Below are 103097 nucleotides of genomic sequence, written 5' to 3'. Positions count from 1 at the left end.
CTCTGCAGGCCATATTGGGATTGTCTGGGAAGTGCTGCCTGTCTCCATCACTTCTGGGAGCAGCTCAGCTGAACCAGCTCCTCCTGGTCAGGTTAGAGGTGCCAGCTCACCTCTCACGTGCCACAACTGCAAACCAAGGCAGGAGGCTGCACTCCGAGATAATCAGAATATAAAGCACCAAAGAGTTTGCTCCATGGCACTTTCCACAAAGAGGGAAAACTGTTTTGTTCCTCCCTGACTCCAGTGGGGACTTGTTGCTTTCTATACATCAGGCTCCCAGGGGATCCATTCCCTGCTCAGTGCCACAGGATGCAAAGCAAATCTAAATTAGACACACTACACGGTATGCAGCCCTGCCTCCTAACTACAGCAGGATCAAAGATAGCTGTAATTCCACCGACATAGGTTAGTCACCTAATGAATGCTCTCGGGAGGAAATCTGGCTGGATTTGGATCACTTGAGAGAAACAAGCAAGCTTCCAAGGCTGGAGAGAGAAAATGGGACCGATCCAAGACTTCTCAAGGAAGTTCATCAATGCCCAGGTGGGATAAGGAGTGAAAACCAGATGAGGGAGGAAGGAAAGCACTGCAGGAAGGTATTCTCCATCCTTTCTCACCTCCCTTCAGAGTTCTTGGCCCTGTAATCCCCATGTAATTTAGCATCATCTTCTGAAAGAGAGAACTACTCCTGCTTTTCAGATGGCTGGTTGCTGCTAAGTGTTTCAAGCCTTTCTAGGTTCCTGGATTTTAGGTCTGGCAGAACTGAAAGGGTATGGGATGGCTTTGGTGCTTCTGAGACTATGGATCCAGCTCCAGAAGCGTGTGTGCAAAGATTAAAGAGTATTCACTGCTGGCATCAAGCTGCTGCAGGATATGCTTGTCCAAAAAAAAAAAAATCCTACTGCTTTTGATAGAGAAAGCAGATTTAAAACAACTGCAAAGCAAAAGCAGGTGGAAAGCACATATTCTTGGACTATTCATTTTTGCTGTGCCCATGAAGGGCCTGCAGCTCTGGAAGGGCTTCACAAGCCAACATGGATTGTGTCACCAAGTCCAGCAAGGGACTAGAATTACTCTCCTACAAGCCCCTCAAGAGCTCAGCCTTTTCCTTCATGTCCTGCCTGGTGCTTGCTGGGCCTCTCCCAGGACCTGCAAGGGAGCAGTTCTCATTGTGACTCTGACAGCTGGATTTTCCAAATCTCCAGTCTTCCGGAGTTATGCTGGATTTAATGAAGCAGCAGCCTCTCCACCTTGCTCCTTCCCCATGTTTGCCCTGTTCTGACCTGGCTTCACCAATATTGGCTCCCACCTTGCTGAGTGATTTCTCTTTGGTGAATGACAGTGAGTTAACGAGTTTGTTTGGAATGAGAGTGTCTGCTGTGGAGATGGAGAGGTGCAAAATACACCCTACACTGCAGCCAGGGAGCAGGGGCTTACCTGGAGCCTCCGGCAAAGGACCTCAGGAGAAATCTAAGGTCAACCATTACAGTTTTGGAGCTGGAATTATTGAGGACCAGAAACCCACTATATTCCCAATGAAAACTCCAGCCTATGAGGGAGTTCAAGCCACCTCAGGAGCTGCTGGGACAGAAGCAACTCCTTTTGGTACCACAACTGCCTGTCCTACACAGGATGTTCCAAGGAAACATCCCCCAGCACATCACATAACCAGCGCTAGATGGAGTAAGTGGGTAGCATTGATCACACCATGAGCCCGAATGGGAAAACCCTATTTCCTAGGAATCCTAGAAGAGATTACGAGCTGGCCAGAAGGCAGAGGTTTTGGAACAGGTCCTGAGAAGACAACTTGTGCCTGAGAAGCACCACCATTTGAGTTACCAGAGAATGAAAGAGGCCATGGGAGGTGGGAGTTAACAGAACTTGCATTTTGGCTACTGCTGAGCAGCGCTGTCCCTGTGGCATTCCTTCTTCCCCATGAAGGGCCTGGGAGTGGGCAAGGTCCTGGGAGAGGACACATCCAGGCCAGATGACCCAAAGCAATCAAAGGGACATTCCATACCTATATGACATCAGCTCAGATATAAAAGCTAAGGGAGGGAGAAGGAATAGAGCGCATTTGTTATTCCACATTGTTTGCCTTCCAGAGCATCCTTACTGATGGGAATTAGAGATGAATGTTTCCCTTTGCTTAGATACAAGAAAACTTTTTTTCCCTTTTTATGCTTTACTAAACTGCCTTATCACAACCCAATAGTTCCTATCTTATTTGGCACACAGTCAAATGAAATGTCTTTTCTGGAATTTATTCTCAAAAGAGAGAGGAACCCAAGACAATATATTTTCTACAGAACATTTCACTTCAATTTTTATCCCAGTAATATAAAATCCTGCTCTTTCCCTCAAACATAAGCCCTTCCTACATTCCATTTATATCATAGTAAGAGAAAATATTCCCCTTTCACTCCAGCAGGTCTCCCTATGTGCACCACATGTGCAACAGAGTCCAAAAATACTAGAGATGCAAAGTAGAACAAAATTACCTAGAACAGAATGGAGCAAAACACAATAAGAGACATTGTACATGCAACATTGAACTTCCATTTATATCCAAGTATCAGAAAATCTTGGGTTTTTATTCCAACAGAAGCTCTTCACATGTGTGCACCAGGGCCAGGACTAGACCAGTCAGAGAGATGCACAACAGGGAAGTGAGGAGATGAACTCTTTGGGATGCAAGCAAAACATGGTGGAGAGGTATCACAGTGTGGGACAGGGACCTTGGTTTGTTTCCTTGTGCATTAAGGGGAGCTCCAGAGCTTTTGAAATACAAGACTAAGAGAAGTGAAAACACTGGCAGACAAGGTCCTGGGGAAACTGTTGCAAAATCTCTCCTCTCACTGCTCAACAGTTTTAATTTACTTCCTTCTCCTTTACCCATCTCTTAAATTTTCATTGAAAAAAAGCAATTGCAAACCTTTCCCACACTTTTTTCTTCCCATATGACCAATTGGATCTAGTTTCTTCTCCCACTCCAGACTGTGTCTTGGTTACTGGATGTGGTTTCCAGTAAAATTAATTCCTGAAGTCCCCAGTGACCTTCCTGCAGCTGGCCACGGCTCAGTGGGGAGGAGAAAGCCCAGGCAGGCAGCTCTGCAGTGGGGAAATAGCCACCTCAGCAACAGGAGAGAGGAGGCAGCACCAAAATACCACCGACAGCTGCTAAGAACAAACTATTAGAGGCTATTAGAGGGTTGCAGCTGCTCCTCTCTGATGAAGAGACAGGGGCAGAAAGAAAAGCTCGGCAAGAGGGGGATTAAAATCTGAAAGAGCCTGTCCTGCATGGCCAGGGGTGAGGGAAGTAGCTGATGCTTATTCTCCCTCTTGCAGCGCAGGCTGGGCTGTGCATAGCTCCTGTGCAAGGCCATGCTCTTTCCAGCTCTTTCTTCCCACTGCCTGAACCAGGACTAGATGCCAGGACATTTATGCCAGGAGTCCTGGCTGTACCACACAATCCCCCATGGGCCCCCTGGCTCTACTGCAAAGGCATCAGGTCTAAACATACCTTCTTTTCTTACCACCACTGTAGGAACAGGACGAGAAGTTCAATGCGACCACACTATAAAAAATCCATACCTCTCTTTTCCTCTTGTCTTCATTTTCCTTAGGTGGAGCTGTTACAAATTGAGCTGAATAAGCCATGCTTCTGCTCCATCTCCTCCTTCAACAGGACCAAGAACCTCAGCAGCATGAATTCAGGACTCCTGCCCTACTACCAGAACCAGCCCACCCTTCCTGCCTCCCTTCCTGCCTTCCTTCCTTCCTTCCTGCCTGCCTTCCCATCTGGATCCAGCTGCTGAGACAGGTCTCATCCCACATCCCCAGACTCCAGTGTGTGGTCCAGGAAGGCAAAAATGGGTGCTCACAAACTGCAGCAGACCAGTCTTTGGGATCACTCTGCTCCCTGCAGGATGCTAAGACAGAGAAAAACACTCATAAGTGGGAAGTGAGACAGGGTGTGAGCTCAGTATCCATAAAAAAGGGTGCCTAGCCCAGAGAAGAAATGTGTAGTGGCTTCTGGAGATGACTCCTTCTCTTACTCCTCTGAGGAACAGAGTGAGGCAGTCACCAGGCCTTATGGTACAGCCAGATGAGAGGCTAGCCTTTTGCAACATGAATAAGACCCCAAAATTGCCATCAGCAATCAGAAGGCTCAGAACCAACCAGACAGCCCAGAACCCCCAAAATATTTTAGCTTTCAAAAGGGTGCCCTACCAATTTCCTGGACATTTGAGTTTTGGGCTCTGCATTATTGATGTAGTGGAGGGAAACTCCACTACAAATTTGTGTTTCATTTTTTTACCAACTATTCCCTGCACACAATCTGCAGACACCATGGGCTGGCAGTAGAAAAGTGCAAGAAACTGAAGGCTTTGTACTTTGAACGCCTTTCCACATTATGCCACGGTGCCCAGGAGCACAGCTGGAGGTAGAGAGAAGGGGGTCCCCCAGAAATCTGGAGTTGCACCCCCAGCAGGATAAAGACAAGCTGGTACTACAGAGCTGGTGCAAGCTCACAGTTCTCCAGGTGTTAGCTAGGGGTGTAACCAGCCAAGGATTGATGGCTTTCCTGGGGGCCACATAATCCTTTTCTGCTCTTAGGCATGTTTGCTCCTTGCAGGCGCAGCCAGCAATTGCTGGCAATTTTGGAGCAATTGCTGCTCCTAAAAGCACTGCTGACTAGATGGCTTGAGGCTCTGAGCCTGAGTGGCAGCTCCCACTTGTTGCTATCAAGATATCAAGTTCCTTGACAAGTGTTCAGTTACACATTATTTCAATGCCCCTTTGATTTGGCCCCTAAGTTTTCCTGGGGTAGCAAGCAGAAACCCACGGGAGCTTGGACTGGATGTGGGAAATGGCTGCATGCTGGAGAAACAGCTGTGATGGGGGGCACAAAGAGGTGACTGAGGGCTGAAGCCATGTGTGAGCACGTGAAGTGACAGCCTCAAGCCACCAAGGAGCAAGTGCAGGCAGCTGGCAGAGTTTGTGCCCTTGTGTAAGGGGATTCCAGCATTCCCAGCCCTCCACAGGGCCCTGAAAACCTTGCAAGGAGGAAGGGCAGAACTCAGCAAGGTCAGAGGGGTCATGGCCTCCACACAGCCTGGTCAAGGCAGTCTGAGAAAGGGGACAGGGTGACTTAATGCTGCTTGATGTTCAAGAGCACTAGATCATTAGCTGGGTGGAACCATAGCAGAAGAGGTTTTTAGGGTGATACCACCAAAAGACAGCACCTGAATTTCCCTTCGTGACACCAGCCCCTTTGCTAGCATAAGAGCCCAATCCTGACTTCCCCAAAAGCCCATGACTGTGAACAGAAACACATGAACACAGGCCCTAAAGGCAGGCAGCATCCCTTGAATGAGTGCAGCTGTGAACCATATGGATGCACAATTAGAAGATAAAAAGATACTAAAAGATTGATTTGTCTAATCTCAAACAAGAAATGTAGCTGGGAGCTTGAATTTGTATTGAGATCCTCTCCAGGCTTATTAGGACTTCCAAATTTGTTACAGTAAGAGTGAAAACAGAGGCTTTGGAGATATTGAAGTGAAACTGTCTTGGTGTGAGCCCTACTGTGCTTGCATGGAACAGGTTGGTAATGGGAATGTATATATTTATATACATACTCCACCTCTCTTCTCTGAGATACAGACAGAGGCTTTCCATGGCAGTGCAGCCATCCCCAAAGTGAGCACGGGCACCTCTCCTGTGCTGCAGACGCAAGGGTCACAGCTCATCTCTGACCTCCTCCTGCAATTTCTGCAGGGAAGGAAGGTGCTCCCAGCATCGAGCACCCTGCACTGGCAGGGCCAGAACCTGGCAGCACCAAGGTGGCCGTGGCTGTGGGGCCCTGCCCTGTCTCCCAGTGCAAGGGAACAGCCGTGTGAGACACACGTGCCTGTCTCACGTCATCCGCCTGCTGCAGAAACCCGTGATGGATCCTCAGGGAGGGCTGAGGCTGGATCTGCCTCCCCACCCTTCTTCTCCCCACTCCTGCTGGATCTAATGGCTCAAATGTTTTCTGCACCCTGGAGCAGGGAGTTTAATATACCTGATGACATTTTTACTGACATTAATTCTAATGAATCCTGATATTCTTGCTGTCCATATCAACTCAGTCTTTCTCTGAATCTTGATGTATTTTTGCCCTTGGGAATTTCTGGGGCATGCTCATTGCAAGTCATAGGGAAAAATAAATTAAAGAAAAATAGATTTTCACAGCTTAAAATTTCCTTTCACCTGTTTCACTGTCATGATGTGATAAGAGAGACCCATTTATCATTTTCTATATTCCCAACCTGTCTTGTGACTGATTTCCCAGTCTTTCAAAGTGGCAGATTCCCTCATAAAAGAACCATCCTCTGACTTGCCTACAGGCAGGTGTGGGTTGGAACGCCAGTCTTCCTTTGTTTTGTATTTTTTTTTTAGTAGCACTGCTTAAAAATCCTGCCACTATGCCCAAGTCACAAGACATACAAGGTTTCACATCCCAAGAAATCTGTTAAATGCGTGGATGGGTTTTGCATAGAGGATCACAAAAATAAAAGAGTAAGGTCACAGAGGCTTACATTGGTGTGGAAAGGAAATTAAAGGAGGCCAATAGAAAAGGGGAGGGAAGGGGAGGAACTCAGTTGAAATGGGTGACCCTGCAGCCATCCCATCTTTGCAGAGTTCCTCTCGTGTTTGCTTGCCCTGCAGAATGTCTTTGGGTGGCAGCACAGGCCTGGCTCCTGAGTCCTGTGCAGGCAGGAAGAAGGAAGCTAGGAGGAGGAAGAGCAGAGGAAGGCTGTGATGCACTGCAGGCTGGAGGGGCTGGGGTGTGTGAGCTGGCATGGGGTGTCCCCAGAGGCCACTTGAGCTGAGGTGTCCCCTTGTCCAGCTCTCCAAGGTGCAAAGGCCAGGCCATTGCAGGAGGTTGGGTCCTGGGTGGTGGAAGCTCTCCAGATAAACAGGATTTTAGTGCTGCAATGAGAAAACAGAAAGTAAGAACTCTTTTTGTCATCCTCTGCCCACCACTTCCTGCAGAGGCCAAATGCAATTTGGTTGTCTTTGGGGTCTTCCTCCTTTCATCCATGACCATTTCAGCCCTTCTAGGGCTCAATCTCCAAATTTCCACACACAGCAGGAGCGCTCTTTGATGTCCCTCACCCTGACAGCCACCCTGGGCAGAGGCCTTCTCTGGCCTCTTTGAGGATATACCACTGTCTGGGTTTAGAGACAAATTTAGGAGGCGACATTCTGGAATGAGTCGTCTCTCTAAAAGATTCCAACAATCCATTTCCACCAATAGGAACTTAATACTAATGGACAAAAGTGGGGGGGGGGGAACCCAACAAAACCACAACCCAACAGTTTATTAACAATCAGAATGTCTACAAGGCGAGGGAAAAAAAGAAAGTAAATAATGCTAGCTATTAAACTGTCAGATCTCATCCCCCGCCCACACACCGGAACAAAACCCCAAAATGCGAGGGAAAATACCTGCTGAGGATGTGAGCCGCGGTACAAGATGGCGCCGGCGTCTCCCTCAGGCAAAATCCCCGAACAAACAGGAGCTTCACGCAGCAGTTCGGGCAACAGATGAAAACCTGCTGACTCTCTGGCAGCGACCTCCTCTCCACAGCAGAGGAAACAGCTGGGCTGGAGCCTCTTGGTTTCATTTCTCTCCCCGGCTCGGCTTCCCGAGGTGCGGGGCCGGAACGGAGCGGCCCCTGTGCCACAGGTGCCGCGTCTCCTGCCTCGGGCTCGGGGGCTGTCCCGCTCGCCTCAGAGGCAGCTGAAGGATTGCTGCTGCAGCTTCTGCAGGCCCAGGGAAGGGAAAAGCTTCTTGCCTGGGCTAACCAAACCAAACCAAGCTAGCCAGGCAAAAGCAGACTGCACCGCACTTTGTTTTTGGGGAGTGAGGATTGGGAAAAGCCGCCAAAGAGCTCAGGGCTCCCCCCTGCCCCGGCCACACACCTTAAAGGTACTGCAGCCACTTTGGGGCACGAAGCGGCACGCCATGGAATAGATCGTCATCATTAATCACCCCAAGACAACCACCTGCTCAGGTGTTCTACAGTGGACGATTTTTCTCTCCCAAACACAATATATTAGATTTCACTTGAAGTTCACCAGCTCTGGTGCTGTTCTGCCTTGACATGAATGTGAATGGACAAAGGTGTGATTCCAGATGCAGCCAGGGGATGCTGAGTTGAGGATGAAAAAAGAGGCTTATAACTAAATACATGGTATTTCTATATAAATATATATTATTATGTAGTAAAAAATATTTAAATTCGGGTAGAAGTACAGAAAGTTGGGCAAATAGCTCTGTAAAACCCAGGGAATTATCACTGGAGCAAAGTACTACCACAGAGCCATAACTTTCCTTTCTTCCTCATGCAGATTTCCCTATCTCAAGGCAAAGGTGTGGAGAAGCCAGCTTCTGGCTCACAGGTGAAAGCACTGCTCAGGAGACTGTTATTCCACCCTTAGTATGTGAGTCACTGTGTTTACACAGTTAAATTATTAAGATAATTTTACTCCTCAAAGTTTCCATAATTAGCCTGTGGCAATTTCAGGTTTGGAGCTATTAATGTGAATTGGAGGTTCATTCCTGTACAATTGCCTGTCCTGGCTGTGTTCAGCTGGTTTGGGGGTGCCTGGGATAGCTCTGGCAGTGAGCTGCAGGCTCAAGTCCTTACACAGCTTCTCCTGCCTGCCTGTGGTAACTACAGGCAATGATGTTCTTGGGATTATAAAGCAGAATGCCCTACTGAAGTAGCAAAAAAAGTTTTGGTGGTGCACTGGAGAGTCCCAAGAAATACACAGGAGCTGGGAACCATCTGAAAGCAGCACAGAATAAAGATATGAAGGCTTTGCCCTTTGGTCTGAGTAGCTTCAGCAAGAGACCTTTGTTACCTGGGATTATTCCTTGTGTTTTCCATGGTTTGTGCTTCCTTCTCCAAGCTTGTCTTTGTTGTGCTGGGCTCTCATGCAGGTACAGCAGAATTGCATGAGCTCAATGCACAGCTGCTTTTCTGCAGCCAGGATCCAGCTCCAAGGCCCAGTGCAAGTTCAGCTGGGGCCAGCAGAAGCCCCCAGCATCACCAGGGTTTCTCTCCACAGACTTCATGCATTGCAATGAAGACAAGCTCTTCCCTACAAATGGCTGGGAGGGAGGGGCTGAAGGAGGGGGATTTCTTACCTTGAGTTCCTGTAGTTACCTGAGGAACAAGTGTCACACACTTTGCTTTTCTGTTAAAAAGAGGCCTGAAGGGACCTTCTTTATTTAATGTTTATGTAGCCCTGGCAAAACACTATGTAAGTGGACTTGAAGCAACATGTCCAGTTCAAGCACACCTGACCACCAAAGTTCTTAGATCCATTTTGTTCTACATTCATGATAGATCTCCTCAGACTGTGGTAAATCTGAGGTTCATCTCCTGAGACAAATTTTGGGGTCAAACCAGTTCAGCATTTAGTTACAAGTCTGCTAAGCCACAGTGTCCTGTGCTATCTGCCATGCAGGGAGCTCTGAAGGTAGCCAGGAGGTGTCACTGAACACTTTGAGAGATCTGGCATCCAAGACATGGTCCCAGCCAGGAGAGTCTTCAGACAAGGCTTGGCTGGTATAAACAAAATTATTGTGGATTTGCCACATTGAATGGCACCTTCCTTCAGATGCTGGCCAGGAAAAATAATTTCAGAGGTGCTGGCAGCCAGCCCAGGCACATGGATGCAGGATTGAGCAGCCTTTGATCGGCTCAACTTGTTAATCTGCTCACACGTGCCACATGTCTCCTCCCCAGGATCTGCCAGCTGCTTTGGTGCCTGGCAAACCTCCCATATCCCTTCCCTCCCTCCTCCTCTCTAAGCACCTGCTTTCCATGGCAAGGGAGGGAGTGGAGCCCTGGCTCTCCCCGTCCCTGCCAGCTCAGTCATTGTGCAGTGCAAGTCCTGCTCTCCAGACGTGTCTCCTCAGCTGAAAGGAAGAGACAAAAGGCAGCTGCCCAGATCATGAGCTGTGCATTGAGCTCAGGCATCTCCCCCACCATTCCCATGCTCTCCATACTGCTGGGCCTTTGGCAGCACTCCCACCATGACCCTGAAGTCATTCCTGACTGTGCTTCTCATGCCCCACATGGGCCCTTTGGGTAAACAAAAGCCACCCAAAATCTCTGCCAAATGTGAGTCCTCCCTGCCCTGCCTGCAGCGGCCAGGCTGGCAGCTCCCTGCCCTGTCCCCTGCTGGGGTCCCCTCCTCCTGGCCTGTGCAGCTGTCCTTGGGGACAGTGGCAGCTGCTGGACTGGGGAGTGGGGATCTTTCAAAATGTAATGGGCTGTCATGGGAAGGAGTCAAAAGTGCTGACTGTGTACCCTCTGCTACCTTCCTGGCACGGGTGGGCATCTTCAGGCGCCAGTGAAACCTCCTGAGGACCAAACCAGATCTGGATGCTGTTTATCCCTTGCTGTTGACTTGAAAAATCAAATCCAGGATGCCTCTAACCCTCCTGGATGAGCACCATGACAGTGATGGTACGGTGCTGTTTGCCACTGAGGTGGAACAGCCCACTTGCTTGTCCCCAGCCTTCCCCCACCATCCCTGCGTGCCAGTGGCTGCTGCTGGGAAAACCAGCGATGCATCTTCTCTGCAAATAACAAGCATGTGATTGTTCCTAATCCGACCTAGGCAAAGCAGTTCTGATAAGAACAATCCCTCATCAGGATGTTCCTGATGACCTTGGACAGAAGCTGCTGTGCCTGACAACCGCTCTCAGCTGTGCCAATATTCTTTCAGAAGTATTTCCTATGAATACAGCACCCTACTCCTCCAGAAATGCCAAACTTTGTCTTTGACACACAGGACCTGATGCTGGGCAACACCTCCCACTCAAACTGGAGCCCCAGACAAGAGTAAACCCTCACATGCAATGAGAGGTCAAAACCAGGGAGTCAGGAAGCACCCCAAGCTGTGCCTGCCCCCATGCAGCTGTGTCCCCCCATACACCACTCACACACTGCATGGGGATGTGATCCCTCTGGGAGCTTCTCTGTGTGGTTTAAGAGTCTTTCTGTGCTTGCCAGGACAGAAGCAGTGTGTGCTTGGGACAGCTCTGTGTCTGCTTCCTCGTGTGATGTCACACCACTGCCATATGGTCCTCACCCAGTCTCATCAGGTGGTGGTGGCCCACGGCCCCACCCAGGCAAGCAAAGCAGGGAGTTGTCCTGACAGCCAGCAGTCAGAATTTGTGCCTCCTTCCCCCTGTATTTACCCCACAGAAACAAAATGCAAATATGTGTTTAAAAAAACAAACTGCAGGAAGCTGGCAGGGGACCAGGTGTCATGTTTGTGTCACTGTGTCAGCTCTTGCAGGCCCTACGGCAGCATCACCAAGACAACAACCTTTCAAAGGAGGAGCAGTCAGTTCCCCTGGAGAACACAGCAGCAGCCTGACCTGGCAGCTTCTAAGGTCTGCTTGGCTCTAGATAAGCATCTGCTTCCCCACACAGCACTTATCTCCTTTTCCAAGGCTCTCCTCACTGAAGCTAAGAGACTTCATGACTGATTTACCTTTTACAACAAACTAGCTGGGAGGTGAGTATTATTTCATACAAGAGATAAGGGCACATTGATTGAACTCACCAGAAAGCTTGTTATAAAGAAGGAAGAGAATTTAAACCTGTGGAGCTCTGGTATTGCTCATTAGCTGCAGGCAGAAGCTTTACTCCATGTGGGAGTGCAGCTGATCTCCCTACAAACCATTTCTCACCAAAGACCCTGCTAGGAAACCATTTCATCCAACCACCCTGTGGCTGGGGCAGAAATGAGAAGATCAAAGGTGCTACCTGGTAGCAGCATAACATTTCCAATACTGGGTTAAAACGAGGGGTTTTTGAAAATAACCCAGGAGGTTGGGAAAGTGGCAGGGGGATAACAGATTGGAGAAACAGAAGTCTGAGTTCCTTATGCCTCTAGGGTTTGGCACAGGGATCAAAGGCAGTGTGTTTGGCCCACGTTGCTTAGTCTGTAGCCCTGTCTCCCTGCACACCTGCCTGTGTCAAAGCTGAGGAGAGCCGAGGCTCAGCTTTTCCTTGCTGAGGAGCCACCAGTGCCCCACTGTGCGCATCCCCAGCGCGCTGAGCCCGGCTTTCTGCCGCAGCCGATGCGAAGCTCTCACACTTGCTCCTGCAGCTTCCTCTTCCTGCCGATGCAGGGGAAGCCCAGCAGCCACCCCTCCAGACAGCCCTGCTGGCACCCCTGGCTGCAGTGAGCACGGTGGAGCTCGGACAAGTGCAACATCTCCTCTGGCCAAAGGGAAGGAATTTCTCAATGGGGTGTATGCACCATTCAGCTCCTGGCTCAAGAAATATCCTGCTGTGGTCCCGATGGGGATAACAACGTGGCAGGAAATACTATGCTGGAAAAAAGACGTGTGGGGGCTGAGGTGGGGAGAGGAAGAAGCAATGTAAGCAAAAGGAGGAAATGCTATGGTGGCCAAATGAGCCTGCAGGGAGAGGGCTTCTTCATGTGCCAGGGATCCGGCCAAGCACTGACTTCACTGTTCTTCTTTGAAGAGAGATAAAATCACAGGTTCACTCAGACCATGGCCCAAAGAGCTTTGGCAACAAACCCATCTGTTGCCCTTTCCTGGAGCCAGCTGTGCTCCTGCAGGGAGGGTTTGCCATCCAAAGACAGCTGGGCAAGGGTGAGAGAAAAAATGAAATCTGTTGAGTGTTTTTTGGTGCCTCAGCAGTTAAAGATCCTATCATAAGACCACTAATTTCTTATGAAATTTGAGCACATCCTGGAAAACTCAAGCCTCACCAGAGTGGCATGTTTGTGCATCTGACTGTATGTTGAATTTTCCTTACTCTCACTCAAAAGAAGCCTGCAAATGTTTCTTGCACCCTTATTTTCAAGGGCAGCAACTGAACAGGTTTTTTTTTTAATTTTAGTAAAGCAAGACTGGCAGTTGGAAATACTTACATTTCAATGAGTACTGAAAACTATAAATAAGAGGAGTCCTGAAATGAATTCAGGTGGTACAGATTGCGGCATGCCCTGTGTGCACACAGGGTTTAGAAATAATTTTTTTTTTAGAAATAAATACTATGCTGGTGCCCCAGATTGTTTGTTGCCCAATTTGTGCAATAGTTCATCTTTGTTTACTTAAGATTAGGCCCTATCATCCCAGTCTCCAGGTTGTTTAATAGGAAAATGGTACCTTTGTGCCTTTTTTAAAAGGCTTTCTGTATGGAGACTCAGGAGTGTTCAGGGCTGACATTTTGGAGATGTCCCTCTCACCATTCTCATCTCTTCCGTAGCTCTGTGTTGTACTGAGTCATTTTCCTAAGTGATGCATTGTGGGAATTTGAGAAAATACCCTCAGCATGCAGTCTGAAAATTTGCTATTCTCACTCACTGGAAGTGAAACTATTCCTTCCCTACGAGAAATAGAGACTTGTGTCTTTGGGTCAAAACCACACTAAACGTGTGCCTTCTGGGGAATGTCCTTGACATCTGTTTTTAAACGTGTGTTAATGAACAAACCAGTGCCTCCAGGCAGAGTCACGGCTCCCAGAAGGACATCTTAATCATTAACCATAAACTGCACAGTCTCCCTGCGGCTTAGAGAGCAGGGGTTTAGATGGAGATCTCGTCAAGGGCCATCAGGAAACATCCCAGCTCCAGTGCCTGGAGGGCACTGAGCAGGGACCGCTCACAGCCCATGCTGTATTATTGCTTACATCGACTGAAGATGTCCCCCCAGTCACTGCAGCAAGCACAGGACTGAACGCCGATATACATCCCAGGAGGCCTTTAGTTTGGTCTCTTCACAGCTTAAAAAGAGGTCTCTCCCCTGGATTCCTCCTATCATCCCATTTTAATCAAAAGCATCCAGACATTGCTGAGCTGTTCTCAAGTTCAGTGGTTTTCACATCTGCCCTCTAGCATGCAGGAGGGAGAGTTCAGGTCAACCCCAAAAGGAGCAACTAGGCTGACAAAAACTCAAGAAGTTTTTAATCAAGGCATCCCCGAGCTAATGTGTTGGTGTGGGGGGAATGTTTTGGTGTTTGTTTGTTTTTGTTGTGTAATCAGATACTCCAATAGCCTTGTGTGAGTGCAGGGAAGCTGCACTGTGTGAAACAAGTGAAACCCAGGTGTGACCTTGGAAGGCAGAGTTTGCTTTGATTTTCTTAAGGCTGAGGACAGGGGAGCCACTGAGAGCTGGAGGCACAGAAGTTAGACTGGTGGTTTGCCTTGCATGGAAGCTGCCCCAGGGGCTGATTGCCTCCCTTTGTCAGCCCAGCATCTTTATCAGCTGCCCCACAAACTCTGAGTCCAGTCGGTCATGCTCGCTCCACAGAGTATTTGCTTTCAAATACTGAAGCCAAAATCAGTTGCTGAAAAGGACATCCAGGTACTGAATGGCCTGGAAAGAGAGAGTTGCTTTCTTTTAATGTGTGTGTACACAGGACACGCTTGGTAAACAAACTGGTGCCATCAACTGAAGGTTCCTAGGGCTTCCGGCAACAGGAGGGGGAAACTGGCATGGAAAAAGAAAAAGCAAAGTCTGCAGCCATTGTCAGGCACACAGGAGCTGAATGAAGAACAGATTCAGGTTATTGGGCCAGAAATGTTCTATTTTATCATTCGCTTACAGAGCTTGTGCAGTCCTTTCCTTATACCTTAATGCAGCATCCAAATAGCGTTGTCCTAGAAAGAGGAGACAGGGCTAACAACTTTTCAGTAACTCATCAGTGCTTGCACTGTTCACAGAAATCTTGATGCAATAAAAATATGAATGCATTGGTGACAAGGGCAGTGACCAGTCTTCTGCTCTGTATTGGTGGCAGGTAACAGTTAAGCCAAGAAATCTGTAATTTAGCTAGGGCCTGAGGAGAAAGCACTATTAAAATTACCTTTCCCCTTTTGAGTGACATCCTTATCTTCTGTATTATGCTTCTGTAGGATTAGAAATACTACACAAAGAGCAGTTGGCCTTTATATCAACTGCCTGGTCCTGGTTTTTCAGGGAACCTCTCATTCTTCAGGGAGGATGCAGGGAAGACCAATGAGTTCACTCCCAGTGACCTGAAAGCCACTGGGAGCTGTAGGAGAAGCTTATGACCAAAGCTTCCCCTGGGGAAGGATCAGAGTCAGCATAGGCAAAATTATGTTGCAATTTCTGGGTCAAAAATGTGTAAATAAGCTGTTGACCCACTGAACTCCCTCTACAAGAAGAGGATAAACCAAGTAGGAAGCTCCACTGAGCTCCACTAGACCCTGAGTCCTGCTCCCTCAGGTCGGGTTCTGGTGAACACCACTTAGAACTTTTAAAGTAGCTTCTTTAAGAGCTGTCACCTACTGCTGCTTCAGCTGGCAGCATACCAAGATCCACAGGGTCATCTCTGGTGTGACCCAGGGGAGATGAGCTTTTAAAGCCCCATTTCCTGCATCTCCTGCCCAGTGCAATTTTACATGTGTTTCTTGAGCCAAACACATCATCCTGTTACACTTTTCAGAGTCAGCAAGCTTGTACTCACAGAGCATCCAGTTTTGCCAGAGCCTGTGCAGTGATGCAATACCAGCAGCTTTCCCAAACAAAACTTGTTCAGTAGATGCACAATGCCAGCCTTGCACTACCACTGAAGCAACCTGTGATACACAAGTACTGGAGGTAAGGTTAGTCCTGGAGCAAAATATTCTGTGAGAACAGAAAGTAATTAACTTACAGATTTGGTCAGATCCCTGCCAAGATTTCTAGTCCACTGCACTGTTCAGTGATGACTTAGACTTGACATGAGGAGTCCAAGACTTGACAGAAGAATATAAGGTTCTCAAGGTAGTGTGAACTTGCTTCTTATGCCAAAGGCAGGAGTACTAAAATGTATCTGATGCAAACCTATACTGGAAGAGTCCAAAAGAGAGAAAAAGCTGTATCCAGAGACTTAATTTACAGCTGAATTCTGAAAGCCTGGGTCTCCCACAGGTGAAGATAAAAGTGAAACATTACCAGGAAGTCTGACATCTGAGATAGAAGCTCTTTGCTATGAATAAATATTTCAGTGGGAGACTGCAGTTTTGTTAGTGCTCTGGATGCTGCATTCTTACATTGAGCAGCAAGTGAAAGCAAGAGGCCTAGTTTGGGTGTCTGAAGATGGTGAGGATGCTGGCATCCCCTTCCTCAGGGCATTCCTGTTGGAGGACCTGTGCTGGACATGCCCACTCCAACATCCCAGGTACATTTGAAACCACTCTCTTCTGTTGGCAGCTCTTGTCACAGTGCCAGGCTCACAGCCTGAGAGGCTGTGAGCCATGGAGCAGCCAGGCAAAAGCAGAAGCAGCATGAGCTGGATTGGGAAGCCCCTTTCCTGAGAGATCCATGCTTCTGTGTTGCCGCCTTGCTCTGGTGCACAGCATCAACTCACGGTGCCCTGCAGGGGCCTTGGCAGAGCAAGGCCCTGAGGATGCCCGGTGAAAACCAGTGACTTGTGCAACAAGGGCATTTTAAAACTGCTATTTACAACCTCTCCAGTTTTGTCTCTCTTCCATCCCTTCCTCTTTTATTTGTCTTTACTTTCTTGGGAAGTGAGAACACAAATTGTGACACAAAGTGTGGTTTCACATATAACACAGCTGGAGCATTCAGCCATGGAAACTTCTGCTTAAGTATGACTTACTAGTTCTCATTTTGTCTTCTCTTGATTAAATCGAACAGTAGAAGGAATCATAAGCATGAGATCCACTTGCTTCTCAGAAAGCATCACTACCTGTCAGTTACTCAATGCTTTTGTAGGTGTACTAATAGTTTTAATATAAATATTTTACAAAGGCCTGCATATTTCTAATTAAACTGAGCAAAAATACAGAAAACATCAAAACTAGTTGGCAGAGGCCAGAAAGGAAAATGAATGAAGACATTAGGAAAAACTTCCATTTTACTTTACATTGCTCATGCTTTCAGACTGGAGTGAAAAGACCTCAGAGAATTTAAAAAAACTGAAGTTTGTCTTGAGGCTTCATCCAAAACAAAATTCAATGTAAATGAATTTTGATTAAAGAATGGAAAATGATTATTCTTATTTCTAAAGACAAACTAGTATTTTTCCAAACAACTCTAATGAGGGATTTGTGAAATAACCATTTGTCTTTGCAGCTGTAGCCTCCTAATTAGACTTTCATTCTAAGGTGAATTTTTAAACCCTTCAGACCTGAGACATTGCACACAATCCTCTATAATCTCTTCCTGAGGAAATTATTCTATTATTTAGTGTTCTTTGTGTTGGATAATTACAGCAGGCTTCTTTCCTGCTTTCCATTCCTTGTTCTCTTTATGTATATTTGCAGTGGGTTCCTAGGGCCAAAGTCTCTGCTGCTTTCCAGTGTATTATTCTTCAGTAAGATCCAGCAAGAAGCGAGGGACACAGGCTTGGAGGGGTTATTCAGCATGGAAGGTTTAGATTTTTAACACAGAAACTGCAATACCCTTTGCCTTCAATACACATAAAAAACCACATCTGCCTCACAGGCTGTAGAAGGAAGTGCAGTGGCAGGGAGAAAAAAGCACATGCAGAGAGGAAACTCTGAGAGTTTCCAGATGGCAAACACCAGAGGGAAGGTCAGCAAATGTTTGAGATGATTACAGGCAGTGCTTTTCCTCTGCCCAACCAAAGGCTGAGTGTCCTGCTGGGGAGGAGATCTCTATCTTGAGGCAGGTCACAGGCAACTGGTAATGCTTCAACTCTGTTCAAGGCTGTGCCTTTTGGTTCTGCTTTATTTCTCTTTTGGTGGGAGTAGGGAGCTTCTTATGGATGCCCTCACAGAATGTCAGAGCTCTTTAGACAGCAATTGCCAGCCCTGGCTTTAAAGGACCTTCAGAATTGTTTCAGCTTTGAAAATTAGGAAGGACGGCTGATTCCCAAGGCGACATCTGTAAGACTTTCTGAGAAGATATTTAGTCCAGCATGCTGGCCTGGAATTCAAGTGCTGTGTGCTGTTCCTGGCTCTGCCAGAGCATGCCTGTGACCTATAACAAAGCCCCTCACCTCTGCTTGCTCTCCTGCCTTTTCTAGCAACATTCCTCAGACAAGCACTCCAGTGCCTGTACCATATCTCAAACAGCTTCTGCTCAGGATGTTTTCTCCAAAGGCAGGACTCAGTGTATTCATGCAAGGCAGACTGGACTGCATTCAGACTTTATTAGCTAATCCCTATTTAATGAGACTGGTAAGAAGTCATGTATATATACACACACACACATAGCCTTGTTTGTGCATTATAATACAATAGCACTTAATGCTGAGGTAATAGGAGCTCTGCATACTTTGAAAATTAAAGCCACAGAAAGAGAATCTTGCATTAGGAAAAAACAAGTAGCCTGTTTTTAATTATTAGCTTTGTTGCCTGGGTACCAAGTACAGAAGCTCCTTTTTGCTTCTTGCCAGGAGCCTGTAAGAGTATGCTGTATTTTGTTTCAGTCCAGAGCCATTATGGCCGTTTATCCATCTCCAGAGAAGTGCTCCATTTTTTACTTCACATAGACCCAGGCTGGCATCAGGAACAACCCTCCCTGCCTGGTGAGGGAACTTGCCCAAGGTTGCCTCCAGGATCTTTCAAGGAAGGATTTGAACTCTCAAAAGCCTTATTGTCTTGGTAAGGCCCAGAAAACAGTGATCCTTCACCTACCTGCTTTTCTGTGAGCCACTGAAAGAATGCAAGGCAGTGCTGCCCAGCAGCTGCTGGCTGTATCAAGTGGGATAGCTGAACTGGGGTGGAGAAACAGCAGCAGAGACTGCTGGACTTGGGATTTTACCAGCCTGGAAAAGCTGTGATATAGTCTGCAGACAAGACAAGGCTGATGTCTTGAGACACCAGCAGATTCAGTGTGACTTAACAGAGCCTCACTCATCAGCTGAGGCTCAGGAACTCACAGCACTGCAGCTGGAAAGCAGAATACATAAAGCTGAGGTGCTGGCACTTGGGCTAAGGACAGTCATCTTTATTCTGGGAATGAATTTGCTTTCTCATTTTCTATTGCAAATCAGAGGATTCACTCTTGAGTTCCAAGTCCTAGAGACTCTTGCAGAATTAAGCCAGGTTCCTGCCTTCCCATCAACGTGTCCAACAAAATTGCAGGACATACTAGGTTCCTGAACAACACCTGCAAGCCCCAGTGCCTTTGAGGGGCTTCCACAGCCATAATCACTGAGGAGAAATAATTACATCCACTTGGAGGACTGAAACTCAGGTGATTCCTTTTAAGCTGCAGTGCAACCTCAGCCAAGTCAATACGCAGGTAAAAGTAGATATTCTTGTTGATAGTAGCAAATTTTCAGTGAAATAGAGTTTTTTTGCACATTTCCATGTTTTTCAGAACACTTGTCACTTTTCCAAGCTGCTGTGAAGAAATGCACCAAACAATCCCAGTGAAATTTTCCCAGAAGTATGTTCAGTGCTGTGGAACAGGGATTTTCCAAAGGAACTTCTGACCTTTAAGTGACAAAGCCTAGCAGTGAAAACACAGCAGTTCTCAAACAGTAAGAGATTAGAATACTGAAAAATCTCAGCTTCTTCCCATTATGCCAAGTACCTTTGCATTTGGTGGAAAGGCCCAGAGTCACAGAGAGCAAAAGCTGCTGTTGCTTTTTGCCAGTTTCTCCTTGCTGAGTGTGTACCCTGAGGAAGGGCTGGAAATAAACTCTTTCCCTAATCATTTCTGTGGAGAACAACAACTCCAAAAACAGTGTCATGCTGTTTAGTAGCATCACCACTATCAAAGATATTTAATTTACTAATTGATTGTATGTAATTCAGCCCAGAAATACCTACTTTTCCAGTTAAAGAGAAGGCCCTAGGACTGTGCAGGTAAAATCTTTAATGAGATGTAGTGAGGCACTTTGAACATATCGGTAGTTGTAGGGGTGATGGGGGTACACACTAAACTAGGCCAATTACCCACTGAATTACCTCCAAGTAATGGCTGAGCTGTCTGGCTAGACAAGCAATAGCTTCCTTTAGAAGTAACAAATGTTCTTTTAACTCATACCAAAAGTCACATTTCTACCAGTTAATAGCAGGTCCAGAGACAAGAATTCACAAAGTGGAGATAAAACCCAGCAGTTTCAAGCAAGAGCTCAAGCACAAATTGTTTTTACAAATCAACTGAAAGGAAGATCAATCAGTAGTTTTTAAATTGCCTTTCTGAAAAGCACAGCAGCTTGACAATAACATTTTGAAGTTAAAAACTAAGAAATACTTAACTACCTTTTTACCAAGTCGTATGAAATGCCAGCATATTTAAATAGCTGCTTTATCAGTCTGTAAATCAGCTTTAACATTCAGCGACTAAGAACATTTTACTCCAGTTCCTTTGTCTACCCCAAGTTCTCCAAAAAAACAGAAGGAACTTGCCACCAATAGGCAAGACTGAAAAAAATAGTAGGAGGTAACTAAGCATTGTCTCTTCTCACACGTGTTGACTTCACTATGTCCCCACACCACACTCAGGGGCATCCCATCCTTTTAAAAACCAATTTACATTACAGAAGGCACATGCTGGAGCATGCTTTGCTTTCCTTCAAGGTCTTTCCTCACCCTGAGAGACCACAGTAGAAGCACTGGTGTACAGCTGCAGTTCTGGGACTTACCCAAAGCATCTCACCAGAGAACTTGAGTTTCCTCTCTGAATTTAAGAGGCACTGCAACTCCCTTAAAGGGAATCCCCTCCAATCACACCTTTTGTTACAGCTATCATTACTGTGACCGAGTCCTCTTCCCTATTTGGTTCTGAGAAACTTGAAGTGATGAGTCAGTATCCATGGGTGATTTCTCAAGAACTTGAATTTGCCCTTGGAATACTTGCCAAGATTCCAGACACCTCTTACTTTTCAATAATATTTTTTAACTATCTGCAAAGCCTCATTCTGAACTGTTTGTTCCCACCCCTTTCTCTATACTGCCATTTCCATTGGGTTTGCTGTGTGCAACAATACTGTAAATGAAGCCTTCAGCAGGCTGGAGAAAAGACCTGACTGTTCACACTGGCACACCACATAAAGTGTTTGTAGTAAAATTCAGTGTGTGCTGGTACCTTTTAACTTTGTTTTGAAGGTAAGTCAACAGGGCAGAGAGAGTGAAGTGCTTCAACTAAAACTCTTCCCACCTCTAAAGCTATAGACTTAGAAACTGATGTCCAGTCTGCTTTTCATTGCCTGCTTTAAACACTTCCTATTAGAATTCAATTCTACAATAAATGCTGAAGACACATATAAGTAGAAGATATCCCAGAGCAATAAACCTGTATCTCAGTCTGCCTTTGCAAGGACTCAGATTAAGGCCAGAAATGGCATCTATTTTATCCTGCAGCTGTAACAGAGACACAAGAATATCAACAACAGTGGTTTTAAGTGCTTTATATTTATTATAAAGTATTAATAACAATGTATGGAAAATGATTCTCTGTACAAGAGAGTAACATGACAGCTTTTACAAGTTCTGCTATACAGTACATGAAATGCTGCACATTTTTTCAGCCGCTTCAAACAGTATTTGCTATACAAGTCAAAAAGGGTAAACTTAGAAGTTTGTTTATAATACAGTGTGTTAGAAAGCACAAACAAATAACATTCAAAATAAACAAGCTCCCAAAAATCAAAAGAAGTCTTTAGATGGCATGTACACAGATTATACTCAAGTTTCAATATACATGTTATTGTTCCCCACAAGATGCTCAACTTTACTGGATTCTTGGAACATGATGAGAATTGAAGGTGCAAGAAAAGCACCTCTCAAGCCACGTAAGAACTGGATGGGCAGAACAGCAATTTCCTGAAATGCTCTCCACAGGCTTTGGCTCTATTTATTACAGCCATATACTGTGGCAACACAAGAGAGATGGGCCTCAATTACCAGTACTGTCAATGCCAATCCAGTTATCTGGGGAGCTGCTAGAGCAATTCAAGGCACTCTTCCCAGTGCTGCCAGCCCACAGAACCCCCTGTGCAGGACACAGCATTTTAAGAGAACCAGGCTGGGCTAAAGCATGTTCTTGAATGACATGGAACAAACAGTTCAAAACAAACTCCTTCAGAATGTCCAGTTCAAAGCTCATTCGTACTTCACTTCCCAGGCACACCAGCCTAAGAGAAACATTCATGTGTGTGTCACCCACACTTTAAAGCACACTGCTTCCATGTGTTTAGTTGTTTCTGGTTAAAGTGGTGTAAGGTATCAGCAGCTTTGAAGATAGTGTTCTTGGGGCATGGTGAACCTAAACTCACAGTAAGTTTTTAAGCCTACTTCACAGCTTAGCAGTTGTCTCCTTCGCTTTTCCTTAAGAGGCAGTGTCTACAAATCAGCTTTTACAGCTGTTCCACTTACAACACAAACCAGAATGCCAACATCCCCCAAAAATGTACCCACAGCAGGTTTACTCTGATGCATGTGGTATTGACACCTAATTTTAAGCTTCTCCCATAATACAAAATAGCTCCTAGATTGAAAAGATTTAAAGATATTGCATGGTCATATTTTACTTTTGCCTCCCAATCTCATTCCAACTATTAATGGAACTGTAAACAAGTAATTTTTATAGTCCTCAGTACTGTACACCTGCATTCCCAGGAACTGGAATTCAGTGACACCTTCATTAGAGATACAGTAGCCTAAGCACAGTGAAAGTTCTGTTCAGCTGCCCTCTTCATACAGTAACCAACAGGCCACTCCTCCCACATTCACACCTTCAGCTTCCTCTTCTGATCAAAGTAGGCATCAAATCTGGATAATGCATATTCCTGGAGAAATAAGGGACAGTCAGTATTCAATACAGTAAACAGCTGTTTTCTTTTTTGGGATGGGGAAACAATGAGGTATTAACTGTGTTACTTTCCTAATCCATCATCTCAATGCACTAATTAGCTCTATTCAGAAGGATAATCTCTCCAGAGGTGTTCTGGCTTCTTAAAATTTCCTCCAGTTTTGTTCCAACTCTAACACAATTAGCTGCTGCCAAAATGTCGGAAAAAACAGGTACTAAAAAGGCCAGGACTTGACTGAAAAGGCTGGCTCCTGCAACACTTCCAGTAAGATATTCCATGTACCTGCCAGTCCTATCACTTCACAGTACACTGAGCACAGACCAAGAGCTGGACTGATCAGGTTCTCAAGTGCGAGCTGCTACCTGGCACAGATATTGCTGCACACTGAACATCACCATGGGACAACACGTGCACTTTAAGTTTGCACTTAGTTTGAAATTCTCACTGCATGTTGGCCTCTCTCTTGCCTGGGATGTCTTATTGCAGAATAATGCTGCAATGTAGCCAGACACAAGGCTTTACACTCTCTACGTAACCATGGGAACAATTTCAGAAGTTTTTATGATCTTAGATGTTGTTTACATTCTTAAGGAAAGAGCACTAACTAGTAAGGAAAGGATTTTTAAAGCTTTACACCACTTAGAAGATACTAGTTTTGTGAGAGGCCATTCCATTGCATTTTCAATAATGCACCACAGGTACATTCATTTTCAGTTGTGTAAAACTACAATTATAAAACTCACCAGGTACCCAAACTCAATGGATGAGATCTTTGCTTGTATAATAGACCACAGACCCCAGAAGAAGTGTGATGCAAGGGCAAACCTGAAATTACAAGGCTATGTTATTGAAGTAAATACCCAGCTAAGTCACAACACCTTAATTCCATGTCCTCTTAGAACAGTATTCCCTAGTTTGGGGATGTCCATACCTTTTTTTCAACTATGATACTCCAAAAATAATGCCCCATTGAGTAGTATTCTGTTTACTCCACTATTAGTGTATATCACATATCTAATGTTACAGTGGACAGATCATTCTTTATCACATGCAAACACCTTTCAACCTCTCTTGGCTCAAGTTCCTCACCAGTGAGATATGCACAAGTATAGGTACCACAGTGCAAGTCTGAAGATACAGTTGTACAAGGCAAGTTACCTGTTAACTTCTACCAACACTTCTTCTTCTAGTTCAGACTTCTCTTCATCGCTCAGATTTTCGAAGCCATCATGGAATGCAGACAGGTAATTGGAGAGGAAATGAAGCTGGAAGGCAAGTAAACAACTGAGTTATATAATTTCATCTCAAGATATATTTGTTTCTTTCAGGCCTAGGCAGACCTTCTAATAAGTTGGCATTTATTTTTTTCCAGCCATCAACAGAGTTGGAGTTAGCTTTAAGATTAATGGTGCTTTTAACAATTGCTTGAAAGTCTGGTTTAAGAAAAGTTATAATATTAGGACAGACAGCATATTGCTACTGTCAACTAATTTCATAGTTGGAGTCTACCATTACTGGACTTTTTGTGGCAGATGGCTACACCACACATAGTAAATATTCTAAATAGCTATTAAGTTACTATGATTTTTAAAGCAAAGTTAGTCAGGATTAGATTAAGTATTGCTCTTGAAGTCATGGAGGAAATCTCTTGGGACACAGTACGTCTAAAAAAGAATGGAAAAAGCATTAAGATATGAAGACTGGACACTGGCATTTAACTGTCCTTTGTGTCTACCTGCTGTTTCTTCGAAGGATATTTAAGAAAACTGGCTTTGAAGAATGGGTACTTCTCATATGAGTAATCATACATCCATTCACAGAAGTGATTTCCAATGTCAAATCCTCTGAAAAAGAAATAAAGACAAAGTAGCTCAATATTTGCAAATTGGCAGTCTGGGTTTTTTTAAGCAATCCCAAAATCAAGTTTAAAAGCACTGGGCTACTCAGAATTTACTGCAGTTTTGCTGGAGGTAGAGAATTGATAACCAGCAAACAACTTTTTTCAAGTTATTATAAAACAGTAAAGAGGGGCAGTTAAGAATGAAAACTACCAGCTACATGAAAATATTAGACTTTGCTACCAAACTTTATACCAATGGAGACAGTAAAAATACTTGAGTATCAGTGTGAAGTCAGACATATCTAATATTGGCATTCTTGCAGGCAAAGAGATCATATTTAAAGTTTTTAACATATTGCACTTTTACATTATTGGAATTCACGGTTTTATTATGTTCCAGCTATGGTGGTGTTTAATCCCAGTTACTTTAGATACTTAGATCATCCCTAAAAACACTTGACTAGATAGCTGAGGGAAGAAAAACAAGCATGTTGCATAATCATGTAGTGAAAAACTTGTATTCTCATCTGCATAGATCAAAAAGTCATTAGAAAGGACAGAAAAAACCAAAAACAAAGCTGCCTTACATACATATGCACACAAAATCTACCCTTTTCCTCAGCTTCCCACTAGAAAGAAGTTTTGACATGCAAGCAAGAAGCCATTTGTGCATAACAAACACTCTAGTCTGAACAATCAAGAAGCCACAAGAACTTTGCCTCTGCTGTGTGCCTAAACTCAACAGCATCAGAACTGTTTTGATTAGTTATATTTGCTAACCACCACTATCAAACCACACAATTGACTAAAATGGACAAACAATCAGTAATGCAGCACTTGGCCTCCCTGCAGCATGCAGAAAGGAACACACTCCCATGCTGAAGAGAAAATAAAGTCTTTACCGGTAATTATAGCTGCTGTATTCAAAGTCAATGAGCATCAGCTTTTGGTTTTCTGAACTCTCTTTGCCTTCCAGAAGTAAGATATTACCTGAAAATTAAGATAATACTGCATATTTAATAATGCAGAAAAATCAGGAAAAGGCAATACTGTGTATCTCAAGGAACATTGTTCAGCTAATCCTAGTTATCCCTTATATCTGCACTGAGAAGTTATAGGTGTGCTGGTTTTGGCAGGAGTAGTTAGCTTTCTTCATAGTACCTGGCACAGGGCTATGTTTGGATTTGTGGTGTTGATAACACAGGGATTTTTTGTTGTTGCTGAGTGCTTCTGTAGAGTCAAGGTCTTTTGTGCTTCACGGCCCAGCCCAAAAAGGGACCAGCATGCAGGCAGAGTTGTGAGGAGATACAGCTGACCAAAGAAATATTCCATACTATTTGCTCACTATGTAGAGTGGGAAGAAGGAAGAAGAAGGGATGTTTGGAGTGATGGTGTTTGTCTTCCCCTGTTGTGTGTGATGGGGCCCTGCTCTCCTGGGGGTGGCTGAACACCTGCCTGCCTGTGGGCAGCAGTGAATTAATTCCTTTGTTTACTTTGCTTGTGTGAGCAGCTTTTGCTTTCCCTAATTAACTGCCTTTATCTCAGCCTGTGAGTTCTCACTTTTACCCCTCCAATTCTCTTCCCAATCTCACTGGGAAGACCAAGTGGCTCTGTGGGGCTGAGCTGCCAGCTGGGTTTAGTTAAAGCCAAGTTGCACTGCTGTTCACCAGCTCTCTGGAAGTTGAGATAGCTTTACCTTGTAAAGCTGAAAGCAAGAAAGTTTTTTCTGCACAGGGAGAGGCAGATTTGTTCTCTCAAGGATCCTCTTTCCCCACTTTAGTTGGCTCAGGTAGTCCTGTCAGCCTTAGTAGTCCTTGCTGCCTTGTTTCTTTGCACAGCTTGAGATCTATAAATTTCACAGCATCTCTCATGTCAGCATAGCAGTACCACTGATCATACAACACTTGGGACAGAAATTGCTTCTCAGCAGCCTGAAAGTCAGTCTGATCACTCCACTGTTCTAATACATGGCACAACCAGTACCTATACAGAAAGTTTAGGCAATTGCTTATGTGTCTTTCAAGTCACACAGTCACTATAATTCATCTAAAAGACATCAAGTCTGCCTCTGCCAAGTAGCAGTTAGTAAATAACTGTAGAGCAATGTCATGTTCTGCAGTAGTGTGACTCTGCAGGTACATCTGTTCTCCATGCCACACTCTTGCACCAACAGAAAAAGCAGCTCAGTATTTCTCACACATCCCTCAAACCCCTCAGAGTTTTAGGCTTCCCAGCTTGCCTCAGCCCTATTATGCTCTGACTCCTGCAGTAGTGCACCTTGCCACATCAGCAAGGAGACCTCAAACTCCACCACTACTGACAGGTTAGTGGCCTTGTCCCCTTGTGTTGCCCATCCTTGTGCCTACCCTCCCGGGCAGTTCCTCTGCCATAGCTGACAAAGCTGGGACCAGTGACAACAGAACAGCCCTGCACACAGTGCCACTAGAGCAGCCTTCCAGCTCAGCCCAGCTTACCCACTGTTCAGGTGACACAGCATACCCAACACACCTTCAGCCTTGCTTCCTCCTCATCTTTTTCAGTAACTGGCTCAGGAAAAATGTTATTCCTTCCATGACTCCCAGACAACACTAAAAAAAAGGTGGATAACCTTTTCCTAATGTTTCTTACCACTACAAATTAAAACCAGCCATATCAAACTGCCCTACTCTCCACTTTCACCACTCACTGCACTCCTTAGCCATCTTTCTTTTAGAATGACTCCAGTATATCCTACTCTGATCATGTATATGGCAGCAAAGCCAGGTATGGGCTAAACAGAAAACACAAGGCTCCCATCATCAACTGCTCTGTACTAACAGAGCATGAGTACATTCTTGGCTTAACCCAGTCACGACACCAGAGCTCTCTGAAAAAGCCTGAAGGGCTGCAGAAGCCCATACTTTGCTTTGGTACTGTAGCACACCAGTCAGAGCAGTACCTCCACAACGTGGCTACCTCTCAGAGAGCAAACAAGTCACCAGAAAAGGCTCAAGTACATCACTGAGCAACACAAATATTAGCAGCTTACCCTCTTGACAATCATTGTGGCAAAATACAACTGGTGAAGAAGTAGCTTCAAGCATAGCTCTAGAAAAAAAGCAACAGAGCATCTTTTAAGTAACAAATCACTAAGATAATTTCCACTTCCAGGTAATTTTGTTGTAAGAATTAGAAACACTATTCCCTCCCAGCAACAGCCTATTTTCTTAATTAGGACAAAACATCAGCACAATAAAGTTTGACTTCATGATCAGTAAGTCAGATCAGCTATTTCATCATAGAATTTTGTATTTGTATGAGACTCACGTTGGTCACAGAACCAAAAAGAATCCCCAGCTTGCAAAGTAAGATGAAAATAAAGTGTTATACTGTATAACATATCTGAACAAGTATACAAAAATCCATCCAGAAACTGTGGAGATTAGAAGATAGTGGTAGACAAAATAAGCCTACCTTAGATTTTTCATTTCCTGGGGGAGATTGTAACTGAGAAGTTTGTTCAGTTTTCTGGTTTGGGATTCTCTGGTGAATTTAATTCTCAGCACTTGATTTAGATACCTGGTAAGAAAAGAGACAATAATAAAGGATTTGTAACAATGAGTATATTATTCTTCCTATACTATTTAAATTAAAATCAAGCAAGTTTGAAAGAGTTACTGTAGAAAACATTGCTGTTCTTCAAGGTAACTGAAGTCCTTCATGTGATAGTTTCTGGGTACAGTGAAAGCTTGTGTTCTCAGGCATTCAGGAAGAATGATCTGCTTATCAAAATTACAGTGGGTCACCTTTTTTCTCATGAAGTATTGCATAACTTACTTTTCCATTGTTCCAAAAAGCCACTTAGGTTCCTTATTGAATGGCATTTTCATGCCATGAAACCTGGCCATCTTCTCAGCTATTTCAGCAGATATGTCAGGTAAGCTAAGTTCTTCAGTGCTCAGTTTCCTGCTCTGTAATAAAATACAGTATTCTTACAATACAGGTAATTGATGAGTTACAGAATTGTGACTAGTTATAAAGCATTAGCTCCATGCAGTATAGTGTGAAATTCTAGCATAGTACTCAAGCAATACTCTTTTGCTCACAGATGAGCTTACAAAGTTGCTGCCTTTGCAAAGTTGTTAGCCAGCCCTACTAACAACTTAATCAATTCACTTCTAGATTCAAGACCTGGGGAGTATCACATCTCACACTAAGAATATCTTCAAAGCAGATCAAGTATAAATATTTAAGAACATCAAAAGCGTCTGCTCTTGTTGCTGTTAAAGGGAAGTGTTACTCTACAGCTTCCCCATGCTATGTTTGGTACCTAATAGGCTTTTTATCTTCATTTATTAGCCTCTGCTAGAGTTGAAGAGTTTTTAGATATCTCCCCCTGGCAAAAGCTACAGTGGGGCTCTCCAACACCCACTCTAACTGTATCAAATTACAGACAGCAATTACTACAGGCAGCCAAGTATTCCATTCCCACATCCCTGCTTTCTGGGCAGTCCAGAGACCTTCTAGACATGATCAACTAAAACAGCTTCCAGCAGCCCACTAACTAATTATGAGCAGGACTTACGGGAATGAATTCCTCCAGTCGCCCTTGTGGGAAGATTCCATAGAGCTTAGGGCCGAGCGCTCTCTCTGCAAGAATGGCAAACATAACACTTTCCAGAACCATGGCTTCTGCTCCCTACCAAAGAAATGAAAGCATGAGTTGGTGCTTGCACAGAAATTAACGTGGGTGTGCGCAACAGCTAAGCTGTTACCAAGTGAGACATTTTAAGGCTGACTTTGAAAAGACTCAACATTCTGCTAATCAAAGTTTCTTGATTAATAACTTCTAGTCAGCATGGGAGCAATACAAAATACAAGTATTTTGCTTTCAAGTTTAAAGCTGGGGAAGAAAATCCGTGTTACTTAACTTTGGTGGGCCAGGTCAAAGGAAAACTGCAAAAACCAAAACACCCTCTTCTCTCTAACCTGAGCGAACGCTGCAAATTCATGTCCTGGAGGAGCTCATCCCACTGAACCACAACACAGGAACTACAAATATTATCCTATATCAACTATATTAGTACTCTTCAGAACACTACCTCTCAAAAGAACATTTTAGCTACACAAGTGAACAAACTGAACAACACTTTTCATTTAGAAGAACAACTTAGAATGTGCTTAATCAAAGGAAATCCTAAGCTTGTTGTTGTTTTGTTTTTTGTTGTTTCTTTTTTTTTTTAAGTGAGGAAGTAATTTAAGCTCCTGCTAAGGAGTGTGTGTGAATGAATGTTCTTCCCTTTGTACCACCAAACATACTTCAAGTTTCAGTAACTTGTCTCTAAAGTTTTTATACAGCAATAGGCTTGGTTCATAACAACAACAAGCAGATAACTTTTCTATTGACTTTTAAATTCATATTAAAATATGAAATATTTAGTCTCAAAAACACAGTTAAAAATCACTGAAGTGTAGCTTTCTGGAGGGGCAAGATTATCTGTAAGCACAGAGGTCACATTATAAATATCTACTTCTAGAAATTATGTTCACCAGAATCCAGCTCTGCTCAAATCCTAAAGATCTGCCAAGCCTCTGCCTACTTTTGAGCAGCTCATCTCAAAGTCAGATCCACTTAAACGTATGAGAATGAAGAGCACAACATTAAGAAACCTCTAAGGTATTTCTGACCACAGATCCTTTTGCACTATTGCAGTCATCACAGTATCAGACACTATATAACTCTATACAAGTTCCACTCTTGAGTACACTCCAGGCAGCACCGTTGATAAATTAGTTTTATTATTGTCCCACACATTCTTCTGAGATCTTCAATAAACTCTAGTGTTTCATATTGAAGTGTAGTAAAGACTCATGTAACTGTGTTCTGCAGCACTGAGACTTTAAGACAATTTGCATATGAATATATTGCATCTCCACAATTTTTTCATCCCAGTTCCTCAAAGCACCAAATACTTTACCCACTAACACATCAAAAATATGTTTTTAATTATTTCACATGCCCTCACCATCACAGGTCTGAACTCTTCCATTCAGTTCTGAAACCTAATGCCAAGCACCAAGAAGGAAATTAGTTACAAGCTACTGAATGTCTATTCTATTATTAACCAACACTGACTTCGACTGCACCTGGTACAACACCAGGTGTTTTTAAGTCTGTTCCCATTAAGGTATCAGTTCCTTACTTCCATATCTAACTGAAAAGCAACTCACTATTCTTGGATAACAGGAAGTACAAAAAAACCCGTTATTCATTAAAACATCTCTTCATGCGTCAGAAGTGACAAGCACAACTTTCCTCTACTGAAACCCAGTGGTTGTTTGAATGCCACTCCAATAAGAGTTTTGCAACAATACCATCCATGTAATCTCACAGAGGTAACAAAGGTTTCTCCTTCATAATACCCAAGGGACCTTTTACCAAGTCTCCATTCCATACACTACTGTCAAACACAGGAGAGGTGTGGAAATAAACTACTAAAGGACATGAAAGAAATTCTATAGCATACTTCATATGGACACTGAACAAATCTAGGTATCTGGACTCTTCAGATTAATGTTCACCTGATAACTTCAAAGGATCAAGCATTGTAGCCAATGACATTATGTACCTCAATGCATTTAAACACTTTGCAAAATACTTACGCTACCAAGACAACATTTTAAGATCTAAAGCTCTCAATTTTGACCAGTTTCAGAGATTCATCCACAAGCACTTGTATTTAGATTTCAAGAGAAGATGGGACCACTCATATTTTTAAATGAATACTTAGCAATCAATGTTTTATTTCAAACCTAGCAATTATACACATTTTTACAAGACTTTCCCAGGAGGCAACTCCCATACAGGCAAGGAGAGATCAGAAGCCTTTATACACTTCAGTTGGAACTGAAGCTTCTGCTTTTTTCCTGCTTTAACAAAAATTTCATTGTAAAATATATAAAGCAGTCATATATTAAGAAAAACTACTGCAAATTACAGCAAAACTAAAGTAAAACAATTTCCTGTTAAAAGCCCTTATGAGCTGACAGAAGACTATCCAATGTCTAGACACAATTGTCACACACCAGGCAGCTCAGAAGCTACAATGACTTTGTTAGTGAACCCAGAGAATTTTATTCTCTCTAAAGAATATAATCTCCTTTTGCAACCTAGACATAAGAAAATTAACAAATCCATCCTGACAGTAATTCTTGAAAACATGGATTCAACAGTGAAATTTCAGCACTATGAGATTAATAGCAGAAAACCTATCAGAAGAGAACCAGGATTTTCAAGCAACAAATACCACAAATGAAGTTCTGAAGTTTAAAACCTTGTTTCCTGTACTTCAAAACTTCTATGAACTTCTGTCACCAGGGTGGGGCTTGTTTGGACTTTTGGGGACTTTTTATAACTTTAACTCTTTTTTTACATGATTGTGAGGAGAAATCAAGTCACCTCAATTTTTCATCTTTGAAAAAAACTGAGGTACCAAACCAGTACATTTTTCAGTTCAATTTTGGTTCAACTGATTGAAGCTGTTCCAGTAAGCTAAACAAAGTTCAACAAAACTTCAAAAGCAGTCATTCAGCAACAAAAAAATTTAAAACCAGTTTCAACTCACTAGGAAAAAGAAAACCAAAACCAAACAAATGCTTGAAAACATTTCAAATAGCATTCCCAGAAGGCAAAAAATACAAGGGGAGAAAAGCAGCACTTATCAGTTGAGTAAAATGTACTTTTCCCTAGTCACTGCCAAAATCATTATGAGCTGAAACCAGTACATAACAACCAAGGCATCTGGCTAGCATGCTGCAATGTTATCCCTTACTGAAAAGTTACTGCCAGGGTAGAAATCTAAATCACCAAATCCTGCTCAGATGACTTTAGGAAAAGATACAATCAGCTAAACATTATGCTGCAGAAGAAATTATTCCAAATGCAAGAACTTGAAAGTTTGCAGAGCAGAGATGATCCAAGCACAGTGCTAATCAAGAACTCCTCATGTTCAAGAGCAAGTTCTCTCCAGCTCCATGTACTTTTCTCAGATGAGTTAAGTATTAAAAAATTAGGAATTAGGTAAAGCAGAGAACTGATGTTCATCTACTTAAGAAGAGTCTAATACTAGAAATAGCAGTACTGATACCAATATTTAAAAGGATAAGAAACCATTTAGGTTTAGGGTAGAACTGGGGATGCTTCATAATGTGGGATGCTTGAATCTTTCCAAACTATGTCCAGACACTCACATAATGTTGCTTCTGTGAGCAAATAAATTTCTTTTATTCATTACTTTTTACATTTTCTAGACACAGTCCAGGTGGAATAACTACGGGTTTAAAACAAGCAGGATCACCACATTTCCCTATAATCTACAAAATTCTGTGAAATAAGCAAATTTAATTACTCACTTGCAAGTCATTTTCCTTCTGAGACTGTACAGACTCCCCCTTATTACACGACCTCTATGAATGAGAAAAAGCAAACACAATGAGAAGATGAAATTTCAAGTTATTAACCTGCAACCACCAGAACAAAGGGAGTAGAAGTACCAGCTACAGTTAACTAAAAGTCTCAACACTGTCTCAGATCTGTGACAGCTACAGCACTAGTATCCATCTGACCTCTGACCACCACACTTTCAACAATTCCAAAATCTTTCAAAAGGATGTGCCACTGCGACCAAGCCACTCACATAAACACCTGATTTTCACTTATTTTTATTGTTTCCCAGTCTTTCAAACAAGATTTCAATACACCGTAAGCTCAGAGGAATGTTTTTAATTAAAAGAAAATGAAGTCCCTCTGCATGACATCTGGGATGAGATTCTTCCAGCCAAAGCACTTGAGACGCATTACAGAGATTACATAAAAGCCTTACAAGGACTATTGGAAGAGTCATGTTAAGAAGGTTGCAAAGCACTTTTGCTTATTACCTTATTTTCCAAATGTCTCGTGGCTAGAATTTTCTTATTTAGAATGTGCTGTCTTGGCTATATAGCCAGTGTACCACTGGCTGTGCAAATCCAAGATTGTTCTTAGAAATAATTGCCCACGTAAGCTAAAGGTGTCTCAGTAGGAGCCACAGTATACTAGCAAAACTTTAACAAGTTCCATGCACAACATATTGTGCTAGGATTGTTAAGAGTCATTATAAAGCAGTTTCAGAATATTAAACCATACCCTCAGCAACTGAACCCTCAATGGCACATGCTTTTAATAGAACTGCACATTTAAAAATACAAGATGTATTAAAAACCTTGTCCTTTAAAGGGCTTGAAGGTAAGGAGAAGAGAAAGCAAATATCTGCTTAGAATTAGTGACAGTTTGTGGCTGCTATTTATGTTTCAATTCCACCATTGACTGTTTAAACCAGACTAGCTTTAGAGGCCCATAAAGGCAGCCTGCATCTCCACCTTCTGAACACAAACATTGCAATCACAGAACCATGTGCATACCTTCCTGTTCCAAAGCTCTAACATGTCCAAAACAAGGGTGGAAATATGAACTTAATGGAATACAGTTAAGCAACACCAGCTGCCTTAAGTACAGTACAACAAGCTCTGCAGTTACAGTATTTCAGAAGCTATAGAAGAAGGATAGTTAACAACAATCGATGGTCTTTCAGCAAGTACTTCACATAACACTACTATATAAGTTTAAAACAAAACAATATGGAAACTACTATTATTTTATATTACTTTCAAGGAAATTAATAAAGTCCAAACATATTCACTACAGCTAAATGTGTAACTACTCAATAACATTAAAATAATTTACAGAGGGCTTCTCTGAACAAGCATGGTCTACATCAATACCACTCAGATTTTTCTTGAACAGACAGAAAGTTACTCACCATTCAGGAGTCTTTCCTGATAAATGGTGCTCTCAGAATGGTTCAGTTCAATCAGAAGGTAAGCACATTAGACTTTTCCCTAAAACCTGAACTGGCATCTGCTTTCCAGAGGTCATACTGTAAAAAGAGCTAGCCAGTTCCAAAAGTCCACCTCAACTTGGTGTTGGAGACAGCCTAATGGCATCTACTGTGCCATTAGAAAGGGACAGTTAGGGCTTTACTGCAGTCATCACAAGACTTCTGCAACATCCCATCCCTCTTTTCTGTTCCCTCAGCAGGAAACATTAGTTTCCAGAAGAAAATGAATACAAATTTGTAAGGAACTTGCAAATATGAATGGGAGCTTGGAGAGGATCAGTCTTCACAAGCGGCCATGTACTCAGCCTAGGATTAGGAAATTCTTCACTATACATGGGCAAGGAGAACACAGTTTGCAGGATGCAATATTATGTACCAGAAGTTTAAGAATTTAACAGATTAAAGTAGTATAATTTGATTATTTCCTGATTCCACACTCACCTCTGAGAGCAGTGGTTCAAAATAAGGCATCTCATAATTTGATCAGCCTATTTAGCTCACTTGTTCTTGGCGAAATCAATCAATTTCACTTTTTCCATAACTCTTAATAGCCCACTCCAACTAAAGTCCAATTCTGGGAGCTATTTACATCAACAGAAATTAGGCGATTTTAATTACCTGAAAAAGAGAATCACTGAGTAACTGCTAGAGCTTTTTAATTGCTCTCTCTACATGGAAACTAACTAGAAAAGGACATGTGTTCTACAGCTTCAAGACTTCTTCAAATATTTGTTCAGAGCTTTTTTTTATTGTGGGAAGATTTATTCTCAAAGCCCCGAGAAAGTTCACTACAGTTTAAGTATGGGAGAAGAACTATATTCAATAGAAGTTGTTTAGAATCTAATTTGTGATCATGTAAATGGAATGGGAAACAGTACACATTGATCTTTGCTCAGATGAGCAGACAGTGTTTATATATCTGGCAATTTGATACAGAAAATTGAGTTCAACATTTTCTTCCTAATGACCCCAATTTATTTCTTCTGTAGCTGAAAGATCAAGTCTCTTATCAAGAAACCCAAATGATGCTTGACCAGAAAATTCTGTACAGAGAAGGAACTTTTATCTTTTTCATACATAACTTTGAGCTCTGCTCAAAAACTTAAATAAAATATAACTCAATTTTTCTGAGCTCGCTCAGCTTTAGTTTTCAATACTTCAAAATACTGCAATACTTTGAATTAGAGAAATCCCTAGAATAAATAAATTCGATAAATCCCTGCAACTCAAATCTTAAATCACAACATTACAATGAATTGCCTCAGAGGTTAGAGGTGATCTGAGCAGGAGAAGCTTTTCTAGAAGCTGTCAGCGGACTTTAGTGTATGGAACAAAACCAGTTTTAGACCATTTCTGCTTCTAAGGATCTGCCATTGATCACTTTTCCCTGTCAGACCTGAAGGAACTGATCCTAATTTGCTGAAGTCCTAAAAATCCAGCATGTGAAGAATTCCCAATTCAAGCTCTACAAAAGCCACAACTCCAATCCTCCACATTTCAAGTTACCGTTCTGTTATGAGGGAGCAGAGAAAAGGAAGGGACAGTTTTTTGATATTCTGTTATTGCTGTAAACATTCAGATGCACAGACAGTAGCTGGTGCTACTTAAGGCTTACTTTTAAACAATGAAATCCAGTACTAAAGAAAATGAAAGCTGTAGAGAATGCTCCACTTCAGAGATCTCATACTATACCGTGAATCGTGTCTGTCACCTGGAAACCAGAGTGCTCTAGGCACGATCGCATGGGCAAGCCTGCAGCAGAGAACACATGCATATACAACTAAAGTGGTACATTACCCCCAGAACACCCTTAATGCCACCCAACACAAATATATCCCCGTAAGAGGTGCTTGGTTTCTTTCAAGCCGTCTGCCAGTGCCAGGGATTTGTAGTTACTCCATGCTACAAACAGACATGGACACCAACAACCACAGAAGACGTTGATAATTACAGTTACACAGCAGTCTGCATTTTATTTAGTTAGACAAAATAAAAGGCAGCAAGGCAGGTATGGAAAAAGATTTACCACAGAACTGTGGCAACCATTTATACTCATTTTGCATCTGCTCAAATAAAAACTGAGACCAGAAAGGAACATTAGGTATCCTGGTTTGTTTTTTCTCATTTGTATACAAGATTTTGTTTTGCCTGTTGTAAAGGTAACAGAGTCCCAGTGAGTCAGAGTTCAAGGTTCTTTTAACACGTGTAAAAGAATGGGAATCAAGCCGAGTTACCTTTTGATAGGTGAACTTAAATTTCACCTTGATTTGAGCTTATTTTGGGTTGATGCCACCTTATGTTGAAATCCTATTAGCATTTTCAAGATGCTATTTTGAATTTAAATAGAAACACTATAGTGATGTGAATACGAAATCCAATTTTAAAGTCGGGACATTAAATGGCATATTGTTGGATAACCTTTAAGTTTCAGTTGTTTACACGAATACAATCAACAGTTAAAGACATTTTGCCACAAGTTTTACAATGCTCCTCTTTAAATTTAGCAACTAAGCTGGAGCAAGAATAAGTGAAGCAGAGTAAGACATTTCCCTTTTTTCAGTGTAGGACATATCTGCATTGTGCCTCAAACATTGGAGTTTTAATGTGGTTAGTACTTTAACCTGTCACAAGTACAATACTTGTCTTAAAAAAAAAAAGTTCTGCTCAAGGATATACTCAAGAGAAGTCCTTGATTTATAAACATCCATGCCAGTGCGACCATTCATAATAATGGCCGAGCCAGCACAGTTCATCTCCACCCAGCTCCCCCCAAAACAGTCATGCACACAAAAAATTGGCTTAAACATATCAGCTATGACAGAGGAAGGCACAAAGCCTTCCCTGTGTGGCAGCTTTAGCCAGCTGGCATGGTTTATATTGGATGAGTTTCATGTACTGACATTTGTGTCTTCCAAGAGTCATAATAAGCAAACTGGAGCTATTTTCAAACTGCAAAAAAGGTTCCTTTAAAAGGTGGCTCAAAGAATTATGGTGCCAGTATGATTCATTCTTAAGTTAGTAATGAGAGATCATTTTTTCACTTGTATTGAAAATTTTAACTTAAACTTGTCTTCTGTATGTACAATAATTTGGTGCAGGTTGCCATAGATACACAGTACTTACAGTAAAGGGAAAAAGAACTGATATCACTAGTTTGTGCTCCAATTCCGACAGAAGGTAAAATGGACAAGAGTTAAAACATGCTACAAAGGCTCAAACAAACAAGTGGTAACTACTAATACCCAGTGGCAGTTAAAATTAAGTCATTGAGAATTAAGTTGTGATTTTAGCATAAGTTATCAAAACTCAACTTACTTAAGCAGTGTTCCTTAATTCCTACAGAGCTTTTAACTTAAGCAACTTTACTAAAAATGTCAAATTACTCCCACTTAACAGGCTTGTCACAACATTCTGCTTATGCCACCCAGAAACTCAGAAATCCTATGTGAGGTTTTCAAAATACCCAATAAAACAGTTTGCTTATATTTTAACTTGCATTTAAGGTATAGGGGCTGGAAGAGACAAATGTTTGTTGACAAAAATTGTGAACCTCAATGCAATCAAAGTTTTACCTTGGGACTTTCTCTGCTTACTTAACCATTAGTGAACTGCACCAACAAGAGCAGTCATTTCACTGCCACTATGGAAATAAAGGAAGTTAGACATCTCAAAAGATCCTTCAACACCAAGAGCAGAAAGGTTAGAAAGTTATGAACACACTTTCAATTTTCAAACCAAATTAGTTCTGATTTTAGAGCCCAAAAATTTATTTTGATTTCTTCAGTGGATAAGAGCAGAGAACAGGCAAGTTAAAAAATACCCTGAGGGAAGAAGAGGGCAGCCAAATTCTAGAGTCCACTTTATTTTTCCTTTGAAAAATAAGGGAAAGGCCATATTTCTTTACAGCTCTTGGGAAACAAGTTCTACCACTACAACAGTTTTGCAGCCCATGTTCCTACTCAAGCTTTCTACATATTAACTCAGCATTACATTGAAACCAGTAATAATTCTTAAAAATAACCCAAACTTAGCATCAACCCTAGGAATCATTTTGAAAACAAAGTTTCACACCCCTCTTTGTTTCACTCTGCTTTTAGTGAGAGTGAAACTAAAGACTATTTAAGCTTGAATTACTGAACTTCTACACACTTTTCTTGTTGAACTTTCCAACACACATATGGTGCTGTAGCCAAGCAATTCATGCTATTCCAAACCACTGGGATATCTTCCTTATTTCTGGTAAAGTTTGTTACCACGGGAAAGTTAATAATAAAGGAGCACTTCAAAGTCAGTAAAGCAACAGCATCTAATGAGACTTTTAATATTAAGTTTGGTCAAGACAGCAGAAGCAGGAAGAATGGGCTGAAATCTCAGGAACAGAAAATCTTCTGCAGATATTGGATCAGTTGTTCAAAGCATGTGACTGAGTACTGGAAAATATAAAATTAATGGATAAAAAAACCAGACCCTCTAAGTCAAACAAACAATTGCCAACATACAGATGTAATGTTATGAAGATGCAATTTTTCATAAGGTTAACACTTACGTTATGATTGTTTATTTACCATATAATCAAGTATGTAGCAGAGATGGATAAGAGAAGATCTGCTGTACAGTGCTAGAGTAACAGTCTGTCAGCTTTAGAAGACTACAAAATAGTCTTGCTATTAAATGTTACTATTTGAAACAGATTTGCCAACCACTTCACTTAAGGTGTGACAAATTTCAACACTATTTACATTTTACTAACCAAATAAAAGTAACATTAAAAGAGTTCGACAAAACATCTGGTTAAGTTTCTGTGCCAGCTATAAGGCATTTCACACATTCAGGAAAGCATGTTTTGGAATGAGATGACTGTACAGTATTGATGTTCACACTTCATTCTTAGTCTAAAACTATAGATCAAATTTTCTAGCAGCACAAGTACCCATAATATCTAATAAAATGCTTGAGTAGTGTATAAGCTTGACAAAACCTTCAACTAATCTCCAAGATTTGCAAGTGCTATCAAGATTAAAAATAAACAATTTAGTCCCTTGCAATCTAGCTAGTTATGTCAAAGTCCTATATGCTGTACAGAAGCAAATTTTTCTGAAACACCACAGTCCAAACTTAAGACCATAAACAAAACATTAGTGCCCAAACAAACAGCAAATGAGCCTTCAGCTTATTCACGCCAGTCAGGATCTGTGTAGAAAGGAATGTAAGTTCTAGACAATAACAAACCATAAAGAAAACTGCTGTCAGCTTGCAATCTACCCCCCACCACAGAAACATTCCCTAAAAGATAAAGCTGCATACTGCCACCAGTGAAGATCTCCAAACATTAGAGTGAAGCTAGAGAAACCCTCCCACTCCCAAAGCACTGCTTGTACTCACCATCTGCAGGATGGCACCGTAGACACGCAGCAGAACTGTCCGTGGCTCATCTGCAACTGTCTCAATGGTGTCAGGCAGCGAGCACTGGAACAGCATGTTGCTGAGGCCACCTCTGGACACAGAAGCACATTGATCAGCTAACTTTGAACAGCACACCTTTTGTTTCCAACAGATTAGAAGTGCAGTAAGCATCCTTTTGGTGTGATTCATTGGTCTACTCTAACAAGAAAGTTTTCCAACAGTACCAGTAACTCACATGAGGCTTCAATAAAAAAAAAGCAGCTTTGTGCTTCTTAGTGTACAGCTTACCACTCAGAGCTATTGATCCAAATTACAGCTCAAGCTATTAACAAATGGATGTAAAATCCAACAAACAACAATGTAGAGCTAAGTAAATTATTTTCAGTGATGCTGGAGTCTTGTCAGATATACATGCTGCACAAGCAAAACAATGGCAGAAAAAGTTAAAAATCATGCAGCAAATATAAAACTCCAAATTTAAATTAAGAGCTGCTATCACTGGGATTGGCAGCTACAAAATTCAGCTATAAAGATTTAACCTGAATACCTGTGCTACAGCATGGCTGATGGAAGTCTCACTTCTGTTGTCTTTCTTAGGGACATATTTTCAATTTTGAATTTTACAGTTAAAGCAGTTCTTTATTTGAAATAAGCTGCTCATGTATTTGTCAAATCTAAAATCACACTCAGTTTCTCTGATCTAGTATCTATTGAGATTGATAAAGCCGTGGAAAACAAAATAAATGCTGTGACTTTTTCCCGTAAAAATACTGTGGTTAAACAGTAATTATATTAAAAAACCAGCATGTTTGTGTATCATCTGAATGACTGAAGCACAGATTTCCCTAGCTTGTGTCCATCTTGATGAGATGCTAAGTTTCTTGAGGTTCTTGTAGCCCTTAAGGACACCCATCAACCCAACCCACATTTTCTTTAACTTTTGCTTTGCCTTTCTGCAATATTTTCATTATGATTACGTTAATGAATGAAATTTTCAAGTTTTCCTTCTGCAAGTGATTTTGCCTATAACATATAATACCTTGCAGTGACCTTGGATTACAAGAATCCACAGCAGATCCAAAACGTAGTGGCTAAAATGCAGTTCTCAGTCTTAACCTGACATTCCTTGCAATGCTTTTTCAAATATTCTTCTGGGCTCTCTTTCAGCACAGTGGGGAAGCAGAAAAGACTTTCTGGAAAAAAAAGCCTACCAAGGAGGATACAGGGGCTGGCCTACATATCCAAAGTCAACAACTGAGAAGAAAAAAAGAAATCTCAAGAAAACAGGGTAAAACGGCAGCTGCACCACATGCTTAAGAAAGGAGACAGAAAAGAACCAGGTGGCTTGGCAGGCACCCAGAAAACGATGTTTGGAGACAAGATATGAAGTAACTTTGAACCATGAAGGTGAACAGGTTGGAAAAAAAACCCAAGAGACAGATGGAAAGGATATCAAAGAAAGAGCAGAGTCAGCTACTCAAAGACAATCCAAAAACTGGTTAGTTATACTAACTACACTTCTGGCTTTATCTGAACTGTGCTGGACAGATTTTTGTGGAAAAAAGAAAATATTTTCTGCCTTTTCTAAGCCTCTGACAAAAACTTTGGTGAAAATATCAATAATTAAATAGAAGAACTATGCACACTGAAAAATACTTTACAAGAAATACTGGACTAAAGCTCAAGAATCTGTATAGTTACATGACTTAAACAAATGCTCAGCTTGCACAGTGTGTGAAAGCACAGAAATTCTTCTTTTTTTATACCAGACAAGCTAAAGTGGGGTGCTTAGTGATGCTGAACTCCATATAACAGAAGTTTCGCTGTAGTTTAAGTTCACTGTAGCATTTAAGACTTCAAAGGTTACCTGGAAAAGTTATCAAGGAAATCCATACAGGAGCATAATAAAAGGCACTGTTCTTCTGAAAGGTCAGTCGACTCAACAGCTTGTTTAAAGGTCAAAAGGGCACATCTCACTCATACAGATACAGCTACCAGCTACTTAACTGACAGCTGCACAAAAACATGATTTTGCAATGCTAGTGGACACACTGGAGAATGCACAGAATCAGCAAACCAATAAATGCATCTTCCAGAGATGAAAGTGGTGAGAAGACTTGTGCCAAAAAAACCTCAACTACCAATTAGCATGGCTTTATACATTCTTAAGTTTCAGCTCATCTTCTCGTCTGCCAAATGTGGAAACCACCAAGCCATTTTGAAGTGTTGCCTCACAAGAGAGGTTTCCAAGAAATGTAAAGATAACTGTGCTAAAATGTAAGGCTTTAGAAAGTAAGAACCAAAGTCAGCAACACACACTAATACAGATGAAAATTTAATTAAGCAACTCAAACTAGACATATCAGACTAGTCAACTGTTTAGGAATTGTATTGGTTTTGCAAAAATTCTCTCCTTTCATTAACTTCTTATGATCGTGTGAAGTGAAGAGAAACAATCTAAAAAAACAAATACTACCTGTACTGGGTCTCAGTGAGTTGCTAATTTTTTCAATAAGGCTTTTAAAATAAATTTAGAAAATAGCAGGATGTGTTTTAACCACACTTTTACACATCAGAGTTTTGTCAACTGTGTATGTTCCCTTAGGTACCTAGGGTAGATGTGTGCACGATTTGTGTAGGACAAAAGTAGAAAGATAGGGAAAGCAAACTGATAACAGTATCCTTTGAAACTGTCCTCGACTCTATGTTTGATCAGGTAGAACAATCGGTCTGGAAGATGTGAGACAAGCAGTGTGTAAAGGGGAAACTCTGAACTAACATCGGTTTAGCTAGAGCAAAATAAAGATGCTATTTAATTCTGCAAAGAAGGCAAAGATCTCCAACACATTACATCATATGGCTTCCAGAACGTCCCCGATTTACATATTTCTGCTGCCAACGTGCTGAGTCACAAGCACTCGTTACTGTGTGCTGTAAAAGATGACTCACATCGCCGGTACAGCGCCTTTACCTGATGCCTTCCCAGCGCGGAGCAGCCAGGGCCAGCCCCTCGGGGCCCTTTCCCCGGCGGCAGCCCGGTGCAGCGGTTCCACAGCCGGCTCCATCCCTCTCGGGCCGGGCGCGGGCCCTCCCCCGGCGCGGGCCGAGCCGGGGCCGCGGCGATGCAGCAGCAGCCGCCGCCTCCCCGCACCGCCACCCGCCCCGGGCCGGCACCGCCCCCGCGCCCACCAGCCCGCCCCCTAACCCGAATTCGGGAGGGATTTATAAGAATAAAATTAAATTAAGGACGGAGCCCCTCGCCTCCCTCGCCTCCCCCGCCGTGCGGGCTCGGACCCGCGGCGCGCCCCCGTCCCCGCCCCCTGGGTGGGCCACCTCCCCCTCGGCGCTGACCTGATGGGGCTGATGCGCAGCTGCTCCTCCCGCAGCCCCCGCCAGGCCCCCGGCAGGAACTCCTTGCACCACAGATACGCCCGGCGCCGCGTCCGGGGGTCGAGCGGCGGCGACTCCTCCTCGGGCGGCGGAGGCAGCGCCGGGGGCGGGGTCGCGACACCAACGCCTCTGCCCGCCACGGTGGGGTCCTTCCCCTCGGGGTCGGGGTGAGCCAGCGGCGAGGGCGGCTGCCCGGTCGCGGCGGACCCGCGGCCAAGGAGGAGCCCGAGCGGGGACGGGTCGGCGTCGCCGTTGCAGAACTTGGTTTTCATGGCGCGGCGTGGGGGGGGGCGCGGCGGCCGTTGGGGCGGCGGGTGGGGGCGGCAGCTCGCGTGCGTCCCTCCGCCGTCAGCGCCGGCGGCGAGTGAGCCCCGCGCTCGCGCCCGGCCCCCTTTTTATACGGCGTCTCGGCACGCGGGCCCGCTCGCGCCTCACGCTTCACGCCCGTTTGCCTGTGATTGGCCGGAGCCGGCTCTCGGCTCCGCCCCTGGAGCGGGGGTGGGTAGGAAAGGGAGAGGGCGGGCGCGCGCACCCGGCTCGCGGCCCCTCCAGGCGTCCGTGATTGGTGCGCGCGCGCGAGGGGAGCACGAGGCGCTCGCCCTCGGGGCGGGGGCTGAGCCTGAGGGGAGCGCTGAGGGAAGGTGAGAGAGAGGGAAGGAGGGAGGGAAGGAAGGAACGGAAAAAAGGAGGGAAGGAGAGAGGGGACACCTCACGGTGCTCTGTGCAGTGGAGCTGCCGCCGCTGGGTCCGCGGTGGTGCGGTGCTGGATGGAGCCGGCACTCCCCCTCAGGCAGCGCTGGCCTTGCTTAGGGCTGCATAACGCGCCGGTGTTATTCACTCCGTGACGCGACAGCGAAATACTCCGGTGTAAAATAAACTCCGCACGGTGCGAAGTGGGTCGCGGCAACCAGCAATACTCCTATTTAAAGTCCGCCCCTTACTGAAAGTTACCGAGTTAGTTGCTGTGTGAGGGCTGGCTCACGCCCGCACGGTAAACTGGTCTCTCGTGGCTCGGGAGAGGATCGCGCCCGAACCGAAGGGTAAAGCTGCGGGAGCAAGAACGATATCAACACGCAGTGCTTTCGAGCTGGGCTTCTTATAGTTTTGGCATTGGAAATACGGTTTCCTGTTTTGGGGAGCGCCAGCACCTGCCCGGCGGTCCTTCCCCCGCAGCAGCGGGTGTGGGAGCGGTGATGTCAGAGCCCGCTGGAGGAGCCGCGGCCTCCCCCCCTCCAGCGGAGGGGTGCCATTGTCGCCTAATATCTTATATCACCTCGTCATAAATGAGCAGTAAAGCAATAAATCCCTTCAAGCCTTGAACTACCTCTGCACTTCCCTGATTTTTTTTTTTTTTCTCCTTTGGCTGTTCACCCTTGATGGTCTTTTTCTGTGTATGAGACACTTGCGGCCTTTTGTAGAAAAGTTGCCGTTGTTGCAGTGATCTTTGTTAAAGCTAAGGATTACTGGGTTGTGAGGGAGCTCCTGATAGGCTCCTTCCCTCATCCTTCCCCAAAGGATTTCACCTCATGGACTGCTCTCTCATTTTGTTGTATGCTTCACTTCGGCACTCTAGGGCTGGAAAACCCCCAAGGAGCCTACGGATTTTCTAGGAAGTGGCAGGAAAGCTCAAGAAGTGGCTTCGGAACAGGCTTTGTGCTGGCAAAGCAGCTTCAGCAGAACCAAAGCAGTTTTGGATGAGGCATACCAGACCCTAGTGAAGAGGAAGAGTGATGTATGAGTTAGGGATGCCAAAGTGGGACAGAAGAGATGGAGATTTCTTTTGTCTTTATACCTCAGCTCTTCATTTATGAAATAAAATCCTTGAACTCAGGCACAGATTAGGATGCTGGAGAGGAGACATGCAGTTACTGCTGGAGATGGCTACTCAGGACTGCAGAGTCCTTTCTTTTTCAGGACTCTGTTCAAGTACCTGTCAACATTACTGATGTTAAATAGCTAAACAGAAAAAAACATGTGTGAAGAAGTGGTGAAAATAGCAAAAAAAAATTGCCTTCCACACAGGCCCTCCTGTTTCCAAGTGCTTGAGCTTCACACTGGTTTGTCATGACAGCACGAATAGCAGGACTTGGGGTTTTTCCTAATTAGAGTTATTTGACTATTTTTTTTTTCTAGATTGCTATCAGTGTAGAAAGAAAAGGCAGTAAAATCAGAGAAAAGAGACATTTGTTCTTCCTGGATATAGAGAAATCGACCCACTTTTATTAGATAAGAAAACTCCATCTTGTTGCTTCTGCTGTTTCACTGACAGTTGTCAAAAAACTTTGCTTCAAAGCCTCCATTAATCTCTTCCAATATATCAGAGAATTTAAAAGGAGATAGGAAAACTATGAACTATTTTTTTACAACCTTTTTATTACAACACACCCTTTCTTAGTGTGAGTTTAGCTCGGGTTTCAGTCCTTTAATGACTTCCATTTTGATAAGTACCCTGGATCCATGTGAGGGCCACAAGCGTGTTCCCTTCAGACATCTGCACTGCTCCTGACACCGTTTATTGGTTTCATGCTTTCTCAGCAGCGAGCAACTCGCAGCCATTCATTGCTGATTTTACAAAAAGGGTGTAGCTCACTTGAAAACAGTTCACTGCGTTTTCCAGCAAACATGCTCTCTCTCCTGGGGAGCCATGAGTGGGCAGCACAATAAAGACAAGAACAAAATACTCCCAAGAGAACCTGTGATATGCATAAGGTGGGTAATCACAAGGGACTGCGGGTTTAGTTGATATGAAAGCAAATAGATATGTTACTTGCCAAAATTATTTTTATTTCATTATGCCTAAAAGTAAATATTGGTTATTGCTTAAGATTATGCTCGTGTTTACATTGTGGGCAGGAGTTCTTTAAGCCATGGTACCCTGCATTGGACATTTCAAGTGTGGCTGGCTGCAGTGGGCAGGAAGCACTGTGGCAGCTGTGGCAGAGGCTTTCTCTGACTGAAATCCTAGGCAGCAGTGCCAGAGATATGAAGTCCATGGTCTGAAAACATGATTCAAAACTCAGCAGAGTATGTGGAAAGATAGGAAAAGAAATCTGCTTTTATCCAAGAAAATTTTCTGCTGTTGTCTAAGAGCTTCCCCAGTTTGGCTCATAGCATTCAGGAGGAGCAATGCATCAGAAATTTATGCTGCTCTTCTTCATGCAGTATGCATTAAACAGATAAACAGAGTGAGATACTCTCCTTAGAGAGCTACTAAGATGTGTTTGTCGTAAGTTTTAAATCCACATTCAAATGAAACAGGCAAAAAGAAAACAAAACAATTTCTTCTACTTATATGGGCAATATTTTTCTGCTCCTGAGGAGGAATCAATTACACTTAGGTAATGCTTGTAATCAAATTTAACAAAACTAAGGCTTCTGCTAACTTCAGAATGTATTGAAACCTAAAAGGTACCAGAAAAAAACCAAAACCTTAAAGAAGAAAATTAAGCACTGAATTAGTGGCTCAGAAGCTCCAAGACTGACTGACTAATTGAAGTACTGAACTTGGGTCGGTGAAGCCTGATTTCCCACATTCTCAGCAGCAGCTGATGTCTGTTTCCATGTAGAAGCACATTGTTGTTAGGACCAGTGCAATATCCTATCCCATGGATTAGTCAATCACCAGCCATCTTCTTCAGTAATGGGAAAAGGCAGACATGTCTTCATGATCCTTGTGTTGCATTTTACACCATAGCAACCGAGCTGCATTAGCACACTTGTGTAGCAGACGTGTGTTCTGTATTTATGTTCAACTTCTACCTCAATTTCATAGGTTCATTTGATGTAGCATCTAATAAATGAGACCTGTTAAGAGAATAATTCCTCAGCTGCCTGTATCCCCTGGATAACCTGGCTTTAAGGCCTGTGAAGGAAGTAACTGAGATAAGGAAGGTTAGGCTACAGACAAACACATAATGACTAATTCTGCTGCAAGCAAGGTACAAGCTGGACTAAGGTCCCCTCTTCTTGTGTGAGCAGAGCCTTGAGACTTTGTATGACCTCTGCTGTCAGCATGGAGGGAGACAAAACTGCTCGTCACAGAAATCTCCTTCCTCTCAGACAGTAAAACACATTTTTTTCCTCTGTAATTTACTTTGCCTTCAATTCCATACCATGAGCATGTAATCTGTTACTTCAGTGGCTGAACAGAATGTAATCATCACTGAATCCACTACGTCCTTTGAAGTAATGGAGACACTTCTGCAAGTCTTGAAGGAAATTTCTATTTTTCATTGCCTGTGAATATGGCTTTAATCATATATTCAGTCAGGGAATAGTCAGTCATGTCTATTGCCTATGACACTATAATATGAGTCTTTTGTTAATTTATTAATTTGTGTAATTCAGTAAAGCTTATTGGAATATTTTTCCCATTTTTCTGTAAAAGTTATATACCTGCAGCAAACTGCTGTTGGATTGATGCAATTTTATGTGATTTTATTCACACCAATTGCATTGTTACAGCAGATATTTCTTATTGCTCACAAAAAAGCTAAGTCTACAATTCTGACTCATAAAGCACTCAACTTTCTTTCACAAGTCTCTCTCTCTATTTCAAGTAGCAGCAGATTTTACTGGCAAGATCAAATGCCATCTAAGGCCAGATCTGCCACATGGCATAGAGAGAATGACAGAGTGCAGATACTTCTTTCAGCTGAAAAGCTTGCAGACATCATAATAGTAGTTGTTGATAAATTGTTGATCCTTTATGGACCAGTAGCAGGTTGATACTGAGTTTTTGAATCCCCTTTCTGAAACTAGGCTGAGCCCAAAACTTAGACATAGCAACTGTGCAGTTGTTGCAGTCTGGGTGAGAGTTTGGGGCTGTCCTTGAGTCCCTCTGCCTCTTGGCTTAGCTCCTCAGTGCACTGCTCAGAGGGGAGCATTTTGCCATAGCAAATACTCCCAGACTAGTCCTGCATTCAGGTTGCACTTGGAGCAGGGAGCCTGCTTTTGTTTTTCAATTCCTTGGTTCTACATCTGGTAAAACACTTGCTGAATTGTAAACAAAAATGAAGGCTGCTGTTTCTTATTCTCTGCATCAACAGCCAAAAAAATGCTACTTTGAAAGACAGGGATTCGGAAGGTTTGCAGGTTTGCAGTTGTGTTGGACACCTAGGCAAGATGCAGCTGCAAGACAGAGGCTGCACTGCTGTCCCCCTTTCCACTTCCCCAGTGATAGCAAGGGTGGTAGGATCATGGCAGACAACATTCTCCTAGATCTGTGTCTCCAGCAAAAATACTGCCCGGAAAAGTAGACAATAAGAAGTCTAGGGACAATAGGGGAGCATAATATTTCACCCAAAGCCCCCTTTGCTTGTCCCTTCCCAAAAGAATTTGCATCTTCTGTGCTTTGACACTGCGAGACAGAGAACTTCAGGACTAAATTTGAGACAATCATAGGTTGCTTTATTTTCCTGCTGTGTTTTTTAGTTTCCAGCACCAAATACTAGCAAAAAACCGAGGTGCAACTTTGGCCCTTGAAGTATACCTGCCAGGACACACAGGGTTAAGGGAGGGTAAAGGGGAGGGATTTACCCTAGGCACTGCTTGGTGTTTGTGTCTCCTGTGAATGCAAGGGGTGTGTTCCACCAGAAAGCAGCCCTAGCAAAGGATAATATGCTCATTCATTTGCTATGTTGGTCTAAGGTAACCACAGAGACCTAGAGCTTGTGCAGTGCCAGGTACTCCAAGCTGTACACTAAGATAACATTACCTGGCCCTAGTCCCAGGGAATGACTTTTCCCAGAGTCAAAGCAACCAAGTCTTTATTATATTACAAGATACTTAATTTCTTACTCTGCACTAATTTGGGCTTATTGAAGAAATAAAGCTGGGAAACTTTCTTAGGACCTCAGATTTAAAAATCCAATAGTAATAAGCTAAATATTCTCTTACATCTTTTAACAACTGTAGCCTTGAAACTCCTGGTTGTGACATGTACTGTGGTACAGCACCAGCTTCAGATGTAGCTGCCACCCACAGAACAATACACCATGACGTGAGTATCACTTTTAAATACAGGCTCTCCAACATCTGCTTTACTTTTGGACAAGAGTCAAACTCTTCCACAGCCCTATCCCAGCACCGCCTCCCCGCTCCACGATCCCGACAGAGTTCAAGAGTGCAGCCACGAAACCTTTGTCAAACGAGATCTTGTAGAACCTCCCTCCCCAGCCCGGGGACTGCACAGAAATCCCCATGCGAGGGAGTCCCTCCCAGCCTATGCTCAAAGAAGAGTTGCTATAGTAACCAGTTCTCTACCTGCACGGAATTGGCTCTCTCTACCTCTTAATCTTCTCTGGTTTTATTAGTTCTGAGCGAGAAGCAGCTCGTCAGGTCAGGGCTGTGCTTGGTTCTGCAGGCTGGAGGAATGCGTGGAAGGCACTGGAGGGGGCAGGGGGTCCTCACCCATCAGGTGGTTGTTGCTTGCTAACCCTGCCTGCTAAAGAATGTCCTGTGTGAGGGTTGCCAGCACTGTGCTTTTGTGACAAAGTCACATGAGCTGCAGAGGCACTTTGCTTCCCCTTCCTGCCCCAGCTTGTGGTGGAACCCTACTGCTGTCTTGTCCAAGAACAGACCTTCCACTTGCCATCTGTAGCCTTCCTTACACATGTTTTGCAGCCTCACTGGGATAAATTTCAGTGGAAAAAGAAACTGAATACAGTTTCTTTTCTTTGATAGCACATTTTTGCAACTCTTCCTAGGGTTAAAAATTACCAGAAAACACTAAGAAAATTCTAAACTGTGCTAAATTGTATCTTTTCCAATATGTCTGCTGTGGCTAGGCATTAGATTAATAGTCTTCTGTATTATGAATTCCATTGTGGAAGTGTATAACTGGGAGCCAAACAAACCTGCTGTAAGGAATAACATTCCAGACTCACTTCTAGTTCTGCCTGTGCAACATGGACAAATTGCCTGCACAAGGTGAGGCGTGTTCCCCTGACAGCAAGTGGACTCAGGAGGGTGTGATGTGGTGTCTAGGGAGGGAGAAAAAAGCCACAGAATTAACTACTGTAGATGTAGTTATGGCCACTAATAAAAGGCTGCAGAGAATCATGCAGGACAGGGCAGGTAGTGCACTGTAACAAGGCACAGGCACTGTCACTGCTTTGTGTTAAATGCTCGGAGTCTGTCTGCTGTGAAGGACCCAAAAGCACGGACTGGACACTGGGACAGACCAGGCAGGAGCAAGCCAACTCGAAGACTTCCTTCTTGTGTTCATGTAGCTGCAATTACCATGATAGAAAATGGTCTATATTTAAGTACAACACAATAAAAAGATTCCAGAACACACCCACATCAATATGTTGCTTGAACAACAGCCAGTAGTAAAATAGAAATGTGCATACATTTCTAAAACATTTCAAAATATATTATTGATCCAAATAATGAGGTAGTCACTGACTAATCTTAGAATGATTTGAACTTCTAAAACATCTTTTTTTTTTCACTGTTTTTCCTTGTTATGCAACAATTCACTATGCTAAGCATGCAGAGCAATGGACTAATAGCAAGCTGAAATAACTGATTTGTGATGGAACTTGCAACTCCAGTACTGCTGGTTATTCAAGCATGGTGCAGTTTGCCCCATGTTAGGATGTAAAAAGGTGGATTCCAGATATGGTTTCCAGACACCATAGTTTTGACTCAGGTGCTGATTATACTTAAGCAATTGGCATCACTTTTATGGCATCCTGGCAGTTTCCCATTTTAGACAAATAATGGTTTCTAGCTGCTTGTTTCCTCATGGGCCATTAAACCTCTAACAGTCAGCATAAGGAGGTGTCAGAGGGAAGTTTTGGAATCTTTGGGGAGTCAAGCTTGCAGCAATGGTAGCAGTGGAACTCTGCCTGGGGCAAGACACATGTTCTAGGCAAAAGCTTCACCTATTCACCTCACTCAGACCCATTTGTTCCTTGCCAGTGATACCAATTAACAGTCTGAGGTTAAAGAAAGGTCATTGACTTAGAAAATTATTCCAAATAGACCCAGTGTGATTATTCATGGTAAACTGACGTGGTCACTGGACTTGGAGCACACACGTGGAGTGCAGACAGGGTAAACACAGGAGGGTCCCCACAACAAAGACGTTTGAGTATTTCAGGGGCTGGCCGTGTTCTTCCTCACACACATTGATTTTCAAGTGCTCTAGCCTGAAACCTAGAAAACTACAGATCTTGTCTGTTTTACATAGACACTGACAATTTCTTAGCCTATCTGATGAGATTTAAGTCATATTGCTATTTATAGGAGGAAACACATCACTCTAAATTTTCTGTGCTCATTTATTTTATACATATATATATATGTTTAAATTTTCTCAAAAGATCAAATAACATTTTAAAAATCAGTCCTCTGACCTAGTATCTTTGACTAACAAGATCTTGTTATTGTACAGGTCTTTCAACTTTCAATAATCTTTTAATTGCTATATTGGCATAAAATGAGTGGAGTGGATTTTGTGTGAAATGCTCAAAATCATCCAGATGAATGGCCTTCCTTCAGAAACAGTCACTGATCGTGCCTGGGAGGTGAGGGTAACTTTATAGACAGCCAGAGTGATATTGTGATATGCCTAAACTACCTAAACGTAACAGCTGTAGACTGGTTTTTGACCCCAGAATTAACCTGACTGTTAATTATTACCAGAATAGTGCTGTACACTACAGAGATTTTTAATGTGAAATTTTGTAAGTAACTAATTTAATCCTAATTTATTTCCATTTTGAAACACTCATGATAACAATTACTCATGATAACTATAAAATACTGGTCACCAAGAAATTAATCCAGATTAGAAATTCTCTGAAAACAGAATGAAACCCACTGCCTCTTTAAGCAGAGCACATCGTAGTCAGTTACAGGTATTTAACAGATTTATGAATTAAATGCAACATGACAGAATTAATTTCCCCTTTCCATTCTGATGATAACACGTGCCGACTGAATTTACAAATCCGGTTTGTTATGTATTAACCAGTCATCTGGGAATCTGATTGAGTAACACAGCAGTTGTTGCAATACCAAGACTGCCATATAAATCATGCCTGAGTCCTAAGTCAATATTGGTTCAAATATTGATTCCCATGAGAGATAGGGCTGCAGTTGAAGAGGTTACAGGTGCTGACTGAACCACTTCAGAGAGGACTTCTCCCCCCGTGCTCATTTGAGATCGACATCAAAGTGCTCACTTCAGTTTGAATTCACGAGAACAGAGCGTTTGCCTTCACTTTTGATACTGACACTCTCTATCAGAACCTAGTTTTGATGTGCTAAAATCAAAGGTATCACATCATGTTTAAGTACTAAGTTATTCAGTTATTTACACTCCAGAGAGATGTAACATCTGGGAAGAGGAGAGTGAGACACAAAAAGTTATTCTTTATAATTCTTTGCACTAAAAGCAGGAAGGGAGTGGGACATGCAGGTACTTTTTCCTGCTTATAGATTCCTGCTTATATATTTTGCTACACAAAAACAAATGAACAAGCAGAAAAAGGAATGTGAAGTTAAGGAAACACTGAACATCAAAATTAAAAACTGTCTTCAACACTTTGGAAAATAGGAGTCTCTCATCATTTGGAGGAAGCTCCAAGCTCCAAGCAGTTGGAAGGGAAAAGGAGTGCAGCATCCAGCTGGTTTTTACTCTAACAAGCGGTGTTGTGAGCCACATCTACACAAGCAATCTGCTCTTCCATTGCAATACAGTGATTTCCCTCACTTAGCCTTGAATCCCAGCTGTTCTTCTGAGCAGGACAAGCACAGATCCTTCTGCATACATTTCACAGTTAGAGACCTAAACGAGAATGAGTTTCCCCAGTCTCTTGGGCACTGCTGTCTTGGCACGTCCTTAGACAGCAGTTAGAGAAAAGAGCATGTATATTCCATTCAAACCAGTCTGAATCAGTGGACTGTGAATAACATAAGCCAGGTGCTCTAAATCTTCATGTGTTGTAGATACTCTTTTTAAGAGTGACTCTGTAATCGCAGTATTGACTAAATAAGTTGCTAAGAAAAGGGTTTATACCACAAAAATAAAGATCCTCTTTTGGGCAATTTAAGATTTACGTAAAAACAGCTGAACCTGGCCTACTTCTATCTCTTAGAATAGCTCATTGTTTCTATTATTTAAAGGCACAGAAAATAAATCTTTGCATTATCTTGGCTTTCAGACTAATACTGTTTTCTTAATAATATTTGTAACAACTCTGTTGGAATCAATGCTTAGAGCATTGCACCACATGAGACATGATGTAAATCATAACATTTGGAAGTAAATAATACCTAACTAGTCACTGAATTCAGACTAATTAAAATAATAGAACATTCTGAGCTGGAAGGGACCCATGAGAATCGTAAAATCCAGCTTCTGACTGCATGCAGAGCAACCTTATAAAAGGCTGAACAGTCTGAGTGTATTGTCCAAATGCTTCTTGAGTAGCGAGAGGCTTGGTGCCATGACCACTTCTCTGGGAAGCCAGTTCCAGTGCTTGAGCACCCTTCAGTCAAGAACTTTTTTCTAATATCTAACTAGCCCAACAAAATATTCTCTAGGTGGCATTTTTACTGTGATATGCTTTCCACAATGCCATGGCACATAGCAGAAAATTGTTCCTTGAACTCTGTGCAGACTCTCCTTGCCATGGACACATCCCATGCACACCAAACTGAATACTCTTGGCCTGCAGTATCTGCTGTGGTTGAGCCTCCCTATGCTCCATGGAATGAAGAACAGAGCAAATTCAGTTATCCCTCCATTCCTTCTAATTGCCAATAGCTGTAAGCCAAAATGCCTGCATGTATCATTCCTCAGCACGTTGTGCAATTTTAAACCCCTTCCTTACAAATGTAGTTAGCAGATTGCTCTGAATTGCACAATCGGTTCCTTTGTCCACTGCTTGACGAACTAGTGAGGTGTTAAGGATCATTTTTGCTGTTGCAATCCAGCTTCTGCAGCCGAAACAAACATGGTGGTTCCCAGCTCGTTGTAGCCGTGTATTTTTCCCTATATCAGTTGCAGGAATTCAGTTTGCCAGTCTTCTTCAAAATGAGCTTCCTTTTTGGGACGGGATTTGGCCAAGTGGAGGTCTGCGTGAGCTTCTCTTCAAACTCTGACATGGGCCTGGCAAATCCACCACCTTGGAAGAGCAAAGGACCGCCAGCAGCAGCACATGGGACCCCTCTGTCGTGAATTCCAGTAGGACATCAGGGATCTCAGCTATACAGCTCATCAAAACATGTCATGCCTCACAGCCAGACATCTGATGATGCACGGAGTGATTCATTGCTGCATCTGGGCAGGAGCATGAGAGTGACCACAGCACTCATTCCTCTGCATATCATTGTGGGATCTGTGCCCCAGCAGCCTGGGAAAGCTTGTGCTGCCATTTGGAGAAATGCCAGCAGCAGATTCAGCGGCAGCTTGGAGAACCAAAGCTGTGTGGTACCCAATAGAATCACAGCTACATTACACAAATGCTGAAACAACTAATTTAGGAACTAACTTCAAGAAGTGCTGCTCTGGATCCAATGTGCACCTTTTCTGCTGAAAAAACCAAAAGATCTCCTGAGCTACTTTGCAGTTCTCAGCACCGCATGGGAGCAGAGAAAGTATTGTAAGCAAGGTGTGATTGATTGTTGTGTCATTTCCTCTCCCCCCTTCTCTAGTGCTGGGTTCAAGTGGGCAGTTTTGTACCAGTGACACAGCCATTACTTTATGGAGAGGATTTTCTCTCAGCTTCTCAACAATAGCATGCAAGAGTAGTGTGCTTTCTGGGCATGCAAAGTATCAAAATACTCTATCTCAGCAATTGGCTCTGCTACGAGAAATAATTCTAGCTCATCAACCATTTAAAGCAAAAATTATTGTAATTCCAGGTTTGCACAAGAACAGGAGAAAGTCCTACTTAATTTTGACTCCAAGAACAATATATGTAAGATTCTTGTCACTCGGAGGTTTTAGGAGTGTCTTACAGAGCATTCAAATAAGAATAAGCTCTTCCAAATATAAGTCCTGAACATAGATTTTGCCACACATTGTTTTGCAAGGCTCTTTGAAACCTGCATTTATGCTAAATGAAGAGCTAGTGGATAAGATTTTTTTCCCTCTTGGAATAATGAAAAAGGCTATTTAAACCTTTGTAAGAGTTTTCCTTCTTTCAGGTGTGCACGCCAAGGCTATGGCTGCCAAGGCTATTGCTAAGAAGGGCTTGATTCAGGGATGGATAAGTTGCTTAGCACACTGACAGGGTGTGCAGGATGTCAGTAAGATACTCCCCATGCAGAATGTTTGTATTGTGCAGCTATCCTCTTGTCTTGTGACTAGAAAATTGTACAAGAGGACAATTCCCCTCCTCCTGGAGGTTCATTGTTGAGAATATGATGACAAAACCACGGCCACATAGTGTATCAACATAAGAGCAGAACCAGGGCACCTCTTCCCTGTTATTAACCTATTTAGCTTGGGACATCCTATATTTGTCTTTAGAAGGCCACCAGTGTCCTCTTACCTGCCTGGCCATTGCTGTTCCCTGGCACAGCCCCAGCAGTCCTGTTATCCCAAGGAGGTGAGAGGCAGAGGTCCAGCAGTGATGGCACCAGGTTGGGTCAGGCCATTCTGGCACTTGTGCATGACCAGTCTGTCAATGCAGCCTGAGGGATGCTGCCAATCCTGCCTCTTGCTGCCCTTCAAAATCGCTCCTCGTGGCTGCATGGCTGCATGCCACAGTAAGACACTGCTCAGTTAAAGTTCAAACTGAATTTGTAGCCAAAGAAAACAACTCCTGGTCCCTTCCTGTCCTGGATTAGAATGACTTCAAAACAAATAGGGTGACCTCACAAAAAACAAAAATAGAAGTGCTCTGCAGTCATCACCTGCCTTCCTAGAAAATCCAATTTCCATCATTTGCACTTACTGGCAAGTCTCACAGGAGTTTCAGTTTTGTAAGGCTACACAGTCCAGCAAGCTGGCCCTGAAATGGGTGACTTGCTGCCTGCAATGTTTTGTCCCCCACACTGAAGCCTAGAGGGGTCTGTTACACCCATTTTCCCCTATTGAAAAAACCATCCCTCTTCATGTAAAGTTGGTAGAGTCACAACCTCAAAAGGATTTTTTTTTTCTTAATAGGTTTTTCATTCACACTTTTATTGTGAATGAATTTTATTGTGATCAGCACCTTCCTTTCACAGTGCAGAATGACTTGGGTCATAAAAAATCCCCTGGGATTTTATTACACCAAGGGTGGGATTTCATCACAGGCACCTGTGTCTTGGCTCAGCCCAAACTCATGGGGCAGTCAACAGCACCAAGGGCAAGGTTCACTTAACCCTGAAAATTCTTCGAACAACTGCTAGTTTCTTTCCTTTGGCTATTAAAAGAACCTTGACTGGCTAGGTTGGTGCACACCTCTACTTTGCAGATATCTAGAATGATGATGTACACCATGGAAAGTGACTCTGAATTCTTTCTAAACAGGATTTACCCTCCTGATTATATTCTCACTGTTCACACAAATGAAGGGAAAGCTAAACGTGCCAGGAGAATGCTCTTTTTTTTCCAGCAGGAGGGCCAGACTTCCTTTTGGTTTGTAACCTTTGCAGCAAGGTTTCTTTCTTTTAAAGGAGAAACATACAAGATTAGAGCCACCTAAATTCTGTATAGTCCTCAACACCTTGGGTGAGACAGTCTCTGTTATGTCCTTAAAGAGCATTCGCACTCCAGAGAGAGGCAAAGTGCTTGCACAAGGATCAGTCCATGTGTTTTCCCAGTTCTGGCCCTTACAGGGGCTTTTTGGTCAGACACATCATTTGTCTTCCTTGGTTTCAAACTGAAAAGTCTACCATGGTGAAAAATCTACCATGTCTTAATGGCAGAAGCAAGCTAGGACAGAAGGGAGCTGTTGCAGATTTGCACTGGGAGGGTGGGAATGTGTGTTGGCCTGCTGGGAAGAGGGCAGAGGGCCTGTTTTTAGATGGTGGCCAGGATTAGGTAGACCAGGTTGTTTGGGGAGGGATGAAAGTGTCTGTGTTTCCTTGTTTGTTCAGAAAAGAGCTAGAGAAGTATCAGCATCAGCACAAAGATTGAGCACACATACTGCAAAGGCAGAAAGGGTGGTATTTTCTGGTTTAGCCTAGTTGTTGCTTTTGGCTGATAACCAGTAAAAATAAAACTTTACTGTTATTATTACCACATTTGAGAGATCAGTGTGAAGGACAATCCTGCCACCAGATAGAGAGTAACACAGGAGAGAATCTAATAGCTCCCTCCTATCCTTTTCTCTTAGACTGTGCTAAAATGATAACACTTCCTTATCTGCAAATTAACAATAGCTCTGCAGCAGCATAGGAAAGTTAAACAAGCCTTGAGTCAAGGGGATGTAGAGATTACCCCTAGGCACTGACTAATGCTATAGACCACATATTCTTCTGGGGAAAAAAAAATCAACCTGCAAAAGGATCAAGTTTTGAGGTGTTACTTAAAACCGTAGTCCTGTGGCTCATCATAGGTTCCACCTTCAAATATCTCCCCTAGGTGCTGGTCACAGGCTAGCAAGATCACAGACATGAAGTTTTTTGCCTTTAGATCAGAATGTATCCCCTGTCAATAGCAGATAATGCTCTAGCAGTGGATTTCATCAGTGCGACAACAAAAATAGGAAAGAAACCCTGACACTGAGCCAGCCATCAATAGACAGGCACAGCATGGTGACTGAACTAACGTGCCCCCAGGAGCCGTCCTGCTATGGAGAGGTTTCCTGAACATGGCAGGGCAGGGAAGAAGTAAGCTGGGAAATTCCTGCTCTTTTATTTATGCTCAGAATCAGGTAGTTTGCAGCTGAATGGTAAATTCTTTCAAAGCATTCTTAAAGGAAAGACAGAAATGTAGCTTGGAGCATGTAGTTTCCTTGCTAGAAATGCATTAACTCTGAATAATTCCACTGCACTGCATCATGCTAAGCGGAATAGAATCCCTCTACTTTTTAGAAAGCTTTTGTGCTGCCAGTTACTGAAATCACAGACAATATATCTTGCATTGTACTTGTATGATTCTCCTCCCATGCTATATCAACTTATTTAAAATATTACAGACTTCTGAGGAGGGCTTTGTTCCAAGATGTACTTTTAAAATGTTCTTAGCTTTCCTCTCTGTAAGGTGTGTGGTGTGCTCTTCCACACCCACCCTCTGGCCTTGAGAAGCCAGTCCCTTAACAAACCATGCCACGCTCTGTTTGTTTTAGTAATTCTTACCCAAGGTCTTTATCTTAGAATCCTGTTTGTGCAGCTTTGGACAAGATTCAGTACTTGGAGGGGAGGGTGAGTGAGGTGGGAAAGATTTTTTAGTGCCTTTAGTATTTAATATGTTATCTCACCTGTGACTATTAAGTAGATGATTTACAAGCTTGTTGACACTGAGATGGTGTGAGTTTCTTCCCCTTACAGTAGATGCAAACACAACTTGAAAGAGCAGCTATAGGAGGGGTAAGGGCTACAGAGAAGTACAGTTTCCAGCCTGTGCACAAAGCACCCAGGAAATCTTTGGAGAAAACACCTTGGTTGGTAGCCCACTGCAAGCCCTTCACCTGCTCCTGGCAGGTCTGTTCACAACAGCAGCACACTAAAATCACATTCATCTTCTCTTGCAGCTGCAAATTCACAGCTTACAGTGCTACTTCACACAGTGAATTTACTAACGAGAGTTGTATGCCAGTCCCTGACCAGAACACACTTGCTGAAGCCAGGCTGCTGCAGCCTGAGCAGCATGAGCTGCTGCTGTGGGAGCTTAGCAGCACAGTGCAGGAATGCCTGGAATGTTTCAGTCAGCAGGTACTTCAGAGATCCTTCTCTAGGAAATGCCTGCACTTCTCAAAGAAGTAGTCCCCCAGCCCACTGCCCCTCTGAGACAGTAACAGTGAGCTCCCTCTTCTCCCCTCCAAGCCCCACACAAATCAAAATTTTCTTTCCAGCTCCAATGTTAACCCCAGCTCCCCTTTGTGAGGCAAAATCACCATGGGAAATGAAAATTCCACAGATCAGCAACATACCAATGTCTTTCTAAACGTGCTGTGGGTCTGGATACAACCTTGGAAGGCAGGCTGATTTTAGAGAATTATCCCCTCCATAGCTGTGGGGCCAAATGTTTGCAACCCATCAATTCAACAGGTTCCAACAGCCAGAAAAAGGAGTTGCTCATTTGCCTGTTTCAGGCAAGAAAAGCTGTCATAGTATTAAAGACCATCTCTGCTTTTGTAATAATATTTCTTATGCTGTCTCCATCTTCCTACCTATCCAACACTGAAACACCTTGCAGACACTCTGAGTTAAATTTTCTGATGAGCACTTCTCTGATTTTCCATATCTTTTAAACTTCCCACATTCTGTAAACCAGTACTTGGTAAAAGACCTTTGTCCCTACCACACTAATTACCAGCCCAGCATATCAAGGACTTGCTCTCCAGTATCTAGGGCTGTTGTGGGAAAGGAGATACAGTATGGAGCCTTCTTTAATACATCCTGAAAACACTTCCGGAACTATTCTAACTGTGAAATACCTCTGTCCTTTGGATTAATTCTTATAATTTCTGGACAGATAAAATGACAGTCAAGAAACATCTTTCACTCGTTTATAATTGGTTAAGAAACTTCACTTCTAGAAGGGAAGAATGTAAATCACTGTAGCTGGCACTTAAATTGACAGGAAGGGTAGAGGTGTCAATTTGAGGGGAAATGAAAGCAGGGCTAGTTGCCAACTTAGCAGTGCAAACCTTTGGAAAAACACCAGTCAATAACATCTCCTTTCTTGTCTCCAGGTTCACTTGTATTACTTGAAACAAGATGCCATCAACCAAATCAAACACTTGAGGTTCTATACCACCATCTGTCCCATTCATGAGATTGTGTCAGGAACACACAACCAGGGACAACTGAACCAGCTATTTCAAAATACCTTTTACTCACCCTGTGCAAACGTGGGTGTCCTAAGTAAGCTGTAGGTACATACCTTGTACACAGGCAGGATGTGCAGTCTTCTGAAAGAAGAATTAAAGCAAATTTCAGTGTTTCATACACAGTTACAGGCACAGTTAATTGACTTGCTGAATATAAAATATTAATTGAACATATAAATATGAGAGGAAGGAAGAAATCAATTCATTTAACTCTAGTTTTCTCTATGCTGGCAATCTACTAAAATCCAATAATCTTGATGTTCAAAGGAGAGATTCCTCCAGTGTTCAACCCATTTGTTGTCATTGTTGATCTATAGCACTGGCAGAGGGCAGCCCAATCCTTCCCTGGCATGTAGGGCATTTGGAAAGGCTTGTTGCATAGGGTGCCTCCATTTCAGTATCATGAAAGCACTCCTGAGACAAGCTGCTGCCTGGAGCTCAGCAGGAAAGGGCTCTGCCGAATCCATGGGGCTGGGGATCCTCAGTGTGGCAGATAGGGGCAGACAGAGCTGCAGTCCTGAGCCAGGAGCCTGGCTACCAAAGCTGCAGCCCCAGCGCTGCCGAGAGGTGCGGTGGCACTCCCAGCTGGAACCTCCAGGACTGTAGTGTGCCAGGCAAGCTGCCTTGGCCAGGTTTCCCAAATGCTGTACCCAGAGACAAACTGTACAGAGCATGCCCTGCACAGAGAACACCACTGATGTGCTGCAGCTACTCCTCTGGGACAAAATGTCACACATAAATCCTGAGCAAAAGGAGAAATCCATCTGCCAAGGACACATCTAGAGAAGCTCTGAACTGCAACAGGATGGGCAGCGCCCAGTCTGGTGCTTCCTGTTCATTTTGTACTCCTGTAGGCAAGAGAATCCATCCTCAACTTTCTCCTGAAACAAAGCTGAGTAATGGGGCTCTGCCTAGATTGCTAAAGGGAAAGTAGGGCCTGTCCTCCATGCACAATGGAATGAACTTGAAGATAAAGGTAAAAAACAGCCACCTGAGCTCTTGCATACCACTTCTGGGGCCCAAGAGAGAGTTACATCAGCAAAATTAGGGCAGCTTTGAGGTTTTATTAACTCAACACTGCACTGACATCCACACTACAGGCTTTGTTGAACCTGCCAAGTGGGTGGTGGAGTTGGTAGGACAATATTTCACTCAGTCTCTCAGTGGGTCTGCCACTGACTAGAACTTCAAAGAAGATGAAAAATGTTACCTGCTCAGACTAGCTTGCATGGATGGTGCCACAAACGTTAGAGGAGGAGTTAATTTGACATGTCTTAACTTGTACAGAGAGAGGAATTTCCTTTAAACCTTTATCGGTCTACCACTAATAAAATCTCAGATTTCTGTTTGTGCACGGCACTTCTTCAAACAAAGGCATTATTCTGTATGTAAGTTAAAATCCAGACTCTGGGGAACTGCAAAATTGATCATGTCTTCTGAAGAAATGGCTTCTAGAAGAAAACCCAATTCTAGAGAAAGGGCAAAATTTTTCACCAGATTGGGAGAGGAAACAGAGAAATCCCTTATTCTTGTATTTCTGCTTTCTACCACATGGTGTGATTGTTTATGTCTTTCACTGTGTGGGAAAATGGTTGCACAGTTGCCTGGAAATCTCAGTGCAAGGTCCCTCCGCCTCAGCACAGTTGGGTCTTGTTAATCTTTCCAAGGTCTCCCCTTTCCACTGTCTGTTGCCCTTCCTTCTCCTGGGCCATCACTGTCTGTTTTTCTCTCCTGCCAAGGTTACTCTTACCTCTGTGCTTGTTCCATTCTTTCTACCTCCTCCCCCCTTCTCCTGTTATCATCTTTCATGCAAATGCCACTCACCTTCTCTGTTGTCTCTTGCTAACTCATGCAGTCTTTATCCCTTTCCAGAGCAGCTGAAAGGCAGGAAAGTGGTAGAAATAGGAGAAACAACAGCTTTCAAACATGGCTACAGGACCAGTGTTTCTGCTGTCCATCATAAGTGGAAGTCTTTGCAAAGAGACTTTGCCTTTCTGCTCTGGGTGAAGACATTGTGTTCTCACACAGCGTCTCAGTTTGTAACAAAAAGGTTTGTACATGCTGACTGTAAGAGCAGGGGAGAGAGAGAGCAGGAAGGGCTGGGAGGCTGTGTTCAGTCTGAACTGCAGCAAACAGTACTTCCAGCTGGGAATAAGGGCAGTCCATGGTGTCAGCTGCTCTATTTCTGATTCACAGCTCAGGAGGCCTCTCTTTTCCACAGCCTCATGTTCAGCAGGTAGCATGGCACGTGCGCTTCTGCAAATGCCAAAGCAGACAAGTCTCACTGGCAGTGGTCTGGCTATTGATATTCCAAAATTAGGGATCCAGCTCCATCCCTGCACGCTGAGTGCAGCAGTTTAAAGCACTGTCACCACCCTTGCTGCATAGTTTGCTCTCAGTGCATGAGTGACATAGGGTGTCCTCTCAGTGCCCCAGAAGCAGGACAATAGCACAGGATTTACAGAGCCTGAGGGAATGATTTGCTGGAGCATACAGTGTTGGCCTGGTGCCACTACCGTGGAGGTCAGGGTCGAATCAGCCATTGGGTTATGAAGCAGCTGGTACTATTGAAAAATGCCACCCTTGGGCTCTGTGAACTTGGGCTGCTTTCTCTATCCCACAGTAGAATTGAAAACATCTTTAATCTATAGCAGTGTGGAGAGGATGGGCAGTAGAGAAGAGCTATCTAAACAAATGTCCTTTTCTTCCTTCTTCCTTCTTCCTAGTAGCACTTGGGAATCTGCCCTTTAACCAGATTCCTATACAAACTGACAAAGTCACAACCCTTTAAACAGGAACATCTTTCCTATGTAGATTTATATGTAAGTAAAAGTGAGAGAGCCTGGCAGTTGTCAGAACCCACCTAAGGCCACATCCAGAACTTCAGCTGAACTTAGCTTCTTGCAAGAACCTATCCTCTTTGGTAGTTTTTCTCCATGTTTATATAAATGCCCAGACTCAAGCAAAAAGGGACACAAGGAAAATCCTGGGAGACCCACTATGCATGAGTGTCACAGGTTAAGCATCACTGTTGTGCTTTTAGATACAGACATATCCAGGCACTGCAATGCCAGCAAGTAGAAGGAACATCTGAAAATAACTTTAAAACTTAAGACACACAATTGAAGTAATGAAACATGGAAGCAAAGAGCTAAAAAGACACTAAAATGAAACCTAAAGAGACTGGCCAACATCAACAGAAAAAAATCTGCTGCACACCCAGCTTTAAGAGGAAGCAGGAATTCCTTGCCGAGGGATGTCTTCTGAACAAAAAGATTATAAAACTGAGATTATAAACTGTCTTAAGAGTCTTGTCCCTTGGGTGGTACTGGCCAACAGGTCTATATGCTGAGATGGCAAAATGAAGTAATACATGCTGTTATCTCAGAGCACATTACAAGGCTGAGGTGGAGATGGTATTTATATTGACATTCATGTCATGCTTTTTTTTAAAAAAAAAAGTAATTCTATGGCCCTATAGTGATTCTTCAGCTGTGGCGGTCCAGAGTCTAAGGTCAGGCCTTCATAAATGGGAATTTACTCATGCTCAGCTGACTGATATTGCCCTTTGAATGGACACATCAATGATATGAGTTAAACTGCCTTACCCACTTCCACTCACCTCCTTCCTTTTTTATACCATTTTGTCAATGCAACCTGGAAGCAGAGATGACAACTCAGACTTGCAAGAGTGAACTTTGGCTGCTGTGTGAAATGTTTACCCTGACTGCTGTGTAGTGTCACCCTCCAGGCTGCAAAATCAACATGAACTTCATGATCTGATGGTTCAGATAACACTCACCAACAGAGACAGAGCAAACTGTCATACTCCAACCAGTGCCTCGTGAACTGCAACACTGCTCAGGTGTACTGTGCCCCTCCACCCAAAGAAAGGACACACACAGCTTCACATCTCAAATCCCACTGTGCTCATGTACAGAAAAGGGGATGTAAGCATGGCCTACATACTGTTAAATGGGAGTAGAGGGGGCTGCTTACAACACAAGGTTTTTGCAGGTGTTTCAGCATGGCTGCTTGTACTAACTTAAAAGAGGCTCTACTCTTAAAAGTTTACCCTGTTCCAGGCTATGGCTGTGGAACAGTAGTCTCCTAGGAGTGCTGTTAGCACCGGTACCTTGCGCTGTCCTCAATCTGTCCTTCAGAACTCTGCACGATGCTCCCTGGAAAATTTCCCAGTGGTTCAGCTGACAGTAGCATTAAAAATCACAGCATGTGTCTGTAGTCTTTGTATCAGACATTCAGATAGCACACTGCAGAGATGCAATTGTTGCAGCTATGTGCTCTTAAAAACTGCATCTGTCCCAGGGAATGTCTTTATCGGAGATGACCATCTCTAAGCAGGCAGCTGCAGATCTCATCCAGTGAAAGCACTTTATTCCCCTAACAGCTTTATAATTTCAAGTTTTTGCTGCAAAATCCCCTATTCAAGTTTTGCCCTTAATTTGAGGGTCATCCATACACAAAACCTCTTCGATCTTTCCAGTGGCATACCAAAAGAAAGAGTATTATTCATGCCAGTCACTGCTGCGACAGCCTCCCTGGCACACTAGTTTCCCAGGAATGCTGTTGAACAGATACCTTGTGCTGTCCTCCTCATCTTGTCCTTGAGAATTCCACCCATTATTCCTTGGAAATTTTCCCAGAGTGGTTCAGCTTACAACAGTGCTAAGAATCACAGCACGCATCAGTGGGTGGTTTTATATCAGGTGCACTGGGATACAATGCAGCAGAGGCTTGAGTATCACAAAGTTAGCTCTGTTACATCCCCCACTTCAGTTATTTAAAAAAGAAAGAAAGAAAGGAAGGAATAAATAGTGAAGTAAGTCAACAAGAAACCACAATCCATTCCTTAAGTGGTAACCAGGCTACTGTGCTTTGGACCTTTTCCTGACACAACAAAAGACACCATGAAGACAGGAACTTTGGCAGCAGTGGTTTTGAACTCCACAACCTCCAGCTTTCCTCTGTTTTTCTATGCATATATTACTGGAAATATAATCATCTGCTAGGGAAACAGTCAACCTCCAAATGGACACCTAAGCAGCAGCAAGCATCTGGAAGTTACTATTGCTAGAATAAAAAGGAGATTTTCAGCAAAGCAGCCCTGAATTCCTGAATTAACCAATGTCCTCCTTTGCCTGACCACTGTCACCATAGTGACCAGAGGAGTTGCTGCCGAGCCACTGCCCTGTGGCTTGGGACGGAGGCAAGCGGGACGCCGTGCTGGGAATGAAGTGACTGACTCAGGGCTCGGTTATGCAGATGTGGGCTGTGGGACCAGGCACTGGGAGCAGCCTTGGGCGTACAGTGGTGGGAAGTGGGGCTTACAGAGCAAAGAGGTGCAATTCCTGCCCTGAATGCCAGTCTCGAAGGGACCTCGAAGCACTGCTGGAGCTGTTGCAAGGTTACCAGAGGAGTCAGAAGGAGAAACAAAAAGAGTTGATAGTAAGGAGCATGGGGAAAGAAGACATTGACAGCAATACAGCAAACACAGTTAAGCTGGAGCTCGAATGAGCAGATTCATTCCCCTCGACATCATTTGTGTGGACTGCTCCCTCTCCTGGGGAAAACTTGCCCAAAAAAAAAAAAAAAAAATCACAACCCAAACCAGTCCTCAAGCAAACAGTGCACCCCCAGAGTTTACAGGCAGGTAGGCCCCTGCTTCCGGATTCAAATTAGAGAGGGCAAGATGCAAGACCCCTGTGCTGCCCTTCCCCACAGTCTGTGTCCTGGCTACAGGAGCCTGAGCTGGTGAAGCCAGCTGTGACCTCCAGACTTGTGCAGAGCCAAGCACTGCTCCAGCCTGTGCAAACAACAGCAACACTGTCTTCTCCCTGCTTGGTGCTGCTTCCAAGCACCACCCAGACCATCCTCCACTCTCAAACCACTGGAGTGGTCCAGTGGCACAGCAGGCAAGGATCCAGGAAACAGTGCTTGCAAGCACTTTTCAGAGTGAATGCTGGAGTACAATTTCCACTTTGCTGGGAATTGGACAGAAATCACCAGTTCCAGTCTTTAGTGCTGGTAAGGATTGACAATTTTTAGCCACAGAAATAAATTTTAGAATCTGTGAGTGAGGAAATGGAGGAACGACCTTGAAACATACTCTCATGGTGAGAAATATTCACTACTTAATTTTTGCTGCTTTAGGATTCCAAAGTCCAGTTAAAATCTTTGCAGTGAAGCTAGCTCAGAAGATCTTGCAATAAGATTAGAACCAGCTGGTGAAAAATGGCATGTTACTGCAGCCAGTAAATACCCACACGAACCAGCCCTAGAGAGGTGAAAGGCTCTGCTGAGCTTTACAGCTCATGAGTATGTACCACACTGGCTGATACTGGGGTATGAGTACTGCCTCTTCCTTTCAAGTCCTTTCCCAGTTGATGACTTCTGATGTGGAAGAGTGATGATTTAAATGCACACAATTAAAAAAGAAAAAAATAATTATTTCCATTTTACAGAGAGGGGGACAGGCTTGCCTGTAAACAGAAAGCAGTGTCAGGGTGTAAAAAACCCAAACAAATGAACATTTTCTGAATCCCTGGACTCTGACTAAAGTCATCCATCTTGTCTACTTGCACGTGCTGTGACAGCTTTATGGAACCTTTCACCCTGGTGAGAAAGCCTTGCTTGATTCTTAATGGTCTCTGAGAGTTATCATATGATACCACGTCATGCAATCACACAATCAGCAAAGGTCACAAGACACGCAGCCATTCCTCCTGGCTTTACAGCTGCTTTCCACAGCCAAGACTCCTCCTTCTTACACCATTCTGAAGTCAAGTGCAGCAGCACTCCTGCCTGCCAAGCACTGGGAAGCCCTGCCATAATTTAGACCCTATAAGGGGCACATCATTTTTTTATGGCAACAAGAGAACCATAATGGATTTGCAACATTTAATCAGTCTAAATGGATTCTTACTGGCTGCAATGGAATCTGCTTGGCAACATAAAAGAAGTGCAAGTCTCACTTGTACCAATATGGTAGGTTGGGACAGGGATAAAAGCCTTTCCAAGAGATAAAAAGGAATGTAGCAAAGTCACTGTTGCCCTAGATCTTCTACAATCTAAAAGAAAAGAGGTGTTATAATAATTTTACTGTTCTAACTATGTGAGATACGGTACCTAATTCAAGGTTCATACTACATACATAAAAATTTGCGTAACGAGGAAAAGTCCTTGTCCTTAGGAGCTTATAGCTTTATTGGACTTAAAGGCTTTATTAGGTGATGGGCAAGATCACCTCTGTTTTGCAGACAGATCACAGATGAGGAGCCAGACTTCAAATGTTTTGGTGATATGTAAGGCAAGTCTAGTAGGGCGAGTCTGAAGGAAGCACAAGAACAGAAGTAATGAATATAAGGTGGAAAAGTTCAGGACTATGCAAAAGAATACCCATTGCAATATTCCCTGAGCAATGCAGCCAAGAAGTCTTTATTCCCAGGCACTCAAACAAACTGCTCCTTTCCTCCAGAGACTACCCCTCTGTTGCAGGGACTGCAGCATGGAATGGCAGCATGGCATGGCTCAGACTCCATAGTCTTGTCCCCTTGACCACAGATCAAGTGTGCAGCTTGGAAGGCTGCAGTGAGGGGGCAGATCCCCTTCTGCCTCAGCCCCAGCCTGCTAGTTCTGGCAGAGGCATTTCCCAATAAGTTGTGGAAAAGCTCAGTTCTCAGGGCCTTGTACCCACTGATAACTATGACTACTCAGTCACTGATTAAAAGCATCTAAATATGCTGTTATGATAGATTTTATAGATTTGGTAGAGCCTCCTCTCTTCTCACCTTCCTTTCTGTGAGTCAATTAGACTTTCTGAAGCACCCAACCTAAGCCAGACTTTCAGAACAGATCAGTATTTAGATATTGTTCTGCTTTTACTGAACAATAAAATTTGGATTCTGGAACTCAGTTCAAAGGCACACAAGCAACTTATAATAGCCAGCCAAGATTTCCTGCACCCCTGACCATTGCCACCCCAGACTGGATGTCCCAGTCAGTCAGGGAATTCTTAAACCTCTACAGAAGGTATTTTCTCTGCACTTTAATCAGTGTTTAGGAGATCAATGCTATTTCAAAGTGTGTCACTGCTTTGTTCCCTTAAGGAATTAACTGTTAACTGTAACTCTGATCTCCTTCAAGACCATTGTGATATATGGTAGACTGTTGCTGCACTGTTCTGGGTAATTCTTGATCTAAAAAAAGGCATGGACAAAAGTAAGTCTGTAGACTAAACCCCATGGTTTCTCTGAGAGCAGCAAGGCAGGGTTGCAGAACAAAGAAAAACATCCACATAGCCTGGGTTGAAGGAAGGTCAGGTAGTGTCCACCTACATCTTTAATTTTTGTATTCATCCATCATTTTTGTTAAGACTTCACAGAAATTATTCTACCAGGTCTGCTCAGATAATAAATACCTCGCTGTATGGGGGAGAACAGCAAGTAAACCAAACATGAGAGAGTTCAGTATTCCACAAAGAGATGCTGCCGAGATGGCTACTAGCACATAGCATGGAGGTACAATGCCATAGCAAATACTAATTTCAAAGTACTGCATAGCAACAGGACAGGCAGCAGCCAACTTGCTCTCACTTGATTTTGGGAGCTGTAAGAGCAGCCAACAACCCTTCCCCCTCAAGAACCCTTACAGCATTCCTGAGGCAAGTGTTAATACTGGATCTCGACCAAGAAAGAATTCCTATAGACTCGGGGGACGAGAGGAGGATGATACACTGCTTGCTTTTTTCCACTCTTTTCCCCTCATGCCCCACTGCTCCTGTACTTGTGCCCCTTGCACAAGGACCTTTAACACAGTGGCAAGCGGCTCCCAGCAGGACGCAGAGCACATGCAGGCAGCCTGCCTGCCCTTGGCAGCAGTTGCTCTGACCAACGGAAGCAGAGGAAACTCGAGAGACAGGCATGGAGAAGGCTGGAAAGTGCTGAAGGGGGAAACTCGTGGTGGAATGCAAAAGGATTAAAACCAGCAACAGCAGAGCAGCATTCAGCACCAAGTTATTCCCAAACTGTCCTTGCCGAGCATGTGGCTGGTTGTCTTCTTCCCCCATGTAATGCTCAGATGCACTCCCGGGATACCTCACACACAAAAGAATAAATGGCCAAGTAACTTGTAACTAATGCACACTGGTCTCCTAACCGGGAGCAGGGCTGCATGGCTGAGAAGTCCCTCTCTTGGAATCTTAGTGCCACCTTGTGCTGGGAACGGTAACAGTCATGGATAAAAGAGCTGGTCCAGAACAGCGAAGGAGAGAAATGGCAGGAGAAGCCGTCGTTGGAGCAAAGCTGCATTAGGTGTTTTGGCTTTTGGAGATCTTTCCTCTTGGTACAAACCAGCATTACTCCCAATATCCCGCTGTAGAATCCTTTTATGAAGGGACAGGGAGGCTATAGCAACTTCTGCAGGTTTGCCCTGACCCCAGACAGCAGCTCCAAGTCACACCTCTGCTGTAATCGTGCACAGATAGCTGCAGCCGGCAGATACCAGCACAGGCAAGTCCAGGGAGAAACGCGATGTCACCTCAGACAGGAAAATTTTGCTGAGTATTATTGGCATCTCCTCTGGAGCCTGGTTTCCAACAGGTAAACCCATAGAGTAGTGCAGGTGTGGAAGATGAACCAGTAAAATGCAACAAGCATTTTACAGAGCAATTTCCAGATGCAAAAAACTGCTATCCTAAACCTATGCACAGGTGAGATGAGCCAGCTGGCTTCCTTGGGGGATATAAAAGCAGGGTTTGAATTTCTTATTTGTTACTTTTAAAATTATTTTGAGACTTTTCTCTAAAGATGGATTAAATTCCATCTGGTCAAACTTGAACTTCTGAAAATGTCTGCTTCTCTACACTGAGTTTTAGGGGAGCTTTTGCATAGTCAGCCTCATGGTTTTATTTGTTAGTTTGTTCAAAAACGAGAGGTTATTATTTTGTAAAAAATTGTATTTCAAAGTCAGTTGCAAAGATTTTGCACTGCTGTTGATCAGTTAAGTTTTATCTTTTTACCACTTGGAATGTTTTTGCAAGTTGGCTATGGAATTTTAGATAGTATTGTCTTGAGTTTTATTCGCCTCAGGGTTTCTTTGCAAACTCAAAGGAGGAAAAGAGAAGCATTTTGAAAAATATTTCTGTAGCAAGGTAGGAATTCTCTTGGAAAGAAACGGTGTGAGTATCCTGCCAAAGGGGCAGAATGAATGAACACACAAGTGTATTGACAGGGATAGGGCATCCACAACTTCTCTGGGGCACCTGATCCAGTGTCTCACAACCCTCACAGTAAAGAATTTCTTCCTAACGTCTAATCTAAACCTCCTCTCTTGCAGTTTACAGCCATCACCCCTTGTCCTATCACTTGTGCAAAGTCCCTCTCGAGCCTTCCTGCAGGCCCCCTTTGAGTGCTGGAAGGTGCTCTAAGGTCTCCGTGGCCCTTCTCCGAGCTGAACAACCCCAGCTCTCTCAGCCTGTCCTCACAGTCTCTCTGTCTCCAGCCTCATGGAGCGTAGGGTGCTCCAGCCCTCTGACCATCTCTGTGCCCCTCCTCTGGACCTGTCTGTGTGTTTCCTGTGCTGAGCACTCCAGACCTGGACATAGCACTCCAGGTGGGATCTTACAGCAGAGGGCGAGAATCGCTCCCTTGACCTGCTGGCCACATTTTATGGATCTACCAGTTTACCACCAATGTTGTTATAGTGCGGCCAAACATGGGAATTGCACAGAATATTCTGAGTTGCAAGGGACCCACAAGGATCATTGAATTAAACTCTTAAATGAATGGGGACCAAAGCAAAAAATGACTAAAATCTAATTATGAAATAGAACTGACTTCTGATGAACATCATAAAGCACCAGTGGAAAAACCTATGATTTGTTGGATCCATCAATAGCTCCACACTTGACTGAAACTCACTATCAAACACACAAACCTCTGCTTTTAAAGTTATTACCAAGCAACACAGTTTCACTGGCCCATATCTGTTTCAGCATTGAGATACCTGCACATGCAACAAGGAGTCCTCCAACAACACCACTGGACCATTCAAGCTTCTGTGCCTGTGGCAGAAACTGTTCTAATCAAATTCCTTGCAAGGATATATCCAAGTAAAATTACAGTTAAATCAAATGTAAATGCCTGGGAAGAAGTAATGGATTTCCTTTGTGGGGAGCACTAACATTGAAATAACCTGTACACCTTGCAATAATAAAAATAGTTATAAAAATAACCTACTTTGTGAAATCAAGAGTTTAGGAAGCACCAGCAGAGATTATGCAAGGCCATAGGTTTACTTAAGACCCAGCCCAAACAAGGGATTTAGGAATAAGCACGATACTAGAAGATACCATGCAAATTCAGCTGACTTTCAGTAGGTCTCATTCTGCACAGCTCCCAAGCCTTCAACCTTTCATTCTAAAAAGGACAACCAACAATACAGATATGGGCAGCAAAGAAATTCTGTTTCTGAGCTGATTTTAGAAAAGGTAAACTGGCAGTACTAAGCAAAATGCACAAGAAACCAGAAAAAAAAGAACAAAAACCCAGCCAAAAGGAGACATGACAGACTTTGGCTATGTAAGGAGTTGGCAACATAACTTCACGTGACAGGATGCTCCCAAATCTGCAGCCAGCCAGCCTGCCATTTTCATAGTGGCTGGGATGTTTCTTTTATAGGTGGACAACCCGTCACATGTAACACACAATGAGCTGGCAAAGCCCATCTATAGTACACTTCCTCCAGTTCTTCAACCTGCTAAAAGGTGCTGTGGTCACCCCTACTCAGCTGTGGCACCTTTTCTTACCAGCATCCTGGGCAATGGGACATCAGGGCTAAACAGGGGTCCCTGTAAGCTCCACAGTGCTTTGCAATCTGGACAAGAAACACAGCTAGGCTGTCAGGTTCTCATACAGGTGACAAACATACATCTTCCCCTGCTACTAAGGTTATGGAAACATTGGGATCCACCAATTCACATATAGATGAATAAAGAAAAAAATGCCCACTTCCTGTGTCAGGGGAAGGGGGCACAACTGGGGTTGTGGAAGCCCTGCCCCACCTGGGGGAACATATTTAATTGTTTTCAAGGTATCTGTAACACAAACATCTGTACAGCAGGATGTGGCCATGGAAATGGCCTGGAGCTTTTGTTCCAGATTCTCCAAGACAGGAATGTTGTTCAGTGAACAAGACCAATCCAGAAATCCTGATGCTCAGAGTTACTTGTACTTACCTTCACACTAAAGGAAAGCAGCTTTCATTAAGGGGCTCATATGAGTTAGGAGGATCATCCACTCCAGGAAAACACCTTCTACCTCTAAGGACAGGATTCACTTACAATTTCTTCTGTTTTATGATCTGCTCTCGTTGCTTGATGCTGGTTTAGCAGCCCTAACCTCGCTCTTGAGCACACTGATCATAAATACCTACAATGGTGGGCACTGTTAGTTGCTGCATTGACCCCCCTTCCCTCACACATCCAGGTGAATGACATTTCTGCCAACCAACCCCCAGCACTACACCCACCGAGGCGGCCCGAGGAGCACTGAGTATGAACCTGCAAGCAGGAGCAGCAGGTTCTGAGCAGAAGGGCTGCAGTAAGAGTATGCAGAGACTATGTTCAGCTTTTGCTCATACAGCCAGAAACGCTTGTAGAGCAGAACAGCCAGTCACAACGCCTGTGAATTCTAGAAGAAAGCTGTATGAGTGTCATTTGTCATCAGCTGTTTCCTGGACACTTCCAACTTCAAGGAAAGCCCTTAATAACACATCTCTCTCTCCTTTAACCCATTTTATGACACAGTACAATTAAAGACCCCACAAGATGAGTCACCACAGCTGTGAGCATATTCTCCAAAACATCTGTGTCATCTTCCCTGAACTGACAGCCAAGGTGTGACAGTATGAGCCATGGACTGCACAGAGAGATCCATCCACATTCTAAAAACATAAACACCCTGGCATGACACAAGGCCTTTCCCAAAGACTGACAAAGTTACAAGTATTAGGTTCAATTCTACGCTTAATTCTCTCCACCAATGCTTTCACCACTGGGTAACACAGTGGCCGTGTAAATCAAGCTCTTGATCTTTAGGGCAGAGAGTTGCACTTGACATCCTGAGCAGCCAACAGTGGATTCAGCTGACCCAACAGCGCCTGTTTTAGCATGAAACTTGTGTTTCTACACCCCTAGATACAAAAACTCGAAACCTTAATCCACAGTCAAGTAGAAACACAAATACTACAGACCAAAGCAATACACAGTTATGTCAACTCTGACATTTCAGACCTGTTTGAAAAAAATGGCTTAGAAAACTGATTCATACATACAAACAATCCATTGTGCCCAGAAGTTTCCTAACATTCTTTTATTAAAAACCAAAGAGCCAAAGATTGCCCTGATGCTCTTCATTGTTATAAAGCAGATTCTGAAGTATTAAGTGAATTATGTATGAGCGAAGAACTCCAACTGATGCAGAGTTTAAAACTAGGTTTACAGTTTCCTATTTTATTGGCATGGATGTATTTCTAAACTTAAAAACCTTTCTGGCAAGTTATCTCAATTTCTTATGACAAAATTTCTCACAACACACAAATATTTACAACATATACATATTTTTCATTCTTTTACAACTGGTTCTTAAAAGACAAACAATTCTTAGGTTACCACAGAACAAAAGCTGTGACTTAGTTGTTTTTAATTTGATAAAACTATCATAAGTTAAAGTGAATAGATTTTTCTTTAAATTCCTTGTAGCATTTTACAAGTGCAACAGAAAAATATGAAGAACCAATTTAGGATAGCTGCAGTTCATTGGATAAATGTTGCCCGTCGTAATCACATTATTTCACAGCAAATTCTTGAAAAAATAAGCACCAATCATTCTTGCAAAGAACAATTTTATCTAAAAGTATTGAAAAGTGTTAAATACAAGGTGTTTAATTTACGTAACAAGCAATAAATACACCATATCCAAACTTTATTCTGCATACTGCTACCCTTGTACATATAATGTACTAAAAAGTCAGCAAATTGTCAACACCTTTTCATATTTTTTTTCTCTTTTTTTAAAGAAATCAATTTGACTTCCAACCAACGGTTTGCTACTATAACAAAGGCCACAAACAGTACGTCTGGGACAGCATACAGTGTTAAAACTGACAAACTCCAAGGGGGAAAACCATCTAGCAAATAAATCGGAAAGCTGTAGATCATTGCTGGTGATGTTAACATATACTAGAAAACCTTAATATGCTGCTACTATGATTTTGTAAATTGTTTAGTCAAATATTGTAAGAGCAAACTAACGCTCCTACTGATCAAAAATAATTCTGTAGCCACACTGTATTCTCATTGTCCTGCATGGAAAGATCTGATGCAATTTCGTAACTTTGCTTGAGCCTTTATTTTACAACAGAGCATTACCTCTAACTTGGAATTGCACATAAGAAGGCTATTAAAAAGTACAATAAAAATCTGCACAAATCAGACTTAAGAAGAGTCAGTATGCTGTACACTTTCTACAATATTACGTTGATAGGTGAATAAAGAAGTGCTGCCACTAAGTTTTTCAGAAAGTTCTTTAGTTGAGGAATAATCAAATGGAATTTTTGTTGGGTTTTCTATTATTATTTTTTTTTTATTATTTTAAATTTTTTTTAGAAATGACATCCAGGTCAGTTTAAGACCTATAAGCTTATGCATTGAGCCTTAAAGACTGATCTTCTCTCCTCCTGGAAGAAATATCAATATCTATTGAATCCTTGCCAACAATAAGCCTTAATCTCTTCGCTGGAGGAAGAGGAATAAAGTCATCAAATTCATCATCATAGTCATCTTCCTCTTCATCATCCTCTTCTGATGAAGATTCATCTGCTGTTTCCTCTTCATAGTGACCATAATCATCTACTTCCATTCTTGACTCCAAAAGGGAGAGAGTTTCACTACAACACACACCATTTTCATGAAGGTCCTCTGGGTATGTCCCTCTGTTTTCGTCCTCTCGTTTTAGCTGTATTTTTAATTTTGTTGAACTATTGCCTGATCCTGAGTTAAACCCATTATTTAGCTTTGCTACATATAAATTGTTATCTTTTTCATGGTCTTTACTTAATTTTATGCTTATTTTTGAAGAATTCATTCCATCACTCTCTTGATCATTTGCCTTGCTACTGCTATCATGGCGCCTACGAAGAGTCAGTTTAGGGATCCCAGAGCTATTTTCAAGGATAAGTTGTGCATCATACCTCGTGATTCGTCTTTTCTTTTTACTTTTTGCAGTTCTAAAGCTGTCTTTTGCTTTAAAATTGTCAGTTGTTACAGAGCAGCCACCAGATCCAGGGATACAGTCTTTAAACCCAACAGGTGTGTCCGCCATGTTATTCCTCTCTTCGAGTTCTGAACGAGAACTAATCAAATCTGGTACTTCATCCTTCATAGGTGTGTTGTGCATAGTATCAGTTTCCTCTGTTTTAGAAGATGGTTTCACAAGCTTTCCTTGTCGAGATTTCTTTTTTGATGTGCCTGCATCACTTTTCTGGCACCGACCCTCTCCTTTATGTGATGGTCCATGAGCCACATCGTTGTCGTTTAACGCACGAGACTGCTGCTCTGCAATGTCCGATTGTGTTCCAGTCAAGTTACTCTTATAGCTATCCAATGTATTTGGTTCAAGCTTTGTGTCAGAGGTCTCCTTCAAACTCATCCTTGTTCTCATTGACCTCCTCGTGATGTATGTGCAGGGTGCAATATCACCATGCTCATAAGCACCTTTCACAGAATTCAGTTTATGTTCTCTCGCTGCATGCCTCGTTAAGCATCCGCTAGAGACTGCAACTTTGACTGGTCCTTCCAATTCTTTATCCTTTTTAATGGGCAAGTTTTTATACAAAACTACTTTAGGCTCTTTGAGAACTAAATTTCCCATTTCAAGCTTTCGAGAAGCATTCTTTTGCTCTGGTCTTTTGCACTGATTTCTCAACTTTATCTTTGAAAGTAAAGGCTTTGCAGGCTTTCTCAGTCTCTTTGGTACCCTGGAATTATTTATATGAGTTAGTTTAGATGAGGTAGAGTTTGATGATGCTGGAATTCTTGATATAGACTGTCTGGTTAATGTTCTATTTTTGCTGTTCTTTTTTACACCAATTGAAGATTTTCTGTTAGCTGAAAAAGAAAAAAGCAGTTTTGTTATGACACTACTGTATCCTGAATTTCCCACTCCCAAATACTGCAGTTATTTATTTGGGGAACCTCAAAATATTCCATGAGACAGGAGACAGTATGTAGTAAGGAATGAGACGGCTTACCTTGCAACTCAGCTTATGAAAGGAATTGCCAAACAGGCCACAAGTACATGAACATTTCCAGATACACTTCCCCTCACTACCCCAGTATACCAAGCTGTGTTTTTACTCAGTTTCTTCTATCAATTAAAAAAAAAAAAATCTATTTGACATTATTGACAGCTTTTGCTGAGTATTATTCCAGTAAACTCTGACGGTCAGCATGATCTAATATCTAATTAGATCTAATATCTAATTAGATATCTAATTATCTCCAGGATTTTTTTTCATGGAGAAGGGGTGAAAAAACCCCAAATACTTTTATCTAATGTAATGGTTTCAATTTCAAGAGAAACCACTGCCTACTGTGGCATGCAAAGGAGTTTTGTCTACTCAACAGAGGTGCAACTCAAAATACTGTTAATTAGAAATCACAAAAAGATTTGGGGACATTTTTAGGTGGGTTTTTTTCATTGGTTGGTTGGGTTTTATGTTTTGTTTTTGTGTTTCATTTTTTTAATATCACATCAGCAAACAGGAGACAGATGGAACCGCAGTATTTTACACAGCTCCAAACCTGTTTACCAGTTAAATCAAAGTTTAAATTATTTGTATTTTGCCCATACTGAGGTTAGTGGAGGTGGGAAAAGCAAGTAAATCATACTCCCTACTGCATGGACAGAAGTCTTGCAGGAAGATTACAAATAACAATCCCTTCCAATTTCTTCTGAAATCACTAACTGTTCACTTTCACTGCACAAGAGGTACCTGAACTATCAACACTGTATGTGGAAAGGGAAGAGCTGCCCAGTTTAAAAGACCTCTAAAGGAAACAACCATTTGTTTAGCAATATCTACTAAGAGTATTTATTTAATAATTCTTTTCCTAAGAATTCAAACTATGTAAGTTTTCTTTCATAAACCATACTACTGCCTGTGGTAGTTTACTGTATTTTGAAATACAGAAATTATTGGCAGGACTTTAACTGACATGTTTATAAATATTTGCTTTTGATATTAAAAAAAAGAAAACAAAATAACATACCACCTATTGTTCTTCAAACACTTGTGGAAATCCATGAAGTTGCTGTTTAAATTGCCTTCAGATTCTTAAATAAATTATTTTTAACGACCAGTATGTGAGAAGCATCTCAACACTAAGAGAGGAATTCCATTACTGTGGAAGTTTTCCATGTTTTTGTGAAGCCTTTAATGACTCCAAGCTCCTTCCCTTACTTACTTGCATTACCTTTTTCCTGAGTGGTATCTGCATCAGTGTTGGAGCTGACAGACTGGCTGTCTGAATTCTTGCTGCTGTCACCCAACTTTTTAAGTCTGTTCAGTCGTTTGTCTGTTTCTCTCAGTCCATATTTACTGTTAATCACAGGAGTAGGTGCTGGCAACCCCACTCTTGATTTAAAAGCACCAGTTCCACGTCTACAAATAAAAAGAGGACACAAGGCATTAATAAATCTTAACGTAAACTTAGAGCTTTGTTTCATATACAGTAGTTTGGATCCCAGGTTATCTGGATCAATGACACCAATAAGCCACAGAACTGGTTAGCATTTTGTGGGCTGTTTTCTACCTGTCATCTTGGGTGCCTAAATGTCTCAGCTGGACAGCAAGAGATCACCTAAGAGTACATGGACATATGCAGAGAGATGCAAATCTTCCTGGTGATGACTTGTGGAGGCTTGAAAGAAATTGTACGGTGCCAAATCTCCCACTGCTCCAAACATACCCACAGATCCTTAGATCCCACCATTTTAACATTGCAAATTAACACTCTTTACAGCATAGTTAAAATTGAGACACTTAAATATTAATTTTTTGTGGCATACAAAGTGACTCTTACCTCATCAGTCTTGAAACAAGCAAAAAATGAGTCCTTGTAATTCCCCCCAAAATAAAATCTTATATATTTGACTGCCTCTGCTACAGCTTTGTAACTAAAAGCAGATTCCTAAAGTCAGAATTACCCAAAATTAGCTTTAAAAAATAACATTTTCATTTACTTAAAATACAAAACCAAAAAGTTAATGAAAATGTTCAGACACATAAAACTAGTTTGTCCTGAAAAAGAAAGTATGCCCATATTACACTGAAATCAATGATCAAAAGAATTTGAGAAAAACCCCATATTGCTCCATGTCACAAGGGAAGAGCAATTCTGGTGCCTATTTATTCAACACTTTGCAGTCTCCAGGACTGAGAGAGTAGCTCTTGAGATTGTCTGAGATTGTATCCTTCACTTGGAATGACATAATATCACATGAGATTGGAGGCCCATGCCAGAGTGTTTTCCCTTTAATTTTGAGATTTGTTAGTGACCAAAGTAGCCAATAAAAATTAAAGTGGGATTATTAAACTATTTTTATGCAGGTGCACTTAGCTCTTTCCCAATATGAGCAATATTTTGTCCTTTATTTTTCTTCCTACAGTTGGACCAAACAGAACAGTGAGTTCTGTGCAGCTCCTCTTGGAACTGAGTGAAGCTCTCTCAGGTAATGCTGAGCCTCCCTGCTCACAGTGAGCAGAAGTTTCAACATGGCAAAAACCAACTATGGAATTCTTTCAACTGATATGAAGAAACCAGGGTGGGACAGTACATGTGAAGAACAAATACTGAATGATAAACAGAGAGAAGCAAATACTGTCCAAACCAGTAGATATTTACAAATACACAAACCCCCAAGCTCTAACAACACTGGGTGAAAAACTACTTTGCCCATTCCCAGCAGAAGAGAACTTTAGTTCCACAAATAAAACATTACTGGAATTTGCTTTATCAAGTGCAAAGAAGAGCAAAAGTTGGGGATCAGTTCACAATGGTCTTGCAGAAGCTGTAACTGCTTTTCCTTCCAATTCTACTTTATTCAGTACAAATATTTTTAAGGATCTACATCCCTGTTTTGTTCTGCCTCATTTGGGCTAATCGCCAGAATGGAGGATCAACAGATTAAGAGAACACAGAGTTCTCAGGAACCATCACCATTCTGTAACAACACAGAAAAATCATTATAGGAAACAGGTAGGAAACTATTATTTTGTGTCCAAAAATCTGAGTACTCATAATAAAGGACTTTCAGTTTCACAAAACAGATCATGAATATGCCCAATTCCATCTGAAAGCCATTTACATCAATGCATACCTTTCACAGGTGTAACATTCGCAGTATTCATTGTTTTCTCCAAAAAACCCATCTCCGTAGTAACAAGAGATTTCTTCTCCAGGTTCAATATCTCGTAGAGCTTTCACACATGCTGTATCTCTGCCTGTTGATACGAACTGGAGAAGCAGATGACAGGAAGGGAAAAAAAGATTAATCACTAAGGTTGCACAGTATCTGAGTAAGGAATAAAACTAAAACAGTTGGGGAAGAAATGTTGGAAGGACAAAGAAATAGAAAGTAGGGTACTTTATTTATTTATAATTTCTTGCTTACCTTACAGTTAGGTCTGCAATCTGAAAAAGGTCCAAAAGATAAAGTCAATTAACTGTGGATAAGACCTGAAACATGAATAGTTGTAGATATCTAAAGTAAGGATTCACTTTGACTTCAAAAACTGCAGAATCTCAACTAAATACTGGGAATTAAGTTAGTACTGCACAAAGCCATACACAAAAAGATTCCTGCTTTGGTATAGCTGCATTTCTGAGCTCTCCCCTATGCTATCACGAATGTCCAGTTTCCCTCCTCTTTAGGGTAAACAGTTTCATCTTAAATCCTACCCGCTCTTCCTTTGGTACACAAATGCAACACAATCAGCTAAGCTTCTGCAAAAGGTTAAAGAGCCATAAGAAGTTCACCTAATCAAGATGTTACTGTTGACTGAGTTCACAAAGAATTCAAGGTAACCCACAATATGCTCCACTAACTGAGCTGCTAGTTCCAAAGTCTCTTTCAAGGAAGACAGCATCGCTTCCTAGAGCCTTCTCTGAGTTTCACAACCAATCAGCTCTGGCTGGGAAAATCCCAGTATGATTTTGTCCTACATTAATATAGCATGCCAGATTCAGACATTTTTCTCCAAGTTCTTGTGCTGTTTGGCTCATATACAACACTTCTGAGTTTCTTATGCTCTTCAACATGCTTCCTATACTTACTACTCACCATGATTGATAAATGCAGCAGGACCAAGCCATAGTTGTGCACAGTTTTTTCGTGTGGAATACATGACACTGAAGTCATTTTCCCCATGTCTCAGCAGCATGTTTTCTTCCATTTCTGATAGTTCAGCAATACAGCCCACAAGTAATTCTATTTTATCATTTCGTTTCCTTTAATGTAAAAAGAGTAGCAGAAATAAGACTACACGTGCCAGAATTATAAAATAATTTCACAGAAAGAAAAGTTGTTATGGGATCAATTACATCAAATCTGACGTCAGAAACAATTACAACCATTGTTTCTACAATTTCCTGAGGCTGCTTGCAAGAGTTGATTACTTCAGCTTCTGCAATTGTTAAAACTAAAAGCAAGATCTTTTCATTTGTGTACACTCCCTCCCCATCACCACTTGAGAAATTGACTTCCTCCAGCTGCTCTTGCTTGTGTTTCCTAAACTTCTTCCTGTGACCAGGAAAACCGAGCATAATGAAAATGCTTAGAGCTTCACGGCTTTTTAAATGAGGCCCAGTAGTGACTGGGCCTCATTTAAAAAGGAATTCAAGCAGGATGTTTTCCTCACTCATGTTCTTCAGCATGAAGCTGGTCCTTGAAATAGAGTGAGGAGGGGGAATGACACCTACAAAAATCAACAAAACCATGAAGCCTTTGTGTGCAGACAGCCCGTGTGCCATCACGCCTAGAGCAGTGCAGAGGCACTGAATGCTTGGCCTAGCAGGAGCACATTTCCTTGCACGGGTATTTTTTCCACTGCTCTTCAAAGTGGCCATTCCATATTACTCTGGCAGAGATGACCATGGAGATGCTAAAGGTATATGAAGAACACAGACCAAAAGCAAAGCCTTTTAAGTGCAAATTTCTCTTTTGACAGAGACTGCTGAGTACTCTAATCTCTAGTTTTGAGTCTTGACAGGTTTCCAGATATCAGCAGGGTTCAGATGCAGCCCTCCTGTCTTGCTCACTCCTCAGGCTACTCTAGATTTTCAGCATGCAAAGTTAATCTATTTTCAACACACCCACATGTAAAGCTTCGACCCAAAAGAATCAGCCAAGGGGTGAATTCAAACATCATCATCAACAAAAAAAACCACCCAAGCAAACAAACAAACCCAAAAAAAACCCAAAACCCAATCAGTATTTTTTGGGTTGTATCGTGATTGTGGAACTCTCAGCTCTAGTCATGAAGAGTCCTCAGTGTATTTAAAGTTTCCTCTACAACATGTGCAGGTTGTGTTGCCACCAGCAGGGTGTCTGGCCACTCAATCCCAGTGTGAACATAACCTCATTTCCTCACCTCAGGTGTGCTGGTATGAACGGCTACTGCCACAAAGCAAAGCTCATACAATTGGTGTCTACATTTGAAGTGATTTTAAAATCTGAATCTGCTGCTGCCACACACATGCTTAAAATGTTAACTCAGATGTGCCAAAATGAGATGGGGCACATGGGTTCCAGCCTTGTGCTTCCAGGAGAGATTTATTTTGCAGACTCAAAATATGCGAACAACACCAGTTTTAAAAAGGCAAAAAAACTCATTTCCCCCACAAAATGTTATTGCTGTGTAACAAATCTGCCATAATGTCATGTTTCTCAGGAAGTCTAACAACTCCCGAGTAGAGAAAAACAATTAACTGACTGAAAACAAGATTTTTTGAAAAAAGTATAATGAACACTATATGCATAAACCCAAACATACATAGGACTACCTTCCAGAGGCATGGATCCTGTATTAAGTACTTAGCAGAAACAGAGAGAAAATTCAGTTTTCAAGTAACAACAGAAAACTATCTATTTCACTGGTTACAGTTTTAATTCCAATCACACTTCAAAATATATTTTTACAGATTCTTTCAAATAATTGACAGAAACAGAACACAACAGTAAACTGTATTTCTTACCATTCTTTTGTTGCAACGATTTTGGCTCCATTTTGCTCAGAAGAATACCGATTACAAGGCAGTATCTCAAACCCACTGTCAGTTGCAAACATTCGTAAATAAATAAATACCTGCAATGAAAAAACCCAGTACTTGTCTGTTACATGCAAAATGAAAGCAGTGAGGAACTTCTTACATAAATAATGAAAGTGAACTGTACAAAAACACACACAAAATGGATACTGGAGCAGGATGCTGTCTGCTGAAATGTGTTTCAATACATTTAAGCTATACATATTATGTTGATCATATTTCTCCACAGTGACTTGCAGGAATCGTCACACAGGTATTAAGATTATCCAAAGAGTTTAAGAAAATTAAAGACACCTGGAGTGGTACAAAATTGGTCTACTGAAAATGGATCATTTTTTTCTTAAAATCACTGAATAGTCGCATTCAAGAAATCTCATATCTTTAAGAACCACTGAGACTTAATAATCTCTAGAAATCCATTTCATTGTTTGAAGTTCTGAAAAATGATATTACTTCCACAACAAACCTAGATACTGAATTCAGGGACTCTTGAAATCTTTTTTTTTAGGTTGAGGTGTGACTGTGTTACTCTAAAAACCACTCTAACAAGGAAGAACTTTTTCTGCTAAATCTTTCTTGCATTACTAGATTTGGTGCATTTTAAAGTAGGCCACATTCCTTTTTGATGTACCTGGAAACAACAGACTCATTCTTGAAGAAGCATCTTTTTTGTTACATAAACAGTACCATGGTTTTTTTTCCTTTGAACTTTGAGAATCAAAAACTGTTATGCTACATACAAAATGGATTTGGGGCATGGGAAGTGGAGGAGGAACAACCCTTATGGGTATAGACCCTATACCCATAACAAATGGGGTATTTTGAGGTAACAAGGCTACTCCCTTTTCCTTTATCTTCCTTTGTCGCCCAATTTGATTGTCACCCAGTGGAAAGTAAAAACAAAAACCTAAACCAAACCCCAAACAAACCACAATACAAACAAATTATGAAGGGGAAAAAAAACTCCTTCCTTTCTACACGCTATTAATAAAAGGCAATACAAGTTAACAAGAAAAAAAAAGGGGAGGGTGTGTCTAGTTAGTCTTTAAAAACCAAAGCAAGTTTCTCTTAAAAGACAGTAAAACAACATATAACAGAGCACTTGATTGCTTTACTATTGCTACATTCTTAAGAAATTTTTACTTTTTCTTTGCCTTTCAACCATCTGAAAAAGCACATTAATTACAAATACACCTACATGTTCCTTGAACAACCTTTCCTGCATTTTGTTCTTGTTAAGAAAATAGTGCCGGGCCCAGTCACCTGACGTCAAGGACTTGAAGGCTTTTTCTAAGTGCTCATCTTTCTTAAAACGTTCAATCACCTCTTTGAGTTCTTCTTGCCTTCCTTTAATAGGTCGAAATCTGAAATAAAAAATAAAGCTATTCCAGTCCACCATCAGCCATTCTTAATTCTTCCTCAGTTACAGCACACAATTCTTTTGCTACCCATATAAATATTTAACTCCCTGTATAAAGACACTGAGCAACTTTTGCCAAATCCAAAGCCTTTTTATACTGATAAAGTCACTACATGGGTTTATGTGGATTGCAAATTTAACACGTGCATTCATATAAAATACAACTCTTAATCACAACACAAGAAGTATCTACAAATACTAACACACGGCAGATGCTACATCTGTGGAAGATTAAGGCTCCGAAAGTTAGTGCAATTTTAAGAATTCTTCTCCGCAAACAGGAAATCTTGGGCATGTAAACATGAAAACAAACACCTGTACATTAGCAGAGACTTCTGCCTTCTTCCCAATGCTTGAGATTTAAGAAAAGCTACCCTTCATATCTTCAGTGGGAAAAAGTAACAGTAAAAAACCTGCATGACTGCCAGAAGTGGAAGCTCCATTTTTGAGCTGCAAAACCACCAGGAGAAAGCAGCCCTTAGGTATTTTGCCAAATCCCTGTAGATTGCCTTTGACTGAGCACATACCCATATGTATGGGTATGCTCTGCTTTGGGGCAGAGGTGGGGTGTGGGTATTCCTAAATGCATGCCACACCCCAGGGGACTCTTTACAAAGATAAAAATTTCCCAGGATCATGGGAAACAGTTTTCTGCAGCTCTTTTTACAACTCAAATATTCTGCTTACAGAGCATATGACAGAAGTGCTAAACAAACCAAGAGTTTTGAGAAAACATATAAGAGTAAATCCTGTTACTTGTTGCGGGAAATGCATTACTATGCTGATGTTATTTCTCTTACTTGCCAAATGAAATCTGTATTTCATTACAAAAGTAAACAAAGGGGGAAAAAATTCTTGAAGTTGATGGAAGGAAACCTCAATCAATTTTCTCACTGATAACCCTGTTTTTTAAATTGCCATATGAACTGGCTTATTGTCACCTTAGAATGCTGAATGTTACAAGTAACTTATTTTAATAAGACCACATAAGATTTGCCTCTTCCACGCGAGTTGTATAAAGGAAGCAAAAAAGTGTTACCTCCTGATTTTGTTTCACTTTGTAAAATACTAAGAGTCTAATCAGAAATAAGTAACAACCATGAGGATTCAATTTCCTTCCTCAGAAGGAAGATGCTGTATTTATGCACCTGATACAACAAAGACAGATCGCCAAAGAGCAGAATCACTTTCAGCAGGTTATCAACGTTCCATGCTACTGCTTTTATAAATCTCTCAAATCTCTATCTGAAAAACTTCCTTGTGACATAATAACTAACCTTTTAGACCTTTTTGAATCCAGCAAAATTTATCAGCATAAACCTGTGAGCTTTCAGAGGACATGGCAAGTAAGGAGTTCTGAGCAGACACCAGGTTCAGTTCTCTTTTGGCTGGGATATGACATTGAACAAGACAGCAGGAATCAGTCCAGATGAACAAATGCCTGCTTACAACTGTAGCACACACCATGCCATGAAGTTTCAAATCAAGTTCTTTTTTAAAGACTATACTTGTACTGTTATCCCAAAAAGGTAACTACCTAACAAGCTGATGGGACCTTATCATGCAAGAAAACTCCCCTAAGACTAGAGATGACACAATCATTATTTTTTATTCTGCAGCACACCAAAGTCTTCCTCAACTTGCCAGTCACACATACAAATATCTCTGCTCTCCCAAATCCAGAAAGACTCTGCCCAGATTTGATAGTCATAACTCACAGAGCTTCCTCGTGCATGAAGGGAATTTAAAATCATGTAGCCTGAACTGAACCTGACTAGTTTCAGAACAGGATTTGCACTCAATTTCAATTTCAACCAGAAACAACTTTCCCAGCAAGGAGCCGACTGCACTTACACCAGGAGAAGTAGGGAGCTCACCAATTTGCACAAACATGTAACAGTAATACGTTGCTTACACCTCTATCTGCAAACACTACACATGGGAAAAACCCACAGGATTTCCAGTTAGAATTGGTCTTCAGCTATGTCTGTTTCTGCTGGCCTACATGAATGACTGCCCTCTCCATTACACTGTATTTTACATGTTGAAATACACCATTTTTTAGCTAAGTGACATGCAGGACCAAAGATGGGTGGAAAAGCCATCACATTCAAAATTGCACTAGCACATGAGACAGACAATGTATGTGCTGAAACACATCATCATACTTATTTATCATCAAGAAGCTTGGTCTAGGCTAGCTAAGAAAGCAGTATCCCAACTGAACCACCAGTGTGGAAAAGAAATACAGATAAAAAGAAGAGCAGATGCTAAGCTTAACAGTGGCTCTCAAGACCTACAGAAAAAGAATCAACACCCACTATTTTCTAGCAATTTGAAGCACATCTTACAGCCCCAAGTGCTCATATTTTAGCTGTTTCACAAAACATTATTCTCAAGAGGCTGACTCTAACATGACCAGCTACCTTAGGTAGCTTGGAACTGGCCCCAGCCCTTGAAGTCACTGGCACACCTCCATGGATCACATTCAGCAGGTGTCTCTATGGATTCTTCTCTCAGGCACTACACTGCTGGTGGAATTCATTTCAGCGATTAGCAGAAACTTTTTAAACACCATTCCTGTGAGGTAAAATAGCATATGCCCAGGCCCTTCAATGGCCAAAAAGATGGCTGGAAACAAGAAAGGGATGAAGAGATTTTAGAATCCTCAAGACGTTACAAGGTCTGATGAACGCTGGACTTCATGGCAGGCATTTCAAACAGGAACTAGGGTTTTTCAAAGAATATGACTCTCTGCACCCAGGGGTTCAAGAATTAGTACCAAGGACTCTCTGCAGCACCTCTGTCAAAATGTTGTTCTTAGATAGTGACAAGACAGATATAATGAGGAAAGATAAACAGGAATCCAAACAAGCAAGAAGTATCCACAAGTGTATGGAAAGATGCTGGAAACCAACATTATGTTCAACACTTCACTCCAAGGGTTCCCAAACAGATGAAACAGAATGTGCACCCTGAGCCTGAGTTAGAGGGCTGCTCACAGTTCAACAGCACATGTAAATTGCACTGAGAGCATATGAAGTTTGTAAGCAAATTCAGAATACTACAGTCCAGACTCCTCATGAAAGCTTTAGTCTTTCACAGGTGTATTTCCATATATACTTTAAAAGGTACCTTCTCATTTGAGGCAGTGAAGAAGCCAAGAAACCCTAGAAGTCCAATGTTCCTTAAGAATTTGTGTCTGCTGATAGATACTTCATTTCTCCCAGGAGTATAATTAATTAGTTTATTCATTCGTTTTTTGCAACCAAAATGCCAGTTGATTTTGAGAAGCAACCTTGCATACTACCATTTTGCTGTTACAGGGCTTCCACATTTACACGCGACATAAAAAAAACCCCAAAAACCTACACATCTGCTGGAAGAATTTATACACTGTTTCTGAGCTCCACCATGAAGAGAACCTGAAAAGGCCCCACAGCTAAATGTATACATATAAAATGAGCCAAAGAAACTAACTTTTAATCAGTAAAACAAGTGACTAGTTCAAAGAAGAGAGATAGAAAGAGCACAAGGAAACCAACAGAACAAACCAGCCAACCCAGTCTCTGAAAAAAAAGGCAATTAAAATCAGAATTGTTTATCCAGACTTTTGGTTTCCTCGTGTGAAGAGTACCCTTATTAAATTCCATCATGGAAACTGAACAAGACACATTGGTGTTTGAATCTGCTCACAGACACAGACTTCTTGAGCCGCCCTACGAGCAGCTTCACAGGTCAGGTCTCATGGGACATAAAGCCTTCTGCAAGACAAGTCAGGTGTTAGAAGTGGGCAAAGAATGAAAACCTCAGCTACGACAGGGTCTTTAAAGAAATAGTATCAGCCCTTCCTGACAACCTGCAGAACATAAACTTTTCACACTTCCCTAGGAAATGCTTTTTTTTTCCCTAGTCAACAAGATCTGATAAAGCTGTGGCTACTGCAGTTTCAAAACCAGACAGAAGATGATCTCATCCCAACTAAGGGCAAACTGACATGGTCTCAACAAGGAAGACGTAGGAAAATGGCCTGGGGAAGCAAAGCTCTTTCTCTCTCAAGTTTCTCTTACCTCAGGAGTACTTAAAGACTCTTGGAACTCCAAGGTATAAAGCCAAAGGTCAGTGAGATGCTTGCCTATAAAGGAAGTTAAAGGAGAGTTTCTGGTAAGTTCAGAAGCACAGTACCTTGCTCAGTCTCAGCCACTGAGAGCAGTGAGTTTGAACAAAAAGGATAAATTGATCCTGCAAGAGATCCAGTATGGAACTCCACACAGCATACAAGTGCATGATAATAAACAAGGTTTGGAAGTAAAACTAAGTTCTGACTAGGGAACATCAAGAAGAGTGAATTTATCAAAACTATATCAACCCATTAGCCTTTTAACAACTGGCACCTTGTCTGGATGGTATTTCTATTTAAGCAGCTCTGGAAAACAGCATGTTCAACTAGTACCAGAGATTGAGCACAAAAGCTGAAACTGCAAGCCTGTTAAGCATTCAAGACAGCAGAACAAGAGTTGAAAATGATCGATTTAAAATAAGCATAAACAACTTAATTAACATGCATTTTGGCTTCCTCCCTGCCCAACCCTGTAGTGTATTTTTTCCTCAAAGCTAGTTATACAAGTTATGATCAACTGGTTCAGCATTTATTGCCAGTGTTTTCATACAGAAAACAATTAATGTTCTTTAAAGACCAGATTTCAAAACAGCACTTCTAATGAAGAAAGTAATCCACATTACTTAAATTTCTTGAACTGACACTAAATTGTGGTCAAAACTCCAACAAAGCTGAGAACAGAAATAAAGAAAATTCTCACAATTTAGCAAATAGGTAGTTTTAAAAAATAAATATGGGGAACACAAGAAACCCCCCAAACCAAAAACCTAACACTGTCCTCTGATCCTATTCTGACACTCCACATGGTAAATTTAATTTAGCAGTTAATCCAGCATGACTGCTGGATGCAAGCCATTCCATGTTTTGAAGATGTAACACTTTTTGTTAAAGCTAAAAGTACAAATAAGAAAACTGTAAAAGCAAGGTGGTGGGTGCTGGTTTGAGGGGCAGGGCATGGTTGTTTAGGGTGGTTTTTTTATTGTGATTTTTTTTTTTAATTCAAAACATTTGGGAACAGCAAAACAGTTGGTTCCAATGTAATTACTGTGTGATTTATATACAGTGAAGGAAGACAGCATTATATACAGTGAAGGACCAAGGTAAAAGACTTTACTGAATCAAGCTATCTGTAAAAATAATCTAGAAAAAATGGAAAAATCAGATTTTATGCAAAAGTCAAAACAATCTTGTAAAGTATGCAGACACTGAGGTCTGAAGAATGTAAAAGCTTCACTTTGAAACAGGACACCACTACATCAGAGTTGTGTACCTCTAATCCAGTATCTCCATAGCACTACAACACTGAAGCTGAACTGTATGGCCACATAACTTTATTTAGCAGAACCCACATCACTTTTCCAGCCTCCAGACCTCACTCAAGATGAATACTGAACCCTTCAGTTGTTATACTGAAATGAGCTAAAGAACACAGAGAAGATTCAGCACAGGCTCATAAATGCAATGGAACTGCTTTGTGCTTTTTGTCTCTATGCCTAGTGGTGACTCTAAGGGATGAGAGTGATGTTCCCTGTCAAGTCTGGTCACATAATCAGTGACTGCTGTTGAGGCAGTGTCCAGAGAAGCAGCTTCCTGTACATCATCCCCAAGCACTGAACGTTTCCAATAGAAAACATGGAAATTCTTAAAGCTTGGTCCTTTAGTCCCATGTAATCCGACAAAACCACCCACATCACACACCTGTTTGTAACTTCACTAAAAGCAGCAAACAGACCACAACATATCTGACTTCCTAAACCACTTGCAGATTTGGAGACACACTGGAAGTGCTCTCAGTATCCCCTAGCATGATGCTGGTGCTTTAGGGAACCAGGAAACAGCAGCAAAATGATCCAGAGTCTGGCTTAAGGTTTAAACAGTAACACCTTGGTATGTGAGACAGTATGAAGAGCCACTAAGGCATGTGACTTCAAGATTCAGTGCTCAGCATAGGGAAAAGCACCCAAAAATAAGAGATGGTAAGACAGGCAAGAACTCACTTGGCATTTTACAAGTGTCAGTTTCAATCTCTAGTGTTTGTAAACTTTCAACCCAGGAAGAGTAGCTTGCAAAATGAGTTGTTTTTTATCACAAACAAAGGCTGATAAAACAGGATTTCTACAAGAAGCAACAAAACCTCTTAGAACAGTGATACTTGACAAGAACATACTTTCTAAGACATGGGGTTTCTTTTATTAACTGCTAAACTGCTATTTTGTTGAGATAAGAGCTACAACATTGATGAAAGAATGACAACTGGGCCTGTAAAAAGGGTTGGAAGCTCTGAAAACATCCTGCTTTCTCTTGGAAATCCAAGAGGATGAAAAAAAATACTTTTGGGTAAAGCCACTGAGGACATTTCCAGTGCTACATGTTATACTGTCCTTCAAATCCCTAGTGACAGGAAGACATTTCAGAGGAACACTGGACAAACACATTAAGGGATTCAGTTGTAAGCTTTTAAGAAACAGTCTTCAGTTTTTTCAGGCATTCCTGACTTGACAGTTTACAGAGCCAACAGCCCTATTCCCAAGATAGTGGGCATTCACAAACTGTAGGACTTTATTTTTATACACTCAGAAAAAACCTCCAAACCAAAACAGAATAACGCAGCAAGTTACAGTCATGTTCTTGTCATCACCCTACTGTAAGATCATTAACTCAATATAAAGAAGATGGAAAACAAGGACATTTCAACATCAACCTAGATACTTTACTTTTTTCTTAAGGTTTTTTTCTTCAATCAATATATTCTGGACAAATCAAATTTACAAACTCTTCAACTGGAAGAATGAAGTAGAAAAAATGCTTACAGAGAAGACACTCATGCATACAAAAGTACAGACCTGGCTTCCAAGGTAAGAGGAAGAACTTCAGTAAGCGATCATCAACTTAAAATGGGTTGCAAAAATACAAACCTCTTACATATTTCCAACACAGCACAGCAGAAGAGTGGCACAGACATTTTCACAGGGCATCTTCAAACAAATCAGAACAAGGGAGCAGGAAATCTTTGCTTGCCACCATAACTGCCTGTTTTACTTTAAGCGCACCTCCACACACAATCTATGTAACTAATATGACTCCATGGCACTGAAGCAAAAGATGCCCAAACATAAGCTGCAAATCTTCAATTCTACTACATCATAATATTTGGGTACTGGCACCTGGCATTTCGGAAGCAGTATAGTTTCTTCATATCTGCTTTCCCCCCCACCTTCCCTCAAAGCCATTAAAACAACACTAAGGAGCTCTAGAAAGACTACCAGTTTACTAGATGGAAAAAGATAATCTAAGCATCACAGCCACAGTAACAAGCAGGTGTCATCACTGCACCACAAAGATAAACAAGAACTATGCTGATGCCTGGACTTTAATTATTACAGCATCAGAAACTTTCTCAGTATGATAGAGGCAGCAGGTGTGCATCTGGTAGGAGTTGTAAGCCTCACCTAAGTACTTCCCATAGTGCTCCAAGATTATTAACTACTGTCCTTGAAGACTGCCTGTAACTTCTCCAAGTCAGAGAAAGGAAGAAATACATGATGATGGTCTCTGTGTAGCCTTTTGATTCAAAATAGTAATTAAATAAGTATTTTAGTTGACAACCTGTCAACATAAAAAACATTCATGAAAGTAGCTTCTCCAACTATTAAACAATGACTACATAATTTCCACAGCAAAAATCGTAATAATTAACAACTTGTACATAACCTGCAGACTATCATTCATGCAACAGAACAAAAAATTCCTTTCAGCATATATTCTTAACTTGATTAACTGATGAAAATACAAAGACACTTCAAACTGAACTGTAAGAGTATCTACCTGGACGTGCTACTGTAACCAATAGCAGGGAGGGAAGAGGAAACATTCCAACATCCTTCTTAAAGGTAGATGTTGCACTCTCCAGCAAAAAGGAAAGATCTCTTTGGGGTAAGTCTTTACAGTTATTAGGACTGCACTGCTGCAATTTCATGTGCAGCTGATGCTGTCAGGCTATACCAGCAACTATTTATGTAACATGACAGCACCAATTCATCTAGCAGTCATTTTTGACTCAATCGGTTTGTTGCATACATACAATTTGCTGAACTGATACTGTGTGCATATGACTGCTGCACAGGTGAACTGTCCTTTAAAAATAGTCACAGCAACAGTTTGAAGGGCTGAGAGTCTGTTTCCCATGATGTGCTGCCAGGAAACTCCAGCTCTTATTATTGCACAGCAGTAAACACACAGTTCCTGTGCTTAGAAACTTATAGTTTATATACAGTTTCCCCATTGAGCTATCAATACAGATCCTGCATGCAGGCAAGCTTAAGAGAGATCTATAGATCCCAGTTATCATCAGTGATACATCTGTAACAGAGGGAGAAGCACAAACAGCTAAACCCCGAGACCACACAGAATTCACAACCAAAGCATTCAGACGGATGTGTAACAGTGCAAAAGTAGGTGCAACTCTACTAAGCAACTTTGCAGCTGGCACACTCATTTATCTTATCCACACAGACACATCTGAGCAGCAATTCCGTCAGCAGGGGTCTGCCAGAACTTCAGATCAAGTAGCACCAACACTGAACTGCTCAGGAGCTACATCTTTCTTCCGACGTATCAGAGCAAGGAAGGAAAAATAAAGCATCCAGGCACATGGAATAAACAGAAAAGTGACCAAACACTGGCTTCTGCCTGTGAGTAATTTCAAATGACTACTGGTTTCAAACTTACAATCAGTTAACTGTTTAAGCTAGAAAATGGTGCCTATTACCAACCTGTTCTACAGCACAAATACATGGAAAGCCCTATGATGGAGCACTGTGAGAAGCTGCATTTGTAGTGCCGAGTTCCAGACCCACATGCAACACCGTTTTAAAGGCAGAAGCAACTCGCAAATTTGCGTTCTTTCACTTTCTTAAAACATGCACAAAATTCCATGGTTTTGCTGATTTACATCAACTAAGAAGATGAATTCTTTTCTAGAAAAATAAAGACAAGTTACCTAGTATTCATTTTGTGTGTCTGAAAACCTAAATAGGGATCAAGAACCAAACTAGTTGCTAGGTCATCATTTTCACAGAGTTCCTTGGCAGACATTCCAGAGGAAGGCACATAACGACTTTGTCCCTCAAATCCTGAAGCACCACTACCTGCAAATAAGAGAGCACAAATTAGGTATCATTTAAGGGACACTATAGAGCCCAGCTACATTTGGGGACAGACAGACACACAGGCTGGAGGCAAAAAATATGGAACAGTTGACGAAGATGATGAAGTACCTGGAGAAGCAGAATAAAGGACTGTAAAGGACATCTGAATAAAGGGCTAATTTTTATTTAATCCTTCATCCCAGACCAATAGCAAAAATAACAATCCAAATTCCTTAAAACCTTTTTAGGAGAATGGCTGCAGAATGGCTATTGATGTAAGTGACTTGATTAAAAAATGGGGTTTACTTCCACAAGTGTACTCACTGAAAGTTGGGCAAGTACTTCAAATTATGTTATCCACTTCAAATCAAACTAGTTGTCACTTAGTGCCAATCATGCATTTTATAATTACAACAGTTCAAAATTAATTTACACCCAGTTATTCTTACTTGACTTTTAAAGTGATCTGAAGAAATCTATATTCCTGAAGGGAGTTAACACATCCAGATAATACATACGTAACTAATATTTCTGATGTTAGCTCCATGCTGACTGCAGACCTCCCTCATGAATTAGGCATGGCAGAAGCCTGGCTGGCAAACTAGGAAGTGAATCATAGCAGTGAGCAGCAGAAACATGTACGTACATCTGCTTGATCTTCTCTCAACTCCATTTTTGCCCGTCTTTGGATTCTCCTTTCCTGCATGCTGCAATTTGGTCTGCGCGTGGTCATTAGATGACTTGCTTCCACTTCTCCGGCCATTCACTACCATGTTCTTGGATTCTCCCAGCCACTTCATACCCACAGACAATCTGACTCAGTTGCATTTAGCCACTTTTCAAAAGGCTTGGAGAAGTGGATGAATAAATTCAGTTCCAATTCCTACTGGAAGTAAAACAAACATGATTAGAACTTACTGGGAAACTGTTTTCGAGACACAGAATTAAAAAAAAAAAAAAGCAATAATACCCCAACAATAATAATAACAATAGTAGTAAAAGAAAACTGAAACACACCCTCACCCCCAGCTCCCCAAAGAAAAAGTGGGGAAAGGTGGGAGGAAAGATGGCAATCTGCATTTGCATCAGGAAGAAAGAAAAGCCGTCATTAGCACCAGTACACAGAACTGTGAACAGGTGAAGTATTGTCCTACTCTTACAGTGGCATCTGGCAGCAAGGATGCAATTCTAGAGCTGATAAATTGCTAATGGCAGCTCACTTGTAAGAGCTGGACTATACCCACAGATACACCTGTACAAGCATATGTACATGTGGCTCCAGACCCAGAGTATTTTCAAATACATATCCAATAAAGATTCTATCTCCTAATAGATAAAACCCATAACCTACTGGGAACTCTACACCAAAGACCATTTTACACGCATCCTCCAAGAACTAAAGATGAGCAGAATTTAGAAGAACAAAGGAAAAAACCCAATCACAAAATGGACATTTTTGGACTGGGATTAGGGGAAAGATGTTACATCTTTGTTCAAAAATCAGAGCTCAAGAAACCCTCAGTGATGACCTAGAGGACCCAGGCTACTATTCTTACTATTCCATTTTACAAAACAAACCAGTCACAACACACCTGGTTCAACAGGCCAATACTACGTGGGCCACAAGTAGAGTTGCAATTTTACAGTACGTAAGTGTCTAGCAAAGCACATGCTAGTTTTTGCCTGCAGTCTCAATGTCTTTTGTATAAATAATTATAAGAAAGCTAATAATGTTTTTGTACACAGTTGTATCTCACTCTGTATAACTTGCAGGAAAAGATCTGATTTACACAGTTATTTTACAATTGCAGTTACACATTAGTAATTTATTCTCTTGATTTTAATTCACCCTCCTCCCTACTGCTTCCTCACAAAGAAATAAATTGTGCCTTTTCACTTTACTGCAATTATATAAAAAAGCAATGCTCTGTTCACAGCTGGTAACAGGCCATTGCAACACACATTTCAATCTGATGAAGAAAGTCACAACAAACTAAGAGATGTTAGAAATACTGTCTTTTGTAGAAATTCTGCTTTTTATCAGGTAAGAGTAGTAAATTACTAGATTTCTGTTAGACACCTATGTGATACTAAAGAAATGTTTATGGCCAGATGATTTGTAATAAATTATTTACAAACATGCAGAAGATTGAGGCAATTAGGGAAACACGGTAAAGAAAAACGTGTTGTATATTAAAAACGCATTGACTCAAGCATCTTACTAGAACATATAACCCAGAAACTGACAGGTTTTAGAACTTTTTACAAATTGTTACAGAAGGGCAGTAAAGACTATCAACAAAGTGTAACACAGTCACACTGAGCAAAAGCTGGCTCAGTTACTGCATCAATATCAAAAAAAAGAATTGAGATTGTTTCAGGACAAAGAATATTTTTGCTGCCAGTAACAGAAGGGATTTTCTTTAACCTCAAGATTAATTCTATTAATTCAACTATGTAAATGGGCTAGGTCTACCCAAAGTACCACCAAAACACCCTTGGATAGGCTTTTTTTATTTCAGAGCTTGCCTGACAACATACACATGTAAGTTTATGGTAACATACATCTGAAAAAAACCCCAACCCAACAAAACTTCAAAAACAACCAAACAACCCCCTTAAACTTCCTTGTTAAGCATCCCACCTGAACTACTGCCAGAAGAGCCACTCTGAAATCTGCCACTGACTGACTCTGATGTAAACACTTAATGACAAACCCACTCTCAAACTTGGCTTTTCTTACTTCTCAATCTATTAATTTTACAGGTCTATATACTCAATTAACCCCCAATCTGCCATGTTTTTGTGACATTGGTAATGAAAAGCATTAGAACAGAAACTACGTTAAAGACTTACATGAAATTCAGTCTTGGTGTCTTTGTACACCAGGGCTGAACTCCACGCTGCGCTGTGCTGCAGCTCAAAAGCAGCACAGGTGAATGAAACGACCATGAAGTGTGACTGCAGGTGAATCCTGTATTGTACCCAGCAGTCGGGGGGAAATGCTTACTGTGGTACTTTCTGATAATCACCAGGTACAGCAGCCACAGTGGGCTGAAGGAAAGGCATTCTCTGCATGGAGAAGGAAACCCGTCTTTCACAAGGACCCTTTGGGCAGGGTAAGTACTGTCTGTGCTAACACACTTCTGCTTAACCAATAACAGCAATGACAAGGAAGGTACCACTGCAAAGGTAAGAAACAACATGGCCATGGAATGATACTAAACTGTACTAAATATTAGGAAAAACACTTTGTTCTGCTCCAAAAGAGACTGATATAGACAGCAGTGTAAGTCCTCCTCAAGCAAAATCAGGACATTTAGTGATGCATAGCAAAATTCTGGTAAAAAAATAATTATTTGTTTGGGCTCATCAGCCTAATGAGCAAGAAAACCTTTGTCTCCATCTACTGCTGCCTCGATTTTTTAGTATCAGCGAAATGACAAACTTGAAGACTCCGAGTGTGCTTCTTCAGCCACCATTCAATAGGACAAGAGGCAGTGGACAGAAACAGATGCACAGAAGTTCCACCTGAATATGAGGAAGAACTTCTTTACTGTGCAGGTGACTGAGCACTGGAACAGGCTGCCCAGAGAGGGCGTGGAGTCTCCCTCCCTGGAGACAGTCAGGATCTGTCTGGACACAGTTCTGTGCCATGTGCTCTGGGATGGCCCTGCCTGAGCAGGGAGGTTGGGCCAGAGGACCCACTGAGGTCCCTTCCAGCCTGACCCATTCTGTGACTCTGTGATTCCTTCTCCCAGTACCCAAAACAAGCTTTCCAGACATGATACCAAAAGCCAGAAACAACAGCGAGGATTCCTCTCCCCATGAATATCTCAGCTGCTAATGCCAACAGAAAACATGAAAGGAAGCAAGAGATCACTAACCACCACCATGTGGTATTTAATATATCTTCTGATGTGATTTGTTTTCACTGCTTTCTACATCACATTCATACTGACAAGTCCTTTAGGAACTGAGGGAAAAAAGGCAGAGATGAACACCATCTTCCCAGTCAAGAAAACACTCAAATATATTTACACCACCACATACTTCGAAACTCTTGCAACAGAGCTCTGCCACCAAAATCTAACCACACCTGGATCACTTGGAGTTCAGGTTTACCTGTAACAATGAAGTTTATCAGCACAATTAGAGCTTCCAAGGGACCTTCTGCATTTCAATATAAATGACCACAATGCTGCTTTAACTCTTTATTAATATCACCACTACTCTTTAAATCACACTGCCTTTAGCAATTCTATTATGGTAGTTTGACAGGCACATTTCCTCAAATGCCAAAACACAGCTCAATTGCATTTGGTACCTCTCGCTGAGGTATCTGGCATTTCATTGCAACAGTACTCTTAAAAATGAAAACTCAAGTTTCATTTACTTGGTTCTAAATTTATTAAACCTATTGACACTTTCTGAGCATTATTTCATTATTTGCTTGTCAGTAACATTCAGAAGCACCATTCAACAACTGAAGCACAAACACAATTAGTACAGACAGGCAACGGACCTCCTTTAAAATACAGTTTATGGATTTTTTTAAAAAAATATTTTTAAGAATACAAACACCTACATTTTGGCTCACATGCCTTTTTTTTTTAAATTAACAAGAGCTGCAAGAAAGTTTTCCTCAACAAGACAGTGACCTAAAACAAATATAAGACACAAAAAAACAAACAAAAAAACCCAAACAAACAACAACAAAAAAACCATAACAAAAACCCCTGCCTCAGCTCTTCTGGACAAATCAGAGGTATCAAGAGAAAAGACAAAGGTTTGCTTCTTGACAGCCCTACAAAAAGTAAACAGACCTTGGAATTTGGGAAGCAGAGCAAAACTGTGCAACTAGTTTTCCTATGGGATCATCAGAATAAAAATGACTGATCAAAATCAAAGCTGAAGGAAAACTTGCACAGCTTTAAGGAGTTCCAATAACAGTTCCAAGTCTTGTTGGGAAGACTTGAGACTACTGAATCTGGAGGTTCAGTGAACTGGACCCCCAGAAAATGTTTGAGTCTTTCTTTTCAGCTAGTTAGTGCTGGGAATAAGCTCAGTGCAGAACTGGGCAGGGATTAATAGTGGTATGGGGAGGCTGTGCCACAAGTGACTCAGGTCAGTCCGGACTCTTGCGGAGGTGCAGCCCCAGGATGCAGGTTTGGGAGAGCACACCTGGATCCAAAACTGACCCAAACCCAGGCTCCAGTCTCTCACCAATAGCTTGGTCTGTACATTCCCCTTTTTTCTTGTGCAGCCACGCGATTTTTGTGTGTCAGTGTGGATACTAATCCGAGCACAGCACAGGCACAGAAGCAATCCAGTACAGCACAAAATGAGCATCAAAGAGCACACTACACTTGAGCAGCTCCTGACCCTCCTCCTCTGCCCTGCCATGTCCTCCACTGGGTGCTCTCTCGGGGTGGGGCTGAGCACAGCCCCGCAAAGCCTGAGTGATTCCCTCAGGTCACTGCAACAACTCCCGTGTTCAGCAGTCACAGAGACAATATAAAAGCTCGGCTGCTTCCAGGAGAGGCAGAACCTCCTTCCTCCCACTTGCCAATTCACACAAACATTTCCACCAATTCCAGCACTCCATGGACTTCTCCCTAACCCAAATCAGCTCTGTGTGTGTGCAGCTATGTGACTTACACAGGTTCAGGTTCAGTTTGAGGTAGCCCCACCGTGGCTGGGTCAAACAGTTCAGTGAAGACTCCAAAGCAGCGTAACTCCAAAAGTAGCACTGCTGCCCCCCCACCTGCTTGTGCCCTCTTCCATGCCATCCTCCCTCTGTGTCAGCAAAACAAATGCAGAGCCAAGCGATCTGAATGATTCGGTCACCGAATCAGGGGAGTCACCAGACAAATCTGAACCTGGCTGCCTTGAACCAGGAGTGGATGTTATGGGGCAGGGGGGACACACAAGGTCAGGAGTACTTAAGCTGGGACTCCTTTGCATCCTCAAACCACAGCTCTGCTTTGGCACAAGAGTATCACACCTTACACTTACTAGGCTGACTTGGGCAACTGTCTGTTGCCTTAAAGCATGTGCTGTTTGAAGGGAGGAGCATGCTGGGAAGTGTAGTCCTGGAACAGGATACTGCTAACAGAGCAAAAAAAGGGCCCTACTCAGTCCTGTTACTGAGTATACAAGAATACATCATCCCACTCATTCATTTAAATGCAATACATTAAGCAATTGCTTTGAGTAAGTCTGAATTTCCAGTTTGTGAGCTCCAGTGGGCATAAAGCAGAGATGTCTGTGTCTACCTAGTCCTAATAAGAAAACAGCCTCATAAAGAAACAATAACATCCAACTTTTCAACCAAGTAAGAAGTGATTTCCTCCCATATTGTTACTTGCAAGGAAGAAAGCAAAGATCTGAAAAGTTCAGTATTAATGAAAATTGAAGCAGCTGCATCCATAGTTATAGTGGTTAGATTATGGAAACAAGGCATGGCTCCATGAGAACTCATCCTACAATACATTTAACCTCATTGATAAAAACCTGCCAGTATGTATTTATAGTTACACTATTAAACACTGACCATATTACCATCTCATATCACAGAATCAATTAGGTTGGGAAAGACCTCTGAGATCATCGAGTCCAATCTGTGACTGAACACCACCCTTTCAACTAGACCATGGCACTAATTGCCACGTCCAGTCTTTCCTTAAACACCTCCAGGGACGGTGACTCCACCACCTCGCTGAGCAGCCCATTCCAATGTCTAATCAGCCCTTCTGTGAAGAAGAAATTCTTCTTGATGTCCGACCTAAACCGCCCCCGGCACAACTTAAAGACTGTCGTCTTATCCCGAGACATGTTGCTGTGCACTGAATTTAACGCAGCAGAAAACTCCACAAAGTTCTACGCTTCAGGTTCTCCCACTGCCTGTGACACACCCTGACAGAACACCGCGCACTCTCCCTCACTCACCGGTTTGAGCGTTTCCGAGAGTAACGTCTTAAAGGCAACCTCACTTCAAAGTTTCAGATACAGATGTTGGACAAATACGTGCCTTTTACTCCTTCCCTAATGGCATGTATCCTCCGATAAAAAAACCACAAAAAGCAACCCAAACAAAAAAAAAAACATACCAAAAAACCCCCAAGGCAACTAGTCCGGCCATTCCACCAAAGCGAGGCAAGATCGAGAGTGTCACTAAAACCATCAACCCAGACGTGGAACTCGTGGAGCCGGCAGAAACTCCCGGCGCAGAGCGCAGGGCCGGCCCGGCCCGGCGGAAGGGGAGCGGGACCGGCTCCGGCCCGGGCGGCGCCGCCCCCGCGCCCGCTGCCGCCCCCTGGCGTTCTCCGCGCGCCGCCGCCGCCCGCCCCGGCCCCGCGCGGCCCCCACCGCCCCCGGCCCCGGGGCCCGGCCCCGCCCGCGGGTCCCGCTGCGCCCGCCGCTGTCAGCGCCCCGACGGCCGCCCCCGCGCTGCCCGCGGCGCCCCGCACGCCGCCGGACCCCGGGTGCGGCTCCTCACGGCCCCCCCGCGCTCAGGGGCGCAGCCCCTCACGGCCCCGGCGCCTCCCCTGCCCCACAGAGCACACACAGATCCTCCCCAGAGACCCAAACTCACCGGCCCGCGCTGGGGTCCCCCGCCGGCGCTGCCCCCGCTGCCACTGGGGGAAAATGAATCATCAAAGGCAAGGGTGCGGGAGGGGGGGAGGGGGAAGGGAGGAAGCTGAAGGGGGGAAAGTGAAGACCGAGCCAGGGAGGGGCGGACTGGGGAGGAAAACTAAGGAAGGGGAGAGAAAAAAAAAAAAGCGGCGATAGTGATAAAAAATAATTCCAAGTGGGGGAGGAAAAAAAATGGCGGATTAAAATCCAAGATGGCGGCGCCGAGGGGCGAGCGGCGCAGGGGGGAGGCGGCGGGGAGAGCCGCCTGGAGATCCCTCCGCCGCGCCCCGCGAGAAAGAGTCCCCCGGGCTCCCCCGCAGAGACCCCGCGGGGTGGCGGCGCGGACCGGCCGCCGCTTCCTCGTCCTTCTCCTCTTTCCCTGCGGGGAGCCCTTGTTCCGCCGCCCTGCCGAGCCAGGCGAGCGCCGCGCTGGCCGCCGCGCCCCGAAGTTTCTTCTTGTTCCTCCCGGCGGAGCCCGCGACCTCCTCGCCCCGTCCGGGGAGACGCCGAGTGCCCCTGCGCTCCCGGCGGCGGAGGGACACCGCGGACACCCGCCGCCGCGCACTCCCGCCGCCGCGGAAGGATACACCGCTCGCAGGGAAACACAGCCCGCCCCCAGCCGCGCCGCTCCCCGCCGCCGCCTCCTCCCGCCGCCGCTTCACCGCGGGCGGCGCAGGAGCAGTCGGGGCAGCGCGTCCGGCCGCGGAGCGGGGACGGCGGCGGCCGCGGGGCCCATGACCGCCCGGCGCGGCGGAGGGATCCCGCCGAGGGAGGGGAACGAGGCCCGGGCCGCCCCGCACGGCCGTGTGTGCGGGAAGAAGTCCCGCTCCGGGATCCCTCCGCGCGGAGCTGCCCTTTAAACGCGGGGGACTCCCCGCCGCGGGGCGCGCACCGGCACGGAGCCGGGATGCGTCTCCTTGTGGCGCCTCGGGGGGTGCCCTGCCGTGCTGGTCTCGGGGGTCCGGGACGCGACAGTTCCCCCTGCCCTGCCCGAGAGGGGAGTGGGACCGCAAACTTAGCTCTTCCGGCACCTGCTTCCCCCCCCCCCCGCGCCGCTGCCTGACAGCGGCATTTAAAAATGGCCCCCGCGGGCTGGAGGGGCTGGGAGGGCACCTCCCTCCCTGCCTGCCTTCCCCTCCCCGGGGCAGCGCCGGGGGCCGGCAGCGGGCGGTGGCCGCGGCCCTCAGGGAGCGGAGGCGGCGGGAGCGCCCCCCGGCGGCGGGGCGCGGCCGGGCCCCCCGCCCGAACAAAGGCGGCGACAGCGGGGCGGGAGGGAGCCTGCGATAGCGCCCGGGGGCAGGACCGGGCTGCGCTACACGCGCTTGAGGGGAAAAAAAGCTTGCTAGTGCGGCAGCTGTTGAGCGGTGCTACATTGGCGGGGCTCGGAAAGCTCGGAGCCAGCGTTTTCCTGCTGGAAGTTCAGGAATTCTGTGGTGTGCGTGATGTTACGTGCTGCATATTTTGTATTTTGTTGTCCAATAAGTATGTGGCAGTACAAAGTATTCTCGAATAGGCGCTTTATTTTTGTAAGTTTCCCAAGGCTTTTCGATTGTTCGCACTCGTTCTAAGGCAACCAGAAACGACTGTGGAAGAGGGAAAGCTTTTCCGTGTAACACCTATCCTGTCAGCAGCTACTCACCCAGAATACCAAATTCTCAGCTTTGTGCATAGTAGGATGCTAAAGGTTTTCAACTCAACATAATTTTGCATGTGACTTTGTTTAATTTTGCTTTAATAACACCAGTGAGACGATATTTGGAAATGCCATGTGTCTCAACAAGCCAAATTGCTAGGCAAATTGATTTTACTCTAATTTGATAACAAGAAATTGCCTCTGAAGCTGAGATTTTGCCTGCCCAGTTGCTAAACCAGGTTAACATAGACTTTTACAGGTGAATTATAAACGTCTAAAATATTTAATTCAAACCAGAACGGACTGTCAGCAGCATTGCAAGCAGTGGCACTGTGATAACATTAGTAACAACGTGTGTACATTGCTTTGTAGTGCACCAGGTTGCTCTGCAGGTTTATAGGAATGGCTACAGTCC

General features: G+C 42.8%; 2 protein-coding genes and 3 long non-coding RNA genes across 17 annotated transcripts; 2 read left to right on the top strand and 3 right to left on the bottom strand.

Moving 5' to 3' along the window:
* Window positions 1-927: 927 nt before the first annotated feature.
* Window positions 928-9156, bottom strand: LOC135303361 (uncharacterized). 2 transcript variants are annotated; one of them, XR_010364846.1, is made up of 3 exons: window positions 8923-9156; window positions 7501-8846; window positions 928-6981 (listed from the first exon to the last, which is right to left on the bottom strand). It is a non-coding gene; the product is annotated as an uncharacterized LOC135303361 (long non-coding RNA). The 2 variants fall into 2 exon arrangements; XR_010364847.1 differs by having other exon boundaries at window positions 929-6981; window positions 7501-8207.
* On the top strand, window positions 7952-19879 carry LOC135303362 (uncharacterized). Its single transcript, XR_010364848.1, has 3 exons — window positions 7952-8499; window positions 11368-11598; window positions 19382-19879. It is a non-coding gene; the product is annotated as an uncharacterized LOC135303362 (long non-coding RNA).
* Window positions 19880-21404: 1525 nt separating this feature from the next.
* On the bottom strand, window positions 21405-43729 carry CHKA (choline kinase alpha). Of its 4 annotated transcripts, none has more exons than XM_064425087.1 (12): window positions 43332-43699; window positions 39960-40071; window positions 33055-33108; window positions 29228-29341; window positions 28480-28613; window positions 28117-28221; window positions 27692-27750; window positions 25566-25653; window positions 24559-24667; window positions 23982-24088; window positions 23567-23648; window positions 21405-22799 (listed from the first exon to the last, which is right to left on the bottom strand). In XM_064425087.1, the coding sequence occupies exons 1-12, from the start codon at window positions 43640-43642 to the stop codon at window positions 22740-22742; spliced, it is 1335 nt and encodes a 444-aa protein (XP_064281157.1). In that variant the 5' UTR covers window positions 43643-43699; the 3' UTR covers window positions 21405-22739. The 4 variants fall into 4 exon arrangements, with proteins under 4 accessions (XP_064281157.1, XP_064281160.1, XP_064281158.1 ...); XM_064425090.1 differs by lacking the exon at window positions 43332-43699 and adding an exon at window positions 42952-43100; XM_064425088.1 differs by lacking the exon at window positions 33055-33108 and having other exon boundaries at window positions 43332-43729.
* A 127-nt stretch (window positions 43730-43856) lies between these two features.
* Window positions 43857-100496, top strand: LOC135303358 (uncharacterized). Of its 8 annotated transcripts, none has more exons than XR_010364843.1 (7): window positions 43857-44011; window positions 44944-46079; window positions 49287-49371; window positions 51775-51907; window positions 79066-79655; window positions 96447-96530; window positions 99991-100496. It is a non-coding gene; the product is annotated as an uncharacterized LOC135303358 (long non-coding RNA). The 8 variants fall into 8 exon arrangements; XR_010364842.1 differs by having other exon boundaries at window positions 96841-100496; XR_010364841.1 differs by having other exon boundaries at window positions 96447-100496.
* KMT5B (lysine methyltransferase 5B) lies at window positions 74927-94211 on the bottom strand. 2 transcript variants are annotated; one of them, XM_064425085.1, is made up of 9 exons: window positions 94058-94211; window positions 93264-93411; window positions 83923-84088; window positions 82653-82762; window positions 80740-80906; window positions 80071-80090; window positions 79777-79913; window positions 77862-78058; window positions 74927-76502 (listed from the first exon to the last, which is right to left on the bottom strand). In XM_064425085.1, the coding sequence occupies exons 1-9, from the start codon at window positions 94209-94211 to the stop codon at window positions 75037-75039; spliced, it is 2565 nt and encodes an 854-aa protein (XP_064281155.1). In that variant the 3' UTR covers window positions 74927-75036. The 2 variants fall into 2 exon arrangements, with proteins under 2 accessions (XP_064281155.1, XP_064281156.1); XM_064425086.1 differs by having other exon boundaries at window positions 77871-78058.
* Window positions 100497-103097: the final 2601 nt, after the last annotated feature.

This window comes from Passer domesticus, chromosome 6, assembly GCF_036417665.1.
Source record: "Passer domesticus isolate bPasDom1 chromosome 6, bPasDom1.hap1, whole genome shotgun sequence".
NCBI lineage: Eukaryota > Metazoa > Chordata > Aves > Passeriformes > Passeridae > Passer > Passer domesticus.
This window is presented reverse-complemented; position numbering and strand designations above follow the sequence as displayed.

Bases quoted from the DNA above. Each gene is read 5' to 3' on its own strand.
- CHKA (XM_064425087.1), bottom strand. From the start codon at position 43,642: ATGAAAACCAAGTTCTGCAACGGCGACGCCGACCCGTCCCCGCTCGGG. The intron at 40,072-43,331 runs GTCAGCGCCGAG...TTCTGTGTCCAG, and splicing joins CTGCGCATCAGCCCCATCAG to AGGTGGCCTCAGCAACATGC. The intron at 24,668-25,565 runs GTAAAGACTTTA...TTTCTTTTTCAG, and splicing joins TACAGCAGCTATAATTACCG to AGGATTTGACATTGGAAATC.
- KMT5B (XM_064425085.1), bottom strand. From the start codon at position 94,211: ATGAAGTGGCTGGGAGAATCCAAGAACATGGTAGTGAATGGCCGGAGA. The intron at 93,412-94,057 runs GTACGTACATGT...TCTTATTTGCAG, and splicing joins TGAGAGAAGATCAAGCAGAT to GTAGTGGTGCTTCAGGATTT. The intron at 80,091-80,739 runs GTGAGTAGTAAG...GACCTTTTTCAG, and splicing joins TGCTGCATTTATCAATCATG to ATTGCAGACCTAACTGTAAG.